The following is a 144,179-nucleotide window of genomic DNA, read 5'->3' as shown; positions in this document are numbered from 1 at the left end:
CATTCAGCAGGCCTGTGTCTTTTAGTTGAAGCATTTAATCCATTCATGTTTAAGGTAATTATCGATATGTATGTTCCTATGAGCATTTTTGTAATTGTTTTGGGTTTGTTTTTGTAGGTCCTTTTCTAGCCCTCTGCCTTTTCATCTTGTCTATCTTTCTGTGAATGTGGTTTTTGTTCACAGTCTGCAGGATTATAGTTCTTCTTGCTTCTGCTGTCTGCCCTCTGCTGGATGCAGCTAAGAGGCTTGTGCAAGTTTTCTGATCATAGGGACTGGTGGTGGGTAGAGCTGAATGTTGCTCTGGTGGGCAGAGTTCATTAAAACTTTAATCCACTTGACTGCTGATGGGTGGGGTTGGGTTCCCTCCCTGTTAGTTGTTTGGCCCGAGGCAACCCAACACTGGAGTCTACCTGGGCACTTTGGTGGGCTAATGGCAGACTCTGGGAGGGCTCACTCCAAGGAGTACTTCCTGGAACTTCTGCTGCCAGTTTCCTTGTCCCCACGGTGAGCCACAGACATCCCCCGCCTCTGCAGGAGACCCTACAACACTAGCAGGTAGGTCTGGTTCAGTCTCTATGGGGTCACTGCTCCTTCCCCTGGGTCCTGATGCACACACTACTTTGTGTGTGCCCTCCAAGAGTGGAGTCTCTGTTTTCCCCAGTCCTGTCGAAGTCCTGCAATCAAATCCCACTAGCCTTCAAAATCTGATTCTCTAGGAATTCCTCCTCCCATTGCCGGACCCCCAGCTTGTGAAGCCTGATGTGGGGCTCAGAACCCACCCCAGTGTGTATACTTCTGTGGTATAGTGTTCTCCAGTCTGTGAGTCACCCACCCAGTAGTTATGGGATTTGATTTTACTGTGATTGCACCCCTCCTACCATCTCATTGTGGCTTCTTGTTTGTCTTTGGATGTGGGGTATATTTTTTAGTGAGTTCCAGTGTCCTCCTGGCAATGATTGTCCAGCAGCTAGTTGTGATTCTGGTGTTCTCGCAAAAGGGAGCGAGAGCACGTCCTTCTAGTCTGCCATCTTCGTTTCAAGTATTTTAAATAAGGTAAGATATTCAAAGAACTGAACACAGGAGGATCTTCTAGGTGAAGGAGGCAACAGGTGCAAAGCATAAAAGTCCATGGGTCTCCTAGCAGGAGAGTATAGTTTTCAAATTAACAAAGAAGTAAGGTTGAGAATATCTTGGGGAAGGACTAAAAATACACCCAGAGAGCTTAAACCGGGGCCTGCTGGAGTTCACTGAAGGGCTTCAATCAACAACTTTTTGTCTGACACCGGCCTCAGGCTGGGGAGAAGGTTGGGAAAAAACCCCATTCTGGAAAACTGGAGGCCTGGGTTTAGTTATAGCTCTACCACTAGTTAGCTGCAGGTCTCAGAACAGTTATTTAACCTTCCTGGGCCTTGTCACCAGGTAACTTCCCCAAAGTTTAATTTGAGAAACGGTAAGCTCCAGATTGATAGATCTGGTTTTCCTAATGGTGCCTCCATCAGACTGTTGCCAAAGTTTAGGAAACAAAGAATGTTTGATCATCTGGGACTTGTGGCAATTTCCTAACACCTGCAGGACTTGGTGCTTTGGAACATCCTTGATGGTACGTAGCAAAACATATGACGTATATAGATAATTCAAATCCAATCCAAAGTGGTGCCTGGCAAAATGTTCTAGAGCGTTCATGTGTCTTTCTGCAATGTGACAAACATTCTCATGAAATTCCTGCAACATGTTTCTTGGACAGTTATTGATGTATGACGTGCATAGAGAAAAGTGCTCCAATCTGAAGGGTACTGCTCTCCTAGTCTTCACAAACTGAACACATCTGACTAATTGGTTTCCAAATCAAGAAATAGAACATAGGGCTTCCCTAGTGGAGCAGTGGTTGAGAGTCCGCCTGCCGATGCAGGGGGCACGGGTTTGTGTCCCGGTCCGGGAAGATCCCACATGCCGCGGAGTGGCTGGATCCGTGAGCCATGGCCGCTGAGCCTGCGCGTCCGGAGCCTGTGCTCCGCAACGGGAGAGGCCGCAACAGTGAGAGGCCCGCGTACTGCAAAAAAAAAAAAAAAGAAAAAGAAAAGAAAAAAAGAAATAGAACATAAGCAGGGCCACAGAAACTTTCTTTCTTCCTATTCCAGTCATTTCCTCGCCCAAGGATAGCCACTGTTTCTAATGGCATAGAGTGGTTTTAAAATGTCAAAAAAAAATCCCTGATGAAAAATAGAGATTGCCAGGTTCTAATTTAGAGATCTTGACATGTCATTCAGAAATTTAGACATATGTATATGTATAACTGGTTCACTTTGTTATAAAGCAGAAACTAACACACCATTGTAAAGCAATTATACTCCAATAAAGATGTTAAAAAAAAAAGAAAGAAATCTAATCCTTTGCTTATGCCTGGATGAATAGGTACTACCCTTTTGGAAAACAGTTTGGTACAGTGTCTCAAGATCTCTTAACACATTTATTCTATTCCATTCTTGGAAATTTATCCAAGGAAAATATGCTAAAAAAGGATGACTTCATATTTATGAATATTTTCACTTCACAGTTATCTGTAATTATTAAACCAGAAAAGTAGCTCAGACATTCAACAATGGATGAATCATTAATGAGTTCACAGATACAAACCATGAAACATTAAGCAGCTGTTAAAAGGGAAGACAGAGAAAGTATTTATCTTGTAATGTATAGTAAAAAATTGAAAGTGCAAAATTACACTATGCTAGAACCATATCTTTGTAAAACTGAAATGCATATGGACAAGAACTGGACAATATTTATGGAGAGATGTTGGTTGCTTTCTATATCTGTTACGTTGTAAAATTGTTATTGTAATAAAAGTCTGATGGGGTAAATAAGAACATGTAAGCTTTTCTATTTAAAGGGCACATTTTATAATAGTACATCAGGACTTTTAAAGTATAAAGGAACAAGAAATTACAAATCTATCTTTTTAAGTCTAAAAGTCCACTGACAGCTATGAGAATGACAAAAATGCTAAAGTACAGCGACCTCCAACATTGGCAATGATTCAAGCAAATAGGTACTTTCATACATTGATGCTGAGTGTAAAATTGCTGCTACCTTTGGAAAATAAACAAGCGTTAACTGGTAAAATAAAAATGCTTGTGCAACTTGATCTCAAATCTTGCTTGTAGAAATGTATCTTTTGTAAATAAAAGTACCAGGACTCAAAGACATATGTATCACATGTATCAAGTTGTTCACAGCATTGTTTGTAATAGAAAAACAAACAGCCACAAACAAACAAAAAACCGAGGACACAACCTGAATGTCCATTAGCTGTGCAATGATTGGGCAAATTGTGATACATCCATAGAATGAACAATTTTGCAGCTATGATAAGGAGGGACTTAGATCTCTAAGACTGACTTGGAGGAACAGTCATGAATGATTGCTAAGTGAGAAAAAGAGATTGAAGACTAATATGAATAATACTGGTTTTGTAAAAACATTACAAAATACCATACACACTTGTGGGGCATAGAGAAATATACAAAGTTATTCTCTGGTTTACCTGGGAAAATGGGATGAATATTAACTTTCCCTTAATGTATCATCAATGAGTAACTAGGTTACTGAGTAGGTGTTATTGGGTAATTTCTGAAAAGAAATTTGTTAGAAAACATTTTTAAATCAATGATTTTCCCAAAGCACTTATACTTGAATACTGATCAAGAACTTCTCTGACATAACAAACTGTTAAGTATACAATTATTACTAATGAGGCTATTTCATCTAATACCAAATGGCATATAAGAATCTACAAGTGGGCTTCCCTGGTGGCGCAGTGGTTGAGAGTCCGCCTGCCGATGCAGGGGACACGGGTTCGTGCCCCGATCCCGGAAGATCCCACATGCCGCGGAGCGGCTGGGCCCGCGAGCCATGGCCGCGGAGCCTGTGTGTCCGGAGCCTGTGCTCCACAACGGGAGAGGCCACAGCAGTGAGAGGCCCGCGTACAGCAAAAAAAAAAAAAAAAAAAAAAAAGAATCTACAAGTGATTCCTCTTGTGCAGTTTCAAGAAGAATCCAAACACTTCTAGAGCAAATGTAAAGCTAATTATGAATATTCATTTTATACAATGCTCATTTTTGGTGCTTATAAGGACTATTTTTTGTTTGATTTTTTAAAAATGAACTTACATCATCCTTAACATTTTTATTAAATATTTTCCTAAATATTGTTCAAGAACAACAGCGTGGGATAAAGTGAGAGTGAAAAGCCTTTCTTGATTTCCGACATCTCCCGATATCTAAGCCTCACTTTCAGCTGGAAAATGCTGTCCCTCCCTCCTTTGTTTCCTTAGAATGGGGTGGGGCAGAAACTTGAACCAGCATCCAGATGTAGCCACTGGCATTCTCCAATTCTCAATCTTGTTCACATCCTCCAAACCGGCTTAACTGGAGAGGCAGGACTCCCTCCCACCAGCCTTGTCCCCAGCAACCACCTGCTTCATGGTAACAGGTGGGATAAAAGCTCTTCATTCTTCAGTAAGTACAGTGTTGGAGCCCTAAAGAGAACAGAGGAAACACTTCTTGGATGCATTACAACTGGGTGTCTGGCTCCCAGGGTCTATCACAGGCAATGTCCTAAGAGTCACATGTTCCTCTAGCCAAAAGATTGTCTGACCACGGGCCTCATGCCATTAGCCAAAGGCACTGACAGAGCATTGTTGATGCACCAGAGACATTGTTACCTATGGGCACAAACTTGGTTAATTTTTTCTTAACCTACATTTCTTTTCCAATGTTTACTATTCAGGTGAAAAACTGATGTGTGATTTCTGCCTCTTTCTCTTCCAAACGATAGGGTACAAACTCAGTTGTACCTTGCACTGAGTTATGAAATGCCCTAATTACAGCAAAAGAGGAGTTATTGCCTTGAATCTCAGGGAACATTTGACCTAAACATCTTCCTCCTGTCCCACCAAATATTCCATACAGACTTTGTTCCCAAATTTTGTCAACTACTTTGGAATTCAGCATTACAGTATTTTAGGCTGTGAGATGGAGTCACCCTAAAAGGGACCTTACTTAATTCTTTTTTTTTTAAATTGTGGTAAGAAGCGATAACATGAGATCTACTCTTTCAACACTTTTTTTTTTTTTTTGTGATACGTGGGCCTCTCACTGTTGTGGCCTCTCCCGTTGCGGAACACAGGCTCCAGATGCACAGGCTCAGCGGCCATGGCTCAGGGGCCCAGCTGCTCCGTGACATGTGGAATCTTCCCGGACCGGGGCACGAACCCATGTCCCCTGCATCGGCAGGCAGACTCTCAACCACTGTGCCACCAGGGAAGCCGCTCCCTTTTTTAAAAAAAATTTTATTGGAGTATAGTTGATTTACAATGTTGTGTAAGTTTTGGGTGTACAGCAAAGTGAATCAGTTATACATATATCCACTTTTTTTTTTTAGCTTCCTTTCCCATATAGGCCATTACAGAGTATTGTGAAGTTCTCAGATCTTAATATTTAAAAACATTCCCCACACTTCCTTCCCTTCATACTCACTGAGTTTGTATCCATTGGGCCTCTTACCACTAGCACCTTCCTAAATAATGTCAGACATGTGCCAGCTCATTTCAGTCCTAAGTGTTCTGATTGCCATTGCCCCAACTGTCTTTATCCTAGGTGTGGCATGCAGCTGTGAGTGTTCTTGGGCAATCATTTGACTTCTCTGGGCTGATTCATCTTTTTCTGACCTACTGAACTGAAACCTAGGGAAGGCACACAACAGATATCCAACAAAATTTTGCTCACCGAATGAATGAGCCTCAGTTTATTCATCTGTGAAGTGAGGAGGTTGATGTAGACCTCTTATAGGTTCTTGTTTAGCCCAAACATTTGAAGATTCTTTAAGTCTTTATTATTGTAGCTGCCTAGGATACTGGGCCGTATGTTGTATAAACAGGTTAGACATGACACACCCTGCAATTAGCTTTCTACTTTAAGCGGGAACATTGATACGTACATATAGTTAATGTCACAAAATGAAGACACATTCATTATACACCAAATGGGCTTCAGGATAAAAAGTTTTCTTTTTAAAAGTATACAAATATTTCAGAACATTCTTTAAGTAAATTAATGAAAAGATAATGAATTTTTTAAAAGTCCTTTTTTTTTTTAGAGAAAATAAAGCAGTTCTTTATTTTAACTCAATATTTACTATTTTTTCCCATATGGTTAAACCCAAAAAGTGGTAGAGAGGACTGACGGAGATTTATTCAAGTATGTGGCATAAATATTGATATGTCCATTTTTTTCTTATACAGCGGGTTCTCATTAGTTATCCATTTTATAGATGTTAGTGTATACATGTCAATCCCAAGCTCCCAATTCATCCCACCACCCCACTTGCCCCTCCATTTTCCACCCTTGGTGTCCATACGTTTGTTCTGTACATCTGTATCTCAATTTCTGCCCTGAAAACCGGTTCATCTGTACCATTTTTCTAGGTTCCACATATATGCGTTAATATACAATATTTGTTTTTCTCTTTCTGACTTACTTCACTCCATATGACAGTCTCTAGATCCATCCACGTCTCTACAAATGACTCAATTTTTTAAAAGTCTTGAATCACTTTCAAGGTGAGTTGGTTGCTGTCTTGGTATTTATAAGCTTTCAATGAGAAAAAAATATACAGATGTGTTAGGAAGCTGGTTCTAATTTGAAATGCTTATACCTAATGTGGGACAAGATACATAGACGAATATGGGCTTCGATTCTGGATCTGATCTACTCCTTACCCAACTCTGAGCTCTCAGCCATTCAGAGACTCAATTTCCCCATCTGTATAATGTACAATAAATATACCCTTTCTCCTATGCTTCCAGACTTTTGGACACTCCGTGGTATATTTATTATATTTGTTCCAACTAACTATTAGACACATTGTTTTAAATGCAATGCTTATTATTTGAAAAAGAAACTGGCATGCTGTTTTAAATATGTTTATTCTATGGTTTCTACCTTTTTTTTTTTTCCTGTACGCGGGCCTCTTGCTGCTGTGGGCTCTCCCATTGCGGAGCACAGGCTCCGGATGCACAGGCTCAGCGGCCATGGCTCACGGGTCCAGCCGCTCCGCGGCACGTGGTATCTTCCCGAACCAGGGCACGAACCCGTGTCCCCTGCATTGGCAGGCGGACTCTCAACCACTGCGCCACCAGGGAAGCCCTGGTTTCTACCTTTTTAAGTATCCTATAGTTGCAAGGGATTTCCGTTTATGGAAGTGAAATGCATATTAACGGGAAGTAAAATACTGTCCTTACAGAAAGGGCACAAACCCCCAAAATGACCCAGAAACACTCTCAGGAACTACAAGCATTTAATCTTCCATAAAGTAGACAACAAGTTATTGAGGATAAAGTTAAAAGGACCAAAGGTAAATACGGTTAATAATGATGGGTGTGGAAGCAAGATGCTTATAGTGACACTGAGAGCTCAAAACTGCCATCGACCACGCCCAGGCTGAGAAGCTCCTGATGTAGCGGGGATGGAGCTCTTTGCCTGTGGAATCCCCATGGGGCTGCCAGCCTTGTGCTGCCTTTGTTCACATGTGATTGAGGAGTCTCCTGATAGACAGTGAGAAATGGCATCATCTGGACACACAACTGTATCCTCAAAGTCCCTAACATCATCAAGGTACCAGTTAGCAGGTTGGTTTTCCTTTTACTGGGATGACCTATTATGAACATCCAGCAGCACAGAAACAGAACCATCCACCTGTTCCATCTCCTACCTATTTACATGGGTCAGCTCTGGGTGAGGCAACCTTTTCAGTTAGACTGCAGTGAGGGATCCTAATGTTGATGTCATAGAATTGCTCCCCCTTTTGCAGTTGGGGGAGCTGGGGCCTAGAGCAGTTGAGTGACCTGCAAAGGAAGAACACAACTGGCTAATGGCAGAACTGGGGTTAAAGCCCATTTCCTCTGACCTTAAGTCCAGAGCTCTTTTCACAAGATTACGCCTATCCTATGCAGAATATAAATCTAAAAGAGGAATGGTTTATATATCCATCCACATTCTTAAAAGGAAATGTAAATTTTGTGTATCTAGTGACAATAACTTTGGGAGAACTCACTCTGTGGATGGGTCTACTGCTGAATGGATGCTTCCCTGATGTTCAAAGAGGGGTCCAGTGCCACAAATAACAAAAACAAGAGGCTGCTCTGTGAGAGCTCAGCTGTGAATATGTGCTGGCTTTGGCAGGAATTCAAGAGCCAGTGAGAGTCAGACTCACTTGTTAGGGCTGGTGGTCAAGACCATTGCAGCTGAGATAAGATTTATCCTAATGAAACCTTCTGGGGAGTGCCTCATACCATTTACTGTACTGTTTATGTTTTTTGACTTGTGCAACCCTACAAACTATGCTACTTCCTTTGCTGTGATGTAGACAGGTGGACACCACACATCCAGCAAAAAAAAAGAAAAGAGAGAGAGGAAAGAAAGAAAGAAAGAAAGCAAAGAAAGAAAAGAAAAGAAAATGAGGTCAGAAGCTTAGTACTTTCAGGAAGAAGACTGGCTCTCTTTTAAACTTCTTTTATACTATTTTTTTTTCCTTTGGCTATGGCATTCTGAATCATGTAGCCAAGAATTCTATCTTCTGATTTATATATGATTCTAATAGTTATACCTCATAAAAGCATTTTGTATGGATGAATAAAGGTCTATTTCTCTTCTGTTCTGTTTCTCTTCTTGTAGACACTAGCCACAAGTGGCTATTTAAATTTGAAACAATGAAAAGGAAATGAAAATAAAAATTCACTCCTTTAATCACATGAATGGCATTTCATGTGCCCAAAAAAACACATGTGGCAAGTGGCTTCCATATTGGCCAGTGGAGATATGGAATATTTCCATTATCACAGAGCATTCTGTTGGGACATGCTGGTCTATTTGGTAAAGATCTATTAAATAATAGTGAAAGTTGTGAATTAAGTAAAATACCTAGGATCATCTAGGAGATAAGTGAGAGTGCTAGAATTGCAACTCATTTCCCCCAGGTCAATGGCTTCTTCTTCCACATCCATTCCTCAGCATGAATTCTAAGAAGCGTATTTCCCTCCTCACCTCCTTCTCAGTCATCAATAATCCTTAATATGTTCTCTATCGTCGAGGAATCTATGGATATCTCTTACCCTTTACCTATAATCTCACTCCCTTTTCTCTTCATTGTTTTAGGATAATACAATCACACACATACACACAAATTGACCCCCGGAGGATACAGAGATAATTTATGGCACAGAGGAGGACTTTGAGAAACATACAAATTTAAGAAGATATTGTATCTATAAAACAAGAACAGGATGCTGAAAACAGGAAAAAAGTGTATAAAAGAATCCTTTTAATTTAAAAAAGGGAAAAAATGAAAAAATATCAAAATGTGGAGCAAGAAGAAGAGAATATGGAATATTTTAGAGAAATAGTAAAAGAGGTTGAATGGCCAGCAAGTAGTAGTGCCAGAAAGATAGAACAGAGGGAATAGAGGGGTCTAGATGGTCTAAGAAGCAACATGAGGATTTTTTCTGAGCTGAAGGGGAACCAAATTCTTAAAACTGAAAAGACTCACATTTAGATCCTGATTATGAAATATCAGAATAAAGATAAAAAGAGCAAAATATATTTTGACAATAGAATTATCATCAGAAACATCAGATACTAGAACAATAATGGAACAAGGCCTTCATATTTCTGAAGAAAAATAATTTTCCTTCCTCCCTTTCTTTTCTTTTCTCCTCTCCATTCTCCATCCACCAGTCCATCCACTCATCCATCCATCCATCCATGTTAACCCATCTTTCCTGAATTTTCCATTACAATCCACATATTTCCTAAGCCATCTCCTTATAGCAGTTGACATGTGCATTTTAAACAGATCTGTCAAGTTTTCCCTCTTAAACCTGAACAATATTAACTCTTCTTGTATGGTATTTGCTGGTATGTTTTCATACCATATAGGGAGTTTTTCCCTTTTGAATTGTTTTTACCAATATGAATACTCACAATACACATTGTTCTAAAATTTTCTTTTTCTCATTTAACATACAAATAGTACACAATGTCAAAATGGATCTAATTAACTCCACCTATTAGCGGTAATATTTCCTTGTAGATATTTACCATGATTTATTCAACCACTTTCCCATTGAGTCACTCCATTTATTTCCAGTAACCATGCGCTAGTCTCTTAGAGTAGTAGAAGCCAAGAGAATTAACAAGTATTCAGAGTGGGGAGCTGGGGAGACCCAAATTATCCTGGTATATTTCAAGAGTTTGCATTCTGTTTCACTCTCACACACTCTCACCTTTCTACATGGTATCTGCACAGAATTTTGGTATTCCTATACAGAAGTATTATCTGCTTACCACTGGAAAATACACTTCCAGGTATCAGCTTAACTTTCCTCCTAAAAATAGGTATGTGAGTTATACAGAGTAGAAGGCTATATTTTCCTTCTCAAACGGATTTTGTATTGCTCTTAACTCACTTTTACTCCCTAAGCAAGTCACAAGAATAACAGATTCTACAGATTTCTATCTTGCTTTTGAACAGTAAATATAAATTTTGACTTCCAAAACAGGTAACCTTAAGTATACACTTCTTAGAGCTTATCTGGGTGAAAGATAATGAACCGTAATTTAATTTTGCTTCCTAAGCTAATTACATAAAGCTATAACGACATCTTTTTTACATGAGCTCTATCTGCCCTACAGATAGAAGGACACATTTCTGTAAACACTATATTACTTCTCAGTGTGAGAACAAATCAGTTTTGTCCTAAAGCAACTTTTATGAACCATGAACTTAATTGAAACAATATTCTTTTAAAAGAGTTTACAATGAATACTTTTGAAAATATGACATTTGAGCATAATACTGGCTTTTTCTACAACAGGACTTTAGTCTTTTTAATTAGAGATTTCTTTAAACAAACCACTGCCTTATCTTTTCCCACTGACTTCAGAATTTTGGGCCACAATTTAGCATTTGATATATAGGCTATTACTAAAGTGTTAATTTTATAACATTCACTATCTCTTGCAAAAATAATTACATTAATTTAAAAAATCTGAGCATATTATTTTATCTTTACTGTAGGTTTTTATTGGTTTTATTGTCTACTCTTAGGTCTTTTTCAACCATTATTTCTGCCATTTTATTTTGATTCATTCCTCAGATAAAGTATTTGATTGTTTTGATTTGTTAGGTGTTTTTCTCGGGGAGGTTGAGTGGGGGCTACATTATCAATGCCCTAATGTTTTTAACTGAGATGTAATTAACATAAAGTGCAGAGTTGTCACATGTTCAGATGATGAGTTTTGGACAATTGTATAATATGTGTAGCCACCACCAAAAATAAGATGCAGAACATTTACACCATCCGAGAAGTTCCCTCATGTACATTTCCATCCCATTCTCCATCCCTCCCTTTCTTTTTTTCCCTTAGCATCCACTATTTTTTTATTTCTGTTTCCATAGATTAACTTTCCTTGAATTTGGATTTCACATAAATGGAATCACATGGCCCAGACTCTTATCTGGCTTCCTTAACATTAAACTTTTGCAATTCAACCATGTTATTGTGTATGTCAGTAGTTCATTCCTTTTAATTGTTAAATAGCATTCCATTATATGAATACACTGCAATTCGTTCACCTAATTTTTTGTTGATGGACAATATTTTGAGTAAGTCTGCTGGAAATATTCTTATATCAGTCTTTTAGTGGACATGTTTTCATTTCTCTTGGGTAAGTACCTAAGAGTGAACTTGCTGGGCCATAACGTAGAATTAAACTTTATAAGAAATTTGCCAAACAACTCTGAAAAATGATTGTTCCACTTTATACTCTAACCAACAGTGTACCAAGATTCCAAGTGCTGCACATACTTGTCAATACTTCCTCTTATAATGCATTCCATGATAATTGTAATGGTTTCCTGGTTGTTCTACTTTTTATTTTTACTTTTTCAGTTTCTCTCACTCTAATGGATCCTACATGCTTCTCCAAGGCTCACTCCCCTCAGGCTCAACTCCAGTGAAATAATACTCAGCTCAAATTCTTTGAATGGTATCCTAGTCACAACCTCAGCCTGACAAGTGAAGGTTCTCTGTGATCTGACCCTTACTTAAGTTTCTGATTTTATCTCCCAATCTCGAATACATAAATTCTACACAGCTTACATTCCAGCCAAACCAGCTGTCTCCAAACCTGCTGAAAGATTTCTTGCCTCTCTGCTTTTTTCATTCTGTCTGTTCTCCATGCTCAAGTTTTCCCTGACATCTCTTATCTCCACAGACTGTCCATTCCCTAGGACTCAACTCAGATTGTAACTTTCTAAGACATCCACTCCCCCAAACATGAAATTGAACTTCAGAATCCCGTTAGAATTTGATGTTTACCTTTGTTCTAGGATCTTTCAACTTTTATTAAGTCATTTTCTCTATGTCTTTAGGTCCTTTACTAGTTGCAAGCTAGTTTGAAGGTGAGAACATATTACATTCCACTTCTTCTCACAGTAAGCCCTCAATTACTCTTTTAAAAACGTTTTGACATTTAACTTGAAATATAGTTGATATATAATATTATATAATTTACAGGTGTACCATATAGTGATTCTAGTTTTTAAAGGTTATACTCCATTTATAGTTATTATAAAATATTTACTATATTCCTTGTGCTGTACAATATATTCTTGTAGCTTATTTCATACCTAATAGTTTGTACTTCTTAATCCCCCACCCCTATATTGCCAATCCCTACTTCTCTCTCTCCCCACAGGTAACCATTAGTTTGTTCTGTAATGTCTTTGAGTCGGCTTCTTTTTGTTATGTTCACTAGTTTATTGTATCTTTTTAGATTCCACATATAAGTGATATCATACATATTTGTCTTTCTCTGTCTTGCTTATTTCACTTAGCATAATGCCCTCCAAGTCCATCCTTGTTGCTGCAAATAGCAAAATTTCAATCATTTTTTATGGCTGAACAGTATTCCATTATTTTTATACACATACCACATCTTCTTTATCCATTCACCTTAAATGAAGGAATGAGTAAGCTGAGTGAGTTGTAATGAAAATGGTGAATGCTGTTTGTGACCAGTGGTGAACATTCCCTTTTAATTTAATTTTATTTTGATGTCAACTTATTTAAAACTAGTTATTCAGAGAGGTTATCAGACCCACTTATCAGATACTATTTGTATAAAAAACAGCAGAAGTGACAAAAGTATGGGCTTTGGGATCAGAGAGACCTGTCTTTCTATCCCATTTACCTATCCCATAAGACTGTGAGAAAGTCACTGAATACTTAGAGCTTAAATTTTCCTCACTTAACAAGTGAGAATCATATTACTTTATTGTCTTCTTTGACAATTAGATGAAATGAAGTAAGTACTCAAAACATGTTAGAGTTATCATCTTTTCTTTAATACAACATACCTAAGGACTAAGTGAGGTATTACATATCCACCTTCTTAAAAACCGCTGGGACCAAGCCCTGCCCCAGGTTTCCCACGAGGAGACACATCATCCCTACTATCCATCAAAGTCAGCCAGTGCCCCTTCCTAGCCCACTAAAGAAGCACTGGGAGAAGTGGGGGATTCATAAGAAGTGTGGGTGTCAGTCTGGTGAAGCACTTGTTCATGACAGTGATGCTTTCCGATCTCCAAAGCCAAGTGATGGGATTTCTAAGAAAATTGTTCATAAGGAGGGCGGATGCCTGAAGAGGGGTAAGGCTGGATCTCTTCCCCAGATGGACATCTCCCCAGGCAAGCAGGCTTGCCCATCAGTCCCAGTCTAACTGAAGACGGAGAGAAGAGGCAAGGGGGAAGGAGAGAGAACAAGGACCGATGGTGGAGATGTTTGCACACCCACAGTTGGAACACAGAGTTTCCTATGGTGGCATCACAGAGAAGAGCCAGTTTTGTGTCATCTGATTAATTCTCCACTGAAGATGGCTGTTCATATGATATTGCTTATTAGTGGAATCTAAAAAAAAGGGATAAAAATGAACTTACCTACAAAACAGAAATAGAGTTACAGATGTAGAAAACAAGCTTATGATTACCAGGGAGTAAGGAGAGGGGAGGGATAAATTGGAAGATTGGGATTGACATATACACAATACTATATATAAAATAGCTAACTAATAAGGGCCTACTGTATATCACAGGGAACTCTACTCAATACTCTGTAATGGCCTATATGGGAAAAATATCTAAAAAAGCGTGGATATATGTATAACTGATTCACTTTGCTATACACCCGAAACTAACACAACATTGTAAATCGACTATACTCCAATAAAATAAAATAAAATAAAATAAAGCAAAGTCTGCTTACCAGGAGCGAGTGTGCAGGATTTTCCACCAGGAAAGCAAGATAAGGGAAAGTGGAAAGGAGTTGAAGTGAGGTACACATCAGCAAATAGTGTAGTAAGGAGACTCCAATAAAACATTTGAAAAATGTCATGCATGAAATCTGTGAGAGGGCCAGCGTTTGAAAGTCCCTTTCTCTTGGAGTGTTTGGTGGCCAGTCGGTGGTAGCTCAGAAGCAGCAGCCACCACAGAGAAACAATGACAAATGTACCCGGGAAAAAGGCTTTTACTATTTTCCCTGATCCCTTCTTCCTCATCCAACACCAGAGTAGCTTGAGGTTAGAAGAGAACCAAGGGCGATCCCAGAGGTCAACGGTGTCTTCCCATTACTGACTCCAAGGTGCAGGGGTAGAAGAAAGGAAAGAGAGGACCACGGTCTCATTCATTCTGAAGTTGGGGCCTTTGCTTGGAGAAGGGGAGAGAAGGGTAGACATGGATATAGATACAGATATAGATATGTTATGTATACATTTATATATTTTAATTGAAGTATAGTTGACTTACAATGTTGTGTTACTTTCTGGTGTACAGCAAAGTATATATATATGTATATTATATATATATATATATATATGTATGTATGTATATATATATATATATATATATATATATATTTCAGATTCTTTTCCATTATAGGTTATTACAGGATATTGAATATAGTTCCCTGCACTGTATAGTAAATCCTTGCTGTTTATTTTATATATATAGTGGTGTGTATCTATTAATCCCATACTTCCAATTCATCCCCCCCCCTTTCACTTTTGGTAACCATGAGTTTGTTTTCTATGTCTGAGTCTGTTTTGTAAATAAATTCATTTGTATTATTTTTTAGATTCCACATATAAGTGATACTTATATGTGATGATGTTTTCTTTCTCTGACTTACTTCACTCAGTAATCTCTAGTTCCATCCATGTTGCTGCAAATGGCATGATTTCATTCTTTTTATGGCTGAGTATCATTCCACTGTGGTATTATTCATACCACATAATTAGATATTTAGATAAAAATTTTAAATGAATATAATCTTGGTAATTGAAAGTGACTAGAAAGTCATGGGATCTGCCCAAGATGTACCTAAGGGACTAGGCAAAGAGATCCAGCAGAGTTCCAAGCAAAATAGTAGTGTGGGAAATAGAAAACACCTTTTCTTGTCCCCCCCCCCCACCAAGTTGAGATTTAATGAACTGGACAAAAAATGAATTCCAAATAATGAAATTCTCACAAATCAACCTTGCGAGTAGTCAATAGAGGTACACAGAATTTTAAAAATGTTTCACTATAAGTTACCCACACAGTATACACACTTTTAAATTATTTACTGAGAAGAGAGTGTATTCTCCTGTGAATTTTCGGTAGGTCTTTTTGTTTGTTTTGGATCAGTTTTTTACCTGGTGAAGCAGATTCTGCCAACTGCCTCCGCAACAGCCTTGGTTACAGAGCCCTGTTTGGGAGTCTGGGGCAGTGTCCTGCTCTGGGAAATGGGTCTAACCCATCTATACCCATCATGGTGTCCCAGCTCCTCTGACTGGTGACCTTTCCAGGGATAGGCTGACCCAGGAGCGAGTTGAAAGCCTATATCAGCTGGGACATGTCTGGAAGAGGTTATTTCCACCCTCACAAAAATCCACAAGGGGGAAAAAACAAAAAAAAGCAGGCCCCCGCCCCTTTTTTTCCTTCTCTGTGATGTGGCAAGAACCTGATTCTAGGAGCTCCCGCAGGCATCTCGCACCCACAGGGAAAGTCCTGCGGGCACCTGTGGGAGGATGGGCTGCAAGAGGGAAAGCCATTTTCATCTGCGAGCGCATCGCGGAGATGCTGAGCCGCCCCCGCGCACCTGTTGGGATGCAGGTGCGCGGCGTCCTCCCCGCGGGTCAGGACAGCGGGTCCCGTTCTTGCGCAGGAAGCGGGGGGATGCGCTCGCCCAGCCCAGTGGCCTCAGGGCTCGGGACCCGGGGTTGGGGGTGGCGGGAAGGAAGGGCGGCTCCTCCGGCGGCTGCAAACTGCGGAGAGCGGAGGCCCTTTGAAGTGCTCAGAGTTCAAGGGAACGGTGGTGGTTTACTTAGTGCCCCGATCCAGAGATGCTTCATCTGCTCTGAGCCACGAAGGCCATGGGTCTCACCCAGGAAGAGCGTCCAGTGGCCTCTGTGGTCGCTGTACCTTACCCTGAGGGTCTTGAGGATCTCTAAGTTCCTCCTGGACAGAAAGAAAAAAAAAAAAAAGCAGCTTTATTCCGTGGGCCAGGAAAATGCCGAGAGGGCTGAGCTTGGACTGACACCTGGTGGTTGACCAGGAAACAGGCGCGTCACTAAGAAACGACTCCCGCAGACTGGCGAACGGGTGGGAACAGAAGTGCCCTGAGAATGGAAAATAATAAAGACCATTTAATTTTTTCGGATTGTGTGACGCTATTCTTTAATAGGATTTAAAGGATATCCAGGATAAAGCTAATATAATATTTAACTATAATTGATTTTTGGCTAATCCAAATGGCACAGGTTAAAGTTACCTCCAAATATGACTAATTCTGCATCCAATTTATTTCCAGTATATGGGAGGTCCTCCTTTACTGTTCAGTGGTCCCTGATCTGAGCCCCCCGTGGGTGCTGGAAGGTATTTCTGAGAACCCTAGAGGAATGCTAGAAAGTTCTTCAAGCCCACCTGTGCCCCTCACACCTCAGGCTCCAGGCTCAGTTCCCTCTGTCTCCTCCTGTGGGTCTCTGATCCCCTTTCCATGTTATAGTTATTCTCTCAAGTCTGTTCTGTCAAAGAATGTGGACCAGGATGATCCTTCCAAACATAAGTTAAAAAGGGCTGTGAATTAGACGGACTCTCCTGACACCTGAGGATAACATATAGGAAATACCATGCCCAAAGGGAAAATTTTAAATTCTGTATATTTTCCTAGAATTCATTAGCCACAGTTTCCCTTTGATTGCTCTACTGGCCATATCTCCTGGCCTGATGCTATGTCCTTGTGCTTTGTGCCAAGAAAAGCACAAAGTTTTAGTGTCCTCCAGAACGGAAGAGCCCGAGCACTGCCTCTGGTCCTTGTCTGACCAAGCAAAGCATGAAACCACATCACACTAAGCTCTGCAATCATGTACCCACCCACAGCCATGCTGATCACATATTTCAACAGGGCACCTACCATCTCATTTTGAAGCACTTTGATTACATCACCAATGTTCAGTTTCCCAAAGAATAATGGGCCCCTATTTGTTACACATTTCATGACAAAAGTGGTTCAGGAAGATGGTTCTTCTCAAAGCCAAGTGAGTCTATCCTGGTCCCTAATTTAAACTGTTACCTTCAGAGCTACATGTATTTTAATATAGAAGTTTTTTTTTTAATCTCACTATATCACTATATGCTGATGGCAGAGTTTTACTTCCCTAGGACTCCAAATGAGGACAATAATGCATCCTTCATTGAGTAAGGATACAATGAGATAATTTATGTGAAAGCATCTTGTGAACAATAAAGGGTTATATAAACACAGATACGCATTAAGTTTTGTTTTCAAGTCTCGTGAACTCAATACTTCTGAAGCTGATACATTAGAGGTCTTTAGCTACAGTGTATGATTCTGTGTTAGTGCAGGGCTACTGGGGGAAATGCTAACTTTGCTCTTCATGTATTTTACATTAATTTATTTCAGTATGTTAGAATTAACATTTTGAAATATATGAATGTGCTTTTCTATTTTATGATTCTGTATATATGGCCTTCTCTGTAGTCACCTGAAGTACCCTGTCACCTTGGGCAGATGGGTAAAGTGAGGGTTTGGGAGGATGGGGAGAGATGAGAATTGTTACAGCAGAAATTGGAAGAGAACAGAAGATAATCTGATACATAAAATGATTGTTGCTGTTGTTTTTAAATAGGAGTCTCGAGAATCAGTCTTTATTATGGAGAAAGAATCTTCTAAAACTCCTGTTAAGTCCCACTGAACAGATCAAGATTTGGACCTGGAGGCTTGGATCATAGAGTTTCTTCTGTACCCCTTCCATCTGTGACCACTAGGAAGGGGTGAATAGGTAGACAGTAGAGGAAAGAAAAGCCCAGTGGGAAGGTTACTGCCCTGGGTGGGATGTAATATCGAAGAAAGAAAAGTCTGAAGATTGTTGCTTTAAATACTCAAAGTTTGCTCTAAAGAGAGGGAGGAAAGGAGATGCAGGGAACATATCAGGTGTTGAAGTTCTCATTCCTAGTAATGTGGCTGGCTTTTTAAAGTTCAGGCCTATGGATAGGTCTGGGGTAGCCCAAGAAGGTTGCAGCTGTGGCCTGCTTCCCTGGGCACACTGGGTAGAATCTGCAGGCCTCTAAGAAAAGCACTGCATGTGGCCACTTCCAACCTGGCAGTGGGCAATGGTGCTCCTGCAGGGGCCAAAGACTGACACAGTGGGGAGACAGGGGATCAGACGTGTGTCTGATAGCGCTTTCAAGACCAAGTTCCCATTTATGACCCTGGGGAAGATAACTTCACCGTGTTGAAGGCAGTGAAATGCACTTATGCACTAGGAAAGGGCTTGAAACTGGGTACCCCTAAGCTGTCCTCAGTTCCTATGTAGTATGGATGGGACTGAGAAGCTCCGACAACCCCCTTCAGAGGAGAAATAGAGAAAACTGGGCTCAAGGTCAAGGCTCTTGCCTGAAGGTCACTGTGGTGGAGAAAGAAGCATGATGTTGGAACCATTTGGGCCAAGATCATAACCATATACCAGAAGGGATTCACAGTACCATCCAGAGCTGATGTGCTGATGGGGACCCAGTTAGCAGGGGCAGTAACCAGGCACTGCTCAGCTATGCATTACCTGAGTGACAGATGCCAGCAGCTGATGACAGCAGGGTGAGTATTGACTCTTGTCCCAGAACCAGTGTGGAATGCAGATCTGAGACCCTCCTGCCTTCAAATCACGAGGTCACTCCTGTCCCACAACCTCCTTTAGATGCTCTCTTGCTGAGCACAGAGAAGGGAGAAAGGGGTGCAATGTGACAGATTGAGCATTTTACATAATGGACAATTTTATGCACAGCTTAAAATATTGAATTTTAAGAGATTGAATTGAATCTTAATTGAATTTTAACAGATTGGGGTTACCAGATTGAATTATATCAATTACACCGCCCACCCCCAGGTTTAATAACAAGGAGGTGGCAATGAGGCGGGTGGTTTCGGGGTCCTGGTAATGTTCTATTTCTTGATCTATGTTCACTCCATAAGTGTGTTTACTCTGTGAAAATCTATGCAGCTGCACACTTAAAATATTTGCATATTTTTTGATGTACGTTATTCTTCAACAAAAAAGTTTGCTTGAAAATTCTAGTGCCTCTGAACTTCCATGCACAATCACAAGCGCACATATAGCCCAGCAGGTGGCACTTGTGAGAAACAATAAGTCAGTTTTAGAGAAATAAAGATGCCACGTTTCCCCATACATCTGAATGCACTGCAAGTAAATGTGTGAATTCATTTCATGTGCTTTTGCTAATGAAAGTGGGTCAAAATCCACAAACCTGGAAGACTCCCCAAATAGTGGCTGTAAGGAAAAACTCAGGCTAGTTCTACATTTAATACTCTCCAGAGTAGTAAGTTAAATAGGATCAATTTCAGGTGACAAAAATTGAAAAAGAGATTTAGTCATCATTATATCTGCATACAAGCATACCTCAGAGATAATGCAGGTTCGATTCCAGACCACTGCAAGAAAGTGAGTCAAATCAATTTTTTGGTTTCTCAGTGCATATGAAAGTTATGTTTACACTATACTGTCATCTATTAAGTGTGAAATAGCATAACGCCTAAAAAACAATGTACGTACCTTAATTAAAACTACTTTATGCTAAAAAATGCTAACCATCATCTGAGCCTTGAGCAAGTCTTTATCTCTGCAATAGTAACATCAAAGATCACTCATCATAGATCACTGAAAGAAATATAATAATTATAATGAAAAGAGTTTGAAATATTGCGAGAATTACCTACATGTGACCCAGAGACATGAAATGAGCAAATGCTGTTGGAAAAATGGTGCTGACAGACTTGCTCGATGCAGGGTTGCAGTACACCTTCCCATTTGTATAAAGTGCTGTATCTGTGAAGCCCACATATGATGGCTGTTTTATCATATGTGTTAGTAGTTGAAACACATTTCTTATATTTCATTGCTATTTTGATATATTTTTGGAACTATCACATCCAATGTCCTTGGTGATCTTAAATGAACTTTAACTAAAATCTTCCCCAAACTGGCGTTAGTCTTATAGTACAGCAAGGTCTAGTGGAAAAGAGAAAAGAGAAAGAAGAGAGTGGGTCAAGTCCGTAGCTTTTAGCAGTCGTAAGGTGAAGGACATGATCTCTCAGGCTGCTTCCTCACCAGTGAGATAATCCTTATTCTCAGAGCCTCATGAGACTAAAAGACATGGAAACTACACTCACAGGACACCTCTGGGTGATTACAGATCTGTCTTGAGACAGAAAGACAGAACCTCCATGATAATCTCATATTTCTGGTGCTTTGGTACCTCGCTAGAAGGTCTAAAGGAAGCAGCACTGTCAACGGTAACACTCAGTTGGCCCCTGATTAATGATGCATAATAATCTGTCACTCAAAGCAATGTATCTGTAAAACAGCTTGTGTTATGTGGAAGTCAACTGCTGGGTCTGATACAAAGTAGGAGTATGGTAAACAATCCTTTCTTTCCATTCAGCCCTGACACTGTTGGTGCCCATACAATTCCCTCTCTCCCACCACAGATTCCAACTCCCAGCTCTTGTGTCACTGTACAAGGGGGGCTTTCTCTAGTCAGTGAGGCTGGCTCTGCCTGCCCATGGAAGGTGCTGGAAGCAGCACTCAGTCGTCAGTGTCCCAGCTCCCTTGCCCTTGGAGAGAGAAGACATTGAAGCATATGTTCTACACTGCCTTCCAGAGCTCTGCAATGGGACTGAACAGCAGTTACTCCAGCGATAACTGGCCTGATATCATTATGGGGTTACTTCCCTTCTCTGTCTCACTTCCCCACTGTCCTACCCATGTTTCCTTCACATCTCAGATGCACGAATTGCTTCAAATTCCTGTCTTATTGTCCACCTCTGGAAGATCCCAAACCAAGACAATGACAAATAATATTGGCTCCAATTTTTGTCTCTTGAATTATTGCCTCATTGTATTTTTTTCCCCTACTGTGCAGACTCCAGACCAAGGATCAAAGGTTGTATGACTGAGCTGAGAGTGAGGTGTTGCTTTATTTTTGTAGATACATGTATGTATTCACTAGCATACTTTCTAAAATTCATCATTATTGTTTAATACAATTTAGGTTGCTTCTCCTCCCCAAAATGCTGATTTTTTTTGGAGCTCACCATAACCCCAAAGAAATAACTAGAATGTGTAAAAGGTAACAAAGATGCATGTTTTGTTAAGGTAAATAGATTTCTGAATGTGCTGATCTATCAGGGAAGGATGAGATCATTTAACAGTGGGATTCATTCTACTGTGCGATTCTTCTGTCTCCTATTCAACCTTTCCCCCTTTCTTTCCCTTCCTTTTATTCCTCCACATTCTCTCCCTAATCTTTTGTTTTCCCTTGGACCCCAACTTCCCACCCCACTATAAAAAAAGTATCAGAGAGATGGACAAGAGGCACATGAAAAGATGCTCAACATCACTAATTATTAGAGAAATGCAAATCAAAACTACAGTGAGGTATCACCTCACACTGGTAAGAATGGCCATCATCAAAAACTCTACAAACAACAAATGCTGGAGAGGGTGTGGAGAAAAGGGAACCCTCCTACACTGTTGGTGGGAATGTAAATTGATACAGCCACTATGGAGAGCAGTATGGAGGTTCCTTAAAAACACAAAAAATAGAGCTACCATATGATCCAGCATTCCCACTACTGGGCATATATCCAGAGAAAACCGTAATTCAAAAATATACACGTACCCCAATGTTCATTGCCGCACTATTTACAATATCCAGGACATGGAAGCAACCAAAATGTCCATCGAGGGAGGAATGTATAAAGAAGATGTGGTACATATATACAATGGAATGTTACTCAGTCATAGAAAAGAATGAAATAATGCCATTTACAGTGACATGAATGGACCTAGAGATTGTCATACTGAGTGAAGTAAGTCAGACGGAGAAAGACAAATATCATATGATATCACTTATATGTGGAATCTAAAAAAATGGTACAAATGAACCTATTTATAAAATAGAAATAGAGTAACAGATGTAGAAAACAAATTTATGGTTACTAGGGGAAATGGGGGGAGGGATAAATTAGGAGATTGGGATTGATATATATACACTACTATATATAAAATAGATAACTAATAAGAACCTACTATATAGCATAGGGAAGTCTACTCAATGTGCTGTAATGACCTACATGGGAATAGAATCTAAAAAAGAGTGGATATATATAGATAGATAGATAGATAGATAGATATAGATAGATAGATGTATATGTATAACTGATTCAGTTTGCCGTACAGTAGAAACTAACACAACATTGTAAATCAACTATACTCCAATAAAAATTAATTTAAAAAATAAAACAAATATCAGATGACTCATCCATTCTGAAACCTGTCACAGAACAAACATACTCACTCTTGGATGACAACAAGTCTTGCAAAGTCTTTTTTTTTTAAGTACTAAGTTAAATTAAAAAACAAAACAAAACAAAAAACATTGGTTTCTAAGTACATCATGAGCTGAAGTCTTGCTAATTAGAATATTCTTTAGTGGGACGGGCTCTCCAGGAGTCACATGTTACAGTTTGACATCTCAGATACCTTAAGAGAGCTCAGACACAGATCTTATGGAGAGCAGCTTAATCAAGACAGAGATGAAGAGTAGTATTTTTAAAAAATGAACCATTTTTCTTTTAATCTTCAATTTGAATATCTGCTATCAAGTAGTTTTATGTGAGAATAAGGCCTGGCTTATAATCACTACATCACTTGGAAACCGAACCCTCCATCACCAAGAGTCTACCATGAAATATTTTTTCTTTGTTCTAGGCAAGAGGAAAAGACATTCTATCCTTGAGGCCAGGGATTTGGTCAATAGCAGTGACACTAAACCTGGGCTTCTCTTTATAACTGAAATGCCAGGAAGAGAATTTTTTCTCTCATTTGTTTCTTCTAGATAATCCAGGTTGATGTTTGAAGAACTCAGAGACCTTTTCTGAAAGGGTGGAACTGAGAAAAAAAGGGAAGAAGCCTCTGTTGTTACTGTAAATGTTTTCTCTGGAACAGCTGAAACAGAAGGGGTGGTTCATGGCTCCATAAAACTACTTCTGTACAATTCAATAAAGAATCAGAATTCTCAGAGTTTTGAAATGCTCTCTGAGGATTAGGGGCTAAGGTTTTACAGAGGTGGTAGCACCTCTAATTTTTCTGTAGGGAAAGGAGTTGACCATAAAAACATAGGATATGTGACTAAAATATAGTGTGTTTTGCTGCTGTGAGCATCTCCTAAATTTTTGTGGCCTGAATTTTGTTCCTTTGCAAAACAAGTCTTACACTTTCCTCAGTCGGGTGTGTTTGCATAGGTCCCTGACAAAAATGCTAGGGTTTCTAAAATCTGCTGAGCACAGAGGGGCCCTTTGTTGAAGAGGGACTCGGCAGTCCCTGTGGTGAGAAGCCCACTTCCCACACTGTGGGAATTTTCCATTCGGTGGGACTTGAAGGTCCCTGGGTGCTTGAAGTGTTAATGTAAGTGTGTTTGTTGAAGACAGCATTTCCCACAACCTCCATGAACTGGAAAGTTTTATTTTTATCTACTTTGACCACAGTTTTAAAGCTCCTTAGTCTTCTTGTGTTCATAATTTGAGTAGAGCCCTCCATCAATCCAACATACATAACAAACATTCTTTTCTTTTGTAGGAGATGTAAGAAAAGTGAATCAATTCTGTAAAAAAGGAAATATTTTTGGTTTAAAAAAACGTACTGATTTTCTTCATGTTTTTCAAATCATTCACAACTAAAAAGAGAACGTTGAGGTGTTTAGGACTCATTACTCATCATAAAGTTGTAATGTCCAGGCTGAGAAAGAATTGAAAGTTAGAGACAAGGCTTTCTATGCTCTGATTTTTAGTTCAGACTTTCCCTTTAGTGTTCAACAGTCTTATGAGCTATCTCCTTCTGCTTTAATAACAAGCTGCCTTATGAGTTTGAGAATTACTTCCAGTTCTAGATTCTACTCTACAAGCGGACGTGAGTAATAACTGCAGGGGTCTCATACAATACCTCTGACTTTATCACCAGCAGGTACAAACAATTTCTCAAACAACCACTGAAGCAGTCACTGGGTGATCTGAGACCTGGATATCTGGTCCTTTGAAAAACCATCAGAGAAAAATGGCCCTTGACCCTCGAGGAGAAGAGGGTCCTGTACTGTAAATTACTGACAGAGTGAAAGTTCAAGGTGATGGTCTTTAGGCTAGTTTCCCAACTTAAAAGACATGTCACTTCCTCCTGTCTACTGGATGTCACTCCCTCAGGAGACCTGAAACTGAGGGTTCTTAGGAATTCTCCAGATGTTGCTGAGTGCAGAAGTGGATAGCTTTCACCCAAGGTGTCAGAATAGGATACATTTTCTGACCTTCAGCACCCTTTCCCTTTCTCTCCTCTCTTTCAAATCAAATCACGCCTGGGGTTGTCCTCTGACAATATCTTAATATGATCTTCCTCATCTTCATCCTGTCACTTAAAAAAAAATTGTATTGGAGTATAGTTGATTTACAGTGTTGTGTTAGTTTCTGCTGTACAGCAAAGTGAATCAGTTATACATATACATATATCCACTCTTTTTAGATTCTTTTCCCATATAGGTCATTACAGAGTATTGAGTAGAGTTCCCTGTGTATACAGTAGGTCCTTATTAGTCATCTATTTTATACATAGTAGTGTCTATATGTCAGTCCCAATCTCCCAATTCATCCTGTCACTTTTGACCACTCTTCCCCATGCCATGATCTTCTGCTACTTAAGAAAAAACAAACCACTGTGGTATATTTTTCTCTTCTGGACAAAAATTTAACAACTGTTCTTGTAAACAATTAAGGTAAATTTCCTTCTACAGATCTTTCTGGTACAGGTTTCTCTCACATAACTGATCCCAAATTCAGTCTTATAAGAATTGAACCTTGACCCATGTCAACACAATGTTTCTGCTAAAAGCTGTTACAACCCTCTCAAAAAAGCCTACCCCTGTGGGGACTAGTGTTAGACTCTGGTTCAGTAGTCAGATACACTCCAGGCTGCTTTACAGGAACTGCTTAATTCCTTGAGGGATAAAATATTGGGTCAATACTATTGCAAATTAATACCCAATACTCCCAGTACAGTTCATGCCCCATTAAGTATCTGCTGCTTCCGCGGCCATCAGGATGATCCTGAATACGAGTATAGCTTAGTGTGTATTGTCTGCCTCATACTCATCCTGCATATTCAGGATAATTGTTAAGAGACTTTCAGATATTTAAAATTACTACCCCTCCAGGAGACCATGTCTTCCTGAACAAAAAATATCCAGAAACCTCCAGAAAGAGGCCAAAAGAGACTATTTGGGAGAACTCCAAGAGGCATAACAGACACATACAATGGGGTAACACACATACATTGGGAATGGCGACTCCCATGGTAGGGATAATGCAACTGGAAAAGTTGCATTAAGTTCAAGACTTATTTCTGACCCTAGCAGATGTTGTGGATGACACCATTTCTTCTTTGGAAGCCCAGCAAACCAGTTTAAATTTATTGGCCAGAGTTGACAGAAGAATCACACTATGTGAACTTTCTCTTCAGTAGCACTATAGCAAACACTTCTTGCTGCACCAACATACTCCAGGCAAGGAAAATAGCCTGTGACTAGGCTGCATCTCTGTCCCTCCTCCCCATCTCATCGTGGTTCCTTCTTTATATCTTTAGTTGTAGAAGATATTTCCTGCTAGTCTTCAGATTGTTCTCATTGACAGGTGTTCTGTAAGTAGCTATATTTTTGGTGCACTCGTGGGAGGAAGTGGGCTCAAGCTCTTCCTACTCCACCATCTTAGCTACCTCTTAGGCTTCTGTTTTGAGCTGCATGGTTTTTATTTTATTCTCTCACTGTACAAGATTCAATGCCTTCCTGGCATTGAGTGGCAATAGCTCAAGGTGATAAGCAGTGAATCACACCAGATTTCATTGAGTGTCTTGTTACAGCCTGTGATTGCTCTCTTCAATAGCCTGCTGCTGGGTTCTGTTTGCTCACTTCACTCTACCAAAGGGGCAGAAAAGATTTCTCCAACACTTGGCACTGCTGACAATTTTTCAGAAGTCTTCTAAAATCTGTCCATGGCTGTGGCTCCTCTTCCCCATGTGATGGGGGACTCAATGGGCAGGAGCCCGGGCCGGCTTCTGCTGGCAGGTCTCTGTGGCTCCTCCCTGCCTGGCACCAACTCAACAGTAGAGCCTGGGGAAGAAAAGCCTTCCAAATTTTAAATAAGATTTCTTCAAGCCACGCAATCATAGAATCGACTCTACTTCCTGACAGCATCCACTGCAGAGCAAAGATTCAATTCCTTGAACCTCCCCCTAGACCACCCAACTCAAGCCCAGATCCTATAGTATAGAAACTTGCAAACTTATCTTGCTTTTAATGAGGACCTCAAACTTCTTCATGGTGTTTCCCTTGTTTTAATGAGCAATAAATCAACTTGTTCAACTATAGTCTGTTCCTGGTGCTCACTGGCTGGAGAGCACTGACAATGTAGAATGAAGAACCCTTCTAGGGGTACGTCCCTGGAAATCTGGTTAGAGACACACTTCCAAGGACTGTGGCTTAAACAAAAATGGAAATTACCACCAAAGAAGATAACTTCAAGTCATAAGGTCAAGTTGTGACCTCCCACTGATTGAACTGCTTATTTTAGTTTACAGTCAGCCCTCTGTAGTCATGGGTTTCATATCTGTGGATTCAACCAACCGTGGGTTAAAGATATTTGAAAAAAAATTCCAGGAAATTTTAAAAAGCAAAACTTGAATTTGCTGCATACTGACAACTATTTACATAGCATTTACATTGTATTTAAATACCCTTGAACAGCACAGTTTTGATAAATACCTACAGGGATTCACAGATATGGAGAGCCAACTGTAAGAATTATACTCAGATTTTCTACTGTGGGGGGGTCGGAATTGGTGCCCCTAACCTCTGCGTTTTTCAGGGGTCAAATATACAAGCATTTACATTGCATTAGGTATTATAAATAATCTAGAGAGAACTTAAAGTATATAGGAGGATATATGAAGGTTATATGCAAGTACTACACCATATTATACAAGGGACTTGAGCATCTGAAGATTTTGGTATCAAGGGGACCACTTTTTCACCCAGCCCCTGGCAGACAGGCCAGTGTCCTAAGTTCAGATTCATCACCCCAGGTCCTAGAATTCAGCCCAAATTATTGACCTCTGCCACAAGCATTGTGTTCAAGGAAGGTAGACACTCCTCATACCCAGGGCAAAGAAACGCTTCTTTTTTGTTTGCTTGTTTTTGCCTTCTCTGTAGTGTGGCAAGAAAGTGATTCTACGAGCTCCCGCAGCCATCTTGCACGCACAGGGAAGGTTCTGCTGACACTTTGGGGAAGATGGGCTACAAGAGGGAAAGCCTTTTTCATCTGCGAGCGCATCGCCGAGATGCTGAGCCCGGCCGGGAGTCGCCTCCGCGCACATGCTGGGAGGCAGGTACGCGGCGTCCTCCCCGCGGGTCAGGACAGCGGGTCCCGTTCCTGCGCAGGAAGTGGGGCGGATGCGCTCGCCCAGCCCAGTGGCCTCCGGGCTCGGGGCGCCGGGGGCGGGAAGGAAGGGCTGCTCCTCCGGAGGCTGCAAACTGCGGAGAGCGGAGGCCCTTTGAAGTGCGCAGAGTTCAAGGGAACGGTGGTGGTTTACTTGGTGCCCGTGAACCAGAGATGCTTCATCTGCTCTGAGTCGAGGAAAACGAAGAGGAAGGGAAAAGAAGGAAGAAGTCGGTTCAGGCTCCGAAAAATGCAGACAATGGCTAAGCTTAGGCTGACACCTTGTGGCTGCGCTGGAAAAAGGCGTTTCACTAAGAAATTAGTGGAGTAGTTGGGGCATCTGTGCGGGGCGGAGGGAAGGCGTGAGGTCTGAGAACAAGAAGCTTGAAGCTTTAAAATTTCACCCACACTTTTTCTCCATTTCCCTTTTTTATTAGATGTCATATTTCTTCAAGAGTCTTTTTCAGTATAGCTATAAGAAAGGTACTATTTAAACTATAATGACTAGAGACAAACTTATTTCTGGCTAATAATTATTATGACTAATTCTGCTTCAGATGAATAAACCATTCACCTAATATCAATTGATGACTCTTTCATTTAAATGGTCAACACAATGCAGTCAGCTTGAGTGATTCGTGTTGTTTTCTAACTAGAAGTTAAAAAAAATATGCCTCATACATAACCTTCTTTATGGGTAGGATGTGTCCACATTTTACCTTGATGGACGTCAAGCAATGCCTGAGGTCACACAGCCAGCAAGTGGCAGAGGAGGCCTTGAACCCAGATCCCACAGACTCCAGAGCCCAGAGTGGAGCTTATGGCTCGACTTCCTTCTAATGGGTAGGGTGATAAGCAAGGTCCCCACTCGTCTCATTTGATATTTGAGATCACCCTATAAGATACACATTGTCACACTCTTTTTCAAATGAGGAAGCAGAAACTGAGGGCCACGGACGTGGGTTTTGTGGGGATCTGAACCTTGTCCTATGTGTTCCCAGAGCCTGTCCTTCTCAGGCCTCCCCATTTAGAGATAACCCTTCTCCCCAGGCCTTCCTCCTTAACTTCTGTACGCCTCTCCTACATCCCTGGGCTGCAAGAAATTGCTCTTAGCCTTTGATGCTCTGGTCCTCCTTGAAATATGGGTTGATAAAGAATTATTTTTTTCCCAGAGACATTTGCATTATAATAGATAAGGAGCTTCTGAACACAGAAAGCCTTTGGGATTTAAAGGGAGCATGTCAGACTGCAAGAAATATATGAGGTGAGGACGTTTGGGGGCATGTAACAAAGATCTCCTTTAAAAATAACCTTGCAAAGACAGTTTTGTCTTTGGCAGCGTAGGGCTCCCAGACATCAGATGACATATCTGGTATAATTGAAAATCCAACTGGAGGCAATCTCTTGTTTACTCAGCATCCTGGACGGATTTACCACCAGACCAATGCAAATGCCACCTGTGAGGAGCTGGAAGCTGACCTTAAAGCAAGCAGAAGGTTTTTTTTTTTTTTTTTTTCCCCATCATTTTGAAAAACAATGTCTTTATAGTGCCAAAATACAAGGGGCCAGAACATTTTATTTCCCATTAACTTGTAGTTTTCATTTTTCCTAAAATAAATTTGAAAACCAGTGGCCAGTTAGCTGGTATATATACAATATTTGTCTTCAGCATAGAATGACATTCATGGCACATTTATTAAGGGCCAGTAAGATTCTGAACCCAATTCCAATGTGGTGGGTTTTCTTCCACACTAAGCAATTTTCTGACACCACCTCAGCGTCTTACAACTCAGTTCTGACACTATCTACCTGGAAACAGCATCAGATTCCCAAGATGAAGGGCTCAGTCCCACAAGATTGCCCCCCCCACTTCAGATGCCAATTGTAAGTTCAGGTTGTCACCTGTTCTTCTGATCAACAGAGTCCCACAACCCCCTCCCTTCCTTGGGTTCAATTAATTTGCTAGAGCAGCTCACAGAACTCAGGCAAGCAACATACTCACTAGATGACCAGTTTATTACAAATTAAAAGATATAAATCAACAGCCAGAGAAAGAGATGCATTAGGGCAAAATATGGGGAGAAAGTCACAGAGCTTCTGTGCCTGACACTCCTCAAATTATTACATGTTCACTTACCTGGAGGCTCTCTGAACCCTGTCTTTTGGATTTTTATGGAGATCTCATTACAAAGGCACTGTTGATTAAATCATTGGCCATTGGTGATTAAACTCAATCTCTAGCCCTTCTCCCCTCCCTGGAAATCAGGGGGTGGGACTGAAAGTTCCAACCCTCTAATCATGACTGGTCCTCCTGTCAACCATTCCCCATCCTTAGGCACAACGATGACTGTACCTTTTTCCAATCACCTTTCCCTGTGCTACTCAAGCCTCAGACCACCGTGCTTCTTTATTCTTTATCCCATAAATACCTGAGTCCCTCGTCTTTAGAGAGGCGGATCTGAGATTGGTTCTCCCATCTTCTCTCTGGATGCTTTGCAAATAAACCCCCTCTTTGCTGCAAACCTCAGTATTTGGGTTTGCTGCACATCTGGGTAGCATTTGTACCCAGGTGTCCTGTGCTATGGGAGGCCCTCTTTCTTTTATCATCCAGTGGTCCCAAGTTGGAACCCCCTTTGGGTGTGAGCAGGTATTTCTGAGAACACTAGAGAGCAAGAGAATATTTCACGGGTCCACTTGTGCCCTCAGCAGCTCATATTCCATACGAATGCTCATCCCCACACCCCTTTCTGTTCTTCCAGGTCTGTGGCCCCCTTTTCCTCTTTGTATGTAGTTATCCTCTGTGAAAGGGAAATTAAGATGGAGTCAGTATTGCTCTAAAATAGAGCCCTGAGACCATGAAGGATGCAAGTCTCAGCCTGGATGGGTTTGACCTGAAGACATCATCCAGACATCTGACAGCCTATCTACTTATCAGACCTTTTCCCTAAAGTAACTCATGATTCCTTAAGGACAAATATTTTCTGACTGGAATCAGAGTCAATCACGATTCTCATCAGGCAAATTTACAACCTTGTTGCTTTTTGTCTTTATAAGCCTCGACTCTCTCACTTCCTTGGAATACTCCTTTGGTTTTACCTGAATCTGGGTCTCCCAAATTACAATTCTTAAGACACCCAAATAAACTCTTTTCTTATTTGCAGCCTCCTGCATCATTATCATTGTTATTATTTGGGGTTGACATCTCTCTGGTCCATTTTGACCAAGAATGTGGACAAGGATGATTCCTCAAAGAACAATTCACATGTGCTTTTTAAGTTCAACAAACCTTACTGATGCTTGAAGATAATATAAGGAAATCACAGTGCAGAAAAGGGAAACTTACAATACCAGATACCCCTTGCCTAGAATTCATCAATTTACTTCTGCTCTGGGACCCTCCCTGCCTCCCATTTCAAGAGTTCAGGTTTTCAGGATCCTCCAGAGTGCAGACCTACAGCCTCCACCTCTGATCCCTGCCCAGGAAACAACATATCAATTCACATCATAATAATGTCCAAGGGGAGCTCTGTTCTGGGAGGATGGTGGCTTCTTATTTCTAAACAGGACACTTCTCTCCCAGAAGAGCATCTCATTTCCGTTTCTTCACTTGTTGAGTGTTTCTCCAGGGCCCTGGACTGTTTGGTTACCATCTAAACGACTTGCCTAAAATGTCTCCTCCAAAAAGCAGTCGTTTGCCCCCAATACGCATTCCATTTCTACCTTTAAATCCACAAGAAAGACACACTTAAAATGTGTTTTGTTTTTGTTTTCAAATTCTAGCTCTATATTGGTTGGTGGCAAATAGATGAACTGCTCTCAGCCTCCAAGTGAAGACAGCAAAACATAGCCCACAAAAGTGCTATAAAGTTAAAATAAGGTAAGTATTCAAAAGCATCTTGCAAACTATAAAACACTAAGTAAATGCAAGCTACTAATGTCTCTTTTTTGTCTTCAGAATTACTTGACCCAATGCTTCTGAAGTTGATGAATTAGAGTTCGTTAGTTACCAAGTGTGGTTCTGTTACATGCAGACATATTGGAAAATGTGCCGAAATTGCTTTTTGTGTATTTTGTATTAATGCACTTTGTGTCTCTTGAGATTAGTATTTTGAAATATTTGAGCATGCTTTTTGAGTCTATGTTTCTGTGTGTATGACTTCTTCCTCCTCTAAAGGAGATTTGCTTTTTGTGTTTTGCTTTTTTTTTTTTTTTTTTTTTTTGCTTCTAAGCAGGGGAATGAATAGAGTCCGGGGAGGAGGGAATAAGGAAAACAGAATAGGATTAGGTCATTATAGCCAGTATTTAAAGAGAAAAACATCTTCAGCTCTTGACATGAAATACAGGGTCCCCCTCACCCTTCCCACAAGGCAAGAATCTTGAAAATCAGGATTTTGAAGGCCAGAAAGTACTTTCTAACTTTGAAGGACCCTGCTTTTCTTCCATGGTGGAGAGGATACCCCTTTTGTTATAACCACTGGGATAGGATGTAGATAATCCACAGTGAAGGAAAGAAAAGATCAGCTAGAAGAGTTAATGCCCTAGAGGAGAAGGATATGATGAGGAAGAAAGGAAAATTTGAAGGGAGATGGAGGGGCAGTAATAGGTTAGGTGCTGGAGATTGCTTCCTAAGCTGAAGTTGGATCTATGTGGGACAAGTTTTCATTAACCTCATTCAGCTGGGTGTGCAGCATCCCAGGAACACTGGGGCTGGGCAAGCCTGCGAGGGAACCCCTATTTCTGCATATGGCCACTGCCAATGTTGTTACTGAAAGTGGGGTCCAGCTGCTCATGCTCAAGAGCCAATAAAGAGCAAGCTTGCTGGAAAGGAAAGTTTGCTTTATTTTGGATAACAGCAATTGGGGGAGGGTAGGGTGGACACCTGTCCAAAGGCTGACTCCCCACAACTGACAACCAGTGGGCAAGAGCTTTTGTAGACAGAGGGAGGGGGCTACATGCAGAGACAGCACAGTCAGCTCTGACAGTCATCTTGAAATTGGTCATGCCGTGGTCTGATCAGCGTCACCTTGATTGTTTTCAGTACAATTACTCTTCAGTTCCGGGGTCAGTTTGTTCCCATCTCCTTGAGGCCGGTTCTTGGAATTGTGGCAGCTTCTGTCATGGCTACACTCTGGCCATCATGTAGTCAACTTCTTCCACCTGGCGGGGTTTTCAGTATGTACAAGACAGCTCACAGAATATGGCTCAGAATATTATCTATAGCCCTTGAGGAGGAAGTAAAGGTCCTTAACGATGCTTAGAGACTAAACTATTATTATTTAGTTTTGTTGGACTGTTTTCCTTTGTTTCTGCATTTTCTCACTTCTCTGATTATACTTACTCTTTGGCTAAGGTTTTTCCACAGACAAAAGGCAAGCAGAGGACATGGGGGCAAGGACCATAGGGTCCTGCTCTGTTTCAATGTGACATTAGACCATGGAGTTGACAGCAGGAGCAGAAGAGGGAGTTGGTGTAGACACATGTATCAGACCTTCCTTCTTAGACTAGCAGCTGCTTCTCAGGATGCCCTTACCCCAGCCTGGCGCAGTCCCATCTATGACATTTTCCTGGTGCAGTCTTTTTAGGCAGACAGAGGGAAAGTTTGAGTTGGGGATGGCATGGATGGGACCTGAATGCTCCCACCCCCCTTACTCTCCTCCCCAAAGAGGGGAAAGAAAAATAGTTGGCAGAATGGGAGAAGGTCCCACCAGAGAATGCCACTACGGTGGGGCAAAGAGGTTCTGTCCTTGAGGGCTGCAAAGTGACCACATGATCCAGAATCACGTTAAGAGTCACTGCAGGGTGCTGGGCATGTTCTGTTTCTGGATCTGGGTTCAGGTTATGGAGAATTTTGAGAAAGTTCACCCAGCTGTGCACTTATGATTTGTACATATTTCTGTATGTACATTATACTTCAGAAGAAAATGACTTTAAAAATCTGTACAGATCATCTGCACTCTACCCCACAAAATGAAATCACACACACACACACACACACACACAAGCAGGTTGTAAGAAGCATAAAGTCCATTACAGAGAAATTTTAAAATGCATTATTTTTTCCTGCACAGTTAATATTAGTGTGAACAAAAGTGTGCTTTTACTAAAGAGGAACACAAATCAGTGAACTTGGAAAACTCTCCAAATACAGTGGCTGTGATACCATAAGGAAAAAAATCAAACTGCCTGGATATTTAATTTTAGAGCAGTATCAGCCAAAGTTCTCTAGATTAAATTCCAGGCTACAACAATTTAAGGACAGATTTAGGCATTGTTGCATCTAGATGCCTTTTTAGATAGATTGCTTGTTGAAACAAATTTCATATATATTTTTAGTTATTTTTCTATATCTTTGGAAGCATCACATACTTTATAATATGCTTAGAGGTCTTAAGCCAGCTATAACTAGAATCTTCCCTAATCCTAAACTGAACCTTCCCCAGCATAGGCTAAAATTCAGGAGGGTGTAGTGGAAAGCCCTGTAATTAGAACAAGCAGGGTCTGCACTGGAGTTCAAAGGACCTTAGGTGGATTGCATAACTCCTTGGGCTGTGCTATGTAATTCTGACTCTAAGTCCCTGAAATTAGGTCAGATTTTGCAGGTTAAGGGCAAAATTCCCTATAAGACTGCCCTCATTTCAGACACCAGACACAGGCTCAGGGCCTCCTAGGCCATCTGTACTTCCAACCAACTGGATACAAATTTAGGGGTTCCCAGTGTCCCCTAAGGTTCTATAATTTGCTAGAATTCCCTCAGGACTCAGGAAGGGGCTATACTTATGATTAATTATAGTTTTTATCAAAAAGGTTACACATGAGGAACAACTAAATGAACAGATGCACAAAGTGATGTCTGGGAGGATCCCAAATGTGAAACTTGCATGCCCTCAGGACTGGTTACCTTCCTGACACATTGATATATGATCACCATCCAGGAAAGCTCGCTTGAGATTCGGGTGTCCAGATTTTTTTTTTTTTTTTTTTTTTTTCCTTTTCTTTTTGCGGTATGCGGGCCTCTCACCGTCGTGGCCTCTCCCGTTGCGGAGCACAGGCTCCGGACGCGCAGGCCCAGCGGCCGTGGCTCACGGGCCCAGCCGCTCCGCGGCATATGGGATCCTCCTAGACCGGGGCACGAACCCGTATCCCCTGCATCGGCAGGCGGACTCTCAACCACTGCGCCACCAGGGAGGCCCCGGGTGTCCAGATTTTTTACAGGGATTTCATGATGTTGGCCCGATTGATTGAATCATTGGCCACATGATTGAATTCAATCAAGCTCCCCTCCTTCCGAAGAGGTTATGCTGATATCATGTGACCTTCAAATAACATGGTTGGTCTTTCCAGCACAGAGGACCCCCATCCTGAAACTAGGGTTCTACTGTGAGTTACCTCAATAGCATAAACTAAGGTGTGGCCCAAGGCTCCCCACCATAAACAGCAAAGGCATTCTTATTACTTGGGAACTTCCAGGGGTTTAGCGGCTCCTTCCCAGAAACCAGGGGCAAAAACCAGGCAAATTCTTGATCAAATAACAGGCTGTTTGTCCCCACGGTGTTGATGTGAAGATATCTATGAGATGAGGAATTGCAAAACAGAGAACACCTTTTCCTGATTATAGATCCATCTAGAGGAACGAAAAGACACAACTCTGTAACCTGAGTGCAGCTTCCTCATATTCTGTTTGGGCATCTAGTTAGAATGTCAAAAGGAAGCTGAGTTGGCCACATACAGCTGAAATGTCCCCCGACTGTGGTCCCTCAATAGCCTGCCTTTGAAGGAGAGGATCTTAGTGTCTCAGTGGGCTGCTCTGTGGAATGCGAGGGCCAGATAATCCTTTTTTTCAGACTCAGCACTGTTGAGGTCCTGCCTGATGGTAAGCAGATGGTGTTGGTGTCCATTGTATCTTCTTGTCCTGACAGCCTCAGTTCACTGGCCTTCACCTGCTGGTGCCCGCATTTCTTTGTCTAAGGGCTTTCTGTGGCCACTGAAGCCTGTTTTGCTCCCAGGAGGTGCTGGGAACTAACACCACACTCCTCACCCCAGCAGCCTCAACCAATGACTTACAAGACTTGGTGTGTACATTTCCCAGCTCCCTCACCCGCTCAGGTGGTTTATTTCAGAGGTGCTATGTTCAGTACTGGTCCCAGACTTCCTGGAGTCACCCCGGTGACACCTGGCTTGACAATAAATTCCTTACTGGTGACAAACTTCCTCCCTGTCCACTGTCCCCATTCCTTCCTGGTGTTTATCACCCAAATAAATGCCCATAAATTCTTGACTCAGGGTCTGTTTCTGGGAAAACCTGCACTAAAACAATGACCAATAATGTTAGTTTCCATTACTGGCTCTAGATAAGGTGCTCTTGATAAATGACTCTCATTTCTATTGTCCCTGAGATCTAGCCTCCGTCTTCACAAGCGGCCACACAAGAAAGCTGAGGAGGAAGTGGGGTCTTGGTTTATTTTGGTGTGTGTGTGTATGCACAGCCTGTTTATTTTTCAAAATTAAATATTTCTTCAGCATTTGAGGGACAGCTTTTTCCTTACTGATATTCTGTATATTGATATATCCATACTGATATCCTGGAGTTTAGTGTAGCCCCAAAGACATAAAACTAAAGTAGGTTAAAGAAAGAAAAACTGTCGGTTCCTTAAGGAAAATGATCAGATTTCTTACCATCTTCATTTATCAGGGAGAACTGTGATTTTATAAGAGATGAAATACAGCAAGTGTTTGTTCAGCTCTCTCCATTGCTCCTTCCCCTCCTTTATCACTTTCCATTCCTTCCCTGCAGGTGGTCTTTTCTGGACCTCTCCCACCCACTGCAGACACCTTAAAATACTAAGTGAAGTAAGTCACACAGAGAAAGACAAATATCATATGATATCACTTACATGTGGAATCTAAAAAAAAAAAAAGATACAAATGAACGTATTTACAAAACAGAAAGAGACTCACAAACAGACTTATGGTTACATTGTGGGGAGGGCTAAATTAGGAGTTTGGGATTAACAGATTCACACTACTATATATAAAATAGGTAACCAAGAAGGACCTACTGTATAGCACAGGGATCTATACTCAGTATCTTGTAATAACCTATACTGGAAAAGAATCTGAAAAAGAATAGATTCATATATATATATATATATATATATATATATATATATATATATATATATACATATATATATATATATACATATATATATATATATATATATATATATACATATATATATATATATATACATATATATATATATATATATATATATATATATAACTGAACAACTTTGCTGTACACCTGAAACTAACACAACATTGTAAATCAAATACACTCAAAAAAAACTAAATGAATAAATAAATAAATAAGGAAGCCAAGCTTTAGATAACACCTCCAGACACTGCCTCAGGGCTAACACATTTCTACATAACAACATACCTCCTATATTTTTACCTTTTGCTGAATTATTTGGAAAAAAGAGTTCAAGTATTGGTAGCTAGAATATTATTTAGAAACTGTTGGGTGTACTTAGAGTCATGAGTTATAGCTGTAAGTCTTGAGTAACTTAAGTGGCTTCAGGCATAAATTTCCTAATGGGGAATAGATACAACTGGACTTGATCAAGAGTTGGATGAAGAGAAATATCTTTTAAAATGTACAAGAACTCTTTTGTTTATTTGTTTGTAAATCATGGCAGATGCCATCTACCTTTAAGAGGTTTCATGCAAGAATAAAGCCTAGCTTATAACAGTTAAATGGCTTGAAAATCTTTTCAATAACCAACAATCTACTGTGAAATATGTACTTTGCTTCAGGGAAAAGGGGGGGCAGGGATAAGGCATTCTTTCTGTCACCGAGCCTAAGTGGTTTTGTCAGTGACACCAAGCCTGGGCTTCTTTTTGAAACTGAAATGCCAGGGAGAGGTATTGATTTCTCTTAGTATTTCCCATTGGATAATTCAGGTTGGTATTTTAACAACTCAGGTTGTTTCAAAATGGATGGGACTGAGAGACAAAAAAGGGAGATATTTCGGTTACTGTTGATGTGTTTACTGGAGCTGCAAGATCAGAGGAGATGGTTCATAGCCAGTAAAAATTCTTAAATTAAATTTAATAGGGTTTTGGGATTTTCAGCGTTCTGCAATTCTCCCTTTGAGAATTAGAGTGTGGTGTTTTATGGCAGTGATCGTGCCTTGAAGTTTTTCTGTGGAAAAAGGAGTTTGCCATAAAAACATAGGATGTGTAACTAAACTATAATTTATTTTGTTGTTAGAGCCTGTCTTCACTTTTTATGGCCTGCATTTGTTTTTTAGTAAAACAAGGCAAATCCTTTTATCCAGTCAAGCATGTTTTCATAGCTCTCTTGCAAAAATGCTCAAATTTCTGCAATATGCACAACACAGAGGGCCCTTTTATGAGGAAGACATTTGTAATAGCTGTAGTGAAAAGCCCACTTTCCACACTATGGAAATTTTCCAGTTGGTACCACTTTCATGTCCCTGTGGACTTAAAGAGTTAATGCTAATGAACTAGTGAAAATTGGTGTCTCCTGTGGTCTAGTAAAGTGTTTTTTTGGGAAGAGGGGTTTGTGGGTAGAGGGATGGTCTGATTTGCACTAAAGACTTTTAATCTTCTTGTGTTCATAGTTTGGGTGTGTTTTCCCATCGATCAAGCATACATAATAAACATTTCTTCCTCCTAGAGGAGACAAAAGAAAATGAATGAATGCTGAAAAGTGATAACTTCAGGTTAAAAAGGGTGTTATTGATCTGCTCTGTGCTGTATAAAGTATTCATAACAAGAAGGAGAAAGCATAGGTGCTTAGGGATACAACATTTATTAAAAAGTCATAATGTTAAAAGTAGGGAAGACTTGGGCTTCCCTGGTGGCGCAGTGGTTGAGAATCTGCCTGCTAATGCAGGGGACACGGGTTTGAGCCCTGGTCTGGGAAGATCCCACATGCTGCGGAGCAACTAGGCCTGTGAGCCACAACTACTGAGCCTGCACGTCTGGAGCCTGTGCTCCGCAACAAGAGAGGCCACAATAGTGAGAAGCCTGTGCACTGCGATGAAGAGTGGCCCCCGCTTGCCACAACTAGAGAAAGCCCTCACACAGAAACGAAGACCCAACACAGCCCTAAATAAATAAATAAATAAATAAATAAATAAATAAATAAATAAAAGTAGGGAAGACTTGAGAGTTAGAGATAAAGGAATTTTCCATTCTCTGATCTCTAATTCAGATCTCCCCCTGTAGTCTTTTACAGCCAAATGAGTACTGGGTAAAAGAAGAATTAGCACATGACGACTCTATTGCTTGGAAGGGTGTGTGCAAGGCTATCAATTAGGCTTAATGCTTCAGTTAGGGTGTTTTTACTGAGTTTTCAACCTCTAACTTATTTGACTGCTTTTCCTGGTTCCTTAAATAGATTCATCTTTACTCTGATTTCTCTCTCTCTGTCTCTATCCCTCAATCTTTCTTGATCTATATTTCAAACAGTCTATATTTCAACGAGTATAGTCTTTACTTACCAATGTTTATATACATATTTGAAGACAAATTTTAAATCTGACAGTGCCAAGTTTTGATGACAATGTGGAGGAACAGGAACTTTTATATATGCCTAATAGCAATATAAATTTGTATAATTTGGTAAAATTTTTTTTACAATTTGGTAATATTTTATAAGGTAGAGAATTTGCATTCTATAACTCATTGATTCCCCTCCAATGTCTTCTTAATTGGTGAATGGAGTTAATAATGTATCTCCTTCACAGAATTCTTAGCAGTTAATGAATTAGTAACTATAAAAACTAATAAAATTTAGCTCTTAATATCATTAATAGTAGTAGTTACAGTAATGATAATAGTATCTCTATTATTCAAGTTAACTCTGCCTCATAGAAAACTTGTGCATATCCCCAAAGAGACCCAGAACATCATTGTTTACAATAGCAAAAACTTTTGAAACAACCTATTCATCAAAAAAGTAATGGATACGTTAATTGTGGTGTATTCGCACAATGGGATACTATATAGACAGTACTTGGATCAACAGGGATGAATCTCAGAAATACATTGTCAGAGGAGGAATTTCCCCTTCTACTCCTCTTGTGTTCTTGTAGGTAGACTAATAATAAAATTGATACAAAACAGATTAACAGGAGAACAAGAAATTTAATTCCTGCACACAGAGATCTCATATGAATTGGACATAGGAAGTGGCCAAAGCAGGCAGCTTTCATATATTTTAGACAAAGAATAAATTTGAGAGGAAGTGACAGGACAAAGAAACTTAGACTTGAGTGTTTAATTAGTAAGGAACTTAAAAGTTTGGGCTTAGGTAGTAAATTAGTAAAGAAGTAACAAAGTTTGTTCCTATAGGCTTCTCAGCCCTAAATTCCCCATCTCTGGGGCTAAGGATGTCTTTCTACCTCCTGGTACAGAAAGGGCACCTTTCACATGGGAGATTTATTCCCTGTTTTCAGGGAAACAGGAGATTCAAAGCGTCCCTTTTGCATTGGCCATTTCTTAACTAACTTTAGGGGTGGCCTGCCCTGTGCCACAACAATATCATCGATTATTTAAAACTTCAGAAAAATAAAGTATGATACCAGTTATATTCAGGCTACAATATGCAAGCAATACTGTATATCCTTTGTCAGGGATAATTGCAAATCTTTAAAATGCTTAAGGAAGATTTGGAAATAAAAATCACCAAGTTCAGGATTGTTGATTCCTCTGATGGGGAGAGAGGGGTCTGTAATCAGAGATGAAATTTCGATTGGATGGTTGTTTTATTTCTTACACTGGGTGTTCCCTGTATTGTTCTTTATGTCTTTTGATGTATCCTAAATATTACCCCCTCCCCAAATAAATTAACAAATAACAACAGAAAAGAACAAATAATATAATTAATGAACCAAGCATTTATCTATTTTTTGTGAATGATAGTTGTTTCTTAACTTAGTAAGACGTTGTGAATTGAATAGCAGGTGTGTTCATACGAAGAAGTCTGGATAGAGCTTGAGTCTCTGCTGAGGTTGGAAGGAAACCATACACTGGAAGTTCTTGTCTCCAGAGGACACAGTGAACACTCATAGACTTAAAGAAAGCAGATGAAATTTGCCAATCAGCGAGCTGAATTGCTCTGTCTATCCTGAACTTTACAAACTTTTTTGTTCCTGTGGCCCTAGGGCAGGCTTTGTCTATTTATACCTGAACTATTTTTACGCTACTGTCTGTATGCCCTTTATCATGCTCATGTCAGCATTTTCTCTCCTGTTTACATTTCTAGAGGGTTGTATTCTGTCTGAAGCTCACATCAGAGCCCATGTGTTTATTCAACAGATATTTGTTGAGAGTCTATTACGTGCCAAACGTTGCTAGATACTGACTCAGCTCTTTCAAATTCAGTGTTTGATGGAGGTCTTTTGAATCTATTTCTATGAATATTAATTACTCAAATGAGAGATGGTGCCTAGGTGAGCCAAAAGGTGGAGATGCTCTCAGGACCTCCTTCTGATACTTGACATTCTTTATCCTCAATAGGTCCTACTTGAACCTCAAATTGGTGCCTGGCATGTTTCGAAAAGATCCCCTCAAACGTTTCACATTATGCCAGGATTACCATGATTATTATTAAAAATATAAGCATTTTACATTTCTTAGTAGGAAAAAGTGAGCAATATTTCCAAGATCAACTTACTTTTCCACTTAGCATCAGTCATAGGGCTGATTTCAAAACAATTTTAAAGTCTTAACATGTTGTGGCTTAATTGTCCTAACTCATAGTCCCAGAGAAGTAAACTTGGGGCCAGGCTGAATGTTGAAGAAGTATTTCAGATGATTGAACAGGTTCTGCCAGCACCAAGGGTGCTGCCACGTGACAGCAAGTGAGGTTTCTGAAGTGGAAATTTGCCTTTGGAAAATCCCTGCAGTCACAGAGATTTCTGCAGACACAGTGTATGGTGATTTGTTTGTTTTTTTTCCAATCGGCTTCTTCACAGCTTCTATCTTTGGCACTGCATCATTGCCCTTTTATTTGCATTTACCCACAGAGTTTATGACATAATAATAATCATGATTATTATTTTTGTTATTACAGACAAGATGAAATCAAGTATTGTCATGTGCCAGGCTCTCTTTTAAGCACTTTATGCTGTTCTAGCCCAATCAGTCGAAAACCACCTGGGATGAGCCTCTAGTTCTATTTAAGTCAGATTATCATTTCATTGCAGCAAGAAGGAACACACGCTGGAAGAAGTGTGGTGTGAAAGGAAGGAAAACGTGCAGATATTATAGGATTTTGGAGAAGAGTGGAGTTTAGGCATAACTGAAGCCGCATCTTGATGGACTCAAAGCAAAGCAGGCTGTGTGTGAGGCGTCAGCATTAGGTTTGCACACCAAACAGACCCAGTGTCCTTTCACTTTGAAACAGTAAAGTTAAGGCAGGTGTGATGGCCAGAAGCCCCTTTATTTGAAGACCCACACATGAAATCTAAGTCCAGGCTGTTTTCCTGTATCAAAGTGATGAAGATTCTGTAGGTAAGAGGTAGAATGCTTTTGTGGAAAGCCTCCAGAGCAGAGACCAGACTGACTGACTGCCAGCAAGGAAACCTTAGTCCTGCAAACTCAAGGAGCCAAATTCAGCTAGTAACCTGGATGAGCTCGGAGACACTCTTCCCCAGAGCCTTGGTAGGGGGCTCAGCCCTGCCAATACTTTGATTTCAGCACTGTAAGACCCTTAGCAAAGGAACCAGGTGAGCCTATCTGGGCTTCTGACCTTCAGAAATTTTTTTTTTTTTTAAGCACCAAAACCAAACCAAACAAACACAGAAAATAGGATGTTTAATTCATACCGTCTGATTCAAACAGCAGTGTTTCTAATAGTCTATGATTTTAGAGAACAAAGTTTCTCAGTAAGTGAGAAAGCAGTTGTCACCCAACGAGGAGTATTTTATGACACTTTGCTACTGTAGTGTGTCCTTGGGAGGGAGATTGTTTGCTCTGAACTTTGCAGCTGGTTTTCTCTTGTCTGTTTTTTAAGCCTGATGAAAGGCCAGGCAGATTTTTTTTTCTTTCTTAGTCCAAGCTAATTATTACTTTCTCAAAATGTTAACTTATTTAATCCTCACAACATCCCTATGAAGTAGGTAGTATTATTAGCCCATTTTATAGAGGAAGGAACTGAGGCGCTGGGAGTGATAAGGTGCACAAGAGGAGGAAAAAAGATCATAAGATACAATATTTGTTTTTCTCTTTCTGACTTACTTCACTGTGTATGACAATCTCTAGGTCTATCCACATCTCTACAAATGATCCAGTTTCATTCTTGTTATGGCTGAGTAATAGCCTATTGTATATATATACCACATCTTCTCTATCCATTCTTCTGTTGATGGACATTTAGGTTGCTTCCATGTCCTGGCTACGGTAAATAGTGCTGCAATGAATATTGGGGTGCATAAGTCTTTTTGAATTATGGTTTTCTCTGGGTATATGCCCAATAGTGGGATTGCTGGGTCATATGCCAGTTTTATTTTTAGTTTTTTAAGGAACATCCATACTGTTCTCCATAGTGGCTGTATCAGTTTACATTCCCACCAACAGTGTAGGAGGGTTCCGTTTTCTCCACACCGTCTCCACCATTTATTGTTTGTAGATTTTTTGATGATGGCCATTCTGACTGGTGTGAGGTGATACCTCACTGTAGTTTTGATTTGCATTTCTCTAATGATTAGTGATGTTGAGCATCTTATATTAACGCAAATATGTGGATCTAGAAAAGTGGTATAGATGATCTTATTTGCAAAACAGAAGTAGAGACACAGATGTAGAGAACAAATGTATCGACCAAGGGTGTGGGGTGGGATGAATTGGGAGATTGGGATTGACATATATACACTATTGATACTGTGTATAAAATAGATAACTAATGAGAAACCACTGTATAGCTCAGGGAACTCTATACTAAGTGCTCTGTGGTGACCTAAATGAGAAGTAAATCCAAAAAAGAGAGGATATATGTATACGTGCAGCTGATTCACTTTGCTGTACAGTAGAAACTAACAACATTGTAAAGCAATTATACTCCAATAAAAATTAATTAATTATAAATAAATAAATAAATTTTCTCTTAAAAGAAAAGATTATAAGAAGTGGTACCAGCTTCCATCCAGACCATCTGTCTTCAAAACCAGGTGCTTAATTAACCCTCATGCTGTATTGCTAAGTCAACCTTTACTCTCAGGCCAGTAACAAATATCATCTTAACAAATGGAAATAGAATTCCTCATAGGGAAGAAAAATTTGTTTCAAACATTCCTCAGGCCAGAATATGAGACATGGGTTAGTCCAGGTGATGGGACAAATAGAAAGGGTAATTGCACTGTTCTGTATAATAACACCTGTACACATTCATTACATGCTAGGGGCTACCTATGTATATTAACTCATTAACTCTTACAACAGCGTTGCGAACTGGGTGATCCTCGTTTTATGGATGAGTAAACTGTGGTCCACAGAGGTGAAGTAACTTGGCCAAGATCACATGGACTGTAAAGTGTTGGGCTGGGTCCACACACCAGAGGCCCAGCTCCAAAGCTGCATTTCTTAACTATTTTGTTATATATACAAAGGAATACACATGAATTAGGGGATGCAGAGACAAAAAGAACAGGTATAGAAGTAGAGATGATGCGTTGGCTGAGCCACACTGAAAGGGAGCAGAAGGACTTCTGAGCTCAGATGGTAAATATTCATTTTGAAGTTGTTTGCATTGCTGTGATATTAACATCTGTCCCTCCAAGTCTGCTATACACATAAAGGTCTGGTGTAAATGGGATTCTTTGGTAGTAGAGTTGGGGATCAGGGAAAGAAAATGAATTTATACTTGGCTTTTTAAAAAAAGTCACAAGGTGTATAACAGATGGTATCTAATTCATGGGAGGCTAGAAGTAGTGGCCAGATGGAACTAGAAAAACATAACCTCGGACATCTACAAATTTTTAGGAGGAGGGGATTTGGTACTTTCCAGAGCATGCAAAGAACTTTCCAGAGCATGCAAAACTCCATACTTTTTTTTTTTTTTGTAGAAAAGAATATTTTACTGAAACAGCTTTTCAATTAACAATGGAGCCAAGTACAACTTGACTCAAAGCTGTCCAACCAGCTTCAACTGCTAGTGAAACAACTCAAACATACAGAACAGGGTAGGACAAAAAAAGAAAAGAAAAAAGAGGAAAAAAACACAAGAGACAGACACAAGTGGGCTCTCCCTTGCCCTGGGAGTTGGGGTGGCTCCCTGCCTCCTGTTTGAGTCAATGTTATTGAGATCTTAAGGAGCTAGAAAGTTTTAGTTGATGTCCATTAAACAGTTTCGGAGAGAACATTTGAAGAGTTATATTTAATCAAACCAATGGGAAATGATATACTATTAACTGTCAATCATTTCTGGCACTAAGCATAGTATCAGGTACATGGTTGTCCCTGAATAAAAATAGTGGATAAATGAATGAATGGTTGTTTTTAAACAACAGTAATTAACGGACAACAGTCAATTAATTATTTTGTTCTCTTGTGCTTATAGAAAATGTAAAAGTCTTTCCACCCCCTACCCCCCCACACACAATTATTTTGTGAATTAGAGTGAGGCTACAGATGGTTGCTGATGCCTTCCAGTTTAGGAAGGTGGCACCTAATGTATGTGTCATGACTGAGATCAATGATTAGGTGGTACTTGATTCATAAAATTCCACGTACTGAAGTCAGTTTGATGAGATAACATACATTAAATGCAAAGCACCAAGTCTGTCATGACTGGCATTTATTCGTTTTCTTCCTAAAATTTTACATTAACCTTTTTCTAAAATGGAAAGCTTTTTATAATGTGTCATAAATTTTAAGCCCCAATTTTCTGAACACATGGAACTCTTTTTCTTTTGTTGATTTATTTTCATGAGCATTCTTTTACCTCACAAGTATTTACTGAGTGCACATTTTCGGTCTGTGATGCCATGTTGGTCTTGAGGGCAAACAATATGGCAGCATTCTTGGTTGCAAATAACAGAATCCACTCTCCTAGTTAAGTAATAAAATAAACTTCTTCCAATTTATTAGATAGCTCATAGAATGATAGAGGGCAAGAGAATTAGGTGTGGAGACTATGCAGCAGAAATGACGCCTAAATGGTACCACTGAACACTCTAGGGGAGACCCAGGTGCTGCCACCATCAGGCACCAGCTCTGTAGGTTTCACCACAGGTGCTCTGGGCCAGGTGCTATTCCCATGACCTCAGGCACTGCTCCATCTGAAAAAGGAGTTCTCTCTGCTATACTCAGTCACCCTCAACAGAAAATGGATTCCACACGTCACCTACTTTCTCTTCCAAATCCAAGTTGGGAATATGTGATTGGTGGAGTTGAGGTCACGTGTCTGTGTCTTAGTTATAAGAGAGTCTGGAAGAGTAAATACATGAATTCTGGCTTCTACCTGAGGGAGGCAGACTTATAGTGTGGGAAATTCTCCAAACACAGAAAGTCTACTCAAAATGTTCTCTGTAGCTACACACATGGCTTACATCCACCATGGCCATGGAATCATGTAGGACCATATTTTGAGGGATATCTTGGATGAGGAGGAATCTCCTCTAAAGGATCTCAGCCTTCTGCCCTGTTTTACTTGGCCTGTCTTGGTCCTGTCTCTCACTCTTAGTGATTTCTTCCCACAGCTGGTTACAAGAAAAAAATGTTATTCTTATTATTCATGATAGGTACAAAATTTTGAACTCCTAATATGTTCTGGGCTCTGTGCAAGAGTTATATGTATGTTTAATTTTGTTCTTCATAAAATCTTCATAAACCAATGAGGTAGATAATCTCTCAGCCTTAAATTCTACAGGTGAGGAAACAGACTCAGAGCCATTTAGGTGTCTTGCTGGGGTCTATGGTGGGACACAGAGTGAGTGACAGAGCTGAAATTTGAGCCCAGCTCCCCAGGACTCTGACACTAGTGCTCCCCTTGCCAAGTATGTTAAATCTTTCCTTTAAATTCACACATGATAGTTGGTCAGTAGACTAAGAATTGTCCTCCAGGTTGATGAATTATTTACAGATAACAAGATTGATACCTCTTTCTTCTACCAAAAGTGAAGCATTCTGCATTCATATAATTCATTAAAAATATGAACAAAGTGATTGCCACACTGTGACACTAGGCAGCTGAAGCTGCCTAGTGTCAGGGTCATTCTCATGTGAGTTCTGAATGAAGAAAGTTAGGAATGCTGATCTCACAAGAAATGCATCCACCCTGTACCAATTCCTAGGGATTCAAGAATGAGCATGGCTCAGTCTCCATGCTGGGGGCTCAGAGTCAAGAGGGGTCTGAATTAGTTACTCTGTGGGTCTCGTTTGATCAGTGTCTTCTAGTAAATCTAACTAGTGTCTATCTTTGACTCATCCCTGATCTCCTTCACTTTCATCTTCTTTTTTTTTTTGAGATACGCGGGCCTCTCACTGTTGTGGCCTCTCCCGTTGTGGAGCACAGGCTCCGGATGCGCAGGCTCAGTGGCCATAGCTCACGGGCCCAGCCGCTCCGCGGCATGTGGGATCTTCCCGGACCGGGGCACAAACCCGTGTCCCCTGCATCGGCAGGCGGACTCTCAACCACTGCGCCACCAGGGAAGCCCACTTTCATCTTCTTAACCTAATGCAAAAGTGAAGTTGCAGCTTTAAGACTTCTCTTTCAAACTTCAATGACTACAGATTTGCCCACCAACTCACTTACCTAATGGATAAAGGCTTAACACAGGTTAGTGTCCACAATAGAGAGGATGATTACTACATCTGTCTTGAAAGGTCATTATGGATATGCAAATATACTTATCAGCATGGGTTTTGCTTTGACCAAAGATGTTGGTTTTTGAGGATATTAGCAAAGTCTGATTCCCTGTAAAATTCACATATACTTTTAAAATTCAAAGACTCTTTTTCTTCCTATCAGCCACTAACGTTTTTTATCTTGGGAAAGATGTATTGTTATTTTTACAAAAATAGGTTTGAGAAAAGAAGTGTAAAGCAAACTCCTTAATATATTTCTCTCCACACAGCCTACATTTGTGTGTTTGTGCAGACACTCAAACTGTCCCACGACACACACAGGACACATCTGAGGGACTCCCAGGGGCGTCATAGCAGGGGAAGAGTTGGAGGTACCTGCAGGCTCATCCATCCTTACCTATTTCCCAAGGGCCACCCTGCTTGAGACTTTTTGGTATTTGGAGCTCCATGTCAACTTTTATTTGAAAAAAGGATTGCACTGCTTGCGTGAGTTTGGAAGCCACTCAAGTAGAGAAGTGCTGAGAAAAAGCAATTTGTTTCTAGTCATGGATGAGTTGAAGGGTGTAGGGCAGCCTGCACCTCATGACCTTTTCACAGTTGAATTTCAATTATTTTTCCCCCAGATATGAATTCTCAGCATCCAACATATTCATATTGATTTGTCAATTCAAAAATGTGCCCCAATCAAATATCTATTACTTGAACAAATCTACCATTTTGGACGACCCCTAAGTGATTTTGTCCATGAAAACAAATCCTAAAAAAGAGCAGTTTCCCCAAATAATTTGGGTGTGTGATCTTTGCCATAAATTAGGGAGGATTAATAGCAATAATAATCAATGATTATTTTTGTTTTGATTTGGGGCAGAAAGTTATGTAACAATCAATACCCAATATAGAAAGTTTCACTGTCAATAAACATGGTCTTTACCATTATTTTACAACCCATTTTGGTTGAGTATATAAAAAATTTTGTGATAATAATATTATCTAAATTTTATCATGAACTTGGTATGTTTCAGGCACTGTCTTAATTCATGCATTGCATGAATAATCTTATTTAATTGTCAAAGCAACACTATAAACTCAAGGTTAAAATATGCGTAAAAGGAAGCAGAGAGAGATGAGGTAACTTGCTTGATGTCACACAGCTAGTAAGTGATATATGAGGAGTTAAAAAATCAAGTACATGCATTAATCCATCAAGTCTAAAATCACACACAGTCATACAGAATCATCTTTGGAACCATGCCGGGACTTCATAAGAAAAGTGGGATTTGTAAACAAGAATGTCTGCTTACAAGTACTACCACTTGGAGAGGAGAAATTGACATCAGTATTCCTCATTTGGGGACACTTTAAATAAAATAAAAATAAAGTTACCCAGGAACTTAGACTAGCATCTGTTTTACAAAGGGATGTTTACATATTTTGAATAAATAAATCTGGCTCCATATTCAACATGCTTGTGTAAAGAACAACCCCATGCAATACAGACATTGTTGCTCAACACATTTAATAACTACAAAGATTTGTCTTTGGGACCAAGAAGTTATTCATTATGAGAGATCAAAAGAAAATTTTAAAGAATTGTAGTATTTATTGATTAATTAGTAGTGTTTTTATAGTCATTTTCTCATTTAATTTTCCCAGCAATTTTGGGAGAATTTTCTTTTTTAATTTTTTAATTTTATTGTATTTATTTTTTTATACAGCAGTTTCTTATTAGTTATCCATTTTATACATATTAGTGTATATATGTCAATCCCAATCTCCCAATTCATCACGAGAATTTTCTTATTTACCTCACTTTACAGATGAGTTTAAGTAGTTTGCCCAAAGTCCTGGAACTAGAAAGTATCTGAGCTGAGTTTAAACCCAGACCCCAGAGAGTCCAAAGTCCCAAAGTATAGTTCTTGCCTCCTTCTTAGTGTAGAAGAGAGCTGACCACCCAACATTTCATGTTTGCAAATTGAGTTTTGTCATCCCCTTGGGGGCTGTTTGAATGTTTTTTACCTCCACAAGAGAAAGGAAAGTGAGACACTTTAGGCAGACAGAGTCTTCCTTTTTTCATGTTTCTGACAAATTTGGTCTTTGTAAACCTTAACAAGGAAACAGATTTCCTTTTCACATTCCTTACCTAGAATTCTCCTCACCAATCTTCCACCAATCAGCTCCCCATCTGTCTGTTTCCTTTGTTGAAGATTCAGCACCTCTGGGGTCTTTCCTGATCCCTCCTGACATCAACCACTCCTTATGGTCAATTCCCTCCATATGTAAATATATCTCTGCACAGTATCAGAGTAGCCCATTTTTGTTGACCTTCTCCACAACTGGCCTGGGGGCTGCATGAAAGCTGAGACTGTCTGGTTCACTCTTGTTTCTCCAGTGATGGTTTCTAGCACAGAATAGGTGCCCAGAACAGTTGTGGACTAAATGAATAAAGGTGAGTTTTTACATAAAAGGGAATAAGTGTTATATGGCTTTGTACTTCCATTGCTGAACTGTGTCTGGTGTATAACAAGTGCTCAAAATGTTTGCTACATGAATCAGTTCAACAGATTAGCGGTTTTAGCTAGAGTTCTTAGAAGTAGCAGTTTTATGGAAAACTGTAAGCCTAAGTATCCCCAAAATGAACATATTTCTTTTAAAGCAGCTTTAAGGAATTAAATGCCCCTGCATTCTGAAGGGAACAGAGATATTTTTATTTTGTGCCTTAAGAGGAATTAGATGTTCTTTTGACTTTTTTCCCTTTTAAAGCCGATGCATCCACCTACAACACCGGTCTACCTGTTACTTGGACGTGAAATTAAGCTTAGAGCCGTATCCTTATTCTTCTGGCCTCTATTTTATGTTAAAAGAAAACAATCTGGATCCCCATGTTCAAACTCCTAGGTTGCTGGAGGCTGTCTATGATGAGACAGCCATGTGGGCCAGGGGAAAATACATGTACTCAACTTCATGGTCATGACAGTTAGCCATGATAAGTTGGCTGGTACCAGATCATCCGAGAATGATGCTCCTTTATAGCTATGAGGCCAGAGTGTGATCACATTGTCCAATTCTCTCATTTAATAATTGAAGGAAATGCAGACCCAAGGAAGTGAAATTTCTTGCCCACAGTTACACAGTTAGTAGCAGAGTTAGAACTAGTCACCGATTTATGGAATCTAAGTGTCATTCTCACTATATCAACATACTCTATTGTCCTTAAACCACTGAACGAGTTGACTACAAACTTCTTGGCTGTGCTTCTCTCTCTTACTATTTTTCTGATGTCAAGGGTCAAGCTCTCTGTATCCTGGACTCAGCTCATCATGTGTCTACCCAGAACAACAGCAGAGGGGTCCCTGGCACTTCCAAGCATTACCTCCAAGTGCAGGTCTCCTGGTCTCCTGATTTTCTGCTCATGAAAGAATTCTCCCAGGTTCAAAATGGCCAAATTCCAGTTTAGTTAACCCTCTTAGCATAATCCTATGGCCACACATAGAAGCTGCCTGTCCTGAGGGAGGGTCTGAAACTGGAAGAGAAAGAAGGAAATGGATGCCCTGGAGTCTTCTATTTGAAAACCATGGAAAGTCCATGTTTAACTAAGGCTCCCAGGTGTCAAGTCTGCTTCTTTGCTTTTTTACTTTCAGGGAATCGTTCCTTCCTGTTTTTCAAAGAATGCACCTACTCCCTTCACTCCTCTCTGACTCTCTATCTGTCAAGTTTCTTTGATATAACCAACTTTGGCTAACGTAAGAGGATGTGATTCTTTGGAAGGCTCTCAGGGGCTCACGGAAGCCAAGGCAGGTGGAGCCTGTGAGATGCTGGCAGGAGCAGTGGGGTCACCAGGCTGCCCAGAATCAAGTGCTACTTGGTTTAAGGCCCTTTGTCTCTCTGTTTAAGGTTCATGCTCCAGGCTGCAACTGCCTGGTAGATCTGGCTTGAGTCACCTGACCCAAGGGAGGGATTCTAGCTCAGAAAAGCAGGGCTGTCATCACACTTCATCTTGGTTTGAATTCCTTGGAAAGCAGACTATGAGGCAAGGATTCAAGTACAAGTAGTATATTTGGGAGGTGATCCCAGGAGGCACCTAAGGGGCAGTAGGAAAGTGGGACAGGGAAGGGAAGGCAGCCAGGTGCCTGAATAAGCCCGCTAACATACCGGGCACTTGGGGCTTCATCCCACAGGGGAACTCGGGAACATATGTGGAACCCGTACCGCAGAGCATCCCACCTAAGGGCAAGGGGGCTGGGATTGATGTCCACCGGCTCTCTTCAGTGATTGCTTGATAGCTGCGGAGGGAGGTGGTGGGAGTCCATCCCTAGGCACTTCTGGAATGCCACAGGGAGGAGTGGAGTGGTCTTGGGAAATGAAAGCAGAATCTGACAGCTGCAAGCCAAGCAGTCTTGCGCTAACATAGTGTATTAATTTCCTATGAATTTCCGGATTACTACAAACTTAGTGGCCAAAAATACAAATCTATATACTGGAGATTAGAAGTCTAAAATCAAGGTGATGATGGGCTGCATTCCTTTTGGAGGCTTCAGGGGAGAAGCTATGTACGTGCCTTCTCCAGCTTCTAGAGGATGCTTACATTCCTTGACTCGAGGCCCCTTTCTCCACCTTCAAAGCCAGCAGAATAACATCATCTCCCTCTGACTCTGCATCCCTCTACTTCCGTTGTCATATGGTCTTCTGTTACTCTGACTCTGACACTCTTGCTTCCCTCATATAAGGACCCTAGTGATTACGTTTGATAAATGGAATATTTATAAATGGAATATTTCCTGCCATATCAATAAACAAAAGATGTCACAGTCATCAACCGGTGAGCTCTGAGGAAACTCAGGGCTGAAAATAATACCTGCCATCTAGCAGCTGTCAGACTGCAGCCACTCCCTGCTGTGAGCCCTGAAGAAACACAGGATGTGAAAATACAGGATACAGGCCCCAGATAGCTGAGGTGCACATCAAAGGAATGATTTCAGTGAGCCCAGACTCTTGCATCTTCCCATGCGCTAAATCCTTAACTGGACATGTCTGGTTTTCTTTAATTAGCAATAATCTTGTGACGTTCCCGACTACCTGCCCTTTGTTGCAAAACTCCTGTATATCCTGGCTCTTCCCCTCGCCTCTTCTGAGCAGTTTTTCAGTTATCTGAAATGTTGTCTCCCGGGCTGCAGTCCTCATTTTGTCCCCAATAAAACTTAACTCTCAACCCTCACACTGTGCATTTTTTTAATCAACACGTCGGTCCCACCAGGATAATTCAGGAGAATCTTCCATCTCAAGGTCCTTACCTTCATCACATCTGCAGAGTCTCTATCCACCTATGGAAGGTAACGTATTCACAGGTTCAAGGGATTAGGATGCAGGCATCTTTGAGGGACCATTATCTTAACGCACAGGATAAGATCTCAGACCAGCCAGCCTTTTTCCGAGGGCAGGGAGGGACTGTTAGGGAAGGGAACGTAGACAATGACCAGCCATGAAAGGACAAATATCTTCTACAGAAAACATTTTCTCCTTTTTAAATAGAATAAATTGTCCTCCCCGCGCTCTCTACTTGGTTTAAAAATAAAGTCAGAAGAGGGAAAATAAAAGGCTCTGAGTCTTTGATCCCAGAGCTTTGGAATGATGAGACCTAGTAAAGAGCCCATAGGATTCTCCCACTGGTTCCCACATGGGTCCAAGTTGCTTCCCGCTGAGAGCCTGTCTGCACCCACTTCAACCACCAGCTCCAAATTAACAACTTGACTCTCAGATCAAGTGCCTGGCATACAAGAGGAGTTCCCCAAATATTTGCTGGAAGAAAGAAGGGAGGAGGAGGAGAATGTAGTTAATGGTGGAAACTTGTGTGTGTGCACGTGTGTGGATGTGTGTGTGTGTGTGTGTAGCCCTGTGTGTGCGCTCACACTTACCTTCTCTGACATCAGAGTGAACCCTAATATAAACCAAGAGGTGAGGCTGACCTGAAATCTGAGTCCAAGCGAAAGGGACTGTGATTAATTTTGAGTCAACCCTTGGCAGACATCATCTCCTCTTATGCTTCTTCCACGCTGCTGACCTGCAGAGTGCTGAGGGCAGGCGGGGGAGTCAGGGACCCCCAGCCCCTGACCTGTCTGTCCTGCACTTTGGTGCAACTTCCGCCTCTAGCCTGAGGAAAATGCTGACACTGTCTTGGTGATATGATGGGCCTCCCCAAGGCCTGGTGTTTCCAGAGTGGCTGAGTTTCAGCTGCAGGGCAACACTCTCATGCTGGGTTACTTTGGGAACCAATTATAAGAATGCCCTCTCTTGTGGGAGTTCCCACACAGTCAGAAGAAATGAAAGGAAATGAATGGAAGGGATGAAATGAAATGAAAGGAAATTCATTCCATTCGTGTCTGTGTCAGGCTCCTAAACCCCTTGGAGCCTCCCATACCACATGTCCCATCCCTCTCCTTCTGCACATGGCACCACACACCACTCTCCAGACCTGGTTGGGACAATTTTATTTGTATTTAGGGAGCTAAAAACATACCTAAGCTGTGTGTTTGTTTATCAACAGAAAGCTGTGCTGCCCAAATGTCAAATTTTTGCTAATGACAGTTTCTTCTAAATATAACATTCTGGGCGGGAGAAAAAAACCCATCTCCCCCTCCAAAAAAAAAATAATAACAAACAACTCTGCTGACCTTTTTTGAGGTCCTGGCTCGAAGCTATTACATGGAAAATGCTTCTGAGGAATAAATGATTGAAACTAGAAGGCATTTTTCCAGTTACGTTTTCTATAGGAATTACATTTTAATTTTATTTTTCTCATTGCTTGGGCCCCCATGATGCCTTATGAACGTCAGCTAGACCTGGACTTTTAGGTTTGCCTTATTCATTCGACTGATGTAAAACGAAAAAGGAGATGAGGGTTTGAGTCCCTTTTCTAACTCCATGCAGCGGCTGGGTGCAGAGCCTGAGTGTTACCCTGGAGTCCCCAGGCCATGTCCCCTGGTGGTTTTCAGAAACGCCTTGGAAATGCATGGCTAATGAATGACCGTGCAGAAGAGGTGCTTTATCACAATGCAAGGACTTTCCCTCCCCAGTCTTTCTTCTTTTATAAACTTATTTGTTTTAATTGAAATATAGTTAGTTTATAATGTTGTGTTAGTTTCAGGTAAACAGCAAAATGATTCAGTTATATATATATATATATATATATATATATATATATATATATATATATGTATATACACACACACATATATTATTTTTCAGATCCTTTTCTATTATATGTTATTACCAGACATTGAATATGGTTCCCTGTGCTATACAGTAGGTCCTTGTTATTTATCTATTTTATATATAGTAGTGTGTGTATGTTAATCCCAAACTCCTAATTTATCTCCACCCCTTTCCCCTTTGGTAACCATAAGTTTGTTTTCTGTCTGTGAGTCTATTTTTGTTTTGTAAATAAGTTCATTTGTATCATTTTTCATGATTCCAAATATAAGTGATATCATATGATATTTGTCTTTCTTTGTCCAACTTACTTCACTTAGTATGATAATCCCTAGGTCCAGCCATGTTGCTGCAAATGGCATTATTTCATTCTTTTTATGGCTGAGTAGTATTCCATTGTGTATATATACCACATCTTCTTAATTCATTTATCTGTTGATGGACACTTAGGTTGCTTCCATGTCCTGGCTATTGTTAATAGTGCTGTTGTGAACACTGGGGTGCATGTATCTTTTCAAATTAGAGAATTAGAGTTTTCTCTGTATATATGCCCACGAGTGGGATTGCAGGATTGTATGGTAACTCTATTTTTAATTTTTTAAGGAACTTCCATACTGTTCTCCATAGTGGCTGCACCAATTTACATTTCCCCCTATAGTATTCCTTTTTCTCCACATCCTCTCCAGCATTTATTATTTATAGACTTTTTGATGATGGTCATTCTGACTGGTTTGAGGTGATCCCTCATTGTAGTCTTGATTTCTCTAATAATTAATGATATTGAGCATCTGGACAAGGATATATTTCCAAAATATACAAACAGCTCATGCAGTTTAATATCAAAAAAACAACATCCCGCTCTGTCTTGAAAGAAGTGGGAGTGTAAGAGGGGCCTGCATGTGGTCTCTGGGGTCATTGTTGCCTCAGCCACGTGCCCCTAAGATCCCTAAAGCTGTTTCTGTTCTGCATGGGGTGTGGCCAGAGATAAACTTTCCCACTTAGGTTTGTAAAAATGTAAGTGCATTCAAATGCTCTTCAGCTTGAAACCCTACAGAGCAGGAGAGAGCTCACAGAAGGATGTGGAATTTGAAGCATTCAGGAAAAGCACTGCAGCTAAAGGAGAAACATTGCAGCCAAAACACACGGTCCTGCAACGCTGCCCCTTTAATGGATCCGACCACGCTTGGAATAACATGGGAGTCCTTCCTGCAGTTCTTGAGGCTCTAAAGAGCCCCTTGCAATTCTGCTTCTTACCTCTCATCACACTTAACCCGCTTCATCAATGTCTATCTTGTCTATTGTTTATAAGCTCTGAGCAGGAAGGGACCATGCTTTTCTCATTCACAGCTTTATCCCCAAGGCTGAGCAGAGTTCCTAACACATAGCAGGTGAGCAGTCATTGTTGGCTGGATGAGTGGACGGGATCAAATCACTTCTTCATTGACTGGACAAATGGTTGCATTCAGGAGGGTGTGGGGAAGCTCAGATCACTGGCCTGGGTCAGACCGCAGTTTTGTGGAAAGGAACTCAACTGAGAGGCTCTTGCTGTGCTGACTCTGAGTCCACAGGTGCTCAGGGAGAAAATGGTTTAACTTGCCTGGAAAGAACAAGGAGGCTGAAGTTTCTTTCCAGTTGGGTTTATCTAAGTACATGTGGCAGAAATGGCCACTCCAGGCCTGATCTCCACCAGATGTAGGTGGGTGAAAATTGGCCTAGTTTCTTTCCTTTTCCTGAAACAGAGTTTTGTTTAATCTCCTTTGTGAATCTTTATGCTGGGGTGGGCTCAAGTCAGGTAATACTGCTCCCCAAAGAGTCAAAGAGCAGCTGCTGCTAATCAAAACACCAGTGACAGCTCCTATACCCCTGCCACCTCCATCTCTGCAGGTGCCCATATGCCTGCCGACATTTCTGCTCAAACTTTGTGTCATCATCCACTTCAGATGGTCCCAGGGAAGCAGAAGCCGGCCAGTAACAGTCAGGATCCATTAGATGGCTGTATTGCATTTCTTTCCATTAACAGAGGTTTCTTCTCCTGGTGCAGATGGAGAGCTCTGTGGCTCCCTGGGGGGAGGCACATTCCCAAATACCAGGGAAACCAGACTGGAGCTTTCTATCAGATCTGCGTGCAGCACTGTGGTTCCGGTTTCATCCCTCTTTGCTGGCAGTCAGTGTGAAGATGTGCTGGAACTTTCCTCTGGAACACAGCTGTGGTCTCTTGGCTTCCAGACCACGCGGAGACAGTGTGGGCTGGTGCAGAAGTGCTGGGCTAGTTGTTGGGAGACCTGGCTTTTGTCACCCTTCTTATACTTCCTGGAGACAGTAAGATTGTACTATGTGCCCACCCTTCTCTCCTCCCCTCTCCACCCTTGTCATGGGTCTTGGCGGTGGAGTATCCTTCCTGTCCTATTGGCTTTGGACTTGGCCAGGTGACTGGCTTTGGCCAATGGAAGATGGACATGACAGGATGTTAGTTATATGCTGAGGGTCCAAGGGCTTTCACTGCCCACTGCCCTTCTGCTTTTGTCAGCAATGAGAAGAACTTGCCCTGGGTGGCTGGTAGAACCTCCAGATAAGACAGGTCCCACAGGATGACCAGCCAACCTGCATGCTTGTGAGCAAGAAACAAGTGTTGGTTGTTTTAAGCCACTGAGCCTTGGTGTTGTTTGGTACGGGGCATTATTGCAGCAACATCTGGTTAATGTAAAGGCCTTAATTTTGCTTGGATTTAGGGTTTTTTTTGGGGGGGAGGTGTCTGAGGTATGATTTGTGCACAATATAATGAACAGATTTTACTATTCTTATTGTATTTAATGAACTCTGACACTCATGTATCAGGGACATCGCGAACTAATGTCATTCCCACCCCAAATAAGCTATTGAGCATTTTCTAGCCCTCCAGCAAGTCCCCTCATGTCCCTTTCCAGAAATTCTACCTCCCCAGTCAAAAGGCAACCATTTTCTGAGTTCTAGCCCTACAGTTTAGTTTTGTTTGTTCTTGGGCTCCATATCGTATAGTCTCTTTGTGTCTGGATTCTTTTGATCTACATAATGTCTTAAAGATTCATCCATGTTGTAAGCATACGTAGTTTGTTCTTTTTACTACTGACTAGTATCTCTCATTGTATGAATATACTGCAATGTAGTACAATTTGTTTCTCCATTTGTCTGGTGATGGACAATTGGGTTGATTCCAGATTTGGGCTATTGTGAATAAAGCTACATTGTGTGAACATTGGTTTTCATTTCTCCTAGTAAATAGTTGGCAGTGGAATTCCTGGGTTATAGGGCCAATTGTTTTCCAAATTGGTTAAAACTTCTTACATTTGGTTAACAATGTATTGTGTTGCAGTTGCAGTACCTTCATGTGCTTGGTGACACGGCATTTCCAATCTTTTTAGTTTTAGGTCTTGCAGTGGATGTGAAATGGTCTCACCACGGTTTTAATTTTCATTTCCCTGGTGAGTAATGGGAGTGAACGTCTTTTCTTGTTCTCACTGTCCATTACTGTATCTTCTTTCATGTGTCTGCTTAAGTCTTTTGACCCTTTTATACACTGGATTTTTTTTTTTTTTTTGGTCTTATTGAGTTGTAAGAGCTCTTTATATCTTCTGGATACAAGTCCTTTATCAGTTACGTGCATTGCAAATATTTGCCCCTAGATGGTTCTATCAATAACTGAGCTAGCATTGACCTCTCTATTACTGTCGTTTTGTCTATTTCTTCCTTATGTTATGTTAGTTTTTGCTTCATGTGTTTTGAAGTTCTGTGATTCAATGTTTCCCTTATTTAGGATTGTTTCTGTGTTCTAGATAAATTTCTCCGTTTATGATTATAAAATGTCCCTCTTTATCTCTTAGAATAGTTTCTGTCTTGACGTTTACCTTGTCTGATATTAATACAGCCACTCCAGCTTTTGTTTGCTTATTGTTTGTATGTTAGATCCTTTTCTCTCCTCCTCCTTTCAACCAATTTGTGTTTTTATTTTTAAAGGCATCTCTTTGGACAGTAAATAGTTGGGTCTTCCTTTTTGTTCTCTCAGATACTGTCTGTCTTTCAATTCCTGTTTCATTGTTGTTGCATATTTCAATTAAATGTAATTATTGTTATGGTGGGTTTATGTCTATCGTTTGATATTTTTATTTTCTGTGGCCACATCTCTCCATCTGTCCTTGTAAGAATGAATTAAATGTACTCCCCTCCTGCCCTCTATGCTCTAGTCATTTATTCTTACCATGATATGCTTATAAGGCCTACAGAATACTTTTATTTTGTCTTAATCAATACACTTTTAAAGAAACAATATAATATGATAATTTAAAAACATGTTTTATGTTTACCTTTCTGGTATTCATCCTTCCTTACCAGTGATCTGAGTTTCCACCTGATATTTTCCTTTGTCTATACAACTTCTCTGAGCTTTTCTTGCAGTGCATGTCCTGTGCTAAATAAAGAGGACCCTCCTCCTCCGCCCTCTGCTGGGGATGAACAGCCTTGACTCTCTCCTCTCCCAGGAAGATGGTTACTTTCGACATCTTAGCTCATTTAAGCTTCTTTGTGGCTTCAGCTCTCCAATGAGTTTGACAAAAATGATTTTAGACCTTTTTATTTTTGCCTTCTTAGATAGGGTGGGAGCGACAGTGTCTTGCGATTTTCTTAATCTGAAACAGAAGTCCAAGATTTAGTTTGTTCATTTTAAAATGAGAAGTTTAAACTCCATCCATTTATTTGACCAATAAACCTTTCTGAGCAGCCCTTCCAGAAGCTCGGCACACAAATGATAAAGTGGCAAAAAACTTTCCTTTTACTCACTCCTTAGGATAAAGTTTCATGTCTTTAATATGACATCTCATTTTTACATGCTATTTGTACTTTGCACTTCTCTATCTGGATGTTTGATAATTCTTGAGACGTTTTATTATTTGTATTTCTGACTCATTTTCAGCTGCGTAAAGGAATGCTCCGTTCATTTTGAAATGGTCGATCTGTGCTTTCGTATGCATTATTTCTTCCCACCCTCCCTCTCACCTGGAAATGCCTTTTCCTTCCATGTGTGCATTCAATGACCAATCTCCTTTTTCCTCTCTTGAAGGCACCCTAAGACATTTGTTTCCTCCATACTCCACTCCCCAAATCCCAAAAAGGCCCTCATTTGGATATGGGTGTAAATATTTTTGGTTTATGTCTCATTATTCAATTGGTTCCAAGTTTGAAAGAAAGTGAATTCTAGGATAACTCAACTGCTTGTGAAGGGTTGGGGTTCATTTTGGTTGGTCAGTACCTGTGCATGACTAGTTATTATTTTGTCAGTCACTTCAACAGGATTATCAGTATTTTGCAGGGTGCCTACCTCTTCGTATATGCTCAGTACATATTTGTTAAATAAATTAAGGGTCTCCAGAAGGATTGCATCATTTGGCACAGGTTTTCCAGCTGTTAGGCCCAGTTCTACACACTAGGATTCAAAGATAAATGATGCACTGCCCCTGGCCTTAATTGGGATCCAATTAATGTATGTTGGACAGCTACCTCCTCCCATCCCATCATTTTGTTTGGCCACTGCTGTGGACACCTGTTGCATACCAGTGTTACCCAGGGGTGCTTGCTATGCCCCATATCTCTTCCTTTTTGCATCATTGCCAATACTCTCTGAATTCACCCTTGATCATTGTGGGGAGAGGACTTGGAGCGTAACTACTCTTCTTTTTTTTTTTTTTTAATCAAACTATTCTTTACACAGTCCCTCAGAGGTTCCTGACACAGGCTGGGACCCGGTACCTGAGACCCTTTGCTGCAAAGCTTGCACCTGGACAAATGTCTCCTCCAGTGATAGAATACAAAGAAACTATAAGGGACTAAAAATAACTGCATGCATGCACAGTTGGGGGAAATTATGAACAATAAGATACAAAAAGATCAAAAACCCAGCTTCTGAGGAGTCAGGAGCACAAGCAGGGTACCGTGCATGATCCCGGAACACAGCACCCCCAAGGGGGTGGGCACACCACCTAAGCCACCCCTCTGGCCCGAACCCACCCTCAACCCATTTAAGGGACCAGCTCTCAGGGAGAAAGCAAGGGAACATGTTACTTGTTTTCGCTCCCTCGTGCTGCAGCTTGAGTCCCAGTAAAGCCTTGCCTGAATTTCTCATTTGGCCTCTGTAAATTTCTATTGATGAAAGAGTTCAAGAACTCAGGTCTGTAACAGTCCCAGTGGATGGAACCCAGCTGCCTACAGTATTGATCAGCTCAACGGATTACCTTGTGGATTGCCTTTGCCTCCTCTCATTCTTCCAGTCCCCACTCCTGTTCCTTGGGATCACTTCCCAAATTAAATTCCCTGAGGGCAAGCCTGGTCTCTGCATTTTGGGAGATCCCAAAGATACCCTGTAAACAACTATTCACAGTATAATGTGGTCAGTGTGTTCATAATCGTCAGAATGATGAAAACCAGGGGATTCTTTACAGAAAAAATTACATTTTAATCAATCTTTAAGGATGAGTAGAAGTAAGGTAGGCTGACAAGATGGATAAGGACATTCTGTGCTGAGAGAACAGTGGAGAAAGGCAAGGATGGTAGACAGCTTCCAAGATGGCCCCCAAGGATCCCCACGTCCTTGTACTCACACTTTTGTGTAGTCCCTCCTCCCACATTGTACCAGGACTGATCGGTGTGACCCAGAGGATACGACAGAGTTGATGGTATGTTTCTCCTGAGATTTGGCTATAAAAGATTTGAACTTCCATCATGGGTCATGTGCAGCTGCCATATCATGAGGACACTCAAGCTACTCATGGAGGGGCCATGTGGTGGGGAACTGAGGTCTCTGGCCATCACTTAACAACCACATGAATGAGCTTAGAAGCAAGTTCCCTAGCCTTAGCCAGCCTTCAGTCTATTACTGACCAAGGTTCTTGGCCTTCCCCAATCAACAGAAATTGATAAGAGGCCAGAGAAGAAATTCAGGCAAGGCTTTCCTGGGGCCCCTGCTGCATCAGAAGGGAGCAAAAATAAGTAACAGGTTCCCTTGCTTGCTCACTCCGCAAAGAGGGGGTGAGCTTGTTCCTTATATGGTGGTGAGGGTAGGGGTGTGTCCAGGGGTCGGGCCGGAGGAGTGGCTTAGGTGGTCTGCCCGCCCCTTAGGTGGTGCTGTGTGCAGGGGGCATGTGCAGTACCCTGCTTTGCTCCCAGCTCTTCAGAAGTGGCAGTTGGGTTTTTGGTCCTTTTGTACCTTGTGGTCCATAATTTGCCCCAGCTGCACATACATGCCGTTATTTTTAGTCCCATATAATTCCTTTGTGTTTTGTCCAGGTGTGAACACTGCAGCAAAGGGTCCCAGGTCCCAGGTCCCAGCCTATCTCAAGAGCCAGCCACCAGCTTGACCAGAACCTTATGGAGGGCCCAGAGCCAGACCGCCCAGCTTAGCTGCTCCTGGGTTGAGATAATGAATGTTTGGGATAATTTGTTATTCATTAATAAACAACCAGTGCAGAAAAGAATCATGAGAAAAAAATGATGCATTCTGGAATTGCAAGTGGACTTTTTATGTCCTTTCAACTCCAAAAATAATGATTGCACTGTGATGCAGTTAGATCAGCATTTTTGGGGTTAAATGCATTGTCTTTGGGGACAGATCCTCCACATTAAGTCCCCCCTCTGGTGTGTACTAACTTTGTGATCCTGAGCAATTTGCCTGACTTCTAAGCTTTAATTTTCTTGTCTTTAATATGGGATTGGAATTCAAATCTATCTCGTAGAATTGTGAGAGTTAAATAAGATGGTACATGTAAAGCTGTTTTAGATTTCTTGCACATGAAAAGCACACAGTAAATCTTAGCTGTTATTGTACTTACAAAATGACCTCAACTCCCAAAACTCAATTACAAATATAGGTTAGAGAATAAGGTCACAGCTTGCCTTTTTCTGGCTTTATTTATAGTCTCTCTTAGCCGTTTTCAAGGATAAATTCAACAGAAACTTCCCCCTTTTCTTCTTAATCAACTTAGTTCCAGAAGTCTAAGAATGTGAAGAAGTGTAAAGGTATATTCAATACCTTTAATTAGTAACCACTAATACATTTCCCGAATGTGTCAACAAAGAGGTTGAAAGTAATCAGCGGATAAAAGGTTAATTAATCAATCTTTTATAGTTCAGAATAGGCTGGGCTGAGCTTCAGAACACTTCATTTTGGGTGAGAGAGAGACTTATGCCCAAAAAGAAAAGAGAAAATAAAACTCATTCCAAACTAAGCTGAGAACAAAAAAAAAACAGACAAACGATGCCAAGAAGATTGACTGACAGCTCAGTTTCTTTCCCTTTTTTCTCAAGACCTTCCCACTGTGGAAGTGGGCTTGGTGTCAGGAGTGCTGCTGGGATAATAGAATCTGAGGAAATGGTTAAGGCAGTCTCTCCCAGGGCAGGACTCTGGGTAGCCAAGCAGAGGGGAGAACTAGTCAGTGCTCTGAGGCCAGTTGATGGTCCGGTCACATTAGCCATTAGATGAAGTGTCTCTGAATGGTCCTGGCCTCTCCTTCTCCCTCACTTCCCATCTCCACCACATTCTCTGATCCCCCTAGAAATTCTGTGTCTGCAGGGATCTTTTCTTCTGTCATTCCTACCTTATGAATTGTAGCCATTGGACTTTGCTCCTGGGGGCATTTGTGCGTAAAGTTCCTCCATCTTTTTGATAGAAGGATTTCAAGCACCAGGGAACAGTTGAGCTAGATTTTTGTCTGGATGTCAGTGAACTTCTCAGAACCCAGGAAATCATCCCAGGGGTGGGCTGTTACCAAGAGCATCCTGAGGGGTGTTACAGCCCAGAAGGGCAAGGCAAGACCAGCAGTGATGTAAGCCCAAGAGAAGAGTACAGCCTCTAGGAGGGAAACTGACATCTGCAGTTAGCATGAATTTCAATTAGTCTCACTGACACTAGTGAAGTCAATTTAAGGAAAGCATTTCCCCTTTTCTCATTTTTAAGCATAAGACTTATAGCCTGGGCTTCTACATGTCAGAATGTTACAGTTACATCAGATCAGCCTGACAAGGAAAATCTTCAGAGCTGCTTTTCCTTGTCTCCCGACCCAGCTGTGACAATGTCTTGGGCTTCTCTGGTTACCCATAATGCCCACTGCAGAGCCAGGATGGTGCAAGCAAGGCATACAGTGGCCTGATGATCACACAGTGCTGGGATGCAGGGAATGGCTTGTGGCTTCCAGTTTGGCTAAGACGAAATTCAAGATGGTGAGGGCAACTTGAAGAAATGGTACATAGCCTGTGTCCAGGACTTAGGGTTTGGAAAAACAAACAAACAAACAAATGAAAAGAAGGCTCTTCCATTTTGCTTTCCTTCTCATCTTTATATCTCATTGGAAAATCTTCGTTAGGGAGAGGAGAAGAGTCATGGAAAGAGTGAGGAAAACTTGAGGAGAGGGTAAAGGGGAGAGTTCACAGACTGACAGGTGCTCTGAAGGGGTTTGCATCCACTGGAGAAGCAGCACTTCAGCTGACAGAGGACACGTGGACGCTCTCTACCGGCCCCTCCCGACAGGGTTATTCCCAGATGGGAGTCACCTCACAGCACGTGGAGACAGAACCGTCCCCTCACAGGTTTCCTCCTGTACTCCTGGGGGCCGTGCCTGCGTTCTGCGAGGCCGGGGTAGAAGTGGCCTGCTCCTTTGCCACTCTGTATCTGAGTAATCTTGGAAAGGATGATCTTGGAGGTCAAGGATGTCTGTTTTCACTGATGTCATCTGGTCCACCACCTAATGCCATGAAACTTGTACTTTCTGACTGCTGACTTCAAGGACAGTGTGTGATTCCTAAATGTGCTTTAGGGTGACCATCAGCACCACTGGGACACTGGTGGAGTGGAACTAGCTCTGTCTGGAAAGGGATGTCCAGACTTGGCTATGACACACTGGACTCTTCTGAGCCGCCAGGCCACTCATGTCAAATGAGGGCAGAGATTAGATGAGCTCATTCTCCCCTTGCTCCTTCCTCAGTGTTGAGATTTACTTTACATCAGCTCTTTGTAGACCTAAATTATGTGGGGAGGACAAATGCATTTCCGTGTTAGACTTCAACCTTTGGAATACACCAGCTTCCTGGGTATTACTTTTTCAAACATGCGTCATGATCTGAAATCTTCTAACCAGCGTGTCTTGCTCAAATCATACCCAGAACATCTTAATTTATGATTTCTATACTGCTGGAAAAAATATGAGTGATGTCTATAGAAACTTGAAACACCATCAAACACTTGCTCTCATGTATATATAGCTATGGGCTCATACTATTCACCTCCACAAGCAGATTAGGGAAATGAATCATTATCCAAGGAACATAACATCAATTAGCTTCCACTCATGTAAGGCTTTCAATATGCCAGGCACACATGCCATGTGCTGAATATATATTAACTCTTTTATTTCTCACAATGACCCTATAGAGTAAGCTTCATCTTTTTCAGGTGAGGAAACATGCTGCACATGGGCAGTCAGGCTGCGTTGGATAGTGCCTCTGGTTTCCTCCGGACACACCCTCCCATCTCCACAATGCCTGGAATTCAGTTTCACTGCATCCTTCTTTAGCCAAGCAGAGGATCAAAGACTTTGGGGTCATCTAGTCCTGGGTGTGAATTCTGACTCCACTTTTAGCTGTGTGATCTCTGGTATGTTTCTGAACCTCTCTGAACTTCAGTTCCTTTCTCTGTAGAATGAAGGTCATTCCATTTCCATGTCAAGTTGCAATGGGGGCTAAATGGATTAATGAGAATGTCTGACACAACGAAGTTTCTCAAATAAAGCTGCTTTCTTCCCTGCCTTGCACCTTATTTCTCTACCATTCCCTCTCCCCCCTTCCACCTGGTTCCCTTTGCTTGCTAAGTTGTTCCTTGTTCTTTTCTTGTGCTTCCCCAGAAAAAGGATTATATTAGCTTCTTCTCTGTAAGCCCCTTTTGTGATTTGTTCTCTCTTTTCTACCCACAAGTATTTCCTTTTTGGATTCACCAACTTCCTTAGGCTGGGAAACCCCAACCTTCACATTCTTTGCAGTGCCTCCTATGGGGACCCCATCCTGGGGCTTTGAACATTGTCCCTCCCTGCTCAGGACAATCACATCCCATTATCCAAGAACAGCCATGTAACAGCAGCACAGACAGGAATCAGAGGAGGTCATTGGATTCTAATTATAACTAAAACAAGCAGGAGCTGTATAATGAGGTTGGAAGGAACAGAGTTACAGCTGTTTTAAGGGTTGTGACCCAAACTGACAAAAGATGGGAAACTCAGGGAGGCGAATGCCTCATCAAACTTGCCTTTGAATAGCCTGGTGTGGGAGCTGATATACTGTTCCCCTTCAAGGTATTTTGAGCTTCTAATTTCTGAATGTTCATTTTTAAGGCATTCACAGAACGTTATACCTAGGAGACTGATGAACATCTTTGAAACTTAAATAACGCAAAGGAACCATCCAAATCTGTGGATGGAATACATATTCATGTATTTTTAAAAAGGCATATTATATACCTCAGAGACTTGGATGGCTCATTAGGAAGTGTTTGGTGGAGTATGTAATTCAGGATTTAATGTGCTGTCCATGGACTAAGCTTACTGGGGCTGTGCTAAAGCTGTTTTATTTTCCTTTATTTCCCACAGTAACATCTAAAGTCTAAAGCTTTACACAAAATGACTGATTAATCATTTGCATAGTTTCATTTTTGAAATCTAAGCCTTTTTCAAGTTAGATGAAAATCAGACGTACCTGAAGCCAACCTTGGTAAAACATTCTCCCTTTTCTTCTTTTGATTTACAACTAAGCTGAGAGTGAGTTATTTTAACTTTTTTCTTTGGGGGATTTTCTGTGCTTGGATCCCTGCAATGTAAGTTTTGGGATTCCTCATAGGAAACACTTTTGAGTTGAACTACGCTCTACAAGCATTTATTAATATTTTATTCTTTAGCATATTGACTAGCCTTTATATATTTCAGGATTAAGAAAAAAAGAGAAAGGTGATGAGCAGGATTTAGAGGGAAGCCAATGTGATGCCCAAGATTTTGGGAATTACATATTTAAGATATAAGAGAAGTAATCATCAGATCAAGAGGGGTGAAACTCAACTCTCTGCACCTTTTGTGGATTCCAGGATCTGTACTTTCCCCAGTCTCTGCACATTACACCTCTTTTCTTCATTTTTGTCTGCCAAAATTTATAGACATAAAGCATATTTCTCATGTTGTTGCTGTTCCAACTGGCCACGTAGAAATATCCAAACAACTAGGGGGTCCATATGGCTACCAAGCATCTCTGAAATTCATTTTATTCTGGACCCTGGGGAGCTGCACAAAGAAGTGAATTCAGTTCTCATCTGGAGAGAAGCAATCTCTCCCCTCTTAGTCTGTGAAGAATGGGTTGTATTGAGGATGCCGTTGAGAGCCTTAGAGCCACAAGCTCTTGCCCAGGGCCTCCTAACCAAGCTAAGGGTATCACAGCTATGAGCAAAGGTGCAGGGAAAGGTGGGTTTTTAAAGCAGTATTTAAGAAGCAACATAAAGTTATTTAACACTCCAAACTATTTAACACTCTGTGGATGGAAAGTAGAGAAACATGCTTCATTTGAAATAGGAAGCAGAGGTGTGTGAAAATTCCCTTTCCTAGATATCCTTAAAAGTGGAAAAGGGTTTGGGTTTTCTTTAATCTATTGTTTCCGACAGCATTAGGTACAGCATCATGTTGTGGGTAGCAAGAAAGGGTGAATGGGAAGAGGATAATTTACCGAACATGGCCCTGTGCCAATCATGCCAATCACATGTCAGGCATTTTACACACATCCATGATTTTGTGCCCACGTCCACTCACCAAGGTGACCATGATCATCCCTACTTACAGATAAACAAATTGAGACAAAGATGAGAAACTTCATCCATGACCTCATGCTGGGTTTGCAGTTGTCTTGGTTCTGCAACTAACTAGCTGTGTGACCTGTTCCAACTCACCAGGTATCTCTGGCTCATTTTTCTCCTTTGTCCAGTGAGTGAATTGGACTAAGGTTCTTGTGGATTCTGGGAGGAAGGTTCTGGACTCTAATATTCCAAGTATTTTCTGTGGATTCTCTTGTGGTCTCTCTCTTGTGGTCTCTTCCCAGAAGAATAGGTGAGATGACTTTCAGAGTTCCACGAAGTCTGTCAAGCCACCTGGTAGAGCAAGTCCACAAGGTCCCCAGCACATGGGGGAGCCCAAAGTGCCATCTGGAACCTTCACTGTTAGGAGCTGGGGGAACAACAGTAAAGGAAGTTTGTCTTGTTCTGCCTGGAGAAAGTGAGGAGTCAGGTTATGGGCTTTTGAAAAGCGAGGGGTGAAGGGACTGCACGTTACTTTGCTCAGAAAACACGAGGTGTGAGACTTGTGGTCAGCAGCTGAAACCTCATCTTGGTCACTTCTCAGGTGTCCCTAACTCCCTTCCCTAGTTGCACAGGGTGTCACATCCTTCTACTTGATTGGAGACTTAAGATAGCTTTGCCTTTCTTGTCTCATCTCCACCTTTTCTTGGTCTTGTCCAGCCTTCTCTCTAATACTTCCTCTTACCTCTGGTCTCATTTATTTTACATAAACCTCTCCTATACATCTCAAGACTACTTTGCCACTCTTAAGCATAAACTGGTATGCTCAGAATGAAAGGCCCTGGTTAGTTACTCTGTGTGAGACATAAAAGCAACATCATCTAGAGACAGCCCTCTCTCAATCTCCAGATCCTTGTGTTGTGAGAAAGCATTACCAGTTAGAGCCCTGGGGTAAATTATTTTAAAGTACATTTTCTGCAGACACTGTGGGTTCTGGTTCATGGCCTGCTCCACTTACACTCTTAAGTTCGGAAGAAATACTGAGCTTGGCTTTGAGCTTTTCTCTTACCCAACTACTAATATATTATCAGACAGCCCTGTCTCTTGTGTAATTAACCCCTTTTATTTTTTAGGCTGTGTGAGGATCTTCCCTTAAATTAGAAAAGTAATATGTTTATAGATTAATTCATTTGTGATGTTACTAATTTGTGGGCCAGGTTCTTCCAAATTTTATAACATACTGATAATGCTAAGAACTTTTCAGAAGTATTTTTTTAAAAAATCTTTGACCACAATTGAAAAGCACAAATTAAGGACTTACTCTGAGCTAGATACTGTGTTGGACGCTGCACAGAATACAGAGTTGAATAAGGCATTGTTTATCCCCCAAAGGAATTTACATTCTTTTAGACAAATCCACAAATTGCTGCTCTGAGAAGCATGCTGCTGTAGTGTCACTGGAGTTCAGAGCTAAGGGGACTGCAGGTGTTTGAAGTGTGGGCAGGTGAGATCATTAACTGCTTCCCAGCTCAGAGACCCACTGCCCATGGGGGTGCTATTCTCTGCGGACACTCGGGAATCTCTATCTGGCGTATATATATCTCTCTTATTGCTGTGCTATGAAAGACCCAGTCCTACCCTCAAAGTTCAACATTCAATCTCCTCGTGCCTTCAAAAGGATTAAAAATATTTAACAGATTGATGGAGGTAAAATTGACTGTTTTTTCCTGTGTTATTTGGTTGTTCAGTAACACTGGACACAGTTAGCACTCCTCCTGGGAGCGACAGTCTCCCATTCTCTTAGCAGCAGTGACATTTCCCCTCCCGAATGCTCCTTCCTCTAAGGGCTGCTTTTCCTCCCTCCCCATTGGAGGGTCCCTTTCTTTCACTCAATCCAATTTTGAGATTCCTAGAGACTAAGAACAGGGCATGCTGCCTCTCTTCTCTCCCTTTCCCTAGATGACCCAATCCATTTTCATAATATAAATGCCGTCTTATAATGACAGCGCCCAGTTAACCTCTCTCTAAGCCAGATCTTTCCTTTGGGCTTTAGTCTTACTTTTCCACTTTTGTCTATGTGTTACTTCCATTTGGATATATCTCAGGCATCTGAGACATACTGGTCTAAAATGGAATGTTGGATTTCTACTCCAACTCACCCCTGTTGTTGCTGTTCTCAGTATTGGTTCTAACGACCAGCCACCCAGACACTCAAGCCAGAAGTCTAGGGGTTCACCCATGAATTGTCTCCTCCCTGCATATGATCATCAGTGACCCTAGTGGACTTTTTAAATAAATGTCTTGAAGCTGACCATTTCTTGCCATCTCCCTCAGCATGCCTTTGGTCATGACCTTCATCTGGATTAATGCAGCTGCCTCCCTGCTCCCCCCCCAGTAGTGAATAGCTTGAAAATATCACAGTGTTATTTTCACCCTACACAAGTCCCTCCAATGGCACTTTTTTTCTTACATCCCCCCCCTTCCATATCAGGCAAAAAAGAAAACAAAATACCTCTGTGTTTAAACTTTTTATTTTTTTGCATGCAGAGACACAACCATTTTTCTCTGTTGCTTGGGTTTCTACTTTTGATCTTGTTTCTGACCCATGAGGTTACCAAGGGGTTTTCCAAAACAAAGACAGCTTCCTGCTTCAGAGAAATTCTGGTGAATTTCTCAGAATAATAAAGTGTGCATATCATCAAAAATGGGAAGAAATGGAAGAGGTCCTTTGAAAGGTCCCAGCCCTCTGTTCACCAATATTTCATAAGTCAATCTGGCTAATAACAGGTGTCAAAAGAGGAGCATTTATTTTCACCACAATAATGATATCAATGTCAGGAATTCAAATGGAAAATATTTCAAGGGCAGCAGATTCTGTAATATAAGAGTGAGAATTTACTGTTTTTATCTAGATTCTCCCTGTGACTGGCCTTCTCTTTCATTTAAATTTCACTATTTCTGGAGGAGGATGGGGTGTTAGTTTTGTTCCTATATGGAAATTAATTTAAGTTTTTCCCCACACTAGGTTGGATAACTTAAAACTTAATACACTGTGCAGACAACAGTGCCTAAAGGTTGTAGAGGCTGACTGGTGAGCTGCAGGCATTTGAGTCTGCCAAGCAGAATAAGAAATAGATAAAGCTAAATTACAGACCTATTAAAAATAAATTAGTGGTGTCAAAAAAGCAAATTAAGATGCAGATAATCAATCTAATTTCAGGGTCTCTGGTGAGTGTTAATGCTTAATTCTTCTCATGTTTGATGAAGCAGCTATTAATTAAAAATATTTATATAAAAACGAGCCTGCACAAGGTCTTAATTTCAAGAGGGACCAACTTCAACTGATATGACTCTCAGAAGATGGACTTGTATTTATAGCAAAAGGCAAGACCTGCCTTCACACCATCTAACGTAGAACCCACTTTCCTAAAATACCTTTGCCAACTGGAGAGAACATTTGCCTCACTTCCCTCTGCTTTTCTTTTCCTCCATTTTCTCATCTGGCTTCTTGTGACCAATCCTGAACCATCCACCAGCTTCCTTTGACTCCATGCTTGTTCTTAATGCGGGGGTTGCAGTTGAACATCCAGGGAGAGAAAGGAATTGGATTCATGACTGCTTTGGGGGAGGAAAGTGAACAGAGAGATTGTGAACTAGGAACAGGGAAGGTGCACTTAGACACCTGAGGGGACATAGCCAGACGCCGAGTCAGTGAGCAAACATATGGGAAGGAATTGTGGAAGAATGTGAAGTCCTGTGACTGTTAGCAGAGGTGAAACTTCTGGATCAGATGAAAGAATGGGTCACCATTACATAATTTACTATCTGATAGCATTTGGCTTCTTTCTACTCAACGTATCGGGAAAGAGGTTTATGACACAGGTGCGAGTAGCATAGGCCAAAATGAAGTTCAGCTTTTCATATCTGTCCCTCTTAGCCAACCTCTGACAGAGGATCAGAGAATCGCTCAGCAGGGAGGCCGCACGGAGCTGTGTCCTGCACACTGGTCCTTCTCCAGTTCAAGGAGCTCACAGTTTTGCAGCACTGGAACAAACCGAGCAAAGGAGACCAATCTTGCTGCTGTACCTCACTGCCCTACTTGCGGCAGAAAAAGGGGATGGAGTCAGAGGCTGGGATCAGAGCGGATCTTCCTCTCCTGCTGTCAGTCTTGCTCTTGCAAAGCTAGTGCCTGCTAATAATGGCAGGAAGATGGTGGCAGGCAGCATGCAGATTTTTGGTCTTTGTAACTTATTTTTTAATTGAAAGGTCACAAAACACACAGGAAAAAGTGGGACAAAAATCCCTTAAGAAAAGTAGTAAGTATAGAATGAAAAGTCAAGTCTTCCCTTATTCTCTCAATCCGGGTCTGATTTTCACAGAAAAAAAGGGGTTTGCCTGGCAGACAGAAAAGATAAATGAGTAAGGAAAGTGACATGCAGCTCTGACAAAACATTGAGCGTCCAGAGTTCAGAGTGATCAGTGTCGAGGATGCAGTCAAATTGGCAAACCCTTTAGTATTCTTGTGGGAACAGAGATGGGACATTTTAGCAGGACAGAGCCCTGATCTTGTGGCATGGGCCACGCACCTGTCCAGCCCTCTCACCTGGCGACGTTGTCAGGGACAAGCCACCCATTTGTTTCTGTGATTGTCTCTGGGGACATGCTGGCCATACTTACCAGGCCACCCCCATCTGGATCTCCGCCCAATGATCGCAGGCAATGGTCTCTTCCCCCTCAGTGACTCCGACACCTGAGCATTTTGAGTTTAGTATTTATTTTATACTTAGTTTATGTGACAACAACGACGGACAAGTCAGAAATTATTTATTGAAAGTCTGTTATGTTCCATCCCCTATATATACATATGCCTCCAAGGGGGAGTTAGGGGTCCCTAGGACCCTGTGCTCCCCCATTTCTTAGCATTTATCATGCTGCATGTTAATTCTCTCTGTGTGTGTATATATATATGAAATAAGGAAAATATATCATATAAGAATATATATCATATATATACTTATATATCTCTCTTTATGTATATATCCTTATAATATATATTTTCCTTATTTCATAGATATATAAAAGAATAATATATATAATTCTTTTATTAGCACCTACGTGTTTTTCTGTATTTTTCTCTCTTATCCCTATTTGCCTTCATAGGTCTATAAGCATCATTTTCTCTCTCACAGCACATAATTTACATGGAGGAAGTGGCTTATTCCCTGGGCAGGTCCCAGCTCTTGTGTCAAGGCTAAAGATCTCAGGCTGCTCTGCCCAGCCTTGTTTCAAGATGTTCTGGCTGAAGGCCACCAACGCAGGTATGGGTGGCCTAGCCCTGCAGATGAGCTGCATTGCTAGTCGACTACAGTACTATTTTTATGTTTCTGTATTTTTATGCCTGTCTATCTATATGAGGATAAAAATAATACTACCGCTTTGTGGCAACCTAGAAATGCAAAGGTATCTGCCAGGAGATTGACAAGTGACTCAAGAGCCTAAAACTTTTCTTATTCTGCAATTTCCCCAAGGGCTTCTATAGCCTTAGAGCAAAAGAAAAATCAAGTTGATATCAGTGTGCAGGGAACACTGATCCTGAATTGCTGTTTAAACTTTAGAGAAGGGCTGGCCTCTGTGTTCAGCATTGTAAGGTGTATTTCATAACTGCTGGGAGGGGAATTATGTCACATGGTCCCCTGTCCTGATATCCTGCTCTGTGCTGCTGTGACCTGACTGCCTCAGGTATCTCTGTGGTTCTGCTGCTTCGGCCACCATGTACCCTCGGTCATCGAAGTCTGATGATTCTTAAAAAGAAGTAACAATTGAGAAGCCAGTGGGTTCCGTTTGTCCCCCCAGATCCCTTCCCTCTCCTGCCCTTTGCTCCAGGAAGCTGACTTCCACAGATTACTTTCCCTGGACAACCTCGCTCTCTGGTTTCCTGCTGGGTCCACTAGAGAGAGGCACTGGCAGGAGATCACTGGGTGGGAAAGGAGAGCCTGGAGCCTCAACTCCAGCGAGGATGTGGTGGCCTCTCTTCCCAGCTGCAGCTCTGCTCAGTGTTCTGGTTGTGCTCCTTCTCACGGCAGTCTCTTTACATGGTCTCAGCTTCTAATCTTCGGTGTTTCACCAATCACGACTGGCTTCCTGAAACCCACTGCCACCTCCGTAAGTAGTCCTTCTATTAAACCTCCTCTGTTCCTACCTTAAGGATCCACCTGTGTCCTGCCAGTTGATGTATGACGGCCAGTGGCCGTCATAGCCACTCGGAAATTGGCTGAACTGTGGCTTCCAAGTGGCAGCAAACTTAAGAACAGGTTGAGGGCTTATAAACCAGTAGAAGGTCCTGGTCTCGCATGGGGAGTCCAGAGGCCAGGACTTCTGGGGCGCTCATGTCTGGATTTACAGTCTTTTTTTTTTTTTTAATCACCCATTGGTGATTCTTACTGGGATTGAAGCAGGAAGAAGATATCAAAGGGCAGGTGACAGTATAGATACAATCTTGACTATGGAATGAGAGAGATGTGTAGTTTTGTTAGCTATTATAGACGCTCGCACCCTTGGAGACTGTTACTTTATAGACATATGTGTGTAATCCTACCCCACGCATATACGATTCTGGGGAAGTGTAGAGGCGATGGCTGTAAAATACCCCATTTCACGGCACACTTCCCTGCCATAGCCCTATCTGTGTACACAAGCACACACACATGCATGTACACACACGTGCACACACACACTTAGCGTTTTCTTTCCAAATCTACTTTGGCTTTAGCCCCAGTGAGAACATTCTTGTATCCAGGGAATGCAGACTGAGGGGACCGGTACTCTAGTGGTTTAGCAGTGTGTCAACTAGACCAGGCTGAACTACATCCCAGAATTCCTTTTCCCGTGTGGTTCTGGGGAGGATAAGCCACACCAGAGACTCCCAGGTGAGAAGTGGGCTGTGGAGGGAGGTGGCAGACATGTTGTGGTCCACACCCCCATCTCTGAGATGCTCGCTCAGCTCACAGGTAGAGGCGGAGGCCAGGCCCGCAGCTGCTCCCCTGACTCAGGGGCCCGGCATGTGTGTTTAGCAAGAGGACAAAGGGCTTTGGCTTCTGTGGGACACCAGACTTCCAAGGTCAGAGGCAACAAGAAGATTTCAGTCCGTGCTCATGGCCTCCAGCTCACGCCTGTGGGTTCCATCTTGTTCCTGCTCTTCCCCAGCTCATAGCCATCTTCCCTTCACCGCACCTGATGTCCTATGGACTTCAACCTCCAGCGTCAGACTCAGACCTGTAAAACACACACTCACCCCCGCCCGGAGAGGGGAGGTGTCTCAGCAGGAAATGAAGAACAAGACCTTCAGTTCACTTGAGCTCCATGTCATCACCTAAGCAAGGAATGATGTCTTGACTTGTAGTATTTCTACCCAAGTTAGAGGCACCCCAACCTGCCTGACATCCAGTCAATAGCTGGTGTCACTGCCCCTCCTTGTTTTCTGGTGGTGACAGCAGGGAATGAGTGTCATGGGCCACTTTGGGAAACTAGACCCCAGTTCTGCAGAAACCCAGCATTGGCATCTGCCAGGGCTGGAAACCAGGGGCTTTCCTCCCCTCCGCACCAGTCTCTGCTTTCCCTGCCTGGAGCCCCAACAGGGCCCAATGCTGGGGGCAGGATGAAAGCCCAGCTATGTAGGGCAGGAGGGTGGTGTCTCCAGTTGTCAGGAGCAAACAAGCAGTGGGAACCTGGCCTTCTGCTGTTGAGTTCCTGACATTCTCAATTGCGTGTTAAGAACAGTCCTCTTGTTTAGGTAGGACAGGCTGATATATGGAGATATTCACCTTTAAAACATTTTTTTTCTTCTTTCACTGGGTTTCCCCCTTCCCCTCCAGTCATGCAAGTGATTGTTGCCTCAGAGGAGAGATGTCTAAGGTGAGGCCAGGAAACCAGAAATCACCTACAGATCTCCCAGGTTTTGTGTTTTAAAACCCTATCCTCTTAGGGAAGTTGAAGATTTGCAAGTAACGTAAAGAAAGAGGACTAGAGCTTTGTTCCCATCTTCAGAGTAGAAAGTAATTTCCTTGGTTCTGGAGTGAGAGAGAGGAAAAGTAGTGGGTAGAGTCTGCAATAGCCTTCCAAGGATACTTTTGGAAGGTGGCAAAGCCCTGGATAGAAAGTGACCTCGTATACATTTAGGAGACAGGCTCAGGGTTCATGGCTCCCTGGTGTGGCTTGTAGACAGTGGGCCCTTGACCTGAAGAGCCTCATTGACCAAGGGGAAGACCTTCTCTGCATTAACCTGAATGCAAAGACCTCATCTCTTCCCTACCCTTCGCCATGTCAGGGCTCGACATAGATGTAGTCAGCCAATATTTTTGGAATAATGATAACCATGTCATTATACATATATCATATATATGATATATATATATCAAATAAAGCTAGCTCTTAGAGTCTTAGATTGCAGGTACTGTGTGCTAGCCACTGTTCTAATTACTTTACAAATATTAACTCATTTAACCGTCACAAAAACCCTATGAGGTGACAATTTACAGCCCATTTTACAGAGGAGGAAACTGAGGCCACACAACCAGGATTCAAACCTAGACACTTTAGCTCTAGGATCCATGCTTGAGTTGTGGTTGTCAAAGAAAGTGATATTTCCTGTATGGATACCTGAGTTTGCAGGTGTAAATTTATACCGACTAAATAAGTAACCATGATTGCAATTAAGGATGACCCTTGAACAACTCAGGGGTTAATCGGCATAAAATTTATTGTCAGTCCTCTGTATCTGTGATTCCTCCACAGACCGTGTAACACCATAGTATTTACTATTGAAAATATCTCTATGTAAGTGGACCCGTGCAGTTCAAACCCACATTGTTCAAGGGTCACCTGTAAGATATTTTATTTTGGCAATTCCACAGGGGGAGATTCAGTCATTCGTCTAGAGGTAAAAGCAAGAGATATATACTAAGATCTATTCATGATACTTTGGCAGCCTGGCAGGGGTCAGGAGCGAAGGTTTAAGATTCTCAAAGGAACCTGTCTCAAAGGAACCTGTCTCAAAGGAACCTGTCTGTGGCCTCCACAGTATCATGCTTTCAGCTAAATGTCTGGAACATAAGTCTCCAATAAATATCAGCTGCTTTAATGATTATGATGACGATTATGGTTATTATCACCCCGGCAAAGGCTGCACAGAGCCACTTTGCCTGCACAGAATGGCTGCGCTCCCAGATTCTCATCCCCCTGCACAGGGCTGGATTCATCTGAGGGCACCACGGTGATTACTTCACTGCTGCCTTGGATGCTCAGTCCTACTTCATCTCTCCCTCCTGTAGAGGAGAAACACAATCTGATCCTCTAAATCAGGAATTTGTTGTACTAATCCTTTCAAAGGTATTTGTGTTTAAAAGGAGAGGTAGCACTTACCAAAAATAAAGGTGTATTTAATGATCTAATCACAAGATTTCATAGACTATTTAATGATGGAATTCAGTAACTGTGACATATTGGGATGGTCAGGCTTATCACGGCCCCTCGGGTCTTCCCTGTGACCATGTGTCCTCCTTCTTGTCTGCCTTATAGGTAGGACACAGCAGGATGGCCCAAGAACTGAAACGTGGCTGCATAAATCGGGGCAACCAGGAGTGCTGAAGACAAAAGATTACTTTGGTGATAATATAATCTAAAACATCACGGCCTCATAAAGCCTGCTGGAAACTAGCACTGTTTACAAAGAGGAAAAAGGAACTGGCCTGGTGTGCTTTTGAGTATAGGAGGTGCCAGTAGAGATAGTTTGCCAAGAGCACTATACCAGAAAATGCAGATGTGTGTTATGGAAAAGATGCTCAGAAGTGTCATTTTTGAAGAGGAAGGACATGAATAAGCAGACGATTCTCAGGGATGTTAAATTCCTGGTGGATAACCAAGTGTTTGGTAAAGACTAGTTGATTTATTTGATCAAAATGAGGACAAATGTTGTTAACTCATCCCCTTGGAAGCTAGAAGAATACCTTCATCACACATAACAGTAGATATTTATGGGGTCCGTGAATATAAGGCATGAGGCGAAGGTAGAAGAAAGATGGACACACGGGGATGCAAGAGACCCCAAGGTCTGTTCACAGCACAGTCCCTTAACAGCTGTGTGACCCTGGCTCAGTTTCTCAGTCTCTCAATCCTCAGATGCTTTCTTTGTAAAACGAAGGGACAAGCCTCAAAAATAGTTAGGGTCTTTTCCAGCTAGATAGTGATACAGGACTGCATTCTGTGCTTGGGAACCTCTGAGTGAAAGTTGATGGTTATTCTTTGGAATGTCATGCTTCACCTAGTTTTTCCTATTCTAGAACTTATTTAAATAGAATCATGCAGTACATAGAATTTTTTGTCTGATTTCTTGTGTCTCATATTCTTCTCAATAATATGCCTGTGATATTTTTCTGTGCCTTTGTGTATAGCTGTAGTTATTTTATCATCATTACAGTGTAGTATACTGTTGTATGAATAGACCACTATTTATACATATATTGATTTTACTGCTGATAGGCGTTTGTGTTGTTTCTGGGTTTTGGTTATTGCAAGTAATGCTGCTATGAACATTTCTGTTCCTGTCTTTTGGGTAAATAAGCACTCATTTCTCTTGGGTACTGGACTGGGAGTTATACAGTAGGTGTATGTTTGGCCTTAATAGATACTTCCAAAATATTTTTAAAATTATCTTAACCAATTTTCTCTCTCTATCAGTGTGTGTAGGTTGCCCATAATTGCCCAGAATAGACATTGCCAGTGGTTAGCTATTCTGGTGGTTGTATAGTGGTATCTTATTGTTGTTAGAATTTTCTTTTGGTACTTCATAGGTTTAATTTTTCATGTAGGTGTCCTCTTTTGTGAACTTTAGTTGAAGTCTCTTGCTCATTTATGAGTGTCTTTCTTATTCTTATTGATTTGTAGAAGTGGCTTGTCAGTTACACGTGGTAAAAGTATCTTTTCCCACCATGTGACTCATCTTCTCACCTTTTAATTTTGTCCTCTGATGAACGGAAGTAATTTTTAATGTCATCCAATGTATTAGTTGTTTCCCCCTATGGTCACTGTTTTTTTTGCTCTGTTTAAGAAGATTTTCTGTGCCCTGAAGTAGAGAAGGTGGTCTTGGATGTTTTCTTCTAGAATTTTTCTTGTTTTCCCTTTCATATTTAGATCAACAATCTACATGGGATTGTTTTTTATGTATAATATCACACTGTATTTTAATTATCCATTTAGTTGTCTGTCTCCCCAGCGAGTCTGTGAAGAGCTAGGAAAAAGGATGTCATTTACACCTTCCTAACCCTCAATGGGGGAACCATCTGTGTCATGTTTAGCATCTACCACTCTCAAACAGAAATTTTTCTTACTTTTAGTTAAATGTCCTCTCTGGATTTTAAACATTTCTTTAGGTTTAACTAAAATTGAATCCTATTGTGTTCTTTGAGAGAATCTATGCACCACTCTTTTGCCATCATGATGTTATTTTACTTTTGGGATATTTTCTCTGTTGTACATGATGTGCTTTCATTTTTGTGGCTGACGATGTCTCTTTCAAGTCCACGTAAAAAAAATTTGGAGCAGAGAGGGAAGATATGTGGCATTAATTTAATGTATTTATTTCTATATTTATTCATTTCCCAGCAATTATTTTTTTTTTTTTTTTTTTTTTTTTTTTTTTTTTTGCGGTACGCGGGCCTCTCACTGCTGTGGCCTCTCCCGTTGTGGAGCACAGGCTCCGGACGCGCAGGCTCAGCAGCCATGGCTCACGGGCCCAGCCGCTCCGCGGCATATGGGATCCTCCCGGACCGGGGCACGAACCCGCGTCCCCTGCATCGGCAGGCGGACTCTCAACCACTGCGCCACCAGGGAGGCCCCTCCCAGCAATTATTGATTTAACCTTTTCTCCTTTTAATTGTGAGTTTTTAAAAAATATAGGTAATACATCTATTGTGTTCAAACATCAAATACGTACATTGAGAAGTCTCTCTTCTACGCCTGTCCATATCTAGCCAATATTCTTAATCTCTCTTGGTTTAACCACTTTTATTTATTTCTTATGTACATTTCCATGGTTTATTAATAAACCTAGGGAAGCTGCTTAGCAAACAAGGGCTAATGACCAGATAGCATGCAAAGCAGGCCATCTAGAAAAGCATTTATTGGGAAAGAAACTCAGCAAAGAGACATAGCATTTAGCAGACATGTGGTCCTTCATTATTTATCACTCTCTGAGGTGGCAGATAGGGGTCTAGAAAGGCTGGTGGTCAGACGTGGGGAGAGGTCTCCAGCCCTTGGGTGTAGGCTGCATGACACCCCTCCCTGGTATGATTAGAGGGCTGGGGTTTAATTTTGTGGCTGCAGCTATGTGACAATCCTTCAGTGGCCTCAGGACCAAATACTCTACCTCAGTCTTCTCCAGAATCAATTGCCTTAAGCTAACAGTTTTTGTGCTGCCTTAAAGGAGACCATCACCTTTTCCTAGGGACCAGCCTACAGGGAATCAAAAAAGCTAAGCTTCACTTTTCAGCTCACCCACTACATTATCCCAAGGGTTGGATGCTGTGTGTCATTGCACACTCAGTCAGGAAACCATACCATTTCAATCTATAAACTCAAGAGATTAGTCTCTGGTATTGCCATTGGAGACACTGGAGGATGATGATGACTTAAATAGGAAAATTAAAGCCATAAATAATATTTGAAGCTTTCCCCTAACGCAGATGCTCAGGGAGCCCAGATCCAGTCCAGAGGATAGTGTTCAGGTTGCTTAGAGCTCTAGACAACTCTTCTTTCTCTTCCATATATGGGACACTGACTCCCCATTAAAGTTGGTTCATATAGGGGTGGTGTATTGGTCCAGGCTAAGATGCTCCCTAACTGGCCAACAAATAATTTAGTGATTCTGTGGCCTAAGATGACATTAAAATGTAGGCTCATTTGCTGGTCTTTGAATCGTGAGGAATCTTGTTTTTTACTTAACCTAGATGTTTGATGGAGTTATTTCATCATTGTTACAGGGTAATATACTGTTGTATGAACAGACCACTATGTATACATATATTGATTTTACTGTTGATAGGCATCTGTATCATTTCCAGTTTTGGGTTATTGTAAGTAATGGTGCTACGAACATTTTTATTCCTGTCTTTTGGGGAAATAAGCACTCATTTCTTTTGGGTACCAGTCTAGGGGTTATAGAGTAGGTGTATGTTTGGCCTTAATAAATACTTCCAAAAAATTTCCAAAATGATCGTAATCAACTTTGTCTATATTTTTGTCATCAGCATAGTTATCCCCTACCCAGGAACAATCAAGGTTGTAGTGTGCTATGACTCCTCTTGGGGTAACCATGGATCCGTATAGCTCAGATCTCTCTTCAAGAAAGAAGCTGCAGTAAGAAATGCAGATCATCTGCGGCCAGTGGCCAGCTGAGATCTGCTGTGGCATCTGAGTTGAGCCACACTGTTCCTGGGCTGCTCCCAGTCAGTGCCTGACCATCTTGGAGTATTATTAGGGCCTGAGCTTTTCTGCTCAGTGTTGGACTCTGCACTGGCCATTCTTTGCACTGGAACTCCCCCTTGGATAGCTGAGGCTTTCTCAGAGTTGCACTGTAGTCTCTGCAACTTCCTGCATAATCTTTCTTTCTTTACCCCATTCACTGGTGTCAGATCTGCATCATGGTCTGAAGGCTTATCTCCACACCTTCACATTTTACAGATGTAACCCCCAATAAATCTCTTGTACTTCTAACTCTATCTTGGTGTCTGCTTCCTTGTGGTCCTGAACTGACAAACATACTCTGGGAATATTGTTTCTTCACACTTGGGCCAGAAGGCTGGATGACCACCTGCATACTAGACTCAGATTATGTTTGACTGAGGCAGTAAGGGGAAGTCTGTTGATCCACTCAGGAATAACAGCCCAGCGGAGTGAATTACCCAGTGAGGAAAGTGTCATATACAGTCATTGGGGTCAAACAGTCAGTAGCCCTTCTTCCCATTGGTGGATATAAGCAGTGTGTGGAATTGGCCAAAATTGGCCTCTGTGGCTGCAGTTCATGGGCCAAGAATATCTAATCCAGGCCTGCAGAATGGATCTCAAGCCTCTTGTACTAACTACGGAGATGATGTTATCTTAGAATAGGGGAAGATTCTACTAGCGTAGCATGCTTGGCCTTAGGACCTAGGATTCATATTAGACAATTAGCTTCACTGGTAAGTACTGGGTGATGGTATTCAGTAGAATATGCCAGGATACTGGGGGTACAGAAAGCAGTATTTTAGGGGACATAGTAATGGCTACCAGCTCTTCCAAAGGCCCAGCACAGTATGGCAGCTATGACAGCATAAAAGATTAGAGGCCTCCAACTGTTGGAAATGCAATCAAGAATGCAGGGTGGTCTGGATGAAAATCCTACCAGAGGGATTTAGGTATAAGAAGCAGGGGGCACCAGTCTTTTCACCACCAGCATCACTACAACTACCTGAGGTTGCAGGTATTCTCATCCTACCGGGCAATGAGTTTCTTCTTTCAGGTATGTGAGACATTATGTCTCACAATAAGATGATAATACAAACATATTCTTATTTTTAGATGATAAACCAAATTTGCTCTTTTTTCATTTAACAATATGTCCGTGTAATTTAGATGAATAAACGGTCCTTGTGTTTTCTCCATCCCTGTGGCAATTTCTGATAAAAATACTTGACAAGCATGCAGGGAATCTAAGGATGGCTGCCTTTGCCCCTTCCCATTCTTAATTTTCAGTTTCCACATGAAAAATAGCTATTGGACAGGCAATAAACTCTCAGTCTTTTCAAGTATGAGGAAACTGCTTTTAACATCAGAAAGGCTTACAGACATCTGCCTGATTAAAGTTGACTTTTTAGAACTAGTGGATTGACAAAATACCCAATGACCAATAGTTTCTATGAGTTCATGTGAATTTAGTTCTTTCTGATAACCATTCTTTTATGAAACACAGTGAAATACATATATATAATATATATGTACATATACATATATATGTATGCTTGTATATATATGTGTATATATGTATGAAAAATGTTAGCATATGTAAGGATGAGATATATTTACTTAGGTGGCAATATTTGGTGTCCATGTGGAATAATAGAGCCTCTCATAGCTTTAGAAACAATAGATGTATCATCTTAACATCTGGCATCAGACATTCTTTTAGAGAGAAGAAGCTTTGTTTAGGACAATGCCTTTAAGAGCTTTGGAGGATGGAAGGAGAGGACCCTAAAGCATGAAGCCAGAAAGATGAAAAGCAAGAAGGGAGACGACTGAATTGTTCTGTGTGAAATGAAGAGAGGAGTTTGTTTTCACTCTGGAGAGTGTGGCGTGAGGGAGCGATGGAGCAGGGTGGGGACAGGGAGGTTAGTGTGGGGTTAGGAAAACTTATAAGGTAGCGTGTTTATGAAAAACCCCTGTGGGACAGTGACTGAAGTCTTTTTAAGAGGAATGTTTAATGTGCACTTCAAAGTTTTTCCTTACAAAGTCTCTGTAAAAACCTTGCCTTTTCCTGTCCATAAAACTTCAGTAAAGTTTACCAAACACCCAAGTTGGCTTATGTGAGAAGGCTTTTCATGGGGCAAGGATGGCACACATAAGATGGCAAGATGATTCACAAACTGAGAAAGCAAGCAGTCAAAACTAGAAGTGCCCTGAAAACAAAAGGCTTTAGAAATTCTCAGAAGTCTTGGGGAGAGTTCTGCAATTTATAGAATATGTGTATGTTGTGCTGTGGTTGTAGTTGTACTTAAGAAAACCTTACCTAAATCTCAAAAGACTTTGAGTCCCCCATTAATCCTTAGGTTTCCTTCATTCATTTACTCACCAAATATTTACTGAAGACCTACAATAAACTCTTTTAGATCCTGGAACTAGAGTAATGAACATACCATAGTCCCTGCCTGTGTAGAGCTTACAGTTTAGTGGGAAAGGCAGTTAATAAACAAAAGAGCAGAAAACAGGTGCAATGTTATGTCAGTTATTAAGAGGTGTTACATAAAATAAAGCAAGGGGAATAAGTCAAGACTTAGGAGATGCTTTTTCACATAGGATGGTCAGGAAAGTCTCCTCAGAGGGAGTAGCATTTGAGCAGAGCCTGAAAAAAGATCTGAGGAAGAGCATTCTAGGGGAATAGCCAGTAAAATAGCTAGAACTAAGGTCCTGTGTAGGGAGTTTGCTTGATGTGTCTGAAGAACAGCAGGTAGACCAGGGTGGCTCCTTGGCACTGAGTCAGGGGAGGGGGAAGCTGTGAGAGCAGAGATGTGTCTCTGAGCCAGTGTAACTCTCAGAAAGGACTCTGAGTTTTATCCTAAATGTGGTGGGAATCTGTTGGAAGGCTCTAAGTAGGAGTGTGATGAATATTTACTGATTAGCATTTTCAAAGGCTCACTTTGACTGCTATGTAGAGAATAGTCTGTAGGGAGCAAAGGTGGAGAAGGAGATCCATTAGGTCTATTGTCGTCTAGGAAACAGAAGACTGTATCCTGACTCAAGACCGTGGTGGTGGAAGCAATAAGAAGTTGTCTGACCAAGGCTCTGCTGGGATGGTTGATTCAGTAGGACTCAGTAGAGAAATCAGGCAAAGTTCTGCAGCTCTCCAAGGGCCATATTCCAAACAATAAGAATCATTCAGATGGGAGTTTTGATTTGAGATGGTTTCTGTAAATTAACTGAAAAAGGTAAATTGACACTATTTTCACTTGAAAATCATGCTTTTGATGATGGTGGTGGTTAAGGATGTAGTTTACAAGATCAAAAGTACTTTTTATATGAAATAGGTAACCAACAAGGACCTACTGTATAGCACAGGGAACTATACTTAAAATTGTGTAATAAGCTATAATGGAAAATAATCTGAAAAAAAAGATATATTTGTATGTATAACTGAGTCACTTTGCTGTACATCTGAAACTAACACAATATTGTAAACCAACTATACTTCAATAAAAAAATTTAAATTTAAAAAAGAAAGAGAGAAAGAAAGAAAGAAAGAAAGAAAGAAAGAAAGAAAGAAAGAAGAAAGAAAGAAAAAGTACTTTTAAAAATGTACATAAGATCCTACTACTTTTCTTAGTGGTTGAAGACTTTCTAAATAATTTATTTTTAGTGTTTGTGATGTGAATAATAAAGGCTCCTCAATTAAAATATTACATAAATGTTGGCTTATTTTCTATCTTGTCTGGTTTTCACAAATTTGTATGTAAAATGAATACCTAATAAAGCAGAATGGGAATGATTACAATTATCAGGAATACTTATAGATGCTATAACTACTCAAAGTTGATTTTAAGTTGGAGAATCTTGGTCCAAATCTCTCTTTTAACATAAGATATGCCTTCTTAGCAAAATTTTAAGTATACAGTACAATGTTGTTTATTATGGACACTATACTGTACAGGAGATCACTAGAAAGAAAAATAATAATAAATAAAAAGGGCAGTAGGAAACTTTTGGAGGTGATGGACATGTTTGTGGCATAGATTGTTTTGGTGGTTTCAAGGGTGTATCCAAAAACAAAACAAAATAAAACACAAGGCAATGAGATTTTCAACTGCTATTTTCAAAGCACAATGCAGTGGAATTCTTATAATAAAGATCCAGCTAGCTAAAAAAATCAATTTGTGTCTTTTTATCTTTGAGCCTTTGAACAATTCACTTAACTGCAGAACAATTTCAACATCAGTTTGCATGAAATTATGATACCCACCTGGCAGAGTAGTTCCAAGAATTAGAGGGTGATTAGCTAATGTCTACTGTATAAAAGGATGCAAGCAAGTTTATTTGAGTGCAAATTTATTTATATTTATATAGAAAATATTATAATACTGACATTTTCTATTTGGCTATATTATAATGTTTACCATGCCTTGAATGTTTGACTATTTCTCTAAAATAGTGGTTCTAAATGCTGGCAATTTTGACCCCAAGAGAACATTTGGCAATGTTTGGGGACATTTTTGATTTTTATGACTTGGAGGTGCTATTGGCATCTAGTGAGTAGAGGCCAGCATTGTGGCAAATTAACCTACAATGCACAAAACAACCCACTTCCCAAAAGAATTATCCAGTCTAAAATATCAATAGTGCCAAGGCTGAGAAATCATCCTCTAAGACATAGGTCAGAAAAATTGGTCTCAGTTGTAACAATATTTTTGACCTATCGGTTTAGGCATTTGAATATGATAAAATATCTCTAGAACATTTTTGTTGCCTTAAGGAAATATCAGAAAGAAGTTTGTGGTGTGTGAAGTATCAGATTAGTGCTCAGAATATATGTACTACCCCACCCCACCCCCAGCAATGTGGGCATTTGTGGCCACATCACTGATGCTGGAATAAGTCATGTGACTTGCATTGGCCAGTGGAATGTTAGCAGATGTGATGCAAGTAGGGGCTTTAACTGGGCTTGGGTGGTTGGGCTTACCTTTTACTCTTCAGTCATTTTCCATCAGACCCATTCCTGAAAGTCTTTTGGTCCAAGGATGCAAGAAGCACTTGGAGCAGACCCAAAGCTAAGCCAAGCCAAGCCCATATGATGTGCGACCTAAAGCAGAACTGCCTGGCTGAGCCCAGCCAAGGTCAGCCCAAATGTGAATCTGTAGACATCTGAGCATGAGAATAAACGCTAGTCATTATAAGCCACACAGTTTTGAGATAGGTGGTTATATATCATTATTGTGGCAATGGCAGTAGCTGACTTACATGTGATTCACGGAAAAGACATTTACTAAGTCTGCTACATATTAAATGAACCTAAATAGGTAAGGAAGATTAGCAGTTTGAATATGGGAATAAAACAGTGCAATAAAGTGGAGATGTTTATAGTTAACAAGTGTCTCTAAAGATCCTGACATTAAATCTGGTAATCACAGGATCAAGGAGTTCAGAGATGCATTTGACATTTGCCATCTGGACAATATCATATATTAAATGTTTGAGCATTCTCTAAAACAGTTCAGAGAAAATGGTTCCAGCATTAATCACTTTTTTGATCAGTTGACAAAATTGTGTGTGTGTATTTGGATGGGGTACAGTACCCAAAACTTTCATTCTATTCTCAATAGTGTTTGAGATATTTTCACTCCCTTCACATAAACAATAAGAACAAGAGCAACAAACAAACACAAAAAACAAAACCTAAAGTTTCTTGATCCATATAATGGATGCTATAAAACTGACTCTCAGTTGGAACTTTTGGGAATTTCTCCTTTTTCTGAGATCCCATTACACAAGCAAACTTGCTGCCTTTTCCTTCACGTTCCACACAATACTTATGTGCAACATGCTTACTGCTAGGTTTACTAGGCAGAACTTTGGGAACAAAAACCATGACTTGTGAGCCATCTGTTATGGCATCTGTGCTGCTGTAGCTACTCAATGTTTGGCAGTGCCATAATTATGATTTAAAACTTTGAGTGGGAAATAGGAATTGTGATGACTGCATTTATAAGTATGTATACATGACTTAGAATTTGTATGTATATTTAGGATCAGTGAAAGATCAAAATGAAGTGGTGAGTCAGAGATTTCTGGAATTTCTGGGTCTGGAAGGAAGACCAGAGTATGGGCAGCCTGGAGGATGGTGTCTGTACAGATGGCAGAAGATCTGCTTCACGTGCCAATCGAACTTGCAGAGGAGCAGCTTCCTCTGACAGCTTATGGTAGAACTGAGCATGTACATTTTGAAGACCAGCTGCAGAACTCTGACTAACAAGTCTATGTTGAGTTTTTTTTAAATTAAACTTTTAATTTTGAGATAAGATGCATGTGTACTTGTGCATATAATAACAATAATACACAGAAATAATACACAGGTAAATATACCCTTTACTCAGTTTTCCCTAATGGCAATGTCTTGAAAAACTATAGTAAAATATCACAACCAAGATGTTGGTTTTGATACAGTCAAGATACAGAATATTTAAAACACCAAAGGATCCCTCATTTTGCCTTTTATAGACACATCCACTTCCTTCCAGTCTCCACCCATTCTTTAACACCTGACAATCATTATCATGTGCTCCATTTCTATAATTTTGTCATTTCAAGGAGGTCATATAAATGGAATCATACAGTATGTAACCTTTTGGGATCAGGTTTTTTTCAATCAGCATAATTCTCTGGGCATTAATTTAGATTGTTGAGTGTATCAATAATTTGTTCCCTTTTATTAGTAAGCTGTAATTATTGTATAGATGTACCACAGTTTGTTTAACCATTCACCCACTGAAGGATACCTGAATTGTCTTCACTTTTTGGCTAGTGTGAATAAAACTGCTATAAATATTCATGTACAGGTGTTTGTGTGAACATGTTTTCATCTCTGTGTGACAAATGCCCAGGAGACTAATTTCTGAGTTGTATGGTAGTTGCATGTTTACTTTTTAAAGAAATGGACAGTTGTTGTTGAGTGTGGCTGTGTCATTTTTTATTCCCACCAGCAGTGTATGAGTGATCTAATATATCTACATTCTTACCAGCATGTATTGTCACTTTTTTAAAGCTATTCTTCTAAGTGGGTGGTGGTATCTCATTGTGGATTTAATTTGCATTTCCCTAAAGGCTAATGATATTGAACATCTTTACATGTGCTTATTTGTCATCTACTTATCTTCTTCAGAGATATGTCTTTTTTCCATTTTCTAATTGGATTTTTTGTGCTGATTTTTATGAGTTATTTATATATTCTAGCTAAAGTCCTTTGTCAGATATGTGACCTGCAAATATTTTGTCGGTCCATAGCTTGTCTTTGTATCTTCTTAACAGTCCTTTACAGAGTGAAAAATTTTAATTTTGATGTGGTATAATTTATCAATTTTTCCTTTTACTGATTATGCTTTTGTTGTCAATTTTAACTCTTTGCCTATCCCTAAACTTGGAAGATTTTATCTTTTTATTATTGTTTTAAAAGTTTTATAGCTTTATGTTATATATTTAAGTCTGTGACACATTTTTGTTTTTAAGATTTATTCATTATTTATTTATTTAATTTATTTTTGGCTTCTTTGGGTCTTAGTTGCAGCACGCAGCACCTTCGCTGAGAGGCCTACAGAGTCTTTCTTTGCAGTGCATTGGCTTCTCTCTAGTTGTGGTGTGCAGGTTTTCTCTTCTCTCGTTGTGGCTCATGGGCTCCAGGGCATGTGGGCTCCGTAGCTGTGGTGTGCGGGCTCCAGAGCATGTGGGCTCTGTAGTTTGCAGCACCTGGGCTCTCTCATTGAGGCGTGTGAGCTCAGTAGCTGTGGCATGCAGTCTTAGTTGCCCTGCAGCATGCAGGATCTTAGTTCCCTGACCAGGGATTGAACCCACATCCCCTGCATTGTAAGGGAGATTCTTTACCACTGTACTACCAGGGAAATCTTCCTTGACACATTTTGAGTTAATTATTTCATACCAAGTGTGACACTTATGTCGAGTTTTTTTTGTTTGTTTGTTTTTGGTTTATGAATGCCATTTATTCCACTACCATTTGTTGAAAAACCTACCTTTTATCCATTGAATTGTTTTTGTACTTTTGTCAAAAATCACTTGGACATATTTGTGTGGTTTTATTTCTGGGTTCTCTGTTCTCATTCATTGGTTTATGTGTCTATCCCTCTGTCAGCACTACACAGTCTCGACTACCGTGGATGTATAATAAGTCTTGTAATCAGGAAAACAGATTCCTAACACTATATTATTATGTTTCAGGATTTTTTAGAGCTATTTCCACTTTTGTATTTCCATGTGAATATTAGAATTATCTTTATAACTACAAAAATTGTTGTTTATATTTTGACAGTAATTGTGTTAAAGCTGTATATCAGTTTGAGGAGAATTGACTAACATTTTTACCATGATGAGTCTTCCAATACATGAACGTGGTAGGTATCTCCACTTTTTAATCTCTTCTTTATTTCATCAGTGTTTTGTAGTTTTCAGCACGTGAGTCCTATACATGTTTTGTTAGATTTATATCTAACTATTTTATTTTTGAGCACTTGAAAATGGTATTGCATATATCATTTCAGTGTACACATACCTTTCAGTAGCATATAGAAATATAATTTATTTTTGTATATTTATCTTTTATTCTGTAACCTTGCTGAACTCACATATAAGTTTTTCTAGAAGAGATTACATAAATATGATATTAATTCTCCTTTAATCATTTGGTAGATTTCTCCAGTGAAACCAACTGAGCCTAGAGATTTCTCTTTTTGGAAATTTTAAAATGATATAGTCAAAGAACTTAATATTTATAGGACTACTCCAACTACCTATTTAATATTTAGTAATTTGTTAATAGTTTCTATTTTTCAAAGAACTGGGTTGTATTCATATCTCCTGTGTCATTCCTGATACTGGTAATTTGTGTCCTCTTTTAACTAATATTTGCATGATATATGTTTTTCCATCCTTTTATTTTCAACCTGTCTATAGTGCTGTATTTGATTGTTTTTTTTTTTTGTACGCAGCAGCCTATAGTTGGGTGATACTTTTAATCCACTCTGCCAGTCTATGTCTTTTAATTAATGTAGTTGGACTATTTACATTTAATGTACTTACTGCCATGGGTGGGCTTACTGTTTTTTTTTTTTTTCTGGATTATGTGGCTGCAGAAATGTGGTTATTGTCTGAAATTTTTCTGTCTTGCTAGACTTCTCTTTTCCTGGTCCTTTGGCTAGAAGAGCAGGCTTTTATTGGGGGACTTTATCAGTCTGTGCCCATTGAGATTTCTATTTTGCCACCTTCTTCAGCTCCAAGTTTGGAATATATGAGGCAAAAAGAATATCCAGGGAACTGTTCCCTTGTTTATCTGCCTTATTCTCTCTGCATTTCAGAGTCCTTTTATTTTTAAAAATTATTTCAATATCTAGGGATTTTAGTTGTGTCTAGCAGAAGAAATGGACCACAGTATGTCTAATCCTTCTTCCTGCAAGTGAAAGTCCTCATTTATGTTTTAGAGGCCCCCTATTCAGACTGACTTTAATTCTAATCTAGCTCCAGCCTTTGCTAATTGTAGGTCTTTAAACCAATAACTTAACTCTGTGACTCACTTTCCTCTTCTGCAAAATGGGTGAAGCAGAGTTGTGAGGATTAAATGAGTTATTCTAGGATAAGCAAATGCAACACAGTGAAAGCACAAAGTAAGCTCTCATTAAATGACTATTACAACTACTATTACTACTTTTACTGCTTTTGAAACTATTATTATTATTATTATTATTACCACCACTGTTTCTACTTACAAATACTGTCCTTGTCACTCTCTCTCTCTGAGCACTAAAAGTCTTCAGTGACTTCCAGTACAGAACATGGCTTACTGAAATAGCAATCAATGGAGAGGTCAAAATGATACCCTTTGGGAAATAAGGGTGATGGTAAAGATGTTAGAGCCTTTGGCCTCTCTGGTCAAGGACTATGATATGTTCAAGTAGACATAAGGCCACCTGGGTATACACCAGACTTAGTGATTAGACTCTGATAATTGCAAGATTTGCTTCTGAATTACTTTTGTTCCACAGCTTTGTGCCTCCTTGCCTCTGCCCTACATTGAACCTTATCTCTTTTTGTCTTGACTTGCTTTCTCTCTTTGTCATGACTTATTTCTTCCTCCTTGGATTGTTCTCACTCTTTCAGGCTGGGGCCTCTCTCTCTGAAATGAATATCCAGGGTTGTTCTGCCCAGAACTGCCTTGTGTTCTCTCAAGATATCCCTCCGTCTTGACTCTGGACTGGCTGGATGGAGGTCGGGTAGTGCCAATAGTAACAACAGGTCATTTCTAAATTGCCAGCAGGAACAGTTAAGGAGAGAAAGCAGAGATCTAAGAAGTGCATCTTGGTAGGCACTTACTCTAGACTCTTGAATTTAAAAGCATAGACTTCTTATTCAGAAATAGACACAATTCTTTGGAAAAGTTTATAGCCTCTTGCATTTTTTTTTAGTCTTTTTTTTAAACAAAAATTTAGAAAATGTGTGGGAAAAGAAACATATGTAATTCCACCTCCCACTCCACTAAGGTTGTCACTTTTACCTCTTGGATGCATATTCTTCTAGCCCCACTCCTTAATATTTTCTGTTCTCCAACTTCTGCATCTAATGATACTGTTGAGAAGGTTTTCTTGTGACTAGAATTGTTGTTCTTCAAAGACAATTCAAAATGGAACTAGACAAAGATAATTAACTGTTCTACTTTTATCTGACTAAAACCCATTGAACTTCTAAATACTGGAAAACCCTCTCTGGCTATGCAAGTAGCCCACATTCCATATTATTCTTATATTTTTGTTATGGTAAATCAAATAATTCGAAGTTTTAATTTTAGTTTTTTTGAGCATTGAATGCCACCCACCATTTTAAACCAATGTGGGTATTTCCTGGTTTGTGAAGTGGGGATAATAAATGTCTCCACTTCACAGGATTGCTTTGAAGTAAAATAATGACAACATTTACAATAAAGAACAGAGCCTTTCTCACAGTGGTAGCTATCATTACTTTTGTTGCTATTGTTATTATTTGTCCAATCTATGTCCTTTAACCAACAAGCATGACAAGAGAAATGAGGTTAGCAGAATTGCTCCAAATTCAATGATTATTTCTCCTATCATGTAAGAATTCTCAAATCTTTAGTGATATTGTTCCCAAAGACTACAACTATGTGAGATACAGAGGACAAAAAATTATTGATTAGATTTCATGGTTTATATCTGACTGCGAAAATCTTTCCTTCAATAGATCAAGAGCAGTAGGGGGTCTTGCAGGGTAGTTCTTGCTGGTTTTATCTGATGGGGTTCAAGTTGGAGGTGGGAAGCTACTGAGCAATTTCATCCCAGTCAGAGGGCTAAAAGGATTCAGCCAATGGGATGGGGACTTGGTGAAATACCTTAGAACAAGGAAAAGGAGACTATGCCCCTGAAAGACTTGCAGTATTTTTTTTTATTAGTCTCTGCTTAACAACAAAGTGAATCAGTCATACATATACATCTGTTCCCACATCCCCTCCCTCCTGCGTCTCCCTCCCTCCCACCCTCCCCATCCCACCCCTCCAGGCAGCCACAAAGCACCGAGCCGATCCCCCCCGTGCCACGTGGCCGCCCCCCACCATCCATCCACCCCATGCCCGGCAGTGTATACACGTCCATGCAGTATTCTTAAAATCTAGTAAAACTTGCAATAAAGTCAAGATATGGGTTGACTTTTTATTTAACCCTTGATTTTAAGCTGACATAGGGACATGGCCATTCCTTTCCAAAACTAATCTATGCCAATGACTACAGAGTACTAATTCCCATTTGTGCAAAGGGAATTCAGTTCCTTCCTGGCTTTGGCAGAAGACAAAAATTATGGGTGCCTTTTCAGAGTTTTTCCACAGGCAGCTCATGTAAACCTGACATTTCCCAGCAACAATCTCTGCCTCATCTTTTTATTGTGTGTCAGCCTGCGGTTAGATCTAACAAATTGTCAGTGTTTCTACTTCATTTCCCAGCACCCTGTATTCTCTACTTGATAGTCTCTGCAGTGATAGATTTCCCTTCCTTCTTTCCCTACCCCCAGATTTTTTAAATTACCACTGCTGTGTTTTGTTAGATGGTAAACTGTGAAAATGGCCTCTGGTTGTTTAGGTTGCTTAGCTTAAAAATAAAAAAATTCCCAAAAAACAAAAACAACACTTGCTTGGAGTAAAAAGGGGCACCTGAGACCTAAGGATCTATTGATTTACTCATTTATTCATTAGGAAGAGAAGCAGAACTAAAGATAAGGGATAATTCATCTGCTGTGTACACCCCATTTTGACTACAGTGATTTTTCTTTTTGTTGACAGTGTCTCATAGGGAAGGGAAAGGAGCTGGGACTTTGTCCTTTACTGGAAACTATTAGTCCCAAAGTCACCTCATTTCCCTGAACTGTTTCCTTTTTAGAGTCCTGAGAAAGGGAAGAGAAGGTCAGCAACCCCTTGAATGAGGTGTGAGTACAGATGGGACATCACAGTACCTTCCCTGAGTCCTGAAGGCAGAGTGCCTGTGGCAGATATTCCCTCCTCTAAGCCTCAGTTGCCTCATATGTAACATGGAGATAATAACAAAAACTATTTAACATGTGTGTGTGCTTATTAGTGTGTGATATACTGGAGATGGTTGTGTTTATGGTAGTTCTTTTCATTCATGACAGAAAATCTTTAAAGTTCTTTATTGACATCTCTAGGCAACCTAGTCTGTCACAATGCCTGGTTCATTAAAGGAGCTTGATACATTAAAAGAGCTTTTTAAAATGTATGCATGAATGAATGAATGAGTGAACTAAATTGATGACATTAAGAAAATGGGGGGAAAGGAAAAAGTAAGAGGTGTTTGAAAGAATGCAGCTTATTTTTTGACCTCTTAAACACAGGAAAAATCTTTAGAGAAAGAAATTATCTCCTTCAGAAACAGAAGGACCATTTAACTAACACTATAAATGGTGTCAGCTTAGAATTTAGGTTCAGTTTAGTGATACCTATACAAATGATTATACCTCCCACTTCCTTAGGTGAGAAAAAACTTTGTCAATAATAATGATAACAACCAATATTTATTGAGAGCTTACTCCTTAATCTTAATTTAATTCTTAGAAGGTGGCAAATTAGGTGCAACCATTATCCTATAATATATTACAGATGAGAAAACTGAGAGACAAAGGTGACAGTGACAAATTGACAGTGCCAGAATTGGTAACCTCTGAAAACAAACGCAATTTTAGAATTTTACTTTTTCAGTTTTTTTTCCTTCCTTTTTATCCCCCCATATGGTGATGGAGCTTTTTTTGCCTAACTGCACACACACCCAGACACTTTTGCCACCCAGGCAATCTAAATATGTCACTGTTCATTAGTTATTTGTACCAATGATCATGCTGCATTTTTAGAATGCCATATTTGACAATGTGCTAAATAGCCCTCTGCTATGAATAGACCACTTTGTGAATCAGCTTGCAGACTGGCGGGCTTGTTCTTGTCAAATCAGTTCTCATCTAAGCTCGCCTAATCACAAACCTTCTTCTTTTTCTTCCCTGTAACTCTCAGATGCTTTGGATAGATAGTGCTTCAGCTAATGAAAGCTCCTGCCTGCAGCTGGGTATTGCTACCTCCTTTCCTGGCTTGAAGCATGGTTACTCTGCTGTTAAACAACAAACAGCAGTTTCAGCACGAGGGACAGCGTATTTTAATGAAGTGGTAATGGGATGTAGAGTTGGACATGCCTTGATTAAAATGGAGCACTCTTCTTAAAGATTACAGTCCATTCCCATTTCCTCATGCAATTCTGATTTTTCTTCTGGTTACCAAGCTTCCTTCCCAGCCCTAGAAGACTGCAATGCAGTTTGTGTATGCGGTGCCTTCAAATAACTTTTAATTAGACATTTAAATTAGACTGGTGCTGGTTCACTGAATCCAGCATTTTTACATTTCTCCAATCCAATTATTAGGTGCTTTAATTCCTGAATTCAGAGCTTGCCATTTATTTTAATATTACTTACTATGACGTTAATACTATAATTCCTAGAGTTTCTCATACAGAAAATGAGATATAAATGTCCAAAATTGAGAACAACAATTCTAAGCTGTCAAATTCATAATAATAAATAAATAAATTGGCTTAAGCCATCAAAATCCATAATCAAAAACTAGCTATCTTCTAGACAGGTGTTGATGATGGAGAATGAACAAAAATGCTCCAGTGTGTGAGAGAAAAATGTACAAAGAGCCTAAGGGATTTTGTTCTTTTTGTCAAGGTGGGAGGGAGTATGGACCTTCTTGATGAGATGGTACAGACCCATCTGTACAGACCCGTTCCAGTCTCCGTGAACCAGAATTATGTCTCAGTCTCAGCCGTGGGAGTCAGTCCTCGATGTGGGGAGACTGGGCCATGAGGTAAGGAGCCAAGCAGATGGATGGAGGGTCAAGGGCCTTTCGAAACATTTATCAAATGCGTGTAATGTTTCAGGCATTGTTCTGGGTGCTTTTGCCCACCCAATACTGACAACACTGCTTAAAGTTAAGTAATATTACAACATCCATGTAGAAAAGGAAACTGAGGCTCTCAGAAGTTAAGTATCTTGTTCAAGGTCACACAGATAGTACAGGTTGAGAGTAGGATTTGAATCCAAGCTGTCTGGTTCCTGAATTTGCACTTTCAACACTCACACTTTCATACCTCTCCAACAAAGGCAAATACTGCAGAGCAAGCAAAGTCCAGGTTGCGCTGCCAAGCAAAGTGGTGACAAATGGTAATGGTTCTTGCCTAATGTAGAAGTTGTGAGGACTAAATATGGTAATTCGTGTTAAAATTAGTACCTGGCACAGAATATTATTTATGGCAAACATTAATTGAGAACATACTACGTGCCTTCAAGAAGGAAAAAGCCATATAGTGACAACAACAGTGATGTTGAGACAGAAGTACAAAGAAGACAAAACTTGAAGGAACTTCTTAAACATGGTGTAGGCATTCCCTTCATGTATGGAGTGCCTTCGACCGTGACTGGCAGTGGATGGAGTCAGGAGTTGGAGGGATAAGGGGCCAGACATGATATTTGAGGAGGTAAATGACTTGTCTTTCCTTCATGTTGGGCTTCATGAAAACTAGGTGTTAAGTCTAAACAAACTTTGACCCAAACCACTGGTTTTGCCCTAGACCATAGACGCCCACCTTCTTCTCAGGCTGGGGAACCCTATGAGAGCAGTGACTGGCAAAAATCCCATAAGACCCACTGTTTCATTCACCAGCAATTCAAGGAAAACAACTACAAGCCAAGCATCTGCAAGAATCCTCACAAAAATACATGCTTTGCCCTAAAGGCATTCATTATCTAAAAGTGAAAATAAAGCACATTTATAATTAGCCAAGAAAGTGGGACTGAGATCTGAAGGACACATGTAGGGACAATTAGTGCCTATCCTCCAGCAACAGTGACCGAGAACTTTTTCATGAATTTTTATCTGAGGATTTGGATCAGACACAAAATGGAGGCTTTGGGGAGTTAACAGTGAGGTGACTAAGGTGTATGTGTAGAGGATGCTTGCTTAGCATCCGTGTGAGATTGCATTATTGTTATCAATATTATTCGCTTTCCTCCTGCTCTCTCTTGGGGTGGAGTAGACTTGGCTGCCCTACTGAATTTGGGTTTGAGCATGTGATGGGCTTTGACCAAAGGAATGTGAGCAGAGATGAAGCAAGCAGCAATTTACCGTCCTGTGCTGTTGTGATTTTCCTTGAGAAAATAACATGCTTGGAGTAGCCATTTGTCTAAGGAGGACATGGAAAGGTGTGGAGAAGATCTGGATATGCTCTGTGGTTTGGAGACAGCCCCAGTCAATCTGTCACCTAAAGCAAAGCCATCCTAGTCTACTTACAGACCCATGAGAAAGAAACATAAATGATGGTGGCTGTAAGCCACTGGAGTTTGGAATGCTTGTTACTTGGCATAACTGAATTTAAAAACTGACCCATACAGCATCCATTTCTTTCCCTAAGAGCCCATTTATAGTCTTGGTGGGAGAGGAAGTTCAAGTATGCAGTGTCTATTTTTTAAACTGAGTAGGGCCATATTCTATCCCTCTTGTCTCCTATGTAAGTTTATTTAGGAGAGAGGGAGATTACCTATGACTCAAACTTAAACAGCCAGGTGGTCTCTTCTGGGACTAAATCTTGAAGCAGTGACCCGAGAACACAGTGATGACAGATCATACATGATAAGGTGGTATCTTGGCTAGGGTTTTCCAGACAGGAAACTATTGGTGTGCCTCTTGCTTCCTGCTTCCTTTGCTGGGCTCCTACATCCTTCAAAACCCAACCACTCACTCATTCTTTGAGCCGCCAATATTTTTCAAATATATTCCCCATTTCTTAAGTAAGTCAGAGTCAGTGTCTGATACCTGTAATGAATAACTCTAACTCACTAATACTTATACTGCTAATACTGCCTTAGAACATGATTTAATCATGGAAACAGTTAGATGAGGGTCCTTTTCAATGGTGTTAATATGCCATCTTGGAAACTGCATGTCTGTGTTTCTTAAAATTTCTCCTTTACCCCCCATAATTGGACAGGTATTTGTGATGAGAAACCACTCTGGCTTTTAGTTCTACTAAAGTGCATCAATAAGATTTTTGAAGCCGTAGGAATCTTTGAATTTCCTATGGTGTGAGATAAGGCTCTTTCTCATTACTCTAAGAATAGCCCAGCTCCCAGAGCCATCCAGAAACCCACAAAGGGAGATCTGGCTTGCAGGCCTTGCAATAAACTCTTATTAATGCTATCAAAAGTAATCTGCTTTGTCTTGACCTCACTTTAGATTCTCAGCAGGTATAATGGACGAATTTGTAGGGTTTCCTTTTCCACGTTAAAAGACTAGATAAATGCACCTTTTCTCTCATCAGATTATAAAGGTCTAGTGTAAATGGAAAGTTCATTGCTTTCCTTGATAACAGACGTCATCTTCCCAAATGATGCCCCTCTGTCAGCAGACAAACGAGAAAGTCCTAGAGGTTGTTTTCCATGAAAGCAGGCTGAGAATAAGCTTAATTTCCCAGACTGTGTACTTTAACCTCTCTCAGGATGATGCATGGAGAAAATGTTTTGTATCAACTTTCAGTAAAGGAAAGATGTATGCTTTCTGCTGCTTCCAGTTACATTTGGCTGGGTTGGGCATAGGCAGCTTGGTTATAATTGGCTCCAATGTGCAAGCTTTCCAATTAGATTAATCTCTCTATTATTTATTTATTTTGGTGGGTGGATGGATGGAAGCCTTGAGAGGAGGAGAGAGAGGTACTCCCATCAATGCTGATTTAGCATTGACAGTTAATTCAGCTCAGGCCCAAAGCATAGGTCAAAGTACATCAAAATAGCACCCATTACATTTGTGTAGCATTTTCACACACATTTCAAGATGAGTGCATTTCTGTCATCTGTCTTCATCCTCATGAAGTTCTTTGCAGAATAGGAAGTCTTCGGGTCCCTTTAACAGATGGGAAAACCAAGGCACACAAACATCAGGGAGTTTGACTCAGGTCACACAGTCAAGCAGTACTAGCTATGGGTGGAATTTTAGATTGTCAAGCTCTCTGCTCATTTTCCTTCCATTAACCAACATGGCAGATAGAAGTCTAGAAAACAGGGTTGGGATTTGAAACCAGAAGACCAGAGTTGTGGTTCCAGCTGTGTTCTAACCTGGTTGAGCGTGAGTGTATGTGTGTGTGGGAAGATTAAACTTTAGTTTTCTCATGTGTGAAATAGCAATAATAACAATGCCTGGGTTAAAATGAGGTGATTTTTGTGAAAAACACTTTGTAAAGTACAAAGGAGGATAAAAATAAAGTTAGCATTATCATGTGTTTATGACAATAATTGATATTTATTGAGCACTTACTAAGTGCCAAACACGACACACGTTATTTTAATTTTTATATTGTGGAATAAAATATATATAGAAAAGTCCCTAAAACACTGATACACAGCGTGAGAATTCATTGTGGAGGTTACCACCAGGTCAAGAATGAGAACATTGCCAGAAATCCAGAAACTGCATTGCATACCTCTTCCTCCCGCTAGAGGTCGCCACTGTTCTAGTGTTTAGGCTGTCACTTCTATGCTTTTCTTTACAATTTAATAATCCGTAAATAAAATAGTCCAGTTTTGCCTGTTTTTTGATTTTATGTCAGTGGAATCAAATAACATGTATTCTTTCACATTTGGTTTCTTTAGCCAGCCTCATATTTTACAGATTCATCCATCTTCTTCCATATAACTTTAGCCATTCATTTTCATTACTGTATAGTACTCTCTGTATGAATACATAATATTGAATAGTTTATCTTGTACTATCCACAGGCATTTAAGTTGTTTCTAACATTTTGTTTCAGAGAATAATGCACCTATTAACAAGTACACAGGTTTTGGTGCACATATGTATGCATTTCTGTAGGTTGTTTTTTTGAGTACAATTATTGAGTCACAGATTTTATGTATCTTTGATCTTTAACCATAGTAGATACTCCCAAGCTGTTTTGTTTGTTTGTTTGTTTGTTTGTTTTTTACTGGATGTTCTGATTTACACTTCCACTAGCTAGGTATGAGATTTTTATATTGTTCTATTCCTTCATCAACATTCAATACTGTGATATGTTTAAATACTCACTAGTCTGGTGTGCATGCTGTATCTCTTTGAAATGTTAATAAGCACTTTTCTGATTACTAATGAGGTTGTATCTGTTTATGAATTTATCCTCTTTTTGTCAGTGTTTGTTCAAAGCTATTGCCCATTTTTCATTGGGTAACTGTCAAAAGACATTGATTTATAAGTTTTCTTCTTAATATAATCTGGATACAAGAACTTCATTTGTTATACATGTATCAGATATCTTTTCCCACACTGTGCCTTGCCTTTCCATTCTCTTAATCGTGTCTTTCGATGAACCTAAATTCTTAATTTTAACGTCTAATTTATTAATAATTTCTTCTATGCTTAGGGGTTTTTGCACCTTATTGTGTGAAATCTTTCTTTTCTCTGAGGTTGTGAAAGCATTTTTTATATTAGTTTCTATATGCTGGAAGTTAGAATGAGGCCAAAACAGAGCTTATCATCTGGCAGCTGGAGCTAAGCTGTTAGTGAGAAAGGGAAGGAAGGAGACGTAGGTTTCAGGCTTGTGGTACCTGCTTTACCTTAGATGCTTATGAGGGTCTATTAATGGAAGTAAAACTGCAGAGAAAGGAGGGCAGATACAACAGCCTGGTCTTGAGAGAAGGTGTACAGTTGGGTCACAGGAGATAACAAGTGTTTTCTCTTAGCTCCATTTCACACACACACATACACACACACACACACTCAAAAAACCAAGAAATTTTGTTTTTTTGTTTTTTTTTGGTTTTTTTAAGTCAATTCTGATCTAGGTACTATTTTCCATAAAAGAAAAGAGGAGAAGGAGAAAGAGAGCCTGTTGATATAAAATTTCTCTTCCTTTAACATGGAAAACTCACAATTCAGGAAAATTTAAAACATGCAAGAGTGTGGAAGAAATGATGAAATTAAGGTTAGAATGTTTGATGTCCTTTTAATTTTAAAGCAGAACTTACCAATTTTGTGGAAATTGTGTAAGTTCTAGTCTCCATTTTCCCTGTTCTTCACCCCTCCAAACTATAGACCTTATTGGTATTTTATAGATTCTTAGAACTGGCAGATCTCAGATCCAAATTTTTTATTTTTCAGATGAGGATACAAAGTTTGCCTATGGTCACAGAGCTGTCCAGTGAAATAACCAAACCAGGTTTCTGATTCTCCATACATTGTTTCTCAGAGTGCTATAGGGTGCCTTTTTTGAATAAAATTATATTGCTTAGAGAAATTTCTGACAATTAGAGACACCATTAGAGATGACTGGAGACATCTATAGTTATTGTAAAGTCAAGATGAGTGCTAGAAAAGCTCATAAAAGTGTGACCAACTCTCTAACTTTAGTCTCATGTAAAACCTTAAATCTTTGAATCAGTAAGAAAAAGACAGTAACAACATTTTAAAAATATATAAGAGATTTGAATAGGCATTTCACAAAAGAGAATACCCAAGTGGCCAATAAATATGTGAAAAGGTGCTCGACTTCATTTGTCATTTGGAAAAAGCAAATTAAAACCATAGTGAGGTACAACTACACATCCACCAGAATGCCAAAAAACAAGCAAAAGGAAAACAAAAAACATCACAGAAGATACCAAGTGTTAGTGAGTATGTACAGTAACTGGAACCCTTATACTGTTATGATGAGAGCATAAAATGATCCAACCACTTTGCTGGTAGTCTGCTGCAGTTGAATGTATGGATACCTAGGACCCAGCAATTCCACTGCTAGACGTGTACCCAAAGCAACACATATGTGCACCAAAAGACATGAACCATAATCTTCATAGCATAACTTCTCATAAGAGCCTTACTTTGGAGACTTCCCCGAATGCTCATTGACAATAGAATAGATAAAGAATTGTGTCATATTTATACAATGGAACACTACCCAGCAATGAGAAAACATGAATTACTATGACATAAAGCAGATATTTAAAAATCTCATAAACAATATTTAAGGAATGAAGGCAGACAGAACAGAGTACAGCAATGTGTGGTTTCATCCATACAAAATTCAGAACCTAATTTATGCTGCTAGAAGTCAGGAGAGTGGTAACCCTTGTGAGTGTGGTGATGGGCAGGTAAGTGGAGTTCTGGCAATGTCCTCTTACTTGATCTGGGTACTGGTTACCCAGGTGTGTTCCGTTTGTGAAATTCATCCAGCCATGCAATCCTGATGCGTCCATTTTTTTTCTTTTTTCTTCTCAGGTGTTATGCTTCAGTAAGATGTTACAAAAAATCTTAACTTTCAGCCAAGTTTCAGGGCCAGAGGTCTTCAGGAAAATAACACTACCATCCCCATGACAACCTGAATACATTTTCCATTTGACACAATGCTCCTTCCACTTAGCCTGGCATCTGCTGCGCATCTGTATCCCCCGTGGCATGCAGTAAGTTAAACAACGCAGATGCTGAAGGAAAATCATAGCAGTGGGAGATTGAATGTAAGATGAATTGATTGGGGAGGAAAAGGTAAGTTTTCAATTGACATCAGGAAAGAAAAGGAGAGTCTGTAAGGGAGCAAGGAAAGAGAGAATTATCTTTTGGGGCAGGAACCAAGGCAGATTTTGCAGTGGAGTCTGGCAGATCATGAATGGGTGGATACAGCACAAAAATGAGCAATGGTTAAGACCAATGTGTGGACAAGGCGGGGAACGGGGGCGTTCTCTGTCCTTGATAAAACACATCGCTGTTACCAGCTGACTCTGCCGAGGAAGGTTTGTATGGCTGTCTCATACAATACTTTTGAAAAATAGGTAAGCCAGAAAGATAGATTGAGAGAGAGAGAGCCCTGATCTCAAAATAATTTTCTTCTGTACTAGAGTGAGAGTGGGGACTTGCTTTGATAGCAAGAAAAGAAAAATGACTTCGACTGATCATGCACGGTGTGCAAGAAACCTCTGCAGGTATCCTAACACTTAATCCTCATGGCAGCCTGTGAAGTGGTGAGAGTTATTCTCACGTACACATGGGGCTTGATGGTCAGAGAGTTTGACACACAAGCCCATTGTCCCATCGGTAGTTCAGGACAGAGCCTAGTTTGGAGCACACAGCAGTCTGACTCAAACTCCTTGCTCTTAACCTGAAAACATGCACCCTCTTCTGGAAATAGCTCCCATCATCCTGCTCTGCACTGCTTTCCAGGAAGGAGGGACATTCTCTAAGGAGACCACTGGCCTGTAGTGTCTGGTTAGCATGTCTGTCTGCGGAATCCACAGGCAGGGTTGTGACTGTATTGTTACTAAAAGGGGAGGGGGCACACTGAATCCCAAACCTCGTGGCAGGGGCCTCGGATGTGTCCACAAGCACACTGAGGGCATGCTGGTCTTCATTGTGGGCCAGCAGTCTTGGTTCCTTAGGGCAAACCATTCTCCCTGTAGGTGGGACCCGAGGCTGAGCCTAGCCACGGGCCTAGTGGGTGGACCTGTGTTTATATGATGTGATTAGGTTACACCACAAATCCCCAGAGGAACCCCAATTCTCCTATGCCTCCTCAATGACCGAAATTCCCACCCCAGCTGCCTCTCTGCAGTAAGGCCTCATCCTCTGAGGGTAAGTCCAGCCATTAATCACACAAGCCCCCTATTGTTACATTGGGAGAACCCATTGTCCCTTTGGTGGCAGGTCATAGGCTCCAGAGGCTGGGACCCCAAGGAAGGGCATTTTGATGGACGAGAAGGACAGAGTCAGGATTGCTGATCTGAGGCTGGTCTCATTGCATCAGGCAGTGGGGCCTGGGGTCAGGGATGGGTACGGGAAATGGAGAGCTGGTCCCTGGATTTGGGAGTAGGAGTGAAGGTGGGGAGGAGAACACGCATGCACACGCACACACACACACACACTTCTTTCCTCCCATGCACTCTGTGAGTAAAGCGTTATACTGGAGTCACATATCCTGTGTTTGAACCTCACTTCTCTCACTTCTCAGTGTACGATCTAGGCCACGTTACTGAACTTCTGAGTCACATTGACCTCATCTGAAAATTGTCATGGTGAAGATCGAATGAAAGATAAATCCATCTACCACGTCCATGCTGTAAACACAGTGTCTGGTTCAAGGCCCTTGTGCATGTATCTGCAGAGGTGGGAACAGAGTCCAGGACAAGCACAGGAAGATGGGCCAGAGAGCAACAGAGAGGAACACAGAGGAAGTCATATGGATGCAGAATTCAATTATCTTAAAATTATGTGCGATAACGTTGCCAACACTCTGTGCAAGCATATTTAAAAGATTTTAATAATACATGTGCCAAGGCAGATGCATCTTCTCCTTGCATATCCTGTGACTTGCAATCAAGTAGAACAATTAGATTTCTGCCCAGTCCTCTAAACCACAGTCAGAGTTTCTTGGAGATGGGGAATCTGTGCGGAGGTGAAGTAGAAATTTTTATTTTCTTGTTACTCTTCAGTTTTCAATTTATATTCCAAGGTGATTTTAAAAATAATTCTTAGATTCTTAGAAGAGTATAGGATCTGTGTAGATAAGAAGAGACCTTCTTAGTTTTCAGATTTTGCCTTAATTACACACATACACTGCAGTGCCCCCAAAGCTTGTCAATGGTCCCTTTGACAAGAAGCCCTATGAGATTTTTGCTGAAGGAAGAAAAATCCAATTTCTCATTTAGGAAATAATGAATTCTTAGCCATCCACTGAGACTTGAGTGTATATCCTCCAATTACGATAATTCGTAGAGGGATACAGTCAGTGCCAAACTACCTTCCATTTTTATCAAAAAGCCAACATCTAAAAACAAACCCTCCAAAACCTCAAAAAATAGCTAAAGCAATTAGAAAAAAGAATATCAGCCACAATTCCCATGTCAGCTGATGTTCAAATCTCATTTCAAAATGTTAAAGTATGGGTTTCCCTGGTGGCGCAGTAGTTGAGAGTCTGCCTGCCGATGCAGGGGACACGGGTTCGTGCCCCGGTCCAGGAAGATCCCACATGCCGTGGAGCAGCTGGGCCCGTGAGCCATGGGCACTGAGCCTGCGCGTCCGGAGACTGTGCTCCGCAATGGGACAGGCCACAACAGTGAGAGGCCTGCATAACGCAAAAAAAAAAAAAAAAAAAAAAAAAAAAAAAGTTAAAGGATTAACAGATTTAAAACTAAAACAAAACAAAAAAAACTTATAAAAATATCACATGGCTAACATGTGCAATGGAAGTATTGAATGACCTGGAAATATTAAATTTGTGATTGGAGAAACTGGGGGAAATTAAATGGAAGCTCACTTATTAGGGAATCATTTTCAGTTGCTACTAGGTATTTCCATACATACACACACAGACAAAGATTCACAGTATATTCTCATTATTTGCAGTAGTTATATTTTGTAAGGTGCCATGGACACTGAATTAGGAGATATTGAACTCTTTGCTCCTAGAGGAAAGACCGGGGGACATTCCTTCATGCCTCTGGCCACAACATTACAGTCAACCAGATGGCCATTCATGTTATACAGGTTCGTTTGCCAGTATTCTTGTAAAACAAGCCAGTCTCATCATCATTGAAAACCTACTCTTCCACTTACCCCTTTTCCTGTATAACACCTAGCAAAAAAAAAAAAAAAAAAAAAATTCTTTCACAGCCTCTGCAAATGTAACACTTTTCATGTGGCATTGCCTTTTGAAATGCACAAGCCCCCAGCACTAGCTGAGAAGGGTTTGACATTTTTCTGACCCTGGGTGACAGGACCATTAATTCCTTTGGCTCTCAGCCTCACAACAATGCTGTCCACTCCACATTTTTTATCGGTCGTCAGCACATGAATCCACAAATCTATATAGTTACTTTTCCATCTTTTTCCATAGCACCGTAAATGTTAGCTTTAAAACCTTCTGGGGTGGCCTCATGTACAGATTGGTGAATTTCCTCTCCTTTTTTCTGGATGGACCAGGCTGTTGATTGACACTGAACTCACAGCCAACAGCACCATGATTTATACCTGAATGAAGCTTATCTAAAACGTGTATTTTCCCTGCAGGGCTCATCACAGCCATCTTGCACTTAGGAACACTTGACAGCGCTTCAGCGCTATGTTGGAGGGCATTTTAACAGCAAAATGATCAACAAAAAGCACAAAAATGTGAAAAAAAAAGACACTAAATAGACTGTAGACAAGACACTTGTTTACAGGATGAGAACTGAGAGAAGAAAGCAGTTATCTTGTTCAGCCTAAGTTGGAAACGTGCACGTCAGGCAGCTTAAATTTTTCACCACTCTGTGCATGTCTGTGAATTTTCCATAAGTATTGATTTTAGAATTATAAATACATTTTAGTGAATAGGTGAATTTGCATATATGGTATTCATGAGTAATGAGGACCTGCTCTTTTTGTTGTTGTTCTGCTGCTTGCTTTTATTTAACTCAGTGCTGTACGTTGGAAGTCTTGTGGTGTCAACTAATATAAACCCATCTTATATAAAGTGTTTCCAATAATTCAATAACCTAAGTACGCTGTCTATTACCAAGCCCTTCCACTATTGGTAAACACGAAGTTCCCTTCCAATTCTCCGTTATTACGAACAATGCTGCATTGGACACACTAGTACCATCCTCCTGGTGTTTGTGGATGAGTGTTTCTCTAGGCAAGATATTGAGAAGTACACTTACTGGGCACAGAGTGTGTACGGTCACAATTTTAGTAGATTCCAGCAAGCTGCTCTCCAGTGTGGCTCTATCCATTCACGTTCCCACCGGCCATGAGAGAGCTTGTTTCCCTGGCAGCAGGAATGTAGCAAGTGCTGGGGGTAGTGACAAGGGAGAGGAAAGGCCCCAAGAACCACTGGAGACTCAAGGCAAGTGTCTTCTCCTTTATAATTCCCATTGGGCCTCCTGCACGCATTTTGGTTTCCAGTGCTAGGGAAAAAATAATACAACGAAATTGTATTTTTTACAAACAAACAAACAAACAAAAAATGACAGAACATTATTTCCCATTTGTCTGTGATCAGGAAACTTCTAAAATCTCACTTCTTTATTAAGAAGTAGCGTGGGCAGGCTTCCCTGGTGGCGCAGTGGTTGAGGGTCCGCCTGCCGATGCAGGGGACACGGGTTCGTGCCCCGGTCCGGGAGGATCCCACATGCCGCGGAGCGGCTGGGCCCATGAGCCATGGCCGCTGAGCCTGCATGTCTGGAGCCTGTGCTCCGCAACGGGAGAGGCCACAACAGTGAGAGGCCCGCATACCGCAAAAAAAAAAAAAAAAAAAAAAAAAAAAAGAAGTAGCGTGGGGTCTTTTGTTTAGAGCAGGGAGAACAATATTTTTTCCCCATCACCTACCTAGCCTCCTACACCCAGCCAGCACTATTGTAAAACCCTTCTCAGGATCCACTCACCCTCCTGGTTCTCACATTACATCTCGAGGTACAACTCAATACGACAAATTTCAGTCCACTAAAGAAGTCTGGGTGACTCAAGAATTTTCAAAGCTGTAGGAAAAGTCTTTCCAAATGGTCAGAAAAGCAAACAGAATTTATCGCGAGGCATTTTCCTTAACGGTGATTAATAGCAGTCTTTGTAACTATCTACAATAGTCAGCAGACAATTAGAAAAATGCTGTTCTTTTGATAATTTAGAAAGTTCAGTCTTTGGAAATTGGACAGTAATGCTTGGTTCTAACCTGGTAACCAAAGCTATGTAATTAATTAGTTTCTATGGGTTTCAGGCAGAAAATGGCGTTGTTGTGTTACAGTAAGAATCCTGGGTGTCATCAAGTTATCAGCAAACTGCAGCTCCTCTCGTGGGGGAACAAACCCTGTAATTTAACAAATCGCTGTATTTTGGGTTCTGACACTGCACATGCTTTTCAGTTTCCATCTGTTCCTCTGGTTCATTAGTATTTTATTGTTGCTACAGTCAGAAACATTTTAATATTTTTTTCTCTCTCAAATAACATACCATCAACTATCTTCTGCCATCCCTTTGGACACCTAAAAATGGCATGTCCATTCCAATTTTAAATTGCTTTTAGGAAGTATTATTTTGGGCATTTTCCTAAAAGTCCAAGATGGTTGCCTTTGGCTATAAACTAGAATAACTGCTTTGTGTGTGAAAACAAATACTTAAAGTCTACTTCAAACACAGATTTTTATAAAGGGAATAGAGCAGTGTCCTCTTACATTCCTAAACTATCTCTTTATTAGATCAGAAAATGGTCTAGAAATTCAGTGTGTACCCACAAGCGCATATACACACAATTTTCACATACACACCCTACACTCTCCCAAACACAACATACATAGATACACACTAACACATGCGAATTCCATGTATGCCACACCCCACACCCATTATGTATATCTATCCACACTCCATATACACACACAGTCCTCTAGGTATAAGGCACACATATCCCATGCACAAATACACATACTTCAATGCACACGTGTACCACCAGACACAATCACATACACACTACATACACACACACAACCTCAAATACACACACATACACACACCGTAATCACACCCATTTTACTCTCCCCAGAACACAGCATACATATATATTCATGAACATACACATTCACCATATGTACATGCATTTAACACACACACACACAATCCACAACTACACAAACCACACACACACATGATTAGCCTGTGGTGTGAAGATGAATGATAATATTAACCCACCAAAAATAGTAGTGAAAAAAATTTACTAATAAACACAACTAAAGGTGTACATCAAGAAATATATATTGGAACATATACTGGGAAATATTTTGGAATTTAAGATTATTGCAGAAATTTTAGTAAGTTTATAGAAAGTCAGATTTTGGCGGCCAAGTGGTGGTTTTCCTTTGTTGGTCATGTGGGGCTGTGCTCACTTCAGACCCAGTCCTCTTCAAAAACAAAAGGCCAAGACCAAAAATTCAAAACTGAAATCAAGGTATCTGACTAAAACACACACACATATGCACAACAGACACACACATATGTGCACCAATATGCATGGAGTAGTGTCAGAGGGCAGTATTGATTCCAGAAGGTACTGGGGATAAGCTTATGAGAAGAAAGAGATTGCTCTGAGGATGTGGTTGTCCATCGCTGGGGAGGATGTGACAGTCCTGCCTGGAATGCCCTCCAGAATAGATGACCCTGTTATTCTAGGGCTCCCCTTGGCTCTGCAGTATTTCTGGGCTGTGCATGATCTCTAGCCTCCTGGCAACTGATTACTTGGAGATACCAGCACTGCCAGGAACGCTGCTCACTGGGAGACCAAGGGCTCTCACCCTTGGGAGTGGCCAGTGGGTCCCTGGGGAGGCCAGAGCACAGTGCCCATGAAAGCTCAAAGGAGTGTCAACACACTCTAAGGGAGACCCTCCTCAACAGAAGCCCAGGCATCCCCTCGGGAACCAGAGCACATACTCATGTTCTGTTATGAAACAGCCTTTTCCCAGCCTCACCTTCAGAAAAAGTCCTAAATTCCCTGCAGACCGCTGTCAGAACCGAGTGTGAAGGTCAAATGCAGAGAAGGCTTGAACTTAGAGTGACATCTGACTTCACAAGTTTAAGCACTGTCTGAAGTCGGCTCTGATGGGAAATCGATTCATGGAAAATACTGAGAACCCTACTAGACTAGTTAAACAACTTCCCTGCTCACCTTGGTCTCTGTAGCCCTTGGATTGTTTCTTCCATTCTTACCCACCTACTTGCTCTCCTTCCTCCCTTCCTTCTTCCTTCCTCCCTTCTTTCTTTCTTTCCTTCCTTCCTTCCTCCTTCTTTTCTTCTCTTCTATCCTACTTTCCTCCCTCCGTAGTCTTTAGTCTTTCTAAATTAAGATCAGAAAAAGCTATTGTATTATATTCCACGAGGAGTAGTATAGGGCAGCCCTCTACTAAAATATAATATAATCCAAACCAGCTGGATGTCTAGTTGTTTAGAGCAGGATTGTGTTTCAAATTTAGTACAAAATTTATTCAGCCAACTAGCAGGCATTGAGGTTTGACTTTTAACTAACTCACCCAGTTCTTCCCCAATAGAGAATTTTCTTTAACTATTAACAAGGGTATTACTGTTGGGGGCCACTGATAGCCAGTTGAAATTAGTTTAGATGTGAGCATGTAGGGTAGGGAATCTTGATTAGGGGTCATTAAACACATTTAAATTCATCCCTCATCCACTATTTTAATCCTTTCACAATGGTTTCCAAACTTATGTTCTTCTCAAAACACTCTCTGGGTGTCATTCTCCTCTTTCGACCTTTATCAGACTCCTCTCTAATAAATAAAGTAAACTCTTTTAGCAAGTTCTCAAAGATGCCCTTTGCTATCTGGCTCCAATTCCCCATTGATTCACTTCCTAAACTCTAAGAATTGGTCACATGTCTCCAAACCTTAGTGTTTGCTTCCCTTTGGGCTCCATGTATTGGAAGCCCAGCCATTCTTGAAGTCCACAAAGCCCTTCCATGTGTGTAATGCAGAATGAATCACTCCTTTCTCTAGAATCCATAGCACAGGGCTTGTGCTTCCACTTGGCTTTGCACAATAATTATCTGCACAATAATTAGGGGTCTCCTATCCCTCTCTTTTGAGGACTGGCACTATTCATCTTGATGTAACCCATAGTTCCTAGCAAGCTGTCTGACACAAAGTGGGACCTCAGTAAATGACGATAGAAATATTAATTTGTAAGACACCAAAGTACTGGGTATCTGCTGTTGTTGTCGGTCTAGCAACCATTCCCTCTCCTTCAAGTAAGAGAATTTAGATTTTCCTTTGGAAATCACGTCTTCCTAACTCAAAGGTCACGGGAACTGACCTTACCCCACTGGCCAAGGGGCATGAATATGACTTGACCTGGCCAATCAGATTCAGAGTGATTGCTCCAGTCATGGATCCATGGCCCAATTTGGTTTACTAAAGTGAATCTTGGATTTTGGTGGTTTTTTGTTTTTTTTTATTAAATAATTGGAAGAGAAGTTTGTTCCTTTGCTCCTATAGCAAAACTGCCAGGATACAAGCCTGGACTTGCTAATGGCCACATTTCCTACTAGCTCTTGAAAAAGTCTGCTTTCCTATGATATTTATGTCAGAGAAATTTCCAAGAGAGTGGAAGAGACAAATTCCCAATGACAAATTCTGATTCAGCCAGGCCTGAAGACATATGCCCATGGACATTTTATCATATGATCTAATACAGTCCTACTTTTGCTTTAACCAATTTAACTTTTCTCTTATTCGTACTTTTTTTCTTTTTCATTTATTCTTTCATTCTTTTCCTTTTTTCCTGTCCTTGGCATTCAAAAGATTCCTGAGAGATACAGCCATTTAATGGAATAATACAAATAAGCAGATTCTGTCTCCCAGGGCCAAATGATCATGTAGGAAAATTTTGTTTTCTGTAACTTCCAACATTATGATTCCAAAGACAGCTTTCTGGAGCCCAACGATCCCAGGGGACCTAAGATAACACTTCTTAGTTTTCACTATACCCATGAATTCCCTAAGGAATTATGACAGAGCAGGTCTGGGGTGGACCTGAGGTCCTGAATTTCCAATAAGCTCCAAGGAGACTGTAATGATGCTGGTTGATGGATCACATTTTGTGTAGCAGAGACCTAGAGTAGAGGGTCTTTATTAGTGCCCAGATCCTCCCACCCAAGAGAAATGATCTTTTAGCATACCACATTTGCTTAAAGTGGTGATGGTTGAATATGCCACTCTTTTCCAGATAACATCCTCACTTTTTAAAAAATTTTTTAATAGTTAAGAAACAGACTTCATCCATTTTTTATTAAAAAAATTTTTTTTAAGTTTCTGCTTTATAACAAAGTGAATCAGTTATACATATACACCTGTTCCCATATCCCTTCCCTCTTGTGTCCTCACTTTTAAACTGATTTTCTGAAGAAAAAAAAGCTAAGCTAAAAGCAGGATCACTGATGGGGAGGTGAGTGAGCAGCGTGTGAAGCCAGTGCAAAGGCAGGTAAAGTAACTAGCTTCAAATGCAACAGATACACAGCGAACATCTTGAAATCCTCTCTTTCCCTGCTCTTGAGTCACACATTTGTCTTACTGGAAGCATTTAGTGCAACATAGCCCATCTCTGCTGGGACTCGGCAGAATTATGGAACATGCTCTCTTCCGAGGCCCATTCTGCTGCCCAGCAGAATGACTGCACCACCTGGGCTGTGATCTGATTTATTTCCTTCCCTCCGTGCCAGATTCCTGGGTACTGGCATCGGAAACTGAAGCAGCACCGTTGCCCACCCAGATCGAAGTTGGCTGCTTTCTGACAGTGCCGTGGGGCTCAGGATAAACCTTCGTATGTTATCTGGCCTGATGATGCAGTAACTTGGTTTCACTGTAACTGAAACATATGCCTTGTGAGTTTGTTATGTTAGGGGATTATTAATAACCACACAGAAGTATTTAAGCAGGCATGAACAGCTCATCTCCCAGTAAACATGTTACTTTCAAATCCAGATTCTGCCTCCACATATTCATAAACTCCTCTTGTCAGAATCACTTTTTGTGTGCAGACTGGGCCTGTCTTCCATTTTCTAGCACCTCCTCTCTGAATTTCTCTGGTTTTCTTTCTCCTAATCAAGAGTTAATCAAGCAGAGGTAACATTACTTTGTCCCAAGAGCATCTCTTATCAGCAGAGGTAATTTCTTTTTTATAAATTGAAGTGTAGTTGATTTACAATGTTGTGTTAGTTAGTTTCTGGTGTACAGTAAAGTGACTCAGATACATATATATATATATATATATATATATATATATATATATATCCTTTTCTATTATGGTTTATTACAGGATATTTAATATAGTTCCCTGTGCTATACAGTAGGACGTTGTTGTTTATCTATTCTCTATATATAATAGTTTGTATCTGCTAATCCCAAACTCCAATCCATCCCTCCCCCACCCACCTCCCCCTTGTCAACCACAAGTCTGTTCTCTATGTCTGTGAGTCTGTTTCATAGATAAGTTCATTTGTGCCATATTTTAGATTCCATATATAAGTGATATCATATGGTATTTGTCTTTTCTTTCTGACTTTCTTCACTTAGTATGATAATCTCTAGGTCCATCCATTTTGCTGCAAATGGCATTATTTTACTCTCTTTATGGCTGAGTAATATTCCATTGTATATACATACCACATCTTCTTTATCCATTCATCTGTCAATGGACATTTATGTTGTTTCCATGTCTTGCCTAGGTCTTGAATGAAAGGTGGAAGATAAGGATGGGAGCTTATTATTTGTGTTTTAAGAAGCAAATGTGACTTCAGATTTCAGGCACATTGGATTCAGTGTCCCATAATTTGAGACAGACACTGGTTACTTCTTAGCTTCTAGAAAAGAATGTGATGACAAGGGTTTCAGAGCTAAAGGAAAGAATAGTTGGAAAAACCTGTTAGGCTCAAGTTTGTTTTTCTGTTTTCAGTGTTGGGAGAGAGAGAGAGAGAGAGTTTGAACTTAGTCTTTGGAATAAAATGTGATATTCAAAATAATACTTGGCATATATGGGGCCCATATTAAAGTCACCATGAAAGCTGAGTGAGCAGCTTTATGGAAGGAACAAAGCTGGCTTTGTGACAAGACAGACTTCTTCCTGTCTCTCAGCAGGCTGCTGGAGGCTTCCCTGCTAGCTGATGGATATATGCTCAGAGAACGCAAACATAATTCTATTACTAGATTAAGAAAAAACCAACCAGTCACCTAGATATTATGTAAAACAATTGTACACATTGCACTCTGTACACAAATATAAGATAAATTTGATTTGTTGGTGCTCCCATTAATTAAATTTGTCTAAAAAGAGGGAGGAGGGAATGCATCTCTGTGCCAGGGCATGGGGGAGAGAAAACGGCTTTTCCTCCAAATTACTCTGGTTTCATTCCAGAGCCAGTGTCCTTAATTTAGCCCCATATGAGTAGAAAATCAGTCTTTAGGTGTTTGTTCTGAGGTTTCTGTATAATACATATATAAAACAGGGGTGTTATTGGCAAAATCCTTACTGACATCAAATTGACTGTGAGAAGAGTGGGGAACCAGGGTTTTGTTTCTTCAGGGTTTTGAGATCACCCAAGGGAGCCTTGCTGCTGACAGCCAAATGGCCCTGTAGATGTGATTAGAGGAGCAGGGGGTGCGTTTGTGAGAAACGTCAGAGCGATAACAAAAGAGAGGGGAACGGAGCACGTTCCTCTTTGCGATGAGCAAGTTCCCGTCAGCACCTGCACTGTTAGCATTGTGAGACGACCCCGAGATTTTACCAAGAGGTTACTATTTATTAACCTAGGGACCCATGAATTAAAAGGGAAGTCTGTTGTGCAAACCGCCCATGAGAACAGGACTATTAGCTGGGACTGGTACCTCCGCCAAGAGCAGTGTCACCGTTCTTAAGGGCTAAGGGGCAGTGGTGGCAGGAGCGAGGCCTGACAGGGGTGCACACGTCTTCCACGTCACTTACCCGTGGCCTCTCCCGGGGGGACTGACTGGCCTCCATCACTGGAAGGGAAACAGGGGACACTGAAACTAGGAGTCCTGACATCTCCTCCCAGCTCAGCTGTGTGTCTCTGGGCAGGTAACGGCTCTCTGAATTTCTGAGTTCTGATTCCCCAACTGTTACATAAGAGTCTGGGACGAGAGTCCTGGTCCCAAGGCTTTATGCTCTGTGACACTCTATGATCTTCTCATATGCCTTATGTAGACTTTCTGTAAATTCTGTCTGTAATCAAAATGTGGCCAGAGGGCTTCCCTGGTGGCGCAGTGGTTGGGAGTCTGCCTGCCGATGCAGGGGACGCGGGTTCGTGCCCCGGTCCGGGAAGATCCCACGTGCCGTGGAGCGGCTGGGCCCGTGAGCCATGGCCGCTGAGCCTGCGCGTCCGGAGCCTGTGCTCCACAGCGGGAGAGGCCACAACAGGGAGAGGCCCTCCTACCGCAAAAAAAAAAAAAAAAAAAAAAAAAAAGAAAAGAAAAAAAAAAAGTTGTGGCCAGATTCCGTTCACCATCCCCACTGCTACCACCTGGGCCAGCCTCCCCAGTCAGCTCACTTGGATCACTGACTTCAGCAGCCTCCAAACTAACCCATTGCTATTTCCCCCTCAGAGCTTGCTCTCAACCAAGCAGACTGCTGATCTCCTTCAAATCCCACCTACTGTTCCCTCACACTATCTCCTGTTTTCTCCCTGTCCTTATAACACCCCCCAAAGCCTGAGGACCTGACCCAGGTTTGCCTCTCTGATCCCATTGCCTACCATCTCCCACGTGATTACAGGAAGTCCCCTACCTACGAACCTTCAAGTTGAGAACTTTCAAAGATGCGAACATGTGTTCCATCAATGTTGTCCGTCATGAGTGAAATTGCATAAAAACTTGTTTTTTATGTATTATTTGTGTGAAAAGTATTATAAACTTATTATAGCAGAGCACTCTATAGCCGATTGTGTTAGATGGGTACTAGGCTAACTTTGTAGGACTTAATGAACAAACTGGATTTATGAACGTGCTCTCGGAATGGAACTCTTTCGTATGTAGGGCACTTACTGTATCTCCATCCAGCCGCATAACCAGCCTTCTTCCTGATTGCCCCTCCACCCATCTCCATGCACCAGCCATTCCCCTCCTGCTAGAGTGTTCTTCTTACCGCCCCCTCCACCAGCGCCACCACACCCCAGACACCTGCGGGACTCATGTTCACCTCCTTCCAATCTCTACGCAAATGTCACCTCCTCCAAGAGGCCTTCCCTGATCATCATATTTAAAATTGCATCAACCTCAGAGTGCTTTCCAATCCCCTTAGTCTGCTGTTTCCTCCCCATAGCACTGAACTTCCAGCATATAATACAATTCACTTATCATTTATATGTTTCTTGTCTCCCCCTAACAGAAGGTAAGCTCCACGTGGGCAAGAACCTTTGCTTATATACACATATTTTTACTGTTGTATCCCCAGTGCTTGGAAGAGTTCCTGGTTCAGAGAGATGCTCGATCGAAACTTGTTAAATGAATTAATGAGTCCTTGAAACTCTTATTTTGTACTTGGCATGCTCTTGGATTTGAGTGATGCTCATAACTGACAATAGGGAAAGGCCAGGAAGAGAGAATGTCTCCATACTGGAGGGCCGGCATCTTCCGTGCACACAGAACATGGCCTCACTGTTCCTAAGTAGATGAAGTGTTCATAAGTGGGTGTCCACACCTTGCACTTTGTCGTGCATGTGGTCAGTGTCCTGGTGTATGCTGGCCCTCCCACTTCAGCACCTGTGTCTCTGCTTGAAAGCTTTCTCTGTCTATAGAAGCACGTGCAGGACCTGTGGGCAGGCGTGGGCTCAAAGCGCCAGGGAGCTTAAGCCCCCAGGAGTATCCTCAAATGATGAGGAATGGAAGCTGACTAAACATCCCAGCTTCCCCACCCTTGGGTGAGACTGTTCTCAACCATGTCTACCCTTGTCCCAGAGGTCTGTGGTGGGTTCGAGCCCCCTTTGCCTGGGTAGTGATCTGCTCATAAATGTATGTTTTCCTGATTTCCATCCCTTCCCTGTGTTACTCTCCCGCTCTCTTGCTAAACCACTGCCCCTGATCACCGTGATTTCCTATGATCACCTTCCATACTGCATTCTTGTCTCATAGACAACTTCCAGGGGAAATCAAATGCTCATCAACCTGGAGACCCTCCTCCTCCCTCATGTGTCTTTCAGGGCCTCTGCATGTCAAGCAGATACATTCCCCATGCAATTTAAGTCTTGGCTAAGGATGTGGGCCAGGTCACCCCGAAACCCTTTGCTATTTCAGGACCCAAGATTCCAGCTTATGGAGGCAGGCTGACGTGCAATGGCTAAAACCTCAGGCTTTAGAGCCAGAGTGCTGGGGTTCAAGTTTTGACTATGACTTGCCAGTTGTAGGACTTTGGGCATGTTACTAACCTTTCTCTTCCCCCGTTTCCTGGTCTGTAAAACAAGTCCGCTAGTGGTGTTGGTCCTTGAGGTTGCCACGAGGATTAAATGAGTTCACATTTGCAAAGCACTCTGACCAGTGCCTGGCCCAAAGCAGGTGCTATAGAATGTCAAATAATTAAATTCCCATCTTGCCAACAAAAGAAACCAAAACAAAAGGAGTTTAAATTCAGTGACCAAGGTCACATAACGGAGACACTTTAGAACTGAAAACCCAAGCACAGTGTAATTTTCGTTACATTTGAATCAATTAAAAAAAAACTGAACACAAGTGCCCATGTTTTCTTGAGACATATTTTATAATGAAGATTAGAAGCTTTTTTTGTATAATTACTATGAGCTAATTAGTGGAAAGGCATGAGCAATTACATATGTGGTACAAGTTAATTTGAAACAATATTAGCTCTATGTATTTGGATTGCTTCATACACTTCATAGAAGAAAGTCCGGTAGATAAACATCTCACTTGGAAAATAAATCAATCTCTCTCTAATCCCCCCTGCCCCAGTACTATAATCCTCAAATATATGAAAAGATTTTGTGTGGAGGAAAACAATGCACTTTGCTCATTCTCCACGGAGCCGTGTAGGAAAAGATTTAAGTTAAATGTTGCTAGAAGGAATTCCATCCAGATGTAGGGCAGAGATTTTCTGATAAATCTGGAGAGTGAGAATTAAAGTTAGCTCTATGTGAGATTTAAGTTATACTTGGAAAACCTCTTTGTCCAAGAATGTCTCCCCTATGGGCTTATATTGGTGCCTAAATTTCTACTATTAGAGATTTATTCCTTTGGTTAGTTTAATTCAAACAATACATCGAATATCATTTATGGAACAGTGCCTGGGTTATGCACGAGGTAAGTCTTGTCTGTTTCTAAGACCCCCTACAACGTGCAAATATCTCTGAGCAGGCAACACATTATGCTTTTATCAATGATTAACATGTTAGCAACTATGACAGGTGCCTGAGAATACAACCCCAAGGGAGTAGGACACAAAACTCTAGTTATGAATGGGGAGGTGGTGGTGAGAGGAGCCAGTGTACAGACCATGGCTCTAAAGGAAGGTATTTAACCTTTATTGGGCATGTGCCATGGACCAGTCACTGTGCTAGGGATGCTGATCAGCCATTGTGATGGGCCTCTGAGGCAAGCTTGAAGGTACAAAGGGCAGGGAGGGGAGAGGGGCATTGAAAAGACCCATTTTGTCTTGCTGCATCATGGTTCTAAGGCCCCTTGTTGGGCCATAATGGAGGATAATAGATACTGACCTTCCTTGGATCACTTTTGGGATAGGAGAATAACCCAGAGCATAGCAAGATGGAAAATCTTTTGTTACCACATAGAATTCTTAATCAATGTGAATGGAAATTCTTCACAGAAATGAAGTTGCAGTGAGTGTTCAAGGTTACTAAATTTCTTTCTACCATAAAATGCAAGTCCCATGACAATCGTAGGCTTATAAATATATCCCTTGGTGGAAGAGAATATTTAATGATATAAAATGATATTTACATATCATTGTGTGAAGGTTTATAACTTTTACTAAGCATAGAGTGACTAGCTCAGAAGTACAAATTGGCATTACTGCAGTTAAATACTAACAAATGTGGAAGAAACAAGAATTTTTTAATCTTCTTACAACATGCACCTTGCCTCTCCTCCCTCCCCATTTCGTGGTCATTCATTCCATAGACATTTATTGAACATTTACTATATGGTACTTAGCCTCCCTGGACACATCCCTTATTCTGCCTCCTGTGCATTAAAAGGATAACACAATTTTAGCATCTGTTTAAGATGCTCTTAGATCCAGCACCTGTTTCTTCATCATTCAAAACAGTAGACAGTTTCTCTTCTGATGAAAAACTGAGATATGAGCCTTTACTAATCACCTTATAAAACTCATTCCTAATAGATACAAGAAAACGAATATCAATTCAAAAAATATTTAAGGCATTAGGGACTAAGGCCAAACCATTATCTCCAATTAAATTTTAATCTTCTAGTTTATTATACCCTTAATATTTATTACACCAGCATTATTGCTACAGAGTCTACGATTTCTGTACCATGGCATATCTTATCTCGTTTGTTCAGTTGTTTACAGGCCACGTCCTGTCAAGATTCAAAACTGGAGCCTGTCACTTAACAGCAAAATGACTTCAGCCAAATTATCTCAGTTTCTTCCTCTGCAAAATAAGGATGATAATATTCAATACATGCCATGCTAGGGGGCTGTGAAGAATATACTAATTAAAGAAATGATGTATAGAAGGTGCCTGGCCCAGCTCTAGATAGAGGATCCATGCTCAATCAGCACAGCTTACAATCCTGTCCCAAATTTTGGAGGTTTCTGGGAGCCCTGCGTTCTTGCTTGCTCTCTCTACGAGGCAGGCGTGGGTTGAGGCTGACACCTCAGCTAACCTCTCCTCTGAGATCATTTCCTACAGCTTGGCAGGAGCTCCAAAGGCTACTCTTTTACTTAAACTTCCCTCCGAGCCCCTCTCCTCAATTCCGTGTTTCTAAATCAGAAGAGAATAGCTGGAGGAACTCTCTCTCACCATTTTACCATGGCAACCAGCCGTTTCTAGAGAAGCCTTATCCCCTTTCCTCCTATCAACTGAAAATCCGCTGATCACAGCTGCTTCTCCCCACGGTCCCCACCCAGTTGGGTTAGATTTTAGCCATTTGGCTGAATCCTCTCGAGTTTTTACAAGAAATAAACAACTTTACATGGAAACCCTGTTTATATTTTAATGTATTTTTGGTCTCCGCCTCCCTGTCCATAAATGAAAAATAAGAAAAAAATAAATAAAGGCTTAGAGGCCGACCAGGCTGTTTAAAGAAGCCCTTGGTAAATCTCCTCTCACAGTGGACGGTTCTCAGCCTCTTTGATTCCGACACCGTGCAGAGCCCCAACTGGACTTGCATTCCAGGCGGGGCCAGGATGTCCCGCAGGACCCCATACTTACAAGCGCCCTGAGCTTGATGTGCATCTCGGCCATCAGGCCATCACTCTCTTGAGAGTCTCCATCCGTTTCGATCGAGGGCCCCGCATTTTCATTTTGCACCGAACGCACGGATTAGGTAGCCGGTACTGCTCCAGGGCTGCTCTCCTCTGCCTTGGGCACCGCCCTGGGCCACCACCTGACTACCTGCCACCTCTGTGAACGCTTCTCAGCACCACCGTGGCCACCACGCCCCGCACTCTGCCAAAATAATGCTGGGATCAGACTCAAACACCCTTTTATTGGAAACTCCAGGTGGACAAAAAGCAGGAGGGTTTTCAATGGTTACTCGGTGCCCTTCCTGTTTACACTGTTTTCATCTCTTTTAAACCTTGTAAAATGAAAATGGGAATAAGCAATAAAATACCGAAGTATGTTTGTTCACTGCAGCTTTCCAGTTGTAGTTGATTTAGCCAGACCGGGTCGCCTTTCATAGATTTCCTTATTACGGGGGTGCATGTGCGATGGGTACTGGGGTTTAGGTAAACGAAGAGAACTCACTGCCCCTCAGAGCTGCAAGTGCCTCTTGTTGTAAGTATGACATTTATTATAAAACAAACACGATATTTCACCTGCCAGCTGCGTAATAAAAGCACATTACTTCCATCTCACCAGTTAGCACTCCCTGATCAGAAGCTGGAGGTGGAATAATTCAGGTATTCTGAGTTGATGCCTTCTGAGATCCTTTGTCAGAAAACTCACCAATCTAAAAAAGGGGAAAAAAAGAGACAACTGTCATGATTTACTGAATTGGAAATAAAGACATGTAATGTTAAGGCCCCAGGAATCAGAAACTTGCAGTGGGTAAACATCTGCTAATAAAGATCATGGTAATTTGATTCATCAACAAACACTGGTACAGAAGCATCTGTGAGAACCTGCAGAAGATCCATCTCCGCGAACGTGGAGGATCCCAGTAAGGGAGCTTTGGGGCCACCAGGAGGAGCCATCAGCCACATCCCTGCAAATGATAAAGCAAAGACTTAGTTAAAAATGAGATCCATCTTTTCCTTTAAATTATCTTTTGGTTAAAATGGGAAAATTTGGGGCGGAGTTGTGCTGTTATTTTAATAGGGGAGAAGAACTCTGACTCCATATTGGTTCTGTTTCTTTCACTTGAACCTTTGTATTCTATTGCTTGGAGTTAAGAAAGTTGCTTATTGCCTGAAATACACAGGATAGCCCATCCTCATGGTTCTGACCTTTAAAGATATAACAGTTTTCTGTTCATATAGAGATAAAAAGTTGCAGAACAGAGAATAATATTTGTCTTGTTGAAGGTTTATAGGTCCATTGTGGGAGGTTTATAGGAACATCGTGAGCTGCCTTAGGACAGCAAGAACAAGAACAAAGGATTCCGACACCAGAAACGTTGCAACAACCAACCACGCCCCTCCCTCGCCTTGCCTTTAAAAATGCTTTGCTGAAACCCTTCAGAGAGTTCAGGGTTTGGCGGGCGTGAGCCACCCGTTCTCCTTGCGAGGGCTTGCAGTAAACCTTCTTCAGCTCCAAACTCCATTTCAGTACTGTTTGGTCTCACTGTGCATCAGACCCACTAACTTGTGTTCGGTAACACTATGATTCCAGGTTACACCGGTGGTGAACTGTGTTAGTTGTTCCCTATGGATGCAAGTTGTTCCTTGTTCATTATTTCCTAATTATTGGGGATTAAATCATCTCAAGTTGAGCGTTGATGTTGATTGTGTTTTATTACATGTTAATCCTATGGCTGTTGGAAAACCAGGTGTGGTTGGTGTAGGTTGGTCTCTTCAAATCCACTTGCTCTGCTGGTTTTTTAAATAACACAAATCTGATCAAGTGGCTTAGCTGTTGGAAACTCATCAGTGGCTTCACATTGCTCCTGGAATTAGTCTAGAATCCTCTATCTGCCAACAATGTCCAGCAAGTTCAGGTCTGACTCCTTCCCTTAATTCTTAACGTCATTATTCCTTTTGCTTGTGAGTCCCCAGTGAAGGCATCATGTATTTTCCTTTCCACTTCTAAAATTCCTATCTCCATTCATGGTGCTGTGAGCAGGGGCTGCATATGTTGTGTTCACTCCTTATCCACATGACCTAGCACTGTGTCTGGCAGTAAGGGGTGCTCATTAAAATAAGATTTTAAAAGAATCAGTAACTGAGTACAACAAAGAACCTTACACACTAATACTGGGAGCTGAAGTTCAATTATTATCCAGATAATAATCTACTATTAGATTGGATTAAGGTATATTAGATTAGAGGAGGAAAATGTGGGTCCGTGGAAAGAATTTAATGTTAAAGACAGAGGATAGTCATTTTTTAAAACCTATTTTCCTCCAGCTAACTAGCTAGCTTTATAGAATTAATATTTATTGGAACTTTAACTTTATGAAATATTTTATTTATGAAATATTATTTATGAAAGTAATACATGAAAACAGTTGCTTGTGAATGTTTTTAGAGGGGTCTGACATCTTTTTTGTCTACCTCCCCCAATCGCCAGAGGTAACCACTGTTACCAAGTTTTCTGCACATTTTTCTAGATTTTTCTGTTTGTGTGGGTTTCTTCTATGGGGAGCTACAGAAACTGCCCCCCTAGGGTAGTACCACTCCAGCCCTGCTCCTGCTACTGAGCAGCTGCAGAACAGGGGCTGAGGTGTCAATTCTTTGGGTCCAGGGCAGTGGGTAACAACATCAAGGCACATGCCCCACTGTCCTGAGGCAGGAGCAAAGCATTGGGCACCAGGGACCTAGTCACCCTTGACTGAATAAGGAAACCACTGGGAGAGCTCCATGCAGCAGTCTGTCCACTGAGAGTCAAAGAGATTTAGCTGGGGATGGCCCCTTCCTGCAAAAGATCACACGCCACTTTCTAGAATTAACGCATGATTAGGGAATTATTAGTTAATTAGTTAGTTTTAAAATTAGTTAAATTTCATCAAATTAGTTAATTTGATGAATGATTTGTGTTATAAGGTTAACATATTTCCTTTTATTCTCTAAACTAAATTGTAAGTATAAAAAAATATAAATGAACGCAACATTGTTAATCAACTATACTCCATTATAAAGTAACAATTAAAAAAAAGAATGATTAAAACAAACACAAATCTACCTGGGAGAATTATCCTAGTCTGGGCGTCAGGCAATAAGTTATGTTTCCACCTACCCATTTGGGGGCTGGGGAGAGGGCCGAGGTTGAAATTTTAAGATTGGCCAGGAAGGTTTTTTTGAGAAGAGGTCTTTGGAGAAAAAGCCTGTAGGAAGTGAGGCAGGGGGCTTGGGGAGTTGTGGGAGGAGATGGAAGCAGAGGGAACATCGGCTGTGCAGGCTGGGCCACCTGGGAGCTCCTGGGAGCTCAGGTGAGTGATAGAGTGGAACAGGCAGCCCCTGTAGGGCCAGAACTCACTGCCAAGCATGGGCTTCTATCTGAGGATTTTAAACAGAGAAAGAATGCGATCTAAGGGCTCAACAGAACTCAGGATCCTCCTGTCTGTACAGAGGCAGGAGGGTGAGGTGCAGGTGGGAAAACCAGGGAGGAAGCTGTTACAAAGCAAAGATGATACCTGGGAGAGGCTGGTAAATATAAAGGAAAATTGCTTTCATTTGTTGATTTTGTATACCAATATCTCATGAGCTTTATCATTAGGAATCAACATCCAGATCATAAGCCTTTAGAAACACCCACCCGATCCTACAGCAGGTATGACTTCTAAGCTAAGTGCTCCCTTGTGCAAAATGTAACTTGTTCTTTTATGTAACTAACTTCAGTTTCTTCTTTTTTATTTTACCTTTTTTTAAAAAAGAGAAATTTATTTATTTATTTTTGGCTGCGTTGGGTCTTCATTGCTGCGTACAGGCTTTCTCTAGTTGCGGTGAGCAGGGACTACTCTTCGTTGCAGTGAGTGGGCTTCTCATTGCGGTAGGTGGCTTCTCTTGTTGCGGAGCACGGGTTCTAGGCACGTGGGCTTCAGTGGTTGTGGCACTTGAGCCCAGTAGTTGTGGCTCGGAGGCTCTAGAGTGCAGGCTCGTTAGTTGTGGCACACGGGCTTAGTTGCTCTGCAGCATGTGGGATCGTCCCGGACCAGGGCTCGAACCCGTGTCCCCTGCATTGGCAGGCAGATTTTTAACCTCTGCACCAGCAGGGAAGCCCACTAACTTCAATTCCATGTTAGGGAACCATTAACCCCAGTTAAGTTTAATCCCAGGGTAAATTTAAACAGGTAGCATTTTCTAAGGCAGGTCTGGACTTTCTCATTCCATTTAGGGATTTTGCCTGCTTCTTCTCATGGTGGGTATTTCCTGCTGCACTTTCCTACCCTCGCGCTTGCATTATCGTGGGTGCCCTTGTCTGAAACTGCTGTCCCACGCTAGTATCAGGAAAATTCTGGCTTTCTAGTCGGACTTCGGACACTGGTCCCCTGTATTCTGGGTCCTCAAACCTATCGGAGGATCCTCCCATCAGCTCCCATCTCACTTTGCCCTTGCCCCTGGGTGGAGAGAAACCACTGGTCTAATTCTCTCAATTTTCCTAGAGAGTTTTACTCATCATTGTCTATGGAAGCTTTGCCCAGGCTGGTGAAGAAAGGAAAGGAAGCTTATATGGTTTTTTTTTTTTTAACATCTTTATTATAGTATAATTGCTTTACAATATTGTGTTAGTTTCTGCTGTATAACAAAAGGAATCAGCTATATGTATACTTATATACCCATATGCCCTCCTTCTTCCATCTCCCTCCCACCCTCCCTATCCCACTCTTCTCTGTGGTCATAAAGCATCAAGCTGATCTCCCTGTGCTATGGAGCTGCTTCCCACTAGCCATCTATTTTACCTTTGGTAGTGTATATATGTCCATGCTACTCTCTCACTTCGTCCCAGCTTACCCTTCCCCCTCCCCGTGTCCTCAAGTCCATTCTCTACGTCTGCGTCTTTATTCCTGTCCTGCCCCTAGGTTCATCAGTACCATTTTCGTTTTTTTTTTTTTTAGATTCCACATATATGTGTTAGCATATGGTATTTGTTTTTCTCTTTCTGACTTACTTCACTCTGTATGAAAGACTCTAGGTCCAGCCACCTCACTACAAATAACTCAATTTCGTTTCTTTTTATGGCTGAGTAATATTCCATTGTATATATGTGCCACATCTTCTTTATCCATTCATCTGTTGATGGACATTTAGGTTGCTTCCATGTCCTGGCTATTGTAAATAGAACTGCAATGAACACTGTGGTACATGACTCTTTTTGAATTATGGTTTTCTCAGGGTATATGCCCAGTAGTAGGATTGGTGGGTCGTATGGTAGTTCTATTTTTAGTTTTTTAAGGAACTTCCATACTGTTCTCCATAGTAGCTGTATCAATTTACATTCTCACCAACAGTGCAAGGGGGTTTCCTTTTCTCCACACCCTCTCCAGGATTTATTGTTTGTAGATTTTTTGATGATGGCCATTCTGACTGGTGTGAGGTGATACCTCATTGTAGTTTTGATTTGCATTTCTCTAATGATTAGTGATGTTGAGCATCCTTTCATGTGTTTGTTGGCAATCTGTATATGTCCTTTGGAGAAATGTATTTTTAGGTCTTCTGCCCATTTTTGGATTGGGTTTTTTATTTTATGTCTCTGCCACTCACTTCAAAGCTCCATGTGTGTGGGTATGTGTGTATATGTGTGTATGTGTGTGTGATACCTATAAATCGAATGGCAATGAGCAATATAAGGAATAAACTACTGATGAAAGCAACACCATGGATATATCCATCATCAGTAGGCTAACATCCTATTGGATGGCATTTATATAAAACTTTAAACAACACAAACTAATCTATAGAACAGAGAGCACAGAAAGCAGATCACTGTGCAGGGATGTGGTTAAAGGAGTGATTTTAAAAGGTCATGAGGAAATTTGGGGGGATGAAGGACAAGTTCGTTGTCACAATTGCAGTAGTGATGGTTTCATGGATGTCTACATATGTTAACACATGCAATGGCATGATTGAAATAGGTGCAGTATAACCATGTCAATCATAACTCAATAAAGCTGTTACAAATTGATAACTTTAAAGACAGGATCTTAGGGTAGCTGTATTGTTATAAGTAGTAACACAGGACCCACTGAAGACCTGTCTCTTGATGTCTACTTCTCATTGCTCTAGTCCATCTGTAACGGACTCCATGGGGGGAAAGATCTTTTTTTTTTTCAATCCTACATGAACTTTAATGATTGTGAGATGGGGAGAGAGAGTACATTGTCTTGTGCTTGCAGATCGAGAGGTCTGGGCCATGGGGACAGGGGTGGAGAGAGCAATAGTCTGTCTGAACTTGCGGCCCCCCACCCACCTCCCCAGCATGCGTGGTCCTCATTTTTGCCAAGGCCTCCTTCAGAAGTAATGGCTTTGGTTGCCATCAAAACCCCACTCCAGGGCTTCCCTGGTGGTGCAGTGGTTGAGAGTCTGCCTGCCGATGCAGGGGACACGGGTTCGTGCCCTGGTCTGGGAGGATCCCACATGCCACGGAGTGGCTGGGCCCGTGAGCCATGGCCACTGAGCCTGTGCGTCTGGAGCCTGTGCTCTGCAATGGGAGAGGCCACAACAGTGAGAGGCCCATGTACCGCAAAAAAAAAACAAAAACAAAAGAAACCCCCACTCCACCCAAATATGATCTCCAGCTTCTCAGCTAACTGCACGGACAGCGTCCACTGGGCTGAGGCTCGTTGCCGTGAACGACACCCTCTGTGACAGCTGGTCCATGGAGGCCACAGGGTCTTTGTTCATGGTCATCTTCCTGACAGTGGCGCTGCACGGTGGGCAGGTCTATCTAGCTCTAACCTGTGCATCAGAAAGTGTCACCATGCCGAGTCATAGGCTGTGCTGTAGGTGAAGACGTAGGTGCGCAGGGACTCATCCTGCATCTTTCTGACCAGCCTTAGGGAACAGGCTCACACTTCACTGTTCATCTTCTTTTTGTTGAAGAGACTGGTGGGTCTTCTAGTTGCCCATCTTAATTGCCTCAGAGGCCACAATCATGTATTCCCTTATGGCCGCAGGAGGCTCAGCAGAGCCTTCCACTGGGCCACCCACAGCCGGTGATGGGACTGTGTGTGACATGCATTGGCTGCATTACTCTTGTGAGTAGCCATGCAGGGGACCCCCAGGAGATGACACATGCCTGGTAGACATGTGCCTGCAGCTCTAGGTTGATGTGCAGGTGAAAGGCACTTCCTGGCGCCACTCCACCTTCTCCTCCAAACTCTGTTTTGACAATGAAGACTGAGCATTAACTTGTTCTATCTTTCTTTCCTTGTTTTACAGTCATAATGATGAGGGAGAAATGATTTAAGTGCTAGGGATGAGGGAAAAGATGGTGGGCAAAGGAGATGGGGGGCAGGTCAGTTTATTTTCTACAATAATATTCCACCACTGACTTTTTCTTGCAAGGTTGAGGACCAGCTGCTAAACCTTCTGTAATAAATATATCAATGCCCTGTCACTGTTGGATGCCTCCAGAACTAGACCCTTGAGGATTGCCTTAGCACCACATAACTTCTCCTGGGAGGGGAACTCTCCTAAATATTGCCAACAGGACAGTTTGCATTTGCAACATTGTGGGGATGTAGCTAAGATTATAAAACCCCGAAGCAGAAGCTGCCCTCCTTTCTAAATGCCATTTTGACATTCCTCTACATATACGATACAGAAAATTGAGTGATAAAACTAATCTTAATTGCTTTATTAGTGCAAAATATCTGGTGCAGACTTTTTCTTGAGAACACTGGGGAGAGCTCTAGGTTAGAGAAGAGGAAAGAAAAAATGTTCTAAATATGAACACCACCCTGATACTATTTTCACAGAACTTTGGGGCTTGAGTCACCTCAGTCTAACTCCTGTCCTAAATGTTCACTGAAATATTTTATTAAATTGAGCTTCTAATCACCCAGAAGATATTTTCCTGAATCATGGTCATGGCTGACAGAGGTGGGTGTGAAGGGTAGGAAGTGGGGAAATGTTGAAATTCTGCAAATCTACTAGCTAAGACAAGCATCTAGTTTGGAGAGAATTCTAACAATTTCATTTTCTATTTGTAAAAGTTTCATTGAAGTATAATATACATACAGAAAAGTACACTTATCATAAGTGTAGAGCTTGATACATTTTCAGAAATAAAACACATCCATGTAACCAGCACCTGGATCAAAAAACAGCATTTTCAGTCCTCTAGGGCAACACACACACACACACACACACACACACACACACACACACACCCCACTTCTGGTCACTACCTACCTGGTCCTCCCGTCTGGCTAACCACTCTCCTGACTTCTAATACTATAGATTAGTTTTGCTTGTTTTGGAACATCAAATAAATAGAATTGTACATCTGTTTATTGTTCTGGTTTCTCTTGCTCAATATTATATTTATGAGATTCATCTATGTTGCATATAACGGTAGTTCATTTATTCTCATTGCTTCCCATTTCCATTGTGTGAACACATCACAGTGATTTTCAAACCCTTCTATTTGTCGATGGGCATTTGGTATGTTTCCAGGTTTTAGCACTTATCAAAAAAGCTTCTGGGACTTCCCTGGTGGCACAGTGGTTAAGAATCCACCTGCCAGGGGCTTCCCTGGTGGCGCAGTGGTTGAGAGTCTGCCTGCTAATGCGGGGGACGCGGGTTCGGGCCCTGGTCTGGGAGGGTCCCGCGTGCCGCGGAGCGACTGGGCCCGTGAGCCACGGCTACTGAGCCTGCGCGTCTGGAGCCTGTGCTCCACAACAAGAGGCCGCGATAGTGAGAGGCCCGCGCACCGCGATGAAGAGTGGCCCCTGCTTGCCACAACTAGAGAAAGCCCTCACACAGAAACGAAGACGCAACACAGCAAAAATAAATAAATAAATTAATAAAAACTCCTACCCCCAACATCTTCTTTAAAAAAAAAAAAAAAAAAAGAATCCACCTGCCAATGCAAGGGACACGGGTTCTAGCCCTGGTCCGGGAAGATCCCAAATGCCATGGAGCAACTAAGCCCATGTGCCACAACTACTGAAGCCTGCGTGCCTAGAACCCGTGCTCCACAACAAGAGAAGCCACCGCAGTGAGAAGCCCGTGCACTGTAACAGAGAAGCCCCTGCTCGCCGAAACTAGAGAAAGCCCGTGGGCAGCAACTGAGACCCAATGCAGCCAAAAATAAAAAAATAAATACATTACTTTAAAAAAAAAAGCTTCTATGAAAAGTTTTATACATGAACATAGCCCACTAAATTGTTTACTGGTAATTAGTATATTCACATGCATGATGTGTGTGTTCCAGTTTTTCATCCATTTTCCTTTTTATTGGGTGATCTGTCTTTTTATTTATTTATTTTTATTTATTATTTATTTTTTTGCGGTACGCGGGCCTCTCACTGCTGCGGCCTAACCTGTTGCGGAGTGCAGACTCCGGATGCACAGGCTCAGTGGCCATGGCTCACGGGCCCAGCCGCTCCACGGCATGTGGGATCCTCCCAGACCGGGGCACAAACCCGTGTCCCCTGCATCAGCAGGTGGACTCTCAACCACTGCACCACCAGGGAAGCCCCTGATCTGTCTTTTTAGATTGATGAATAGGAGTTGTTATAGATCCTGAACATGAGTCCTTCATTAGACATATACACTGCAAGTAACTTCTCTTATTCTATGGTTTGACAACTTTCTTTTGAAAATCAGGAGATTCCTAGTCCTCCTCTTATGGTTATAGGCTTTGTGATCTTGGGACATTCACCTATTTTCTCTATCAAAGTTTTCTCATCAGTAAAATGACACTTTGATTTCTTGATTTTTAATTTTCTCTTGAGCCTGTATTACATACATCCTTTTGCAAAAGTAGAGTAAAGTTCTAACTCAAAATTTTGAGGCTGCCCTCAGCTGGCTCAGACTGCAAAGGAGCCACAGGCGGCACCATCGCAGAACATGCCAGCCTGTGCTCTCTCCTCCTCTAAATTTCTAGCCATTTAGGAAGTAACTTTGAGAGTTCTATACTAGAGAAGGAATTTCTGTTAGAGAAAATTGACTTCGTTTCCAAGTTCTGCTCCACTGGAGTCTTGCTTCTTAAACATTTTACCGCGTGGCTTCAGCTATTTCCTGCTCGACTAGAAGAAGCAGATTGCTGCCATCTTGTCGCCCAAATAAGCATCTACAACAGTATTGACACCTGCTTAATAGATTATTTTAAAAAGGGCAAAGAAGATCCTGAGCAAAAAGTGAAATTTGAGTGGTGATTGTGGTAGAATATTTGTGTAGAATTGTGCTTCCTTAATTTCGCTGGTCTCATGTTGACCTTCTGAGAGTATTATTCATGTTTCTTCATGAAGATGCCCAAGGAATCAGTATAGGTTGACAAAAATCATATAGAGGCTGGAGTGAGACAGGACTGACTTTAAATACTAATTCCTGATCAAGTTATATGACTTCTCTGGGCCATACTTTTCCTTTCTGTCAAATAGAGATACCTTCAATTTTTTGGGTGGTTTTGAAGATTATGGACCCGTACTGACCAACAGAACAGCCAGTAGCACCCGTGGCTCATCCACACTGAGATGTGCTATAAGCTGAACTGATGTATTGGATTATAAAGACTTGGTACAATTGATTTCATGGGGATTTCATGTGGAGAAGATACTATTTTGTACATCTTGGGTTAAATAAAATACACTACTAAATTTCATCTCACCTGTTTCTTTTTACTTTTTATAATATGGCTATTAGAAATGCTGGAGAGGGTGTGGAGAAAAGGGAACCCTCTTGCACTGTTGGTGGGAATGTAAATTGATACAGCCACTGTGGAGAACAGTATGGAGGTTCCTTAAAAAACTAAAAATAGAACTACCATATGACCCAGCAATCCCACTACTGGGTATATACACTGAGAAAACCATAATTCAAAGAGTCATGTACCACAATGTTTATTGCAACTCTATTTACAATAGCCAGGACATGGAAGCAGCCTAAGTGACCATCGACAGATGAATGGATAAAGAAGATGTGGAACATATATACAATGGAATATTACTCAGTGTAAAAAGAAATGAAACTGAGTTATTTGTAGTAAGGTGGATGGACCTAGAGTCTGCCATACAGAGTGAAGTAAGTCAGAAAGAGAAAAACAAATACCGTATGCTAACACATACATATGGAGTCTAAAAAAAAAAATGGTTCTGAAGAAACTAGGGGCAGGACAGGAGTAAAGATGCAGATGTAGAGAATGGACTTGAGGACTCGGGTAGGGGGAAGGGTAAGCTGGGACGAAGTGAGACATATATACACTACCAAATGTAAAATAGATAGCTAGTGGGAAGAAGCTGCATAGCACAGGGAGATCAGCTCGGTGCTTTGTGACCACCTAGAGGGGTGGGATAGGGAGGGTGGGAGGGAGGGAGATGCAAGAGGGAAGAGATATGGGAACATACGTATATGTATAACTGATTCACTTTGTTGTAAAGCAGAAACTAACACACCATTGTAAAGCAATTATACTCCAGTAAAGATGTTGAAAAATATGGCTATTAGGAAAAATTTAAATTATATATGTGGCTCATAATATATTCTATTGGACAGCATTCTTGTAGGTTATGGCTTATAATAACCATATCCATGGCTGTGAATTCACCACTCTCCCACTTCGAGTGGCAGGTTCTGCTTGTTCTATTTTGCTAGGGAACCAGAGGAGACAGAGGAAAGGGAGGCAGGCTTCATGCCCTCATCTCCCATGAAAAGATTCCAAGTCACCCACCCTCTCTTCAGGGACACTTAAGGGAATCAAGGGAAGACCATCGACATTATCCCTTCTACTCCTATAGCTGGAAGTTCCCTAGAAAATCCCAAACAGACAGCTTTTAAATCTCTACTTGTTGGGTTACTCTTATATTTGGATTCAAAATAGAATTCATTTTCTCTCCATAACCGAGATGATTTGGAAAACAGATATTCTCCTCCAGACAGACCCAGATATTTTTTATAACATGGCATAAACACAAAGCTCTGATATTTGTTGGAAATATGCCCCAAAAGCTTCCAAAGGGGGGAAAAGTGTGTGGAAATGGCATGAATTAGAACAGGCTCTAATCCTCTGAATGTACAGTCTGTCCTCAGCCTGGCTGTTTTGCAAAAAGCATCTAAAATTTATGCTCTTACATTTGTCAGTTTAAAACTGTGAGCTGTGTGTTAGGCCAGCACAGTAAAATACTGAAGACATCACTGTGGATGGGAGAGTGGGAGTGGGGCTGTAATACATCAAGATCAAGGCAGACGTTATAAATTCTGCAGAGATTTTTATCCAGTCTCATTTTTGAATTTCAAGAAGCTTTGCATATCTTACTTTTTCCCCCTTAGATATTTACTAAGCATAACAAATTATATTGTTTTTCTGTCACTTTGGGAGACAGGCTGTCGATGACCAAGCTGTAAATAATGTAATATCCTTAATAAATAAGTGTGGACAAATCACTTTGCAAAACGAGGTTAGAAAAAGAGGTGATAGGTGGTCAATGTCTCATGACAAACTGATAAGGAGGCTTGGGGACTGAAGCCTCTGTGTTCTTCCAGAGCAGTATTATCACAACTGTCTTTATTCTGAAGCGCTGTGCATTTAACAATTTCGGCATCACAACCTGCAATTAATTTTAAAGACAAAACACAGCATTACGTATTGGAAAGGAAATACTTCTGAGCCTCTTTTAAACAAGTACTGACATCATTCACTTACAGAACATCTCAACAGAATGTTTAAACAGGAACCCAAATTAAGGCACATTTTAATTTTATTTTTTCAAGAGATGACATGCCAAGCAGCCTTTGCTTTTTGCTTTTCTTTTCCACAAGCCAAAAATTGAGATGTCTTTAGAATCTGCCTGGGAAGCATGGTCAGTCCTTGTATCCCTTAGCAATAAACTTGAAATGAACTTGATTAAATCACAATGATGATGTTATCACTTTTAAATATGTCAAAAGACCCTTGTGATTTGGTTTACGATCATTTTGGAGTATGAGTAAGTTGGTTCTATTGAAGAGTGGGGAGAAGCTACTTGGGGGAAAATGCTTTGCTTCAAAGACTTATATAAGCCTGTCTAATTGGCATATATGAAGCTCAAACAGGCTTGCCTGACACGATATTATTTTAAGATGGAGCTTTTATAATAGATGTAATGCTTGTTGCATTGTGCTTCTATTTCAAAACCTATACATGGAGATAAACCCTGTGTTCCTCTTAGAACCAAGGGCTGAATGCCAGCTAACATGTTGGATGAGAGAAGATCATTTAAGGAACTCATCAATTGGATTTCTGTTTAGCTATCAGTTATCTGGACCATCTTATGCTTTTCCCTGCTCCTTGGCATTAATTACATCTATGACTAAAGATCTGAAGCATATCTAAGGAGCCTCTGTCAGGCACTCTGCTATATGCCAGGAATGTCACGGGGGCTCTGCCCTCAGAGGACTGACATCTAGCGAGGGAACGAGCATCTTACTCAAGCGGTTATGTTATAAACCTCATTCCCAGCTGTGAAGGGCAAGACCTCAATGTGATTAATTCTTCCTGAGTTCCTACTATGTGAAAGGCACTATGAAAACGTATGAATTCCAAACACATTGTTATAAAACTCCAGGGCTACAATGCCAGCATTCACAGTCTGTTCCTTTCTCAGCGGAACATCAGCCTCTTACTTAATAACTGACTGTGTTCTTATCTCAGCTGACATGGGCTGCCAGCAACCAGAAGTTGCTGATGATGGCAGTAAACATCGTTTTGAGCCGGAAGTCTGTTGGTTCACAGCCTGCTAAGGGAGAAGGAGTCCATGCTGGAGCATAGGCTGCCCCTGGCCCCAGGTGAGAGAGGTTGAGTTGAAGCATCTGTATGAAAATAGAGACAGAATGAAGAGAAAAACCTCACAGTTGTGGGAAATATCACATACGCTTTTGACTCTGTCTTCTCCGCCTGTTTACTTTTTTATCTTTCCATCTTCTAGAAACGAGCGTTCTTCCTCTTAACAGAATACATGGGAGAGATGACAGAGGAAGAGCCTGTCTTTACAAGTCACACCAAAGAACAGTGACTCCTTTTAAAACCCATTCCATCTTGGAAAACATGCACTGTTATGAAACTCTGTGACCTTTTTCCACCAAAGTTTACCAAGACGCGGGTGGGGCTAGGGAGCTAAGGGGCTGACTGTGAAAAGTCCTCAGATCACTATGTGCACAGGCATCCTTTTAACCACTTGACACCAAGGACACTACTTCTCTGCTCTATAATGTGGGTGGATCTGATAAATATTTTGGCATACTGCTGGTGAAGGCAAAACCGTGCAATTCATTTGGAAAGCTTTTTAGCAGTATCTCTACCAAAGACAGGACAAATATATATACCCTTTTACCCAGCAACTCTCCTTCTGGGTATATAGCCAACACTAATGAATGCATACCTTTACCAAAAGATGTGTGCATGAATGTTCAGAGCAGCACACCCAGTGGCCATCAGGAGTAAATGGATCATGGGCTTCCCTGGTGGCGCAGTGGTTGAGAGTCCGCCTGCCGTTGCAGGGGACGCGGGTCCGTGCCCCGGTCCGGGAAGATCCCACATGCCGCGGAGCGGCTGGACCCGTGAGCCATGGCCGCTGAACCTGCGTGTCTGGAGCCTGTGCGTCTGGAGCCTGTGCGTCTGGAGCCTGTGCTCCGCAACGGGAGAGGCCACAACAGTGAGAGGCCCGTGTACTGCAAAAAAAAAAAAAAAAGAGTAAATGGATTATAAGTTTGTTTTCTACATCTATGACGCTATTTCTTTTTGGTAAATAGGTTCATTTGTACCATTTTTTTAAAAGAAACTAACACAACATTGCAAATCAACTATACTCCAATAAAAATTAATTTAAAAAAAGAGTAAATGGATCACTTTGTTGTATACTTGACACTAACACAACATTGCAAGTCAACTATACTTCAATTAAAACAAAAGAGTAAATGGATAGATTGTAGTTTTACAATGGAATGTTCTGTGCTAATGAGAATGAAAGAACTTCAGCTCCATGCAACGACATGGATGAATCTCAAAATCAAAATGTTAAGTAAAGGAAGCCAGGCACATATGAGGACAGACTGTATATGAACTTCAAAAAACCAACAAAGACCTGTTGTTAGATGTCAGAGTAATGGTTATCTTTGGAGTGGTATTAGCTGGAAGGGGACCCAAGGAGCTCTGGAGGACTGCAATGTTCTTGAAATGGGGCCTGGTTACCTGAGTATGTTCACTTTGTGAAAATTCATCAAGTTTTTTTTTTTCATCAAATTTTACACTTATGATTAATGTTCTTTTCTGTATGTATGCTACAACTTCAACAAATTATTAAAAATGCTAATTAGCTCATAGGGCACATGAGATGCCCTATAATCAAGAGCAGTCAGTTTAAGTAAATTTATTATCTTTTGTTATCAATCAACACTTTATTGACCATCAACATTTTCTGGCACTGTTAAGCTTTAGAAGGACATTTTTTTTTTTTAAAAAGCACAACACATGGGCTCCAACTGACTGTAAAATCTAATTGGGGAGACAAACAACATGAACCTATTAGAAAATTCCATAGGTTAATATAAAGTTGAAGCACCAAAATGTATGCTTAGAAAAAAAATTCAGTCACAATTCAGATAGACAGAAATAGGTCCTGGCTCTTTCTTTTCTTTGTTTGTCTTTATTTTTAATTTTAATTTTTTTTAAAGTATATTGATTTACAATGTTTCAGGTATACAGCAAAGTGATATACATATATATGTATATATATATATACATATATTATTTTTCAGAATCTTTTCCATTATAGGTTATTACAAGATATTGAGTATAGTTTATAAAACAGAAATAGATTCACAGACCATAGAAAACAAATTTAAGGCCCTGGCACATGGTTAACCCCTGCTGCCACTTCCATCCCGGTTTCAATGGCACTTTTTGGGACGCCTTCTCTGTCTTGTCTCTGTCCTATACTCCCATAATGTCCCAAAAGGATGCTGGGTAGCTCACATCATCACAAATTAAATTAACTATGTATTCTATTGCTTATTTTACACTTCTCCATGTAGCAGGGACAGTTCGGTTAACACTGATGTCCCTGGGCCTACCTCAGACTCAGAAAATTTGCTTGAATAAGAGGGGAAAAAAAAAGATTTTAACATGAACTGCCCTTGTGAATAAAGAATTTACCAAGGGGCCTCATCTAAGCTAGATTTTGAATGATGTATAGGAATTAAATTAATATGCAGAGTAGGGAAAATGGATATTAACCGAGCAACAGAGAATGTCTCAAACTTTTTCCATGTGCGTCTCATTTAATTATCACAAAAACCCTATGACACTAGTCATCTGATCCTTGGTTATTTATCTCTGTCAAGTATTTAAGAAATGTTAAGTAGCTTGCTCCACTTGGTGAAATTTTTTTGTTTTGTTTTGTTTTGTTTTGGTTTGGTTTTTTGCGGTACGCGGTCCTCTCACTGTTGTGGCCTCTCTCGTTGCGGAGCACAGGCTCCGGATGCGCAGGCTCAGCGGCCATGGCTCACGGACCCAGCCACTCTGTGGCATGTGGGATCCTCCCAGACCGGGGCATGAACCCGCGTCCCCTGCATCGGCAGGCAGACCCCCAACCACTGCGCCACCAGGGAAGCCCCAACTTAGTGAAATTTGAAACTTTAAATGGTTCAGTGTCTAACTGGCTCATTGTAGGAAAAAAAGAAATCAGGTTTAGCACATATAGATGAGTTCAGCTGGGTCAATAGAACCCCCCATACTATTGTATGCATTATTTAGGGCCTGAGAGATCTTTTGGGCAGAAACTATTTTGTTCCATTAAACAAACAGTAGGATTTTTTTGGTTTTGTTTTTAAAGAAGGCCAAATGATTTCTCTACAGGCTTAATCCATTTGACCATATAAATCCCAGCCAATTGTTAAGGTGTAAAATAGTCTTGTCCATTTCTGTAAAAGAGAGACTTGGGTATAAAATCAATATAAGCAATCAAAATGCATTTCTCAAATAAAGTCTAGGAGGACTTGCAGTGAGGAGGGGGTTGGAGGATGAGGCCAGAATAAAAACAGACCCTGATCTGGAAGGTAACCGTTTTCTCTGTATCCAGCCCTATTAGTAGAGCAATCTCTGCTCTACTGCCCCTCCCCCACCTATGTGCTGCATGTATGTTTCCAAGTGCCTGCGTGTTTATGTGAACATATGATGCAGCTAATGCCCACCAGCTCTCTAGTGTCTAGGAGATCAATAGATCTACAGTGAAGTCTCTCATTTCAGCTAAAAACCATAAAATGATGAAGGTAGGGGGAAAGTACACAAAATTATAAAAGCCCTAGAATTTATTTCATTTAGTTCCCTTATCTACAGATGACAAGTTTGAGGCTTAAAAATGTTGTTTCAGTTAGTTTTTGCTGTGTAACAAACTATTCAAAAACTGAGTAGATTTGAATAGGAAGTTTTTTTTTTTTTTTTTTTTTATCCTCCTGAGTCTACAAGTCAAGCTGGGAGATTTTCCTACTCTCAGTCAGACTGGGTCTAGATTCATTCATGCCTGTGAGTTAACAGGGATTAACTGCCCTAGGATGGCCTTATTCACAAGACTGGCTGTGAGCTGGGGTGATCCTCCAGCAGGCTAGACTGGGCTGGATCACATACAAGTGATAGGGGGCCAGGAGAATGAGTGGAAGTGTGTGAGGCCCCTTGAGGCTATAGCTTCTATTGCATTCTGTTGGCCAGAGCAAGCCACAAGGCCAGATCAGGTTCCTGATGGAAAGAGCAGAAAGGCTCAAGATGTGAATACAGGGAGAAGTGGGAATTTAGGGACAATTTTTCAATCCATCTATCAGAGCAGTGAAATGGAGGGACTGGTCAAACATCATGTGGGCGGTTAGAGGCAAAGGCAAGACCAGCTAAGTGTCCTGAGCTGCAGCCATGCTTCTTCCACATACTGAGTGTTTTGTGACCTGCAGGTCACCTCTTTTCTAGCTCCTGTTTCCTTCCTGGTTCAGACTCCCATTACTCACCAATAACTCTCCCTGCCCCTATTCCTCTTCCACTACTCAAGTCCCTTCCTAAGTGTAAATTCTGATACCCCGATCCTCTTGCTCAGAAGATGTCAACAGTGGTTGTTCACTGTATCCAGAGATTCAAGATTTCCCAGATTGGCATGAAGTCCTCCATGGTGTGACCTCAGCTACACTCCTTCCCACCCTCACTCTCTCCCTGTAATGTTCTACCACGTGGGCATGCATGTGTTCCCTGACCGTGACTCTCACTTTCTTAGCCTCAGCTGTTGTTATTCGAGTGGTGAATGTTCTTTATTGTTGTTTCCACCATTCAAAATCCTTCTTGTGTTCTTCAGGAAACATTTAACCATTTTTCCTCATATAGGAAGCTGTTTTTTGCCCCATCAACACTTATTATTAAAACTTTCTAACATATAGAAAAGTTGAAAGAATTGTATAGTGAATCCTCTTATATCACACCTAGTGTCTACCATTAAAACTTTACTGTATTTGATTTATCATATATCTAGCATCCATCCATCCATCCTCTCTCCATCCATCAATGCATCTTATTTTTTAAGCATTTTAAAGAGAATTGCAGACATTAGCACCTTTCTCCTTCAATACTGCAGAGGCATGTCATTAACCAGAGTTCCATATTTATTCATAGTTTTTTTAGGTAAAATTTGCATACAATGGAATGCACACATATATAGTATACCTTGTGATGAGTTTAACAAATGCATATACCTGTGTAACCCAAACCCCTTCCAAGATAGAAAACAGAAAGTGCCTTCGTGCCTTTAAACAGTCACTTCTGCACCGCAGAGGACACCACTGTTCTCATTTTTTTTTCACTATAGATTAGTTTTGCCTGTTCCAGAACACCGTATTAATGGAATTATATAATAGAAAACACTTTTAAGTCAGTCTTCTTTTGCTCAGAAAAATGTTTTGTCTAATGACCTTGAATAGGAGTAACATGAGTTCTTGTCTTGTTCCTCCTACTGAATGGCTGACTCTCTAAGGCTGAGGCTGTGCCATGCACATCTCTGAATGCACTGCAGCATGGAGCACCCTGACTTACTCATAATAGGGATTCAATTTGCATTTGATGAAGTGGAAGACAGAGTTCCTAAGAGAATCTGAAATATTAGAAGAAAACATACTTTATGTGTTGTGCTATGTTGGGCTGAAATTAAAGGCAGAGTAAACATTTCTAAATTTCTACATTTGGTGAGAGGTATGTAACAAGTACCTGCTTTTCACAGTTGCCTTTTCTTTTTTTGCAGAGCAGGGAGCTGGGTAAGCTCCTATACACATCCTCAGAGTGGCTACACTTTTGTGGCAAAGAACAGCCAACTCCTGACATCCTTCAGAATCCCCAATAACAAGGTGAGTAGAGAACGTTCACGGTCAGGCTCAGGATCTTAAATAGAAATCTTGAATGAAAACTTTGAGTGTGGGAGTTCAGGATTGACATGTCCACACTGCTATATTTAAGATAGATAACCAACAAGGACCTACTGTATAGCACAGAGAATACTGCTCAGTATTCTATAATAACCTAAATGGGTAAAGAATTTGAAAGAGAATAGATACATGTATATGCATAACTGAATCCCTTTGCTGTACACTTGAAACTAACACACTATTGTCAATCAACTGTACTCCAATATAAAATAAAAATAAAAGAAAAAGACTGTGAGTACAGGTGGAAAAAAAAGAGGACTTAATAAATGCTCAACCACTAAAAATCTGATCTATGTTTCTTACAATTCCTGTGGAAATATCATGATAACAGTAATTCTGTTAGACTTATTTGGGAGGATTAACTTTGTTCATTGCAATGCGCTGGGAGGTTTGAAGGATATAAAAACATGGTAGATGGTTCTCACCTTCATCTCCCAGGAGCTTAGGGTCTTGTGGGGTGTAAAGGTCATCAGGGAATGCACAACCCCACTGTGGGCTCAGCCTGGTGACCTACAAGAACTGATCTACCTTCCAAAAGGTGTCAATTCAAGTATGTTAGTTCTTTCTCGTGTAACGGATGATTATTTGACATTATTAAGGAAAAAGTTAACTATTATTTTTTCCAAAAAGAGTCATATATTTTTTGACCATAAAATTACTACTGCAGCAGCTGCCTCTATTTCCCTTGTAGAATTCGGGGGCTAGAATTAAACATTAGCCTCATAATTTGATAATCACAAAGCACATTGGGAGTCAGCAAACCAAGCGCGATCAACTTTCATCTTTGGTACTTAAAAGAGCTCTGTATTTCTGTTTGAATAGTTAAACTGACTAATTTTTTTCCCCAAAAGAATCGACCTTTCTCACCTCCTTTTCACTTTGCTTCAGGCCTTCTTCTAAGTTATTATTTATCAACAGTGTGGTTTTCTTTTTGTAGCTGTTTGCACTTACACGGTGAGCAACTTTCCCAAAGAAAGCCCACACTGTAGCTACTGTTAGTATTCATTCTGGAGGTTGGCCTGTATATTATGTTCTTTGGAAGTACGGAAAATCATCCACTGTGTTCCAAGAAAATCATTCACAAGGGCCTCCACAGAGCAATCTCACAGGGAAGCACGCTTTTTCTCTCTGGGCTCTAATGTTGTTTTATGAATTCTTCATGTTTGGGCATTCATATTCATTAGGAGCTACAGTGATGTGCCACCCTGGTTAATTTCTCCATGCAGAAAGCCAACAGAGATTTCTATGACATTGCTTGTGGTGGGCAGTGAGAAATCCCTAGCTCAACTCAGTACTTTTCCCCACTGGGTAAACGATTCCTCAGAATAGTTAATAGGGCATTGAAATTCTGCACAGACAGAAATGTTAATGTCTCTGCCAAATACCTACGATTATCAGCTCATTCTTTAGCAGGTGGAATCTGACATAAATCCTCCGAATGTATTAAAGTCAGCTGTGGTAGCTGGCAGAGAGGCTTGTTATGCTGACCTTGGGCAAACCCTTACCTGACAGCAATTCAATCGACAGATGGGTGCCAAGGCACTCTATTTGTATAAAGAAGAGAAGAAAGAGGCTGTTTAAGTTAAGCGTCTGCCGTCATACACTGTAAAAGCGAGATTCGGGCTCCTGTGTATTAGCCATATTCCAATGAGACCCGGAGAGAGTGGGACCCCAACTAGAGGGACATTAAGCCAAGATCAGAGACTGAGGGACATCTAACTTCTCATTATCGCCCACTTCGCTGTGGGGACTAAAAGTGCCTAATGACTTTGTGTTCCCCCCAACAGAGTTTTATTGCTGCAAACTGCGATACTTTGGTACTATGTGGACAGAAGATCTTGCCTCTGACGTTTTTCACAGAATCTGGATGTAGGAATACATTGAAAAAAAATCAATAGAGGTTTTCCAATGAGGATTAACTGGTAGAATTGAAATCCCCTGTATAAAATTGAAATTCCCTGCATGAAGGGAAAAGGGATCATTTATAAAGTAGCTAAAGACCTATTTCTCTTTCAAAAACCAGTTAAAATTTGTCAAAGCCCAACTTCGTAATAATGTTGAAATAAAAATGTTTTGGAAATATTGGGTTGAATATAATTAAAATTAATTTTACCTGTTTCTCTTTGCTTTTTTAACGTGATTACTAGGAAAGTTACAATTACACACGTGGCCCACATTGGACATCCTTCCAATGGCTTCTTAGCCTATTCAGATTGAAAGGGCACTCCCTCCCCATGGCTTACAAGGCTCTATGTGACCAGCACCTTGACTGTCTCTTCAACCACCTCTCCTAGCATCCTTCACATGTGCACTCCTCTCTAGCCACACTAGCTTTGCTATTTCTGAATACTCAAAGCTTACCTCTCCCTCAGGGCCTTTGCACATGCTGTTCTCTCCACCTGGAATGCACTTCTCTGGATTTTCTCATTTGTTACTCCCTTCCTCATTTAAGTGAACGATTGCCACTCTTCTGAGAAGACTTTCTTGTTCACTCTACCTAAAATAAACTCTCATCTTCCTGATGCTCAATATCTCCTTATCCTGATTATTTTTCTTCATAAAATCTATTACCAGCAAATATATATTTTAGTAAGAATCATGTATTTATTAATTATTCTTTAACTGAAATATAATTGACATATAACATTATATTAGTTTCATGTGTAACAGCAGATCTTTTAATACATATTTATTTTATATTATTTGTTGTTTTAATTATTTAATATTTTGTTTATCTGTTTATTTAAAATATCTTCTTCTAGAGGGTACATACCATTAGAGAAGAGACACTGGTGTGCTGTATCCAGCTTGTACTTGGTCATCAGAGCCAACTGTTAAATTTTCAGGAATTTTCAGAGCTGGTTTTGAAACACAGCCATTATTAAAATTAAAGTATATGAACTTATAATTAAATGAATTACATTGAAAACAAAGGTAACAAATGCTTAGTCCTTATCATTTTCTATTTACTATTTTACATTTTATTCTTATCCATGCTCTAGGTGTTATTTATATTTATTGTATCTTTAGGGTGAAAATACTACTACCCATCTTTTGCCAACTTGTGTTGGTAGTTTGAAATTGGCCATAGTCTACGTCTTTACACCATGAAAACTGATAAATGTTGCAAATCAGGGCTTCCTTTTGCAGGGGTTGGAGGAAGTCCTTAAACACCACCAGAACTCCATTGGGAAGAACTTTGTATTTTTGCTGCTATTCTCCCAGTGTCTGCAGAAGCAGGATCTAACACATATGTATTTCTGAAGAAATATTAATTTAATGGATGGGACATCATGAAAAGGGCAGAATGCTGTAGGCTGAAGTTATTTAAGAAGATTTGAAGAAGGTGAAATATTTCTTAAAAGATTTGGAAGATTTAGAAATCAGAGAGGAGTGGGATGTGTGTGTGTGTGTGTGTGTGTGTGTGCAGATTTTTGGTCAAAACAACCACATGAATAAAGGAATGAAAAATGAGACATTTAAAATGAATTTGGGGGCTCCCCTGGTGGCTCAGAGGTTAAGAATCCACCTGCCAATGTAGGGGACACGGGTTTGAGCCCTGGTCCAGGAAGATTCCACCTGCCGCAGAGCAACTAAGCCCGTGAGCCACAACTACTGAGCCTGCGCTCTAGAGCCTGTGAGCCTCAACTACTGAGCCCGCATGACACAACTACTTAAGCCTGTGTGCCAAAACTACTGAGCCCCATGTACCTAGAGCCCGTGTGCCACAAGATAAGCCACTACAATAAGAAGCCCACACACCGCAATGAAGAGTACCCACTGCTCACCGCAACTACAGAAAGCCCGCATGCATCAATGAAGACCCAACACAGCCAAAACTAACTAAATAAAATAAATAAATAAAATGAATTCGGCCCTGCAAATGGAACCATTTGTAGTTCAGAAAGGTAGAGAGGGATGAGATTGATTTCTGCAGGCTGATGTTGGGATTTCAGCACAGCTCTGGGTTTCTGAACAGATTAATGCATAAGGACCCACATATGTCTTACTGGCGCCATGATCCTTGAATTGACCAGAGGCGGCTTAGCAGCCTTTTCTCCTCCCCATCCTCTGAGACCATCTGAGTATCTACATGCCTTCTGCAGGTCAGTACAGCCCACAATTATGCCCCGCTACGTGAGCACTCAGGCCCAGGGCTTTGCCATACCTTGTAGGTTACTTCTTTTTAACTCATCAGTATGTACTCCACCCACCTGCCGATTTGTGCAGAAATTTTAGATGCTGTGAAATATTATTCTTCCAGACTTGGAGGAATGGAAGCCCAGGCAACTCTGTGTTGTACTCAAAAGCCCACATCCCTCCCACACCATCTTTCAGGCACTGTAGTTCGACACAGCGTGGAAGGACAACCCCAGCCTTTCTTTTCTAGGCTTTGGTCCACTGAGTCACACAGAGCACAGAGCCCATCCAGAATTAGTCAAAGCCCCACCACAGAGAAAAAAACAGCTGCTAAGACTCAGGGTGAGATTTCC

The sequence above is a fragment of the Mesoplodon mirus genome (genome assembly GCF_964341445.2).
Source record: "Mesoplodon mirus genome assembly, chromosome: 15".
Lineage (NCBI taxonomy): Eukaryota > Metazoa > Chordata > Mammalia > Artiodactyla > Ziphiidae > Mesoplodon > Mesoplodon mirus.
This window is presented reverse-complemented; position numbering follows the sequence as displayed.